The sequence below is a fragment of the Vulpes vulpes genome, chromosome 9, assembly GCF_048418805.1.
Source record: "Vulpes vulpes isolate BD-2025 chromosome 9, VulVul3, whole genome shotgun sequence".
NCBI lineage: Eukaryota > Metazoa > Chordata > Mammalia > Carnivora > Canidae > Vulpes > Vulpes vulpes.
The window spans coordinates 26,760,693-26,904,871 of record NC_132788.1 but is presented as its reverse complement, the minus strand read 5'-3'; the positions used below and the strand labels follow the sequence as shown (position 1 = coordinate 26,904,871).

The window sequence follows — 144,179 nt, the reverse complement described above, 5'->3', positions numbered from 1 at the left end:
CTTCTTCCATGTCACCATGTTTCAGGGTCAGAGCAGTAGTATTTGCTGACTATTAAAAGCACACCATTTGTCATTTCAACCCTCTCCAGACTTTGTCAGTAATGAAAAAGGCAGTAGGATGAAAAGAGAAGAGGCAGAAGCAACTAATAGAGAAGAGAAGAGATCAAAGAAGATGACAGGGAAAGAAAGGAGAAAACTACGTTTAAATTTCAAGTTAATGATAGCATTCTAAGTCCACTGCACATTTTTGTTTTGTCTTTGAAAAAGAATCTTTGACTTCATGAGATACTTTCTGAAAGTGTTTGGTTCTTCATGACCCAACTGAAGACCATTGACTTCAAGATTGACTACAAATACCCAAAAATAAGAAAGTTCTATTTGATGTTTACTATGACAGGACACATTTCATCTCAAAGATATTTATTTTTTGATGGTAAGCTTGGACAGCCTGTTGTCTTTTTAAATAGTTCACTGGTGAGCAGCCAGATAGTTGAGGATAATTTCTGCTTTTCTACAGCTTAAAGATTGAATCAGAAAAAGGAGCATATAGTTTAGTTTCGAAAGGAAACATTTTTAAAACCAAATCATCTGGAGGATGATTCATTATCTTTACCCAAATTATATATCATTTCTTTTTATTCCTGTTTTTATATAAATACTTACTCTAGAGAAGTGACACTTAGCCATCTCACAGTCATAAGATTGCCTCTATCAAAATCCCCAAACAGGGGCTACATTTTGATGAAATCGTTGTGGTTTTTATTAGTATTCATTAGGAGACTTTGATAATTTGCTGGCAGGATATGAAATATTGTTACTTTGTTCTCACTTGCCAATCAAGGCAAGTTTGAATGCCTAGAATCAGCATTTTGTTTTGGAAAGAAGACTGATTCAAGATCTAATGCAAGACTCACCAACAATGAATAGAATGAGTCACCAATCTGTGCCTTAGTACTCTCATCTAAAATGAGGGCAGTGGATGCAACTTAGTATTTCCGTCTTCAAAATTTTATGATTAGAGTAAAATCCCGAGAGAAGTGAGATAGTGCTTGAGATGAATTATTACAAAAAAGTCCTCCTGTTTAGAATCTCAAATACCGTGAGGATAGAGCTATCCATGACTGTCAGCTGATAGTGCATTATTGCCATGCGAGGTAAGCAAAATACTACCAACTTCTTTAACTTCTTGGAACCAGGGTTTGCAGTAGTTGTCAAAGACGAAAAGTTAAGTAAATCATGGTCCCTGTCTGTGAGCAAGTATGGAGATGTTTGCAGGTGAATATGTAAACTGAATTCAACTATTATGTAGTAGTAAATAAAGAGTAGGGAGTCAAACAAATGGATTCAGAGATTTAAACTATTTGCTGATTGTGCTAGTTTCTTATTGCTGTTGTAACGAATTGCCACAAACAAAGTGGTTTAACACATTGCCGATTTATCTTATCATTCCAAAGATTGGAGTTAAAATGGGTTTCGATTGGGCTAAAATCAAAGGTTTGGTAAGGCTGTGTTCCTCTTCTGGAAGCTTTAGGAGATACTTCATTTTCTTGCTCTTTCCATCTGCATTCCTTGTCTTCTGGCCCTCTTTCACCTTCAAAGCCAGCAATAGCCAGTGGAGTTTATCTCGTATCATGTCATTCCAATACTCACTATTTTGACTCCCTCATCCATTCATAAGGCCAGCCTAGAAAATATGGAATAGTCTTCCATGTCATAGTCAACCTACTAGCCATCTTAATTGGATCTTTAAGTTTAATTCCCCATTGCCAGGTAAATAACATATTACAGAATCTGGAAATTAGCATATAGATATCTTTGGATTAGTAGATGGACATTATTCACCTATCTGATGGAATGATAAGTATTGACCTTCTATCTAGCTCTGATGAGTAATTCTAGTTAATCTTACTCATGCTACACTTAAGAACATGCATTCTCTTCCATAACTCATATCTTCACAAGTCTGATATGAGTCTTTGAGAATTCATTCAGGACACAGAGGAGGACTGGGTTAGAACATCTCTGGCACTGTTCCTATGGGAGCTGTGAACACGTACCCCCCTTGCCCAGGCTTAATTCTGGTTAATTCTGACCATGTGTTGTTTCAGTTTGTACATCTCCAAGGAAATAATGTTTTATTAGTACCATCTGTTTCTTATAGACCATGAATCATCAATTGGCTCCCAGGACCCTAAGGCCTTAGATACTTTAGTACTAATTCACAGATCTTTGATGGTATCATTACGAAAAAAATTCCAAAATGTCTTTTTTTTTTAAATCAAGACAGAGCTATAGTTAAAACTCATTAATGCCCTTCAATATTAAATATAATTCTTGCTTCTAAATAGAATGATGCTAAGAAAAGATGACAACTAGTCTATATTGCTGTAGGAAGGTGATTCCTTATCAGAAAATTTCTAAATTATTCTTCTAGATTCTTACTTTCAAAATCAAGCTCAATATTTTAGAACTAATAGGAACTGAAGTTAAAGAATACAATCATAGTAGGCATATAGGCCTTACCACATCATCCTAAAGAATGAAAACAAAATTGAATTGTTAGGGTGCTATATATGAGATTACTCAGTTCTTTTCAAATAAGAAAAGAACATGGTCTCCCAATGTTTCCTTTAGCCTATAAATGCTGGAACCAGAGCCAAGAATGCTGATTCCTTGATTCTTTTATATCTTTAAGGTAGATCAGCAGAGTAGCTTCCACCCTAAAGCCTTATTATGAATGAAGACACATAGTAGAAACTCATTTAGATGATTCTTCTGAAAATAACATTTGATACCTTTTTGACTATAAAGGGAATACTTGTTAAATTGTAAACATATAAAAATGATTATAGAATTTAAACAAATAATCTATAACTTCCTTGCCAATTTAAGGTTACAGTTTTTGTTACAGTTTTTGTTATATTTCTATTTGGTAATGATCTCTTCTTAGATTATATGAAAAGAATCAGCATTTCTTAGCAGGCTGGTTTTTTTCATTCTTCATAATTCGACTGGCCTTATTTTACCAATTTACTTACATGCTTTATGTGTAGTTCTGCAGAGTCTGAAAAAAAAATAAGCCAAATAAACCAATAATAAACTGAAAAAAATAATAACTTAGGAACTTAGGAGAGCTCATTTTGGTCTAGTAAAAAGGCACTTGAGAATGTTCTTGTGAAGGAGGTAAGATTTGAGTTGTTCCTTCAGAGAAAATGAGTGCTTGGTCATTCACCTTCCCTCCTTCATTTAATAAATATTTATTGGTTACTTGTTGGAAATATTGCAGAGCATGTAGTTTAGTCTATATTTGAAGACTGGTGAGAATGACTGTTTGGACATACTTTAGACTGGTTTTGCTTCATGTTGCTACCACATCAGCAGACAAGCAGGGTAAAGGTTGGCGTGAGACCACAAATGGAAGCAAGTGGTTGAGGCTTTCTTCTATCTTCTCAGTTCCTCCACAGAGACACCTCTCATATTTAGCATTCTGAGGGTGGAGGGAGGAGGGAAAAATCCAAGGCAGATGAGCACTTTTTTGCAATGTTATGGGTCACATGAAGCTACATCAGCATCCAGGGTCTATCCCAATACAGCATAAGGAAATAAGCTCTATGACACAGCTATATTTTTCCCTTTCTGCTTTAGGTCCACCCCTTCTGCTTCAAGAAAAAGAGACTGGCCATTATTCAACACACTATTAATGCTGAAAACTGTGTAAGGGGGCACGAGACAGATAAGGTCTTTGCCCTCATGGATTATACTTCTGAAGGAGGTTAAATAAAATAGAAGGAAGGAACATGGAGAAGAAAGGTTGATGTATACGATAATGTGGAGGTAGTTTGTCCATGAGATAAGGAGTATCCAATGAGTAACTTTAGAACAGAGAATAAACATACAGGAATGATAAGGGATAGGTTGTGTCAATTAGTATTGACACATGAAGAATCTTTTATTCTAGGGAAAGACATTTGAATGTTATACTAAAAGTCATGAGAAACTATTAAAGTCTATTGGAAAGATGGAGATGATTTTTTTGAGATTAAATGAGCTACAGTGTACAGTGGATTTGGAGGATCAGGGATCAACAGGGGAAATATGACTATGGTAGGTAATTTTGTGTGTTTTTACTTGTGTGTTTTAGTGTTTTTACTATTTTTTTACTAGACCACAGGATGCTCAGACATTTGGTCAAACATTATTTTGGTGTGTCTGTGAGGATGTTTCTGGATGAAATTAACATTTGAATTGGCAGATGGACTAAAGAAGATGCTTTCCCTAGTGTGAGTGGGCCTCATCTAATCAGTTGAATGTCTAAATATGGGGATAAAAAGCTGACCCTCTAAAGGGGAATTTCCTTCCTGATTGCTCTCAGCTGGGACATTGGTTTTTCCTGCCATTATACTCCAACTGAAATATCTACTACTCCTGGGTCTTGAGCCTGCTAGCTTTCAGATCGGAACTACGTATCCTATTGGTTCTGTTTCTGGAGAACTCTGACTGATTCAGCTAGTTAAGAGACTTTTTGTTGAATTCCAAGTGAAAGGTGGTAAGAACAGGAGTAAGAGATTGACTCTAAAGAGATAAGGAAGGAATAAATGTGAATGATATTTAGATGAAAGTAACTGGAATTTAGTGAGTGAATAACTGACTGGGTAGGGAAAGGGATGGAGGCTTACTGGGTACCTGACCCAGTCTGGTTTTCCTAGAAAGTAGAGGCACGAAGCAAAATTTTATTTGGGTATGAATTTTTACAGAAGGAAAAATGAGTGAAAATAGAAAGATAAGGAGGGCGGGAAAACCACAGCTTTATAAGAAACACACATGGTCAGTCACATGTGACTCTTCTGGAAAGGCTGTATGGAATCCTTTTAACTTGCAACTATCAGATAGAGGAAAGCAGAAATGAAGTCATTTTTATCTGCCAGTCATATGTTCTCTTTCATCTCTTATTGGTCCAAGTTCATTCCACATGACATTAATTGCATTTGAGAAAACTTCAGGAAAGCCAGGTCTCAGGACAGCTGAGATGGCCTAGGGCTCAGGGTGAGCCAGCCAGCTGGTGTTAGAGAGTTGCCTCCTTGCCTGTTTGCCTGCCTCAGGGCCTGGCTGGGTGAGCCAGTGCAGATGTTGTACTTCATGCAGTCCTGGATCTTCTCATGCTTGAACAGCAAAAAGAGAGGCCAGGTAGGAGGCTGATGGCATGCAAGAAGAGGCATCAGGCAAGGTATATCAGGAGTATCTCTCAGGCGACAGGGGAATGGGAGTAACTGGCCCAACAGAAGGTGCTCTAAGGACTGGCCTCTGCTATGAAGGAAATATGGCCCAATGACTCTCTTTCTAGGGAAGACGAGAGCCTCCTTTATGGTTACAAAACATACTGCTGTTAGCTGCTTATCCTGGAGGACATCAGAAAACTAGGGCCAGTGAATCTGGGGCAGAGCAAAACTGGGTCTGGAAGTGTCAATTCCTGAGAGAATGGTGGTACCATTGACCAGGACAAAGAAATCTTAAGGAGAAACTGACACTTCTAGGAAAATGGATCATTTGACTTTATTCAGTTGACTGTGTTCCTGAGGTGATGTCTTGTGGCAGGTATCAAAGAATCATGAATCAATGAAAAGCTAATGTTTGAAGGGAGTTTAGAAGCCACTGTGTTAGCATTTCTTATTTGAGAGATACTGGAAGATAAGATTCAGAGAAGTTTAATGATTTTACAAGTGTTACAATGTGTTAGTTATAAAGGTAGGGTGAGAAAATGAATACCTTTCACTAAGCCTATTACTTTTGATCAGTCACATGAGAAGCACTAGAAATCCTCAGTTCTCATCTTTGATTTCCTGGTGACAGTAGGTTTTGCCTTTTTGCCTGTCAGATGGGAATGCTGGACAAGGTAACCTCCAACATCCCTTCCAGCTCTGATAGTCTAGTGTTCTCTGATGCATGCAGGAAAGTAATGTGGCAAAAAATAGATCTATAAGCTTTGATGACATTCAAGATCCCTAAGATTAACACTTCCTCTCTATGTTTATAAAACATGCAGATGCCAGGTATTCATCATAAAGGGACACCAGGGCAGCCCCAGTGGCTCAGCAGATTAGTGCTGCCTTCAGCCCAGGGTGTAATCCTGGAGGCCCGGGATTGAGTTCCGAGTCACACTCCCTGCATGGAGCCTGCTTCTCCCTTTGTCTATGTCTCTGCCTCTCTTTCTGTGTCTCTCATGAATAAATAAATAAAATATTAAAAAAAATAAAGGGACAGCAGAAAACTATGGGCTGATGAATCTGGGGAAATACAAAACTGGATTTGGAAGAGTCAGTTCCAGAACAATAGTGCCATTGAGCAAAACAAGAAAATGCCAGGAAGGAACTTACATAGAAGGAAAATTGACAAAGAACAGGGGTCAGTGATTAAGCTTCATGGTACATCTTGATTTATGGTGTGGGAGGAAGAGGAGAAAACGATGAAGGAAACCCACAGAGAAGAAGTGGGTAGTGAAGTAGGATAACAGGAAACTCCCAAGGCTGAAGAAAGAGGAAGGGCTGAAAAAGACTGATTAAAAATGACAAATGCCACAAAGATCAAGATGGGGATAAAAAAATGACCACATGATGTGGCAGTAAAATCTTTACTTTGCGTCACTTAAAGTACTGTGGACCGAAAACTGAGGAGTTAATTATGTATAAGAAAATGGATACAAGAAAGGAGAAAATATTTTTTTGTAAATTTATTTTTTATTGGTGTTCAATTTACCAACATATAGCATAACACCCAGTGCTCATCCTGTCAAGTGCCCCCCTCAGTGCCAGTCACCCCCACCCCCCGCCCACCTCGCCTTCCCCCACCCCTAGTTCGTTTCCCAGAGTTAGGAGTCTCTCATGTTCTGTCTCCCTTTCTGATATTTCCCACTCATTTTTGAAAGGAGAAAATATTGAGTGTAGGCAGTTCAAAGACATATTAGAACAAGAAGTAAGGTTTTGTAGGCTTGGGGCAGAGGAAGTATGTTGTAGCAGAGAAGAGGAAGAACTCGAAGATTTGGAAAAGATAATTTATCAGAAGGAATGACATTCCAGAAGAGGTGGGAGATGTGAAAAGCCCTAATGCAGATGAAGAGAATGGTTTCTTCAAGGAGAAAGGCACCTCCTCCTCTGGAAAAGGAATGAAGAAAGAATAGGTACCTGAAAATACTGAGAAATTTAGAGGGGGAGGTTGATAGACATAGAGATGGCTTGAGGTAGAGGAGAATGTAGAAGAGGGATTTTGTGACAAAGGATTTATCTTCGCAGTCAATGCAGAGGCAAGAGCCACACTGGGTGTGTGGACTGATAGGATGAAGACTGAGGAAAATGATTCCAGTAGGTGCTGGAAAGAGAGTCAGTGGAGAGTCAATTAAAGGATTGTGGGGTGTGCTGGGTGGTGCAATCAGTTAGGTGTAGATTCTTGATTTGTGCTCAGGTCATGGTCTCAGGATCATGAGATGGAACCCTCCCTGGGGCTCTGTGCTGAGCACAGAGTCTGCTGGGATTTCCTCTCTCCCTCTCCCTATGCCCCTGCCCCCGCTCGCTCATTCTCTCTCCCTCTCTCTCCTCTCTCTCTCTTCTCTCTCTCTCTCTCTCTCTCTCTCTCGACCTCAAAATAAATAAATAACATCTTTCAAAAAAAGGATTGTGAGCTGCTGTGGGGTGCAAGTAAATAAAATGCATATGTTTTGGTAGTTCTCACATTCATGATTTTATGCCTTTTATTTTAATGTTGAAGGACTAAGAGTAGAATTGTACAAAGTAGATTTCCCAGGGCTGGGGATGGGCAGAACTGAAAATTAAAGGATACAAGTTGCCTGGGACTCTAATTAAGGCAGCTTAAAGTTGCTGATCAGAGTTTCAGGCTGAATGGTTAGGCAGCGAAGTCATAAAAGTGCCCATGATCTAGATACAGCAGAGGGATTTAGGGACTGGCAAACTTGCTGGGGGAAGAACAAGATCAGCGATATGAGAAAGTGGGAAATTCTAGGTCAGAAAGCCATGGATAGACAGGGAAATACTGTCTGCAAGTGAAAAGCAGAAGCAGAGAGGACACTTATGTGGATAACAAATCCCTGTCCTTAAAGAGCTCCCATACTCTGGGGGAGGCCGTCAATTAAGTCATAACTGTAGTGAATTAGTACATAACTTGGTATGATGATAAAAGAAAGGAAGAGAGCAGGGTGGAGGAGACTGGAGGAGACTGGGACTGCAAGGCAAAGGGGAGGATGGGAGATAATTTTCACAGTGGGGTGATGATGGTTCTCTTTGAGATGGTAGGGTTGCATAAAAGATTAATAGAGGTGAAAGAATGAGCCATAGAGAGATCCACAGGGAGAATGTTATGGAAAGAGGAGACTGCTTAAAGCAAAGGTGGGAGCATGAGGTGCGTGGGGGAATACCAGGGAGGATGCCCACTGCTTTTTGCTATATTATCTCTTCTGAGCAGTGGAGGTGTGAAGCCTAGTTTTTGTGTCATGGCCAGAGACAGAAATAATACACACACTGCTTCAAATTCCTTCCCTCCATGTAGGAGCAGTACCCACTTTATCATTTTGGTGCATTACCTTTAAAATACGGAGGTTTGTATTGCAGGCATTAACTGTGCAAATTTCTGACTGGAAAAATTACTTCTGACCCAATCTGATCCTCAGCTAGAGGAATGAACTTAGAAATGGAGCAAATGAAACTTTACCTCATCACATTGGGATTTAAAGATTTAGGAGGATGGATTCCTATCTATATAAGATGTTTCACTAGGATTTTAAGTCTTTGTTGGCTAGTCAACGTGGCACATAGGGACTTATGATTAATAGAGTCATCCAAAAGAACTCAGTAACACGATGTGTTCTTAGTAGCTGATATGAGAATTCTTCTAAAGAAGAAATCCAGATTTCTTGCTAACATGCCTGGCTGGATAAGCCTTTGAGAATTCATAGATTTTAACTAAGACTTTAGGCTGTGAGGCTATGACATGGATGGTTTGAGTCAAGATTCCTTATTTTTTGGGTCAGGGTGACCCTAACTGGGAACTTGGCTATATGGGAATATGCATGGAGTTAGAAGCATAAAGGATATTGTTAACACTGGCTTCTTATTAGTTATGAGATTGCACACATTCTATTAAGCATTGTGACATATTCAAACCTGGGATGGAATTATTCTTAAATACAAGCTCTCTTGCTATTTCCTGAGTATCTTTAATAATGGAACAAAATGACTTACAAAGGTCACAACAAGTTGTTAATCAACAATTTTCATCCTAGGTACAAACTGTAAAATTGCATTCATTACAGGAAAGCTCCGTTTACTTTATCATTCTAACAAATAATTTGAAATTGTTTGAGGAAATGTATAATAAGAGATAAGAATAAAGCTCAGATGCCAGGGGCGGAGTGACAATGTCATTTGATAAAGCTCTGTGGTATTTTGGTAGTTGTTTACATCTTTGTTTATTAGCGCTCCACTGAGAATGCTGAGTTTATCAAAACAAGGTTATCTTTCCAAAATGCTCTTTCTTTTGTTATTTTTTTTAGATTTTTTTTTAAATTCGTGAGACACACACACACACACACACACACACATAGAGGCAGAGACATAGGAAGAGAGAGAAGCAGGCTCCATGCAGGGACCCTGATGTGGGACTCAATCCTGGGACTCCAGGATTGTGCCCTGGGCCGATGGCTGATGCTCAACCACGGAGCCACTCAGGTGTCCCTCCAAGACGTTTTTTAAACAACATGAAGACCACGCTGTCTTAGATGAGCTCCTCCTCAAACATAATTAGGAAGTAACACTATAATTTTCCAAGCCATATTGCTAGTGCAGTTAGAATCTGATAATTTCTACTAACTGGTGACTATGCCAAGAGTTTATAGAGAATGGTCAGCATGATGAGATATTAGAAGAGAAATAGAAGAGGAGGGGCACCTGCGTGGCTTAATCAGTTAAGCATCTGGCTCTTGGTTTTAGCTCAGGTCATGATCTCAGGGTCCTGAGATGGAGCCCCTGACAGGCTTTGTGCTCAGCATGGAGTCTGCTTGAGATTCTCTCCCTCCTCTTCTGCATCATGTGCACACACTCTCTCTCTAATAAATAAATAAATAAATAAATAAATAAATAAATAAATAAATAAAATCTGTAAGGGGGGGGAAGAAGAGAAGTAAGGGGAGAGAAAAGGGGGGAAAAACCTTATTAGAAGGACAAAACAAAAACCAAACCAACTGACTCCTTGGACACTGGATATTCAAGAGAGAAAACATGCCAGCATGCACAAAATAAATGAACAGACATCACCAACCATTAAATTAGGATAGAAGATATTCACTTATAACTTCACCTCTGTCTAGAAATTGAATTGTGTGGTGGTGCTGATGAGCAGATGGACAGTAGAGAGGATGGGACAGCATTAGTCCATTCATATATCTAGAGGATTTCAGGGGACAAATGGGAAATATTCTATATAAGTGAACTTAAACTTCCAAGGAGGCACAAGGCACATGGCTAGAGTGCTTTAATTAGAAATAGGTCTGATATTAAGAATGAATTTCCTAGTGAAATACCATCTTTAAATCATCTGGTCAGTTAGTCATATGAAGCTACACCCAAGCAGCAGCTCTGGGCCACCGCACTGGTTAAAGAGTTGTGCAATCATATGTCTGCCTTAAGTGAATATTGAAGACAGAGGCAGTGAATCCTCCAAATTTTCAAGTGTTTTCACCCATACAATAATTCTGGGTTATGGGAGTGACTTTAGTCATACCACACAGTAAGGAAGAAAATGTGCATCAGGAAAATACTTTTGGGTGGAATTCACTGACCTCAACACTGTAAGTTAATTGGAAATTGGCTATTTGTATATTACATAACTAAAATGGTTAGGGTGGTGGGTCATGTAATAACAGGCAAGATTTTCTTTAGTATAGTTTTTTTCTATGGACAGAAATAGCTCTTGTTTTATTCTATGACATAAAGATATTGAAAATGTGGTCTAATATTGTAATGCTGGATGTGAAAGCTGTAGGTGCCTATCCTGCCCAGGCACCTCGTATGTCAGGACCTTTCTGCCATTCATCCTTTTGATGGCAAGCAGACACAGTGTGTGGTAGAAACAAAAATGATTTATTTGTTTTCTCTCTTTTTTTCTGCTTCTTATTTCTCTTTTTTTCCCCAAGGAGTAACTTTGACAATCACAGACCTTCTCGGGCCTCTTTCCCTTTCAATTATTAAATGAATATTTGTAACAAAGATATCACACACACACAAAATAATTGTTTGTCTATTGCAAGACATTTTTTCTGGGAGTCATCAGACATCATGCTCAGCCCCTGAGGCTGCTGTGTTTTTGAGGTCTAGCTGGTCAGCTTGGAGAAAGCTACTCCCTCTATGAGGCTTTATAGAAGAACCACAGCCTCAAGATTTTGATCCTGAGAGAAAATGGAAAATAAGCAGAAGTAAATTGTATCTTGGTGCCTAACAGAATTTTGGATTCCAGGTACAAGGAAACTTGGAATGATACCAACTACTCTAAAATTGATCTTTTCGTATATTCAAAGATTTCCCAAAAGTTATGCATTCCTTTCTACTTTAAGTTATATATAGAGATCCTTATCTTGTTTTAACTTGAGTTTTTCCTATTACAAATAATAAAAGATGAAATATTAGATAAATATCTATTTCCATTGTGCCCGACTAGAGTAGTGGCACAGTCTTTTTTTTTTGTGACTTAATTTCTACTGTCGTTTCTCTTTGTGTGTGTGTGTGTGTGTGTGTGTGTGTGTGTGTGCGTGTAGCAGAAAAAAAACTATTTTTAAAAGTTTTAGGGATGCCTGGGTGGCTCAGTGGTTGAGCGTTTGCCTTCTGCTCAGGGTGTGATCCTGGGATCCTGGGATCAAGTTCTGCATCAGGCTCCCCACAGGGAGTCTGCTCCTTCTTCTGTCTATGTCTCTGCCTCTCTCTCTCTCTCTCTGTGTGTGTCTCTCATGAATAAATAAATAAAATCTTAAAAAAATAAAAATAAAAGTTTTAAAGTGTGTGTGTCCTGTTATGCCACACCCCTGGATGATTCTAGGTGTCTGTTTTAAAATATTCTATTTTGCTTGAGAGAACTGTTCTCAATTGAGTGTTATTATTTATTTAATCTACTTGTTTATTTGCTTAATGTTTGTTTCTTCTATGAAACTGTTCCTTCATGACCTTACCGGTTTATCCATCCATTTTTTAAAATTCATGCAGCATGAATGAGATGAAAATGTTTTCTGACCTCCTGGGGCTTACAGTTTAATAAAGGGAAGAATCAAACAGGTTATAACTTAAAGTGTGATATTCAAGTTTAGAGAAAATAACACCATGGGAGTCCATTGCAGGATATTTAGCCAGTCTGAAGGATGGGATTATGTCAGAAAAAAAATGTCTGGTGAAAGTGATATATAAACTGAAATCCAAAAAGATGAACAGAAGCTAACTAGGCAATGAAGACAGTTAAGAATGTTTCTGGAAGGGGGGTAGAAGCTAAGAGAATTATACTATGAATCTATGAATGCTTGCAATATGGCTCAGCGTGGATGGTTCTTGGCATGGGAGGTGAGTGGCAAAAAAGAGTACTAGACAGAGAAGGATTGTATGAGCCATCTCTGAACTCAAAAACATCAAAAAGCCACAGAGGTGATATACACAAGGATTGAGTGGACCATGGTAACACAGTCAAGCTCTTGTGCTTCATTGTAGAGATCCAACTGGAGGAAGGGATGGAGGTAAGCAAGTTAGAGGACAGTTTCAATAACCCAGGTAAGTAACTAGGGTGACTTGGAATGGGACAACAATGAAGCTATTGGGAAAAGAGGAAAACCTGAGAAATTATTAGGCAGTAGATTAAACAAGATTTGATTTTTTGACCAAATGTGGAAATGAAAGAAAGGAAAGAGTCAGGGGAAACACTGATTCTGGATTTGGCAGTGGAACATACCTAGAGAGTAGCTAGTTGAAGGAGAGATGAAGGTGATGCATTCAGTTTTGGCTATACTGAGCCAAAGATGCCCAGAAGCCATCAAAGTAGCAGTGTCCAATAAGTAGGTGAGCATACTGAAGCTTCACAGAGAAATCTACACGAAGATTTCAGATTTAGAACCATGGAAGTTGATAAGAACCACCAGTGGTGCAAGAAGGGAAGGTGGTCTAGCATTAAACCTTGAGGATATAGGGCAGCCCAGGTGGATCAGTGGTTTAGCGCCACGTTCAGCCCAGGGCCTGATCCTGGAGACTTGGGATTGAGTCCCACTTCGGGCATCCTGCGTGGAGCCTGCTTCTCCCTCTGCCTGTGTCTCTGCTTCTTTCTCTCCCTGTGTCTCTCATGAATAAATAAATAAAATATAAAAAAAAACCCTTGAGAATATAGTTCATATTTAAAGTGCTAGTAGCAGAAGAGGATCTTTACAAAATATCTGAGAGGATAAAGGAGAGCATAAAGGATTAGAATGATAGAAGTCAATGGAGGAAAATGTTTTAAGGGAGGAGTGGCCAACAAATACTGAAAAGTCTTTAGTAGATCTATAAAGAGAAATTTATCAGTTATCTTAACAGTTAAGATAGTAACAGTAGCACAGCAACAGTAGCACCTGGTAGATCCAGAAAACTGGATCACAGTGGGATATAGGAAATCAGAATTAAAATAGGTAACATGTACAAGTGCTTAAAGAGGAAGAGATGTAGAAGGATACCTGGAAGTGTACGTGCAGTTAGTGAAATTTTTTTTAATATAGCTGACGCTCAACCATGCCACATACTTTTGTAAAACCAGCACTAGAAATTGAGCAATTGAGGCCACCAAAGTAATTGAAGAAAAAGTTGAAATCTTTACGTTCCAGAACTATGTGTGATTTTCTAATATGTAGGTGAAATCAAATATCAGAAAATTATATTAACTATACTACTAAAAATTTTAACAGTATTCTATTTCCATGCAATTTCCATTGGTCTGTCAAACACTGTAAAAAATTTGTTCAGCACAGAGTTTATTTTGACTCATCATTTCCCTAATATAAACTTCGTTTGGATTTTATTACTTACAAGATGTTTTAAGTTGGACTTTTTGGAGCATATCCATCCATTTGTTACACATTTCATGTTAAAAGTCTTCAACTTTCTGAGTTACAGTATTGAACAGTATGGTAAACAGCCACAGGGTACAAAGCAATTCAAATGTCTTGTTCAGTGTAAAGTAAGAAAGTTTGTTGTATAAACTAGTCAGATATGTTACACTAATGAGAACAAAATTAGTCTTGACACATTTCTGGCAAGTCTAAAAAAGACGAGATATGTCCTCTACCACACACGAAGAGCTGCATCAGAGCAACAAAGGATATCATTGTTGAGCCTACAAAAGGCCAGGAATATGCTGTACTTGGACAGACCCTGCCTTCCTCCCAGGGGGACCAGAATAGAAACCTCAATGACTCTCCAGGTTGAACCAATTCAGAGATTTTGAAACTCTCTAGAAGTTCAGAATGGGAAGTTGGGGGCCACCATTGAAGAACCCAAGAGGTGACAAATTCCACAAGGATGTGCATTTGATGAAGACTTCCCTTGTGAGTAAACACTAATCAGCTCCTATACAAGGTGAAGGAAAACTGCAGAGCACTCAGAAAGATTATTAGAAAGAAAAGAGAGTTGGATGTTACCTTTATTTGATCCAAACTTTCTTTGTTCTTTCTATGGATACAGTTGTGGGAATCATTCCAGAAAATAACATGGAAAGTGCACATGTTTGTTGTTAGTCCAATGACAGAAACTATTCTGACTTAAGTTTTTGTGGAGGATTTGAAATGGAAAGAGAGTTCAAGGCAGATAGGGTAAACTATAGCCTGCGGGCCAAATCAAACCACCAACTGTTTTTGTTAATAAAGTTTTATTAGAACACAGCTTCACTCATTTGTTTATGTCTCATCTATGGCTGAGGCAGAGTTTAGTTATTGTGACAGACACCTTAGAGATCACAAAGCTGCAAATATTTACTATTTGGTCCTAAGGAAACCTCGATTCATAAAGGCAAATGCACTTCCAAAGAAAATATTTCCAGTTTTAATATCATTTCAACATCTTGTCAGATAACACAAAGACTCAATTTTAAAGGGCTAAAAACCAAAATAATATGGTTTCATTCTTCTTTATTCTCTTGTCCTTATCAAGTGTTCATTTCTTTCTAAGGAGGGAAACAAAAGAGAAAGAAAATGTGGTCTTTATTGGAATGGCTTTTTTCTACTTGGTAGTAGTGAAATTAAATCGAAACTCTTCAAATAAGTAGAATGTTATTCTTTTTTTTTTTTTTTTTTTAAATTTTATTTATTTATGATAGTCACACACAGAGAGAGAGGCAGAGACACAGGCAGAGGGAGAAGCAGGCTCCATGCATCGGGGGCCGATGTGGGATTCGATCCCGGGTCTCCAGGATCGCGCCCTGGGCCAAAGACAGGCGCTAAACCGATGCGCCACCCAGGGATCCCCTAGAATGTTATTCTTATGATTCCTCTGTCAAATTGAGGCTTCATTAGCACACTTCTCAAAAACTTTTTCTGTGGCAGGTTATTATAGAATTTGATAAGCGAGGTTTGAAAATTTCTATTATCTGTTCTTGGGCAAAAATCTGTATCAAATGCTTAAAAAATATATATACCCTTTGACCAAGAAATTTCTTTATTTCAAAATCATTCTAAATACATTAAGGGTATAGTCAAATATTTCGTTACAGAATGTACAACACAGAATTCTTTATAATAGACAATATGAAACATTTCTAAATGACCAATAATACAGGATTTGGTTAAACAAATTATGGTGTATACATTGAATGGTCTACTTGGAATCATTTGAGTGATACTGGAGGTAAATATTTCTTAATGAAAAAATGTTCATAATCTGATCTATATGAAGGAAACAAGATACAACATGGTATGTGAATTTTCGTCCAATTTTTATTTAAAGCTATACTTTTATACCTATATTTTAGTTCTTAATCTTAAAGTTTATCAGTTTTATGTGGTTTAATTTAAAAATATACCCATCAAGTTTTTAATTTTAATGATTTTCACAATGGAATTATAGATATTTTAAATGTTAAAAACTATATATTCTCATTTTTTTCCAAACAAATGTTTCCTTTTTTATATAACAATATTATTTTATATTTTATTAAAGGCTATTATCTAAATAATTAAATGTAGAAATAAAATTACAGTAGAGTTTTAGTCATTATTTAGATTTTCATTTAAAATATTTATGGAGTTACTTTGAAAAGTTTCTGAAGTGAAAGTGATACTGTATTTGATTTAGATTTACTTGAGTAAAAAACTGTGAAACAGATTTCTCTTGATCTTAACAGTTCTGACTGAGAAATGACCAAGGCCATTGAACTAGATGAACTTTGAAGTTTTTTCTGGTTTCATAATTTATTAAAAGTACCCAAAGATGTGGACTTCAGGTCCTAATTTACTTCACATTGGAGACTCTGCTTTTAGAAGTCTGTAGATTGTGGTATGAGTGAAATATGGTGGTTAAAAAATTCAATCTTACAAATCAAGAATCAAGTTTAGAGGTGATCATTAGTCAAAATATAGGTTAGATTAGCTTTTTCTTTTTTTATAAAGATTTATTTATTTATTTTAGAGAGAGAGAGAGCATGAGCAGGAGGGTCAGAGGACGAGGGAGAGAGAGTCTCAAGCAGACTCTGTGCTCAGCGGAATCCAATGTGGGGCTTGATCCCAGGATGCTGAGCCCAAACCAAGAGCTGGGCTCTTAACTGGCTGTACCACCAAGATGCCCTCATATTAGCTTAATAAAGGCTGTCCCCTGTTTCTTTAGTTTGCAGTGTTTTAGTAAAATAGATAACGTTGCACATCATGCCATAGATGGGGTTATGGTGATGAATCTAGGGCTTCCCTTTGGAAGAATCAAATCGAATTATGTAACTATGAGTTTTCTTTCCTATCTGATCATTATTTGTTAGGATTAATAGCCAAAATTTAAATTTTAATGTGCCTGTAATGAACAACTTGTAAAGCAACTTGAATTTGTTTTCTAATCGGATAGCCTAATTATGTAGTCCTTCTGATTGACAGGACATTGGATGAGAAGGATATGGGCTTCACTACTTTTGGTGCACATTAGGGATGTAGTTCTTATAAAATGTGGAGGGAAACATCTCATTCTCATCCTTTCCACTGAAACCTAAACTTAAAAATGTTTTATTTTCCTTAAAATCACATACAACAATTTGCTTTGGAAATTTTTTTTAAATTTTATTTTAAATTTTTATTTATTTATGATAGTCACAGAGAGAGAGAGAGAGAGGCAGAGACACAGGCAGAGGGAGAAGCAGACTCCATGCACCGGGAGCCTGACGTGGGATTCGATCCCGGGTCTCCAGGATCGCGCCCTGGGCCAAAGGCAGGTGCCAAACCGCTGCGCCACCCAGGGATCCCTGCTTTGGAAATTTTTGTAATGAAATATTTTAATTATTCTGGGAATATAATTGCTTGGAATAAGTACTTGCAATTATTAAGAAATTAGTATTTGCCAAAAGATAGTGGTACCTCTAGCCACCATCTGAGTCTTGTGTACCTTGGAACATGTTTTCATGCTACTACTTCTGATAGAACTGATCTGACTCAGAATATAATGTCAATAAAAAGAACATTGGCTTATATGTATTTAATTTTACATATTCTCATATATAGAGTGAACTTTACTTTTTTAACAAAACACGAGTCAAATGTCTGACTTGCTAGTTACATTTTTAAAACTTGGGAAGAAGAAATAAAAAAAGTAAAATAATTGTAATGTAAAAGAAAGCATGAAGGGAAAACTGATAGAACTGAAAAACAATAGATGAATCCACAATTATAGTTTGAGACTTCAGTATTCTTGATCCAGTAACTGAAAGAGCAGGTAGATAGAAAATCAGGAAGGATACAGAAATCTTGAAAAACATAATCAAACAACCTAACCTAATTGACATTTGTATATAATTTGCCCACACACAGCAGAATATACCATCTTCTCTAATGTACATGAAATGATCACCAACATCCATCATAAACACTAACAAATTTTTAAAAATTGAAATCATGGTCTTAAATCAGTGATCTTTATTTTACCCTAAGAAAATATGAAAAGAAGAACTAATTAAATTTATGCCTAAAACTAATATAACATTGTATGTTAATTATATCAAAATTAAATTTTTAAGAATTTAAATTAAAAATCCATAAAACAAATATTCTAAAAAGACCCCACAAAAGAATTAATTAAACTCAAAGCAAGCTGAAGAAAGGAAATAATAAAGACAAAAGATGATAGAAAAAACAATGACACGAAAAGTAGAAAAACAACAGAAAATAATAATGGAAACCCAAACCGGTTCTTTGCAAAGGTCAACACAACTGAGACACCTCTAACCAGAATGGCTAAGGAAAAAGAGAGAAGCCAACATTACCAATATCAAGAATGACAGCAAGGACATCGTTACAGACACTATATGTATTTTTAAAAAAATAATACTCAAAAATAAAGAGATAACCTAAGCTGTTCTTTTTCTATTTAAGGAATAGAATTTGAGGTTAAAACTTTTCAACAACAACAACAAAAAAATTTCAAAGCGCAGCTAGCTTCACTGGTAAATTCTACTCAATATTTAAGAAAGAATAATACTAATTCAATCCAAGCTTTTATAGAAAGTAGAAAAAAAGACTTTATATAACTCATTTGATCAGGCTAGTATTATTACCTTGATACCAAAACCAGACAAAATCATTACAAGAAAAGAAAACCACATATCAAAATCCTATATAAACTTAGACACTACTATCCTCCAACAAATAGCAGATTAAATTCATTAATATGTGAAAAAGATATGACTATGACTAAATTCAGTTTATTCCAAGAATACAAGTTTGTTATAAAATTTGAAAATGAATTGATGTAGTTCATCATATTACATAATGAAAAAAATCATATGATTATCTCAGTTGATGTAGCAAAAGCATTTGGTGAAATTACATATGCATTCATTATATGAACTCTCAATTAACTAAGAATAGGCAGGAACTTCCTCACTCTGATTAAGGGCATCTTTTTTTAAAATTAATTAATTTATTTTTTATTGGAATTCAATTTGTCAACATATAGCATAACACCCAGTGCTCATCTCATCAAGTGCCCCCCTCAGTGCCCGTCACCCAGTCACCCCCACCCCACGCCCACCTCCCTTTCTACCACCCCTTGTTCATTTCCCAGAGTTAGGAGTCTCTCATGTTCTGTCTCCCTTTCTGATATTTCCCACTCATTTTTTCCTCCTTTCCCTTTTATTCCCTTTCACTACTTTTTATATTCTGATTAAGGGCATATTTGAACAACATTAAGTTACCATCACACTTAATGGTGAAAGGACTTTCCCCGAAGATTAGAAGCAAGATGAAGATATCTGCTATCAACTCTCCTAATCATCATTGTTCTAATTAGTGTAATAAGGAAGGAAGGAAAATCAAATAAAAAGCATCCAGACCTGAAATGAACTATCTTCATAGATTATATGATTGTCTATGTAGAAAATTCTAAAATATCTATCAAAAACAGGGAGTAAAACTAAGTAAGTTTAGCAAGTACACAGGATATGAAGTTAATACACAAAAGTCAACTATTTTTTTTAAATCAACTATTTTTATATACCAGCAGTGAAGAACTAGAAAGTGAAGTAAAATATGTGAGCAATCTGCATTAAGAAGCAAAGTCACCACTGATAAAACATATCAAAGAAGACCTAAATAAATGGAGATATATGTTGTGTTCTTATATTAGAATATTCAAAATCAAGATGTCAATTCTCCCAAAACTGATTTATGATTCTATGTGATTTTAATAAAAATTCCAGCAGATTTTTCTAGTAGAAATTTACAAACTGAATTTAAAATTTATATGGAAAGGCAAAAAAGCTAAAATTGCAAAAATAATTTTGAAAAAAACAACAAACTTCGAGAACTCACACTACCTGATTTCAGGACTTATTATAATCCCATGGTAATCAAGTCAGAGTCATATTAGCAAAATGATAAATGTACAGATCAATGGCATGGAATAGAGATTCCAGAAATAAACCCACCCCTTTATGATCAATTAATTACTTATAGTCAATTAATTTTTGATAAAGATACAAACCTAATTGAAGAAAGGAAAGCTATCCTTTTATTAAATGATACTGGAAAAATTGGACAACCCTATGAAAAAAGAACATTGCTTCATACCTCATACCATACAGAAAAATTAACTAAAATGGTACTTTAACTTCAATGTAAAATTAAAAACTATGCAATTTGTAGAAGAAAATGAAAAAAAAAAATCTTTCAGACCTTGGGTTAAACAAAGATTTCTTGGCAATAGCATAAAAAGTATGGAGTATAAGAAAAAATAAAAGACAAATTGGACTTCACCAAAATGGCAAACTTTCACTCTCATTTAATAAAAGACAAAGATTTTCAAAACATACATATCATAAAAGATTTTTACTCAGAATATAGTAAGGACTCCCGAGACTCAATAACAAGAAAGCAATCCATCCAATCAAAATATAGGCAAAATATCTGAATAGATATTTCATTAAAGAAAACATATGGATGGCAAATAAGTACATGAAAAGATATTCAACAGTAGTTGTCATCAGTGAAATTTATATTAAAGCTACAACGACATATCATTACGTACCTGTTAGAATGACTACATTGTAAAAAGTGAAGCAAACAAAAACCTGAGCATACCCAGTGCTGGTGGGAGTGTAGAACAACTGAATCTCATTTATTGCTGGTGAAATGCAGAATGGTAGAGATGCTTTGGAAAATAGTTTGGCAGTATCTTAAAGAATTAAACATGTGCTCACCATATACACCCCAGTAATCCCACTCTAGGTATTTACCCAATTGAAATGAAAACCTATGCTCACAGAAACATCTTTATGAGTTGGTTACTTTATGAGTTGGTTACTCATAATAGGTAAGAACTGGAAATAACTCCAGTTGGTAAACAGAGGAGCTGAGGTAAATCCATGCTATGAAATAATACTCAGCAACAAAAAGGAACAGACCACTGATACATACTATAGGATGGATGAATTCCAAATTAATCCTGCTAAGTGAAAGAGGCCAATCTCAAAAGGCTACATATTAAATGATTCCATTTACATGACATTCTGAAGAGGCAAAACTAGAGGAATAAACAATGGATCACGGATTGCCTGGTTTGGTGGGATCAAGAGTGGTTAACTACACAGTGGCATAAAGGGTATTTTTGGGGTCATGAAACTGTTCTGCCCATCCCTTAATTGCAGAGGTGGTTTATGCAACTTTAGTGTTTATCAGAACTCCTATAATTTTGCACCAAAGAATATGAATATTATTATAGTTGAGCTTTGTTGCAATTTAAATATATAAAAAATCAATAGAAGTAAGAAAATGTTTGAAGAAATAACTATTCTGAATAGTTTCTTCAGAATAAAAGATAGATATAAGACCTGAGGTCACAAGAGTTCATAGATTGTAGCACAAACTAAATAAGAAGAAAAAAAAAGTGAAGAACAAAACCCCCTACACATTGACATATAATAGTGAAATTTAAGAACATCAAAGAAAAGGAGAAAATTCTAGAATCTTACGGGAGAAAGAGATGATAATTTACAATGGAGGGAAAATGAAAGTGATATCACGGCAGCAAATCTAGACTAAAAAAAGACCATGGTATTTTCCATGTTTGAGATAAAAGAACTTCAAATCCAATCCTGTGTAGCCAAATAAACTAACAGTTACATATGAGGTTGATACAGATATCCCCCAGCCTAATATTAGGTTTAAAATAATTATTTTTATGCTTTTCAAAGAATTATTAAAGCAAGAAGAGAAACACATTTATCAATAAACAAACACATACACATACATATAAGATTGAAAGAATAACTTGGTGAAGTTCACTGTTTTTACAAAAGGAAGAAATGAAAACAAAACAATCTGTGATAACTAGAACTCAAATACTAGGTGACCTCAATAGGGCAAATGGGGTAGGGGTGAGATGTATGTAGTGGCAGAATCAGAAGGAGGCGAGAGCCTGGTTATTCTTATTTTGGGAGTGCATATAGGCAGTGAGAAATGTCAAGCATTTGTGTGGAAAAGATAAACAAAAATATGGTTCTTAATAAATTAAAAGTGATAACTGGAGAACAGAAATAAAATGCTTTCCTTTCAAGATAGCAGAAAAATATGGTTTATTTAATGAAAAAAATGGAAAGGGCAAAGAGAATTTTAAAAATGGTGGTATGGTAAGTAGAAAATATAAGATAAGAGAGGATATATAAAAACCAAAATATATACAAATCGGTTAAACTACTCAATAAAAAAGGACAAGGTAACATTTGAGATCAAGCACATGTTGGGAGCAAAGGGGGATGCTAACTCTTAGTAATAAGAATAAATTAAGAAAGTGAAATAATCACAAATATGAACTTGCTTGCAGATATTAAAAAAATATATAAAATAGTAGCTGGCAAAATTACTAGGAAATGTTTTTTTTTTTTTTTTAGTAATTATATTTGAATATCCTACATAACAAAATGAAGAGCAAATATTCTTAATGGAGGTTTACTTTTCAGATCAGGAAAAAACAAAACAAAACAAAACAAGGCTGCTTGTCATCACTACTTCTATTTGACATAATACTGAATATCTTGCCCAATGCAAAAAGATCAGAAAAATAAATGTCTTGTAAATATAAGAAGAGAAGAGCCAGACAAATGGCTAATACCATGATGATTGCATAGTAAATCTGTAAATCCAAAGCCACAGTGGAGTTGTGTGGTCTGTAATGGGTTGCTGATAGAAAGTTACATTGAACATGTGCTGAAAGTTAGATGAGTGCAGATGTGATTTTTAATTTTATTATTGAAAAGAATTCTTTACATAAAAATAACAAAAACAAAGACTTGAACATATGAAGTGAAGAGATTTTGCAAAAATTTCAAAAAACAAAAATTAGGAAAATATTTGACAAGAAACTGTTAGGTTGTTTTTTAATTAATTCTTTTCCAAGATATTGTAATTTTTAAATTACTGCACTCTGTCTACTAAGATTTTGATAACTTAGCTCTGCTATTTTCATGCCATTTTCAAAGGCATGAAAACAATTCATGAACTTTAGCCACTAGTGTTATTTCTCTTCCACTTGAGAGTATGGTGAGCACTAGATGATATCTGTAAGTGATGAATCGCTAATTCTATACCTGAAACCTATTTTACAATATATATTAACAAACTAGAATTTACATAGAAAATTGAAATAAAAGAGTTGCTAACTCAAAACAAAATAATATTTGATTTGCGTATTTTCTGTGTACTCTGTAAGCCGTATTTGAGTTAATGTACTTAAGCATGATAAAATATCATAAAAGAATGCAGCAAGATTGAGAGAAAAGTGAAATTATATCATAAATCACAACCTGTAAACTCTATAACCTATTAATTAGGATTATCCTGATCCGAGAAAACAAGAAGCTACAGATTTTGGTAGGAAAAGTTACTATATTGTCACTGTCCAGATGGGTATAACAGACTCATTTAAGAACATGTAAAAATCTCTAAAAATCATTGTTTTATCAGTTATCACCTTTTTTGCCAAAATCTGTGAGTGAATTTAATTAATCAAAACATTGTTTTTGACTGGAGAAGACAAAACGGCCAAAGTCTGGCATGTCATGTTTAAACAGAGCCTATATTTCTTTTTCTTCTAAACATAGCAGTGTCCAGACATGTTTTAAAATCTCACTTCTTCAAGAATCATTACTCAGTTTACATATTACAGACATCTGTCCTTTATAAGGTACTGTTCTCTGCCTTCTGCCTCTGATTCTTTTCTCCTTTTTTCTATCCTGGACAGTGTTGTCTTGGCATAGTGTGCAGATTTGATATAATCTTTTTTTGAGTTGATTTCCTTCTTTGAGGGAGAAAAACCATGCTAATAGTTGTACACTATATTCTTATATTCCTGTACTACATTTGATGTTAAATTTGCAAACAACGTTTCCCTTACTTTATGACTTAGAGTTATTGGGGGACCAAGATATCTTAATGATTACCAAAATTTTAAATGTATGACTCAGGGAGCCTGGGTGGCTCAGTTGGTTAAGCATCTGACTCTTGATTTCAGCTCAGGTCATGATCTCAGGCTTGTGAGATTAAGCCCTGCATGGAGCTCTGTGCTGAGTGTGGAGACTGCTGAAGATTTTCTCTCTCCCTCTCTCTCTGTGCCAGCAACCAACCCCCACACCCTCTCCCCGCTCCTCCCACCGTCCTCTTATGCTCTCTCTTTAAAATAAATAAAGAAATCTATAAATAAATAAATAAATAAATAAATAAATAAATAAATAAATAAATAAACTCTCCCTTTTATTTTTTATTTTATTTTTAAGATTTTTTTTAAAAAGTAATTTCTACACCCAGTCCTCATTGGCTGGCACTTACAACCCCAAGATCAAGGGTTACATGCTCCATTGCTTGAGCCAGCTAGGTACCCCTCAGCTCTCCCATTTCAATTTTAAATCCAGAGGCCCCTGGGTGACTCAGTTGGTTAAGCATCTGGGGTCCTGGGATCCAGCCCTGAGTTGGGCTCCCTATTCAGTTGGGCTCCATAGTTCAGGGAGTCTGCTTCTCCCTCTCCATCTGCCCCTCACCCCCTGGTCTTGCTCTCTCTCTCTCTCTCTCTCAAATAAATAAATAAAATCTCAAAAAAAATCCAAATTCACATTTCCCTATTTCTACTAATTTTGTAATTGTAAGTCCTAGTGGCACTTCACACTCAATGCATGGCTATTTATTATCTTTCTTTCTATATATTGGCTATATTCTTTTTCTCAATCTGGTTAATGGAACCATCATCAGTGTTAAAATAATCAAAGAGACCAATTTAGTTGACCTAAACAAATATTATTTCACACTTCACAACGTGGGCAGTCTCTACTTTCAAGAATCTAGAGAGCTACAAAGTAAGGAAAAAGGGCTACAACCTGTTATATTTTTAAAAATTTTAAATTACTTTATTATTTATTTGTTTGTGAGAGACTGCCCACTGAGCAGGGGGTCCAACCCAGGGCTCTATCCCAGGACCCCGAGATCATGACCTCAGCTTGACACTTAAGGGACTGAGCCACCCGGGTGCCCCATTGCAAGCTGTTATAGAAAAAACGCAAGCAGGAAATAAGGAAGAGACACGTTTCTTAAGCTGACTGGCTGGGATTGCATATCTGATCTTATTTAGAATGATGAAGGAATGAGAAAGTAAGTGTTGGCTTGGCTTTCCGGGATTGGCTGGATGGAGCATGTGCTGGTCAAGGGAATTATTTATAGGAGTGAGAATGATCTAGGTTTCGGTTTGCTGGCAGAGTACTCTGATCAGGAACCAGTTCCATCTGGGACCTAGAAATGTCTTCAGTACCAAGATGCTCAAATTAGAAAAGCAGACATCGCTTCAGAAACTAGTGTAATACAGCATGATGTGGGGGCGATGGGCCCTGGGGTGTGAGACAGACGCGGGTAGAATTCTTACAATCCAGCTTTCTCAATGGGTGCTTTAACCTATCTTACAAATCTGAAAATCACAGGAATAAAACTTACTTTATGAATTTGTTGTGAGATTTATATGAGCGAATGTGTGTAGAATGTTTTGTAAATAGCAGTAATTTTCAAAATTATTTTTCATCTCTCCTTTAGCAACAACATATTCTTAGTTACAATATTTGTACTTTCTTAACTCTCTCTCAAATCTTTTTCTTTGTCTCTTCCCGATACTTCCTTGGCTAATCACCTAGATCCTATCACTCAGCACTCTGCCTCCCAGACTGCACCGCGCCACACCTTTGTACCTCAATCCATCCTCTACACTGAGTGAACAGTGATCATAAAAACCTGCCATCCTAATTTTATTGCCTGGCTCTCTAAAGTCCCTCAACTGTTTCCAAAGACAGAAGAGAACACCCTGTGTTAGTAAGCATGCCAGCAAATAGCATCTCATAGTCACTAATAGGAATGAAAATTGGTACTTCTCCAGAAAGCAATTTGCCTTATGTACCAAACACCTTTCAATAGTACGTTCTGGCCCAGCAGTGCCCCATACATATACTTACTCTGAGCTAAAACAAGAAAACATGCTCTGGATTTTTGGCAAAGCTTCTTTTATGACAGAACTTCTTCAAGCCTTCTCAACGACTGATCAATGTGTTTGAAGAAAATCAAGAATAGGAAATATTAATAATGAGAAAGAAAACTGCCTTTATTAGTGCCAAGGGTAGAATAATATATCACAAAATCAAAGATATGTGTGCCAAGTCCAGGGAAAATTTAGTCAGCTTGAAGGAATCAAGATTGAAGAATTTCTGGTTGTAGAAAATAAGTGGATAAAATTCTGGTGAGAAAGGAGATGTGTAAGTTGATCTCAGGAGAATTGGGGACAGTATTTGCTGCCTGTTGCCTCAGGTCAGTAACACTGCAAACCTACTAGAAACAGGACTGTAGCATAGAACTTGTGGTCAAGTAACATGATTATTTGCTGATAGGATTTAAAGTGGGTCTAATTTTCTTCTCTATGTTCCCCCCCCCCATTTAAAAATTTCCATTGATGCATAGGAATTAATTTAATTAACAGCAACAACAAAAATCAGTAATTTTTCAGTGGCTTCTGAACACCTTCACTATAATGAACAGATTTTTGTCTTCTCCCTGTTTTCTATGGTAGCTCTGCTGAAATATTTAGTTCTTCAAAATATGATATGCTCTTTTTCTCTCTTCTACGTCTTTGCAAATGTTTTCCCCTGCTACTGTCCAGGGAGGTCCTTGTAATCATTTGCTACTTAGGTAAAATTGACGTCCTTCATGAAATATTCTGTGGCATTTCTAGGCATAATATGTATTTCCACTTTTGCGATCCCATTGTACTGTCAACACCTCTGTTGTGGTACTTACACACTAGCTTGTGTACATATCTGCACCATGAGAGCTCTAGGATCGCAGGCATTGTGTCACTTCAGACTTTATGTGAAATTTAATAAATGTTAGATCAACACAGGAAGTGGGGTATTAATATTTCACCTTTTGCAGTCCCTTCATTGAGCTGAGTGGACAAATTTGTCACCATATTGCCTGGAGGACATGTTTGAGGAAAGAAGTCTTTTTCTCCATATTGTTTGTTATCATTGTTTTTAAAAAATTTACCTTTATTTATTCATTACAAAGTGGTATTGACCTGCTTTTTCATCCTTTCCACATTTATTTATATTCCATTTATTCTTTAGAGCAAGGAGATCAAGTTTTGTGTTTGACTTGCTTCATACACACGGTAAGTTGTATGCAGATGGATTCGCTTACATTCTTTCACAATGCAATGACCCTGCTTTCATTCCATCACAAATAAAAATTATTACAATTACCAAGTGTATTTATTTCTCAGACATGAACGCTAAGGGCTTTGCAACACACAGGGCAGAGGTGGCACACTTTGTGAGTCACAAAGGCATAAGCAAACAAACTGATTGCTTTCAGTTTTCTCTCCGGGCTCACCTGCCAAGAAACATTCTGAGCTGAATTTTAGACTTCAGTAGATTAGATTTATGGAAATTAGAAATATGTTCCTATGCAGAATGTTTTGTTAAAAGATTTTATGCTCCTATTTAGTGAATTTTAAGCTTGTTTAAAGTAAACCACTATGTTCTTTCCAGGACCTTGACTAAGCCCAATCTTTGGAGAAAGAAATATGAAAAACAAATGTTTCATTTTAAGAAAGAGGTTAATTTCAAAAATAAATGATTACAGATTTTATTATGAGAATTATTATTACTTTCACAAAACCATTAAATTGGCCCTTTCCATAAATTAGAAATACGCTTTTCATGGTCCTCTATCTTTTTTGACAAATAAGAAGGGTTTAGATTTTTATAAAGTCCATGAGCTCTGTCAAAACCCTTCTAGGTTTGCATTTTTTTTTCCGGGTAAGAGTAACAATACCCATAAATCACACTTAAATTCAGGTTCTTATCTGAAATTGCCTTGAAATAAGTGGAAATATGGCAAAAGTTTTTCTCAAGGTATGCAACATTTTACTCTCAAAGTTTGGCTGAAATCTGAAAACACTGTGAGCCTTGACAGAAATGAAAGAGGAGAGAGGAAAAGAAGGGGGAGTAGAGGAGGAGGGAGGGGAGATGAATAAAAAATGTACATTAAGTAGAGGCCAAAGGCACCTCGCTAAAATGTGATTTTGCATTTTATTAAATCATATTTTATCAAAATCCACCTTCTTGGTTTTTACTGTGATTCACGATGCTATCTGTGAATCACTGGAATAACCACCTGAACACATAGTAAGATTATGATACCAATAACACAAATTGCATTTCCAGCTTTTGGAATGACTGGGTTGGCAGTTGGCCAGCTTTTCCAGGCTAGGAGTGAGGGGAAAACAAATTTCTATGGAAGCATTGTTTCTTTCAAAAACATGATCCAGGCTCGCATAAGCCATTGGATTTGCCATTCACACTACTTAAGAAATGCAACTTCGTTGTATAAAATTGTGCACCGGTGCTAAAATGACTGACTGGTGTATCGAGAGTGTGTTTTTCCTTCTGTGTGTCCTGAAGTCATGGGTTAAATACTATGATATGCTGTGGGCATGTCACAAGCTGACTCAATGAGTCATATGTTGGCAGTGGCCAAGTAAATAGAGCTACTGTGTTTGAAGGTAATGGGTAGCTAGCTGCCTTCTTGACAATTCAATACGAAAATTAACTTTAAAGAGTTTCAAAACAAAGAATATTTGTGAATATTTGATTTCTGGATCTTTGAATTTTATGATAAAGTTTTCTTTTTTTACTAAAATAGAATAAAAACCTAAACTTCAAAATCAAGATATGCAGTATAAGGGAGTTCTATTCACCTTCCCAGTCTATCCTTTTAATTATTCCAAGTTAATTATTTTGATCTGTTTCTGGATTTCCTATATTGTATATTCCTCTAGGATATTGAAAGTATATTTAAAAAATATTTTGTTGGGGGCATGTGGGCAACTTACTCGGTTTAAGGGTCTGACTCTTGATTTCAGCTCAGGTCATGATTTCAGGGTTGTGAGATCCCATGTTAGGCTCTGCCCTGAGCATGGATTCTACTTGAGATTCTCTTTCTCTGTCTCCCTCTGCCCCTTCCTCTCCTTCTCAGAAAAATAAATAAATATTATTTTTTCAATAGAAGGTCATATTTTGTTTTTAAGATTGTATTTATTTATTTGACAGAGTGATAGAGAGCAAGCACACGCAGGGGGAGTGGCAGAGGGAAAGGGAGAAACAGGTTCCCCACTGAGCAGGGAGCCCAATGTGGGGCTCAATCCCAGGACCCTGGGATCATGACCTGAGCCAATAGCAGATACTTAACCAACTGAGCCATATGGGCGCCCCAACAGAGGGCCATCTTATTGCTAGAATATATTGCAACATAAGATAATGGAGCTGAATACTAAGCAGACTACCTTCACTATTCCAAGAATTCAGTCTAGAAAAATTTATTTAACAATTGATGATTATGAATAATTTCTCTTGAGGAATTTGGCAAAATAAAAGTCATCAGAGTCGTTACTTGTATTAAAAATCCCACATACTACCATGAGCATACTAGAAAGCATACTGACTTTCCTAAAGTCACACAATACAAAATCAACATACATAAATCTGTTGCATTTCTGTATACCAATAATGAAGCAGCATAAAGAGAAATCAAGGAATCAATCCCATGTATAATTGCACCAAGTACCATAAGATACCAGGGTACCTGAGTGGCTCAGTTGCTTAAGCGGTCCAACTGTTGATCTCAGTTCAGGTCTTGACCTCAGGGTTGTGAGTTCAAGCACTTTGTTGGGTTCCATGCTGGACATGGAGCCTACTTAAAAAAAAAATAACAACACTGTAAGATACCTAGGAATAGTAGATAGAAGAGATAGAAGATTTGTATTCTGAAACTATAAAACATTGATGAAACAAATCGAAGGTGACACAAAAAATGGAAAGATTTTCCACATGCATGAAGACTAAATATGTTTTTTAATAAATTTATTTTTTATTGGTGTTCAATTTACCAACATACAGAATAACACCCAGTGCTCATCCCGTCAAGTGGCCCCCTCAGTGCCCGTCACCCATTCACCCCTACCCCCTGCCCTCCTCCCCTTCCACCACCCCTAGTTCGTTTCCCAGAGTTAGGAGTCTTTATGTTCTGTCTCCCTTTCTGATTTGTTTTTTAAAGATTTATTTGTTTATTTTAGAGAGCACTGGGAGGGAGTGGCTGAGGGAGAAAGAATCCCAAGCAGACTCTTTCTGCTTGAGAAAGATTTGGCAGGTGCCAAATCCAAACCTCTCCAAACAACCTCCAAACAGAAAAGAGAACAAATAAAACCACACAAAATTCATATCTTTAGCATGACTAGAAAACAGACAATATTAAAAGCTGCAAGTTTACATATGACATATACAAATACTGTGGGCATGCAGGTTGTAGTTCTATTCAAAAGAAAGATGTTGCCTTTTGTGTCTTAGTTTGGTATAGGACAGGGAACATGAAAATAGTTCAGGGGATTGGATGGCAGAGCCACAGTAACCATGAAGGTATTAACACTAGGAAAATTCTCAGAAACCTTGTGGAGAGCAGATGATTTCCCATAGACCATGGAATACTGTGCTTGTATCAATATTGTCTGATGCATAAAAGAAACATGTGAGGAATATATGCATGACATTTTAAATAGGATGGCTACCAGGAAAGCTCACATTGATAGAATGTAAATTTTGATTTAAAAAAAGGAAAATATGAGGTGGTTAGCTATTCATAAATCTGAGAGGGAATGTCAAGGAAAAAAGCCTGGGTTGGGAGTACACCTGATAAATTAGAGGGAAGCTAAATAGGCCAGTAGGCTTTAAGCAGAAAGAATGAGGAAGAAGTATTAAGACATGAAATCAGAAAGGTAATGGGGACTAGGTCATGCAGGGCTGGTACTAGCAATGGCTTAAGATTATATTCTGCAAAGATGGGAAGCTTTGGGTAGATTATGAACAGAAGAATGATATGATTTGATTTATCTGTATCAGAATCATTCTAGTTGCTCTTATGAGACTAGTGTGTGTTTTGGGAGCAGGGGTGGGAAGGGGGTAAGGTTGGCCAAATGAAGGACAATGGAGACCTTTGGGAGGTTATTGCAGTAATTCAGAAGAGATTACAGTGGTCTGGACCACTGTGGTAGCCCTGTGGGTGGTCAGGTTCTAGAAATACATTGAAGTGAACAGGATTCACAAGTGGGATGCAGTAGAAAGAAAGGAATAAAAGATGACTTTAAAAGAGTTTTGACAGAGCTGATGAAGAGATGAATTCCTTTACTGAGATAGGAGAGACTGTATGAGTATCTAGTTTGGTAGGGATTATCAGTAACTTAGATTTGGACATGTTGGGTTTGCTGAACACTTTTTTTAAGGATTTTATTTATTTTATTTGTTTTAGAGAGACACAGAGAGAGCAAAGAGCAAAAGAGAAGGGAGAGGAAAGAATCTTAAACAGACTCCATGCTTAGCATGGAGCCCAATGCAGGGCTCAATCTCAGGACCCTGAGATCATGACCTGAGCAGAAACCAAGAGTCAGATGCTTAACTGACTGAGCCAGCCAAGCATCCTGTCTGCTGGACATTCTAAAAGAAGTATCAGTAGGACATTAGATTTGGGTTTGGCTATAAGGGTTTGCAATTCAGCATATAGAAGGTATTTAAAGGCAGTAAACCTAATAGATAACGTTGAGCTAAAATAAACAAAAGCATTTATTTAAGGTCTCGTAATTGCAATTTGGGAAGCACAGATCTGTGTAGCAAACCGAACTATGTCCCCCTAGGGAACAAAAGTCAGGGGTTTTTAAAGACAAAAGGGAATGCTTGTGTACATTGTTTACAGAGAATTTTGATTGGTATCTATGGCAGAAAACTAATCTTGGCTAAGCATAATTGGTTGCTAAGGCCATCACTAAGCAAAAGTCAGTTACTATAGCAAGTTGCAGATGTTTGTGCAGAGTCCTTAGAATATTTGCTGTTTGGTGAATTTAAAAACTTCACAGTTCCAGCTGCTGAGGACATGCACCTCTTAATGGCCTCCCTTAAAATGCCTTGACATAACTGAGTCCGTTTTATTTCACCTATCACAACAGAAAAGGGAAAAGAACTAAACAGAGCTGCAACACACTCTGAAGGTTGAGGAGATGAGAAGGAACAAAAATGGAATCATGGTATGCTGAAAGTCAGGAGAAATTTGTTTTGGCTGACTTTAGTTGCACAATTTAGTGGGGATAAAGTAGGATTCATAATGAGAACTGGCTTTTTCTTTCAGGGTGACCCCTTCAAATTAGGATGCAGCAATGTTTTCAAGCAAGGGAGGAACATCGTTATAACACAAGGGTCTAAAGTCTGATTCCATAGTCAAGGGAGCTTTGTGGGTGTTTGGAGTTTTGAGGTACACACAAACTTCAAATCTTCCCATATATCTTCATTTCAATTCTCTAGCACTCATTTAATTTTGACCAATACGCTGTTTATTTATTATGCATGGTTAAGAATACAGGTTGTGAAATCAGGCAGATTGTTTTAATCCTGGCTCTGCTATTACCAGCAATTTGATATTTGCTGATTTATTTAGGCTCTCTGTGCCTTGGTTTCCTAATCTGTGAAAAAGAGGAGAAATAATACTTACTCAAAAGGATTCTTCTGAATATTAAATATAATACAAATATAGCACTTAAAACAGTGCCTTGAGCATAGCACTTTCTAAGTGTTGGCAATGGCTATTATTATGAGACTTGATAAGGCTGAGAATTCAACTGATGTTACAATTTGACAAAAGAATAAATCTCTGGCCACTTGAGCCCTGCAGCTGCCTGGGCTAAGGAATCATTTTAAGTGGTTTTAGAAAGTCCCTGGGTTTCTAAATGTCTTTGAGGTGAGCCAATAATCTGGGCTTTTAAACTTTTTAATGAGTTAATTTTTTTTGTTTAAATTCTTTTTTTTTTTTTTTTTTTTTACATTTTAGTTTTGTATTTATTCGTGAGAGACACAGAGAGAGGCAGAGACATAGGCAGAGGGAGAAGCAGCGTCCTCGCAGGAAGGCTGATGTGGAATTCGATCCCAGGACCAGGGATCACGCCAAAGGCAGACGCTCAACTGCTGAGCCACCTAGGCATTACTTTTTAAATTCTATTTCATAATGAAATAAAGTAATGATTTTTTCATCACACAAGTAATACAGTTTATCGTAAAAATATTACCATCACAGATACATATAAGTAAAGAAGTTAAATTAAACTGAAAACTCTTTACCATGAGGTAAAATTAACATTTTTGTGCATATTCTTTTGTGCATTCTATATACATCCATGAAATTCTCTGAGCCTGCCTCTCTTCAGGAGTCCCAAGAACTCTATGATCCAGGACTCTCAACTTTAAGTCTCAAAGTTTCCTCTAGCATAAGAGGAGCTAAGTCTTTGGCTAATTTTCTCCATCCAGATCTTCAAAGAACAGAGGCTATTCAGGAACCCATGGCTCCTGAATCTGCTCTGCCTAGAATAGGAAAATGGTAGTCGATTTGGATTTGAGAGAGATAGCTGAATACTCACATTCTTATCTTTCTCTTTTAGGATCCCTATTCTCTTTCATACAGTGTCTAGTGACAATAGATGAACCCTTCTCACACAATCTTTGTGTTCTTCATGTTTTCATGCATTCTATGAGCTGGGCATAATGACTCTCCCAGGTCTTATCCTAGAAGATACTTCATCGTAGGAGACCATTGTCAATACAAATTTTCCTCCTTATAAATTCTATTTATTCATGAAATTTGGTCATGCTATCTCTTGAAAAGTTTACCTCTTTGTGAATGACTTCTTTTTTTAGTATAACTATCTTTCCCCTTAATGTACTAAAGATACATACTATAAGAAGTGATGTTTCCACATTATGTTTTCAGGCAAAGATACTCATCAATAGACTTGACATAATAGTTTACATCTGAGAATGTTATACAGAATAATGTTTGGTTGAATTTGAAATTGTTCTTTGTGTACACAAGTCAAGTGAAAGGGGATGACTTGTCTCTTTCGTACATGCACCATTTTTGTATTTTAAAGTACTCTCCTCTACAAAATTTTTTTGTACTGAACATGGTTTCTATGTTATAGTATTATTTGTTAAGTGCAGTCTGAGGCTGAAAATTGGTGGATAAAAATGGTACCCCCCAAAAGTGTACCCTCCAAATAATGTCTTGTATTTTTTCTCTACTAACTGCCATCTGCATTTCAGTCTCCTTCCATTTTTGGTGAAGACATAAAATCGTCATTGCACCAAATTTTATAAACAATTTTTTCTATTGTTGTAATTAATTACATAAACGTTTCCATTGTTCAATTGTTATGTTTTACATTGTTCCATTGGATATCTTGGTTTAGAATGAAATAAATCATAATTTATTGCATTAAAATTAATGGAATTTAAAGATACATTATAATGGCTTTTCATCTATATCAACATTTTCAGGGATGAATTAAAATTACCTAGAAAGGTATAGGTGTATTTATTTATTTATTTATTTATTTATTTATTTATTTATTTATTTTTGGTATAGGTGTATTTATTAGTTATTTCACCACTATCACCCATGGGATGCTGGATTTCCATCATGAATATTCAGGAGACTGCCTATCCATAGTCTCTAAACTAGATAATAAATCCTCATTCCCCATATTTTCATTTCTCACAAACTTCTTCCTATTATTATCTGTATTAGTCAGGAATTTTGCTCACAAGAAGAGAAACCAAATCTTGTGGTCATAGCAAAATTTTGATTTTTCTGTACTGATATAAGAGGTTCAGAGAATTGAATAGAGCCCAGAAGCAGGAATCAAAGATGCAGGGTCAGCCTGTCCTGGAATTATAGTACAAAGTGTCTGGGCCCTACTGCCACCACTTGATCATTGACAGGGTCATTAATCATAATCACCACTTAGTCATTGTTTCATTTGGCCCAAATTAAAAGTACTTGGTAAGGGGTACCTGGGTGGCTCCATCAGTTAATTGTCTGACTCTTGATTTCCACTCAAGTCATGATCTCAGGGTTGTGAGATGGAGCCTCGTGTTGGGCTCTGCACTGGGCATGGAACCTGCTTGGGATTCTCTCTCTCCCTCTGTCCTTCCTACTCCCTTTCTCTTTCTTAAAAAAAAAAAAGTAGTTAGCAAGAGAGTCCAATTGGGTGAACTTGGATCTTGTGCCTGTGCCCTGACTACCAATGTTTGAAGAGAAATATTTCCTTCTTCTGGATTCCAAAGTGAGAGGTTGGTCACCACCTTTCTTCAGTATGGTACCTGTGGGGGATTCTTCTGAAAGGAAAAAGGTAAAGTCATGTTGGAATGCCAAAAACAAACACATAGCTTGTATAGGTGTCTTTATTTTAGAAATCATGATAAATCTAGCTATAAGAAAGTGAAACTCAGAGGAGATAATTTTCAATGAGAAAAGAGAACTGTAAAGCAGCACCATATAATAAATGAAAAAAAGCAGCTTCATAAGAGATGTTTTGTGCAGGGATATCTGGGAAGCTTCTTTAGCAGGGATCCTACTGCATAAACAGTTATTTCAATTATCAATGTCTAGTAAGAAAACAAAAGAAGGGATTTGATATTCAAATAGTGTAATCATCATGCCATCTGAAAGCCAGATGACATGATGATTCTCTGTGTGAACAAAATTTGGAATATCAATATAATATTCATATTGGCTGTGGTGATTTTGCTTCAGGAAAATGATCTCATCTGCCATATTAAATCAATTAATTTAAATTTTAATTAATGTTAATACAATTTTAATTAATTTTAACATTAATACAACCTCAATTAATATTAAATTAATGTTGTTGATGCATATTTTTTGGTTTTTTGTTTATAAGTTTTTTTTGGTGTCATAGTTATATAAGAGCTGTAAGAATATAGGTTTTAGATCAGTTTTCATGTTTGTGCATAACTGAGGGTCAATACATTATCCATTTTAGAGAAATACTACTCTTTTTTAACTTTGATTGATGTACACACACACTTATCTTTATTCCAAATGCTAGTAATTGACACACTGGAATACTTTTTTGATTTCCTCTTATCCTTATTATTATGAAAATAGAAAAAAAATCCTGTCATTTTGTATTATGCTTTTAACAAACTCTCATGTGTAAGGCAGTTCAGTTAAATAGTTAATAATACAAGTTTTAGATTCAGACAACTTTCTGATTTTGGGAAATAAACTGGGCCTTCGGTTTCATTTAGAATATTAAGCTAGTAAATAATACATCACTAGTTTGCATAGCAACTCAACAAATAAAACCTTGTACCTAATTGGTATTTGATCAATAGGAGATAGTACTGTGAACTTTGGAATTATATATTGAAAAAGCTTTGGTATTATTTGAGGAGATATAATCTGGGATGCTCATAGTTGTTTAATACTTATTTGGAGAAAATAGTGTTTAAAGTCTTAGAAATTAGGATAGCCATTCAAAAGAAACAGCTGACATTTAGGGAGGATTAGTAAAGGAAAGGACATTCAAGTGACAAGCTTCAGTGTTCAGTCAAAATCACTTTAGAGTCACCTAATGATCTACAGCCAGGGAAACCCCGCTCATGAATATTAATTCTCTGCACCAACTTGTTTCTCTTCCATTTCTGTCTCCTCTTATTTTCTCTTTCTCTCTCTCGCTCCCTCCCTGAAACACTACAAGCACTGTTATCAGACCAAAGTGGGTCTTTTCCTTGGTAAGTTACAGAAAGAGACTACACCAAGGGGAGTTGCCTTACAAGGTCATCTTTATTTGTACAAATAAGGAGATCACTGGGAATACTTTCCAAAGGTGTACCTCCCCAAACACGAGAAAGCAGGCTTCTTTTCTTAGGGCTTTGGATGAATATTCAGAGAAGGATTTTAACATTACAATGAGGCTGAGGCACTATCTGATGCATCTGTGCAAGTATCTTCCTCAAGTGTTTCAGTGTTCTGTTCCAGCAGTTTGCTAGTTAGTTTCTAAAAGGTGAGATCCATAGGCAGAAGATTCTAGGGATTTCCTGAGTTCAGGTCAGCTCTGAGGTCAGAGGTCAGTCACGAGTTCAGGGGTTCAAGCAGGTGACAGCCCCCCCTCTACATACTTCTATTTCTTCTCAAATTTCATATCACTGTTTTTAATAATGAATTTAGATCTGTTAAAATTTGGGGCACCTGGGTGGCTGAGTAGGTTAAGGGTCTGCCTTTGGCTCAGGTCATGATCTCATAGTCCTGGGATCAAGCCCTGTGAACCCTGCTCAGGGGGCGTCATCTTCTCCCTCTCCTACCCCTCCCCTTGCTTGAGCTTTCTCTCTCTCTCAAATAAATAAATAAAATCTTAAAATAAAATAAAATAAAAGTCTTTGCCATTTACCCTTCCTGCCCACACACATATCTGACATATTTGCTTTGGCTGCTGTGTGTGTAAGAAGAGACTCAAAAGCCTTTAAGCACATGGATTCATAGCTCAGTCCTCTATTAGAAAACACAGAGTCCACATCCCTCAAACTCTATGATGGGAGCATGCTGGGTCAGCCCTCCAAATCCTTTTGAACAGAAGCTCATGTCTTGGGCTGCACATGAGAAAAAGTGGAGTTAAAAAAAAAAAAAAGAAAAGAAAGAAAGAAAAGAGAAGAAAAGGATAGAAAAGAAAAGAAAAACTAATACCTGGCTTTTAATCTGCTGAGATTTTGATTTGATTTGTTTGGATGGGGACTGGGCTTGTTTTTAGAGTTCCTCCAGGTGTTTTTAAAGTTCAGCTTTGGAAACCTCTGTCAAACTGGTGTCTATTGCCCAGTACACTATGTAATTAAGTCATTGTGAAACACTTCTACTTGAGAGCTGATCGCTATTTCACTGGACATGCGTAGTCCTTGATAGATGACTACCATTTATTTCACCTTAGACATGCAGCCCACAGAATGTACACTGCCAGCAAACAGCTAGCACAACTAGTAGAGCAGTGGTGACACCTAAAGCAATACCTCACTGATAGCTGAGAAAAAGGAAAATATACTTATTGGACAGTTATGTGACATAGAGGATTCCTGGAGAAGGGTGGTGATATCTGAAGGAAGCCTCTGATGTTTAGAGCTTCTTCAGTTCTATGACCCTGTGATTCTAAGTGTCTGAGGTCTGAACAAACCACAGTGGGGTTAGAGAAAAGACTCGAACCACAAAGAAAGTTTTGAAATTAGAAGGGTGGGTTCTTACTTCTCCCTTGTGTTTCATCGGGGGCCTTTGGCAAGTAGAATTGATTTATCCTGCAATTCTCTCTTCCCTTTCCTGGCAGACAAACCCTAGGTGAAAATATCTAAATGGATTTCCCCCATTCTTAACTTACTAATATTTTACTAAGACTATGGTACAAACAGATCTCAATGGGTTCGACTTTTCCAAAACATGACTTGCCGTAATGAAGGGGCGCCATCCACATCTACTTAACTCGTCTCTGGTCATTGTGGAGAAAATTGAGAGAGGCAAGCGAGTAGGCTTCTACTTCTGAAGAGGTTCAGCCCTCTTTATACCTAAATATCTCCTTCTCTGACATAGCATTTGGAAATTTGCTTAAATTCCAATTCATATTTACATTTGCAACTATTTTTTCCAGCTTCTTACTGCCCATCTCCATCTGGAAATCCCACAGTAGAAACCTTGCACATTAGGTCCCACTGCATTTTCTCTACTTTCCCTGGACTGCTGGAAAGCTGGAAAGCTATGTGGTGTCTATACTTTATTTTTTGTAAACCATTGACATCAAGCCCATCATCCTGTATCTCCTAAGTGTCCTATGATCACTTCTCTCTGCCTCTATATGGAAGCCTTTCTATATGCCACAAATGTGTCTCCTCTGAATTACTGTGACAGCTTCCTTACTGGTCTCCTTGCCCTTAGCTTGGCTCTCTGCATTTTTAATGGAGACATTTTTCAGGCTGTGGTCGGAAAATTTAAAAACACAAACCTGATAATACCACTACTTGCATGCTAACCTTTCCGTATTTCCCCATTTGTCTAGATAAAATTAAACTTCTTTATGAAGGACCTTGAAACCCTTCTTAATTTGCTGCCTGATATTTCTCTGCAGCTTCATCTCTAGCTGGCATCCCTTCTCACATTCTGCATCTCAGCCATATTGAGCTGATTTTACTTCTCTAATCATTCAGTCTCAATTCTGGGTCTTTGTATGCATAGTATCATTGTCTCCATTTTAAATATACTCTTCCTTTGCCCAATGTCTATCATCTTTCCGTCTTTGTTGGCACTTCCTCCTAGAAGGCACCAGTCCTAACATTTGTTATCGGGTGACTGCCTCTTTGTCAGCATTTCCCATGTGACTGGAAATTGCTTGGAAATGTGGTTCGTAAATTGCTTGTACAGCACTGTATTTTCCATATACAGCAGTGTGTAACACACAGTACAGCTTGTATTTGTCACAAAGGGGTGACGAATACAAGGGGTATTAGGGGTTACAAATATAAGCGGTAATAGGGGTGCTATTAAGCACTCTTGATCTTGGGGTTGTGAGTTTAAGCCCCACAGTGGGCATTGAGTTTGCTTAAAAAAAAAAAAAAAAGGACTCTGGAGAAATAAATTAGAATAGTGGTAAATTCTGGTTCCTTCTTTCTCCAGATTGAATGTATTTACCTCATTCATGCAACTTGTAAGGAAAGGAAACCTTAAATGGGTATGTTGTATTTAAATCCTTTTGCAAATGACTTCCTGCTATCTTTCTTTAGCTCATACGCTGATATTCAAGTTTGCAATATCTATGGTATTTTTCCAGTGTAACATCTTTTGGTCCAAGAGATCCACAATACAAAGTAAAAACAATATCTATTACTAAATTTACTAGCATGAAGTCAATTTTATAATTTAAATAATTACATGTGTTCAACTAACTTTTTCAATGACCTTTATCAGAAACTGAAACTTAAGAGATGAAAAACTATTTTCACAAGCTGACACATTTAATTATTATTTTAGATATATCTATTTAGATATATAGGCGATTTTTTAGGGGTGGGGGAGGGGCAGAGGGAAAGAGAATCTTAAGCAGGCTCCACACCCAGTGCAGAGCCCAATGTGGGGCTCAAATGACTCTGAGTCAAAATCAAGAGTCAGACATGACCAACTGAGCCACCCAGGTGCCCCTGAATCTATGATATTCTTGAATTTATTTCACCAGTATGACCAAGTGTGGCAACACAGTCAAAGGATTATATTAACACATTGAAATAATAATAACAATACTGCACATTTGGTGTTCTCTTACACATTTCCATCAGCATTTCTTTGGTATCAAGTACCAGACATTAGAAATAAAAAAATCTCTGTGGGACATGAGGAATGCAAAGTAGATTGCTTTGGGACAAATTCAGCAGAGTGTGGTCTGCTCTTTTAATGAGGTAAATCTAGAGTTGGGTATTGTTGAGTATTGATAAAAATCATGCAAGTAACACTCCTACAGGCAGCTACATTAGCATGGGACTTTGGTGGCCATTTTAGTAGGGAGATGGTGTGGCTATAGCAGAACCACTACCATCAGCAATGATAAGGCAGTTGGTAGGCTTCAGAGACTTCTCCAATACAAGGCTGGAGCCAAAGTCAGTGGAGAAAGGTAGGTTTCATACAGCAGTTGAGATGGCTTTCATATGAGGACATAGGGGACAAAGCTTGAGACTTTAAGTAATAACCAGTATGATGTCCTACTAATTTTTCCAGTGAATGTTAGAATCAGACCAAACATATTTGTACCAGAATTGTTACTTCACAATTATTTCTAGGTTGTAACTCTCTAAATTCAAGTTATTATTACTCCATTTTTCTAGTTTTTTTTTCCCTGAAGTTAAATGCTTTTGATATTATATGCTATAGATACTATCTCACTTCTTCTTGCCATACTCTGAAGAGGTTGGATTTGGCCAGAAGTACTCATTTTTACTTCAGAGATAGAGAGATCGATGCAGACAAAGTCTCTGTGCAGTCGTATAATACCCTTACCAGTCATCAATGGGAATAAAGGCAGACTTCTCCAACTTCTGACCATACTATCTCTTGACTACGACTATACAGTCTGAGGATGGGGGTGGTAGACAGATCAATCAAGATCTGAAATCTTGGACACTGGGGGGCTCAGTGGTTGAGTGTCTGCCTTCAGCTCAGGGTGTGGTCCCAGGGTCCTGGGATCAAGTCCTACATTGGGCTCCCTTCAGGGAGCCTGCTTCTCCCTCTGCCTATGTCTCTGCCTCTCTATGTCTCTCATGAATAAATAAATAAAATCTTTAAAAAAAATCCAAAATCTTGATTATTTGTGGTTTTTTAGATCCTGGTAGCTGATAGAAGCATACAAGACTGTGAGTTAGCAAGAAAGTTCAATTTCCATTGGTGGCCCTGCTACTCTGTAGTGACCTTTGTTCCACAGCTACCTTGGGTTCCATTTCTTCCTTTGTGGATAAGGTGCTTGGGCCAAATCAAAGACAGTTTATCTAATGTCCATGGCCCCCTGCCCTTCATACCCCAATAGTCACATTACCCATGAATAGGTTTCAAGGAGTTGAAAAATCTAAACTGCTGCACAGCATGGGAAAGAAATACAGTTTTGTAAGTAAAAATATAGAGATCATATCAGATTTTCAAAAGGCTGTGATCAAAAAACCCTGGCAACAGATTCACAAAATTAGAATATATAATTTCAAAGGCCCTAATTGACTTAAATACCCATGATTCCATGTACTGTAGGATTAAATGTGATATAAAATAAGGAAAGCCCTTTCCCAGGACAACTTCTAAGTACTAATGGTTATAGAATTTCAAAACAAATAGCCCCAAGCCAATCTGTAGATGGATGTGAATAAATATGAGAGAGCAGTCCATGATATTATTACGTCTGCATGTGTCTGGAGTTCTAGTACTTTTCAGCCTCTTCATTTGCTCTTATTTAAGGTTATGTGTCTACATTTCTTTTGTGAGAATGCCTGAGGAATTGTTGAATCATCTGTTTTGCAGACATGTGGGTGCTCTAACTTCTCACAATATGTTAATGTTTTAAATTAAAAAAAAAATGTTCCTAAGAAGACAAATTTGGTTGAGATCCCAACATGTAAAGTACGTGTTTATGGTGGCAAACTCAATAAGGTGCATCATGCTGAAATCATGAAACTATTCCAGAAGCTGTATATGGCTTTGGGGGAAAAATATTTTGGCAGCAAATAAGGGAGTTTCCTCAAAATTTCTGAATGCTTATATTATTCTCAGTGGGAGACTGCTAACAGGGCACTTGGACTTTGTCCTGTTTTCGGAAAGCTAGGGAATTCTTATCATTATGCACATGGGACAATATAGTGTTTTGTTAATAGGAGGATACAGCAAAATAAATGGTAGTCCATCTGCTGGTCAGGGACAGCTTGAATGATTCCCAAGTTAATTTTTTTCTTTTCAGCCTTAGAATGTCTTTCATGCAAATTCCAGTGCAAATGCCTTCAAACCTCTCTTTCTAGGCAACAACAATAAAACCCATGATTGTACCAATGCCAAGACTGAAGCCAGTGCTCTAAAGTCATGATATCCTAGGCTGTCAATGGCAGCTCTGTCTCCTCTGTTGCTATTCTTACTTTCTGCCCCACCTCTATGTTCAACTCATTCTTTGGGCAGATCTTTTCTGGATTTCTCCTTTTCTTTTCATTCCCACAATCCAGTCTTAATTCTATGTTATTTCTACTATGATTACCTCTCTAAATGCTCTGACATTTCTTTCCATAATCCTTTCTCCTGGGAGTTAACTTAAACTGAGTGGTAATAATTCTTTATCTCGTTCATTCTTGATCTTAATATACATATTATCATCATGATATATAATATTTTATGTGCATATTTACTTATTTATTTCAGGATCATTTAGAACTTATAAGCAAATACAAGCAATATACAAGGAAATCTTTTCTATTTTTTCACCCTATACATATTTTCTATTTCACAGTAAATTTGTCCATCGTGTATATTCTATGAGGTACTTGACATTAAAAAGAGGAAGATGATAGAAAAGAGCCTTTGACATTGAAGGGAATCACAATGTTGTAGATTAAGCAGATGCATAGATAATTATACCTTTCTTCTTAGCGCTTGCCAAAATGATAATTAATTGATTGGTTGTTTAGTTTATCTCCCCCATCAGGGAATAGACCATGGCTGCTAGTTCAATGTTACTCCCAACGTCTAATTCAATTCTTGGCACACAATAAATGCAGATTTGTTGAATTAATTACTGAATTATAGCTAAGACAATATTCTGATAGTGACACATCCAAGCTTCAGTGGAGACAACTAGGATCTATTTACTTCTGCATAGAAAGATCAGAGGTTTCACAAAAAAGACCATGTCTGAGCTGGGACTTTAAACAATCAGAAGGAGTTGAGGAAAACAGGGTTAAGTTAGATACTGCTGCAGCAAAAGATAAATATAAGAGGTGTTAGGAGATAGAGCTGGAAAGAAATTTTATCTATAAGCCAGCATTTCTGAAAGTGTCTTCTGAGGACGCTCGTCCTGTCTGTTGTTCAGAGAAAATCATTTTCCGTGGGCAGTAGTGTGCTGATAAATGTTTAACAACTGGATTTCCTGAAAAAATAAAAAAGTCCTTATTTGTAACCCTTGTTGGGAGGAGATGCGGAGCAGTGTACCATTTTGCAGTATTTCTACTCTACTGATACAACAGATCTAAATAACTTCACTAACATAGATAGGAGTAGCATGTACTAACTGTAGGGGAGGAAAAATAAGTTTTCCTTCTCCTTTCTGAGTAATAAAACAGAAATAATAGAATTTACTATTTTTCATTACTTTCCTTCATTCTTTATTCCTTATAAAAGGAATGTATCCCCTGTGGAAGGCCTACTCCAAATCATACTCTGCGTTTTCAGATTTCTGCTTGAGCCACACATTCTTCCAAGATGTTTTTGTTTGTTTGTTCTCAGATAATTATCAACTGGTTGCAGTTATGCCTATTGCCCTATTTTCTATTTCAGTCTTCCCTATTTCTTACCCTTCTAATTTCTAATTTATTTGTTTTTTTCAGGGTCACACCATTTCTAATAATGTAGTTAGAACATTGATTTGTGTTCATGCTTTTCTCACTCTGCTATAGATTGCAATCTCATAGAGTAGACCCTGTGTCTTCTATATTTTTACAGTTCTAATAATGCCTGTACAAAATTCCATAAAGAATGTTTGCCCATGAAAATATTGTATTTCTAACCTAAGAAACTGGTAATTATAGAAGAGGTAGCACACACTTTAGAATCCTCAGGTGTCATCTCCAGCGTACAAAAGCTTGTTAGCCAGACCTAGAAACCAATATAATGGAAGATTTTGACAATTCCTTGGAAAATAATTCAGAATCTATATAAAGGTTAGTTAGAGCTAGAGCAGAGGGCTTTCTGTTACCTGCTAATTTATCATCTGAACCTAGGACTCTTGGGAAGTATGCCAACAGAACAAATAAAAGAACTTTACTCTCCTGTTTGTTCTTTAATCTCCTCCTCCCGTCCCCTACCTTTTCTTCTCCTCCTTCTCTTTTTTCTCTTCCTACTCTCTTCCTCTCCTTATCACCTCTACTCCCATTATCCTCCTCTTCCTCTTCACTAATTTCAATATTGCACTAGATAATCTTGTAATTCTAATCATACTATACAATTATAGAAATAGAACCATCAATTTTAGAAATGCAAAATTGAAAGGATTGCAAAATAAAGCTGAATTATCATATTGTTTGCCATGGCCACCAAATTTCTTACCATTGGATTTCTGGATTTATTTCCTTAGAAATTTGAGAAACATGGCTGGTAGTGCTACAACAGCTATTTTTACCTAAACTCTTAGAAATGCAGGTAATCTGTAATGCTACTGTGCTCCGTAATCGAGAAACAATCCAGCATGATCATGTTTTATGCTTCATGTTGAATTATATCTATTATATATAGAATACCTTTAAGAAATTTTCCTCCCAATATTGTACTATAAAATAGAATATTTATTTTCCTGTTGAGTAACTTCATATGTTAGCCCTAGAAGAAACCGGAGAAGTTTCTCCATGAAACTGTATGCATGTTGTTTAGCTGCATCTACAATATTACAAAGAAGAAAACCTTAAATACACATAACTGGTCTGCTGGAGGTTAAAAGGAGAAAGCAGTTACATGCTCTCCTGAGAGCTATGATATTTTTTGGTGATATAATTTAGTGCTTTTATGGAATATTCATCTGTATTTCCCAAGAGATTCCTATAATTTCTTTTTTTTTCCCTAAAGATTTTATTTATTTATTCATGAGAGACACACAGACAGAGAGGCAGAGGCAGAGGGAGAAGCAGGCTCCCTCCAGAGAGCCTGATGCAGGACTCAATCCCAGGACCCTGGAATCATGCCCTGAGCCAAAGGCAGATGTTCAACCACTGAGCGGCCCAGGTGCCCTTGCTGTGATTTCTTTGCTTGGAGCCCTATTTCTTCATTTCACCCCAACTTCCCCTGAAGGAGAAGAAAACACACCCTGGCCCTGCGGGGCTTACACAAGATGAGAGGTTGAGGTGACCTCAGGGCTGAGTGAGGAAGGAAGGGAAGCTGGCATGTTCTGCAGAAAAAAAAAAAAAAAAAAAAAAAAAAAAAAAAAAAAAACTCCTGAGGAAGTCACTTGAGAGTGAGATGTCTTCTCAGCCCTACATCCTGTCTCTGTCAGCTTTTCCTTCATGCCTGGTGGTCCTAAAGCCATTTGTCAGACCTCTCTTACGAGGAAAGGTTAAGGAATGTATTACTATTCCTGGAGAATTTGCCATTTTAGAAGGTGGCACCTTAGCATTCCATTCTATCAGTGTCATGCAAGAATGGAAGACTGGTCAAAAATAAGCATTTAAGTTGGCATTGCTTTTCCAAAATCCAAGGTATTTCAGTGAACACTTGATGGGTAAGAAAGAAGGCTGAGTCCCATTCAAAATGCCTTTTTTTTTTTTCTTTCTTTTTAAGGCAATCTGTTAATACAGAAGGCCCAGAGAATAACTGTAGCTAGATGCTAGATTCTGACAACAGAAGAAATGTATACGGCAGCAAAGCCAGGCAAAAAGGCCACAGGTGATAGAATGAGCACATCCAAAATACACCCCAGGTGAAAGGAATTCTATTTTCCCTCATTGAGTGATTGGCCTTGATTTTGCCCTCCCGTTGGCAAAATTTATTAAACAACTGTTTTTACACATTGGAAATAGGCGGCACGGGATACTGATCTTTGAGAAAGAAAGCTAATAAGGTGATCCCTGCAATCATTTCTATCTTTTTGCCTTTCTGGTTTGCTTCAGTGAAAAAGGAATTCAAGCAGAGGCAGTCATTTCATGTATTCTGCTAAAGAGACAGACTTAGAATTCATATAGGTCGAAGGTCTTCAATTTATGTGGCAAGGCACTAGTGAGCAAACAGAAAAAGAGCTGTGAAATCTTGTATACCAGCCCCCTTGAGTCTGGTGCTGAATCCTAAGCTGTAGCATAAATAGGATAAAACTCCATCAGACCAGGCAAAGAATCATCAGGGAGCTGATACATTTCTACAACTCACAGGGCTCTCAAGTTCCAAATATCTAGGGTAGAAAGCCTTCATTAAGAAGATCAATAGTATTGAAAGAAGGCCAAATTGTTGATATCAAAAATAAAAGAGAAGTTATCACTGTAAATCCTATTAACATTTTATTTATTTATTTATTTATTTATTTATTTATTTATTTATTTATGAGAGAGAGAGAGAGAGGAGCAGGTGCACAGGGGTAGGGGCAGAAGGAAAGGGAGAGAGAGAATCTTGAGCAAACTTCAGTCCCAGTGCGGAGCCTGATGTGGGGCTCGATCTCACAACTCTGAGATCATGACCTGAGACTAAATGGAGAGTCAGACGCTCAACCAACTGAACCACCCAGACACCCCTAAATCCTACTAAGATTTAAAGAGTAATAAGGGAATATGAACAATGCGATGCCAGTATATTTGCTAACTTTAAATGGACAAATTCCTTGAGTGACACAAACTACTGTCAGCCAAGAAAGAAGGTAAAGAAGAAAGGAACAAAGGCCTTTATTTGTGGTCTCAGAATTATAATTCAGAGAGCACAAATCCTAGCATAAACTAGAAAGGTGTTCTGCCTGCAGGGTGAAAGCAAGGGATTTTCATGAGAAAGTGGAAGATGGACAGTTATATGACTTGTATAAAAAAGAAAAAAAAATGGTCAGTTGGTACTAAGAGGCTGAACTGCTTTTCGTTATACACTAATTGACTTTTTTTTTTTTAGATTTCTATTTATTTATTCATGAGAGACACAGAGAAAGACAGGAGGAGACACAGGCAGAGGGAGAAGCAGACTCCCTATGGGAAGCCTGATGCAGGACTCGGTTCCAGGACCCAGGATCATCCCCTGACCCAAAGGAGATGCTCAAACACTGAGCTACCCAGGTATCCCTAATTGACTTTATTCTATTGGTGTTAAATGAAACTATGCCTGGCATACATTAGTTAACTATTCTGTCTTCAGGAAGTCCACAAGCACCAGTCTTATGATTAGGATGCCTGCTATCCTGTTGACTTTTACAGACAATTGCTTATAAAACAATTGTCACTTTAGCCTAGCCAAAGATCTTTTTGCCCAGTTCAAGTTCACTAGCCATTTGCTTTAGAAAGGAAAGTGGAGCTTTTCTCAAAATAGAGTCTCTCAGGCCCAGAAGTTTTATATAATTCCACATGATCAAAGCTGACACAAGATGAAGTAGAAAATCTGAATAGCTGTGAAGCTACCTCATCTTGAGATGACACTTCAGGTGTTCTATTCTTTCTGGTTCAAGATGTTTTGACTAAGGTAGTAGGCTGGCTCTCTTTAACAAACCTCAATGTAGACCATAGCAATTTATGAAGAAGTATACAAAACAGAGTGTCTAGACATGAAGACACCAAGGTAGAGAATGTGGAAAGAGAATAATGCAAAAAAAATCCCTTCAGAAATTCTTCAGTGAAGTCAAAATCATAAAGCTTGTGGGAGAGACTGAAGGAATAACATTCGAAGAGAATAAAATTAAGACAGGTTGGAATCAAGCCATTAGGAGGAATTCACTTCAAATTCAGGAGATGTTTCATAAAATAAGGATGGAGAAGAGACACATGAAAATGAAATTCTCAGGACAGGTAACAACATTTCTTTGTAACAACATTGAAGTGGGTAGGAAGAAATAAGGTAAATTCTTGAGATAAGAAAAGAAGAAAGTCAATAAAATTTATTCTTAATGGCTTAAATCTTTTCAGTGAGAAATCTTTTCAGTGAAACAGCCTCTGGGTTTGAGTGTAGGGTGTAGGATTCCACTTGAAGAATGTGGAAATTATTTAAACTAGCTTCTTGGGTAAATAGAAGAAAAAGGTTGATAATTAGCTCAAACCTAGTTGGATTTACTCAGCTATGCCCTTTGAATGAGTACAATCAGCAATAGGGGGCATGAGAATAATGGAAACCATAGCATTAACCTAGGAGAGAGCATTTCCTTTGCCCATATTACAAAATGTTGGGGGAACAAAGGATTCTAAGTCGATCTATGGACATCACTGAAATGACTTAACATAAAGTCTGGGATGGGACAATAAAAATAGCACTGAAAAACAAAAGGACATAAGAGCTTGGAAAGGAAATTTTCTGAGATGTAATACCTTCTCTCTGTGAGATTTATCTTCATGTGCTATCATTTAATGTATGTTCCAACCATGTAATCTTATGGGGCTTTTTTAAAACTAAAAATTAACATTTTTTACTTTAGAATATTCTATTGCCACACAAAAATATTTAATCATGCTTAAAACCTTCAAGAAAGGTAGCCAATTAAAATAAATAGCATCCCTCACTCTCAGAAAGATACTCCTTGTTGTAAAAGTAAATTGTAAAGGTACTTTATATTAAAAGCTGAGTCTAATTTTTTTCTTTAATGTTCTCAAAGGATAATTTGTATAGGAAAGACCAATATTTCTCCTTAAATACATCTAGAACTTACTATGACAGATTTTAGAGAAACATGTTTTATGATAAAAAGGCCAACCCAGCAGCCTAGGTGGCTCAGCAGTTTAGCGCTGCCTTCAGCCCAGGGCCTAATTCTGGAGACCTGGAATCGAGTCCCACGTCAGGCTCCCTGCATGGAACCTTCTTTTCCCTCTTCCTGTGTCTCTGTCTCTCTCTCTCTCCCTCTCTCTGTCTCTCTCTCTCCCTGTGTCTTTCATGAATAAATAAATAAAATCTTTGGGAAAAAAAAAAAGGCCAACCAGTTGTTCAATAACTATGCAGCTTCTTCTTACCAAGATTAATTATGTGGCTATAGGCACGTAATGTTTTTAATACTCCCCTAACAATCTATTAAGTTGAATCATATGAAACTACCATTTTTATAGGTTGTAAATGGTTATGTATTCATAGTTTCATCTGCTTAAACCTAATATTTCAAATACTATCTCTCTAACTTTGAAAATACTAGAATTAGATACAGAGTCTGAATATTTGTGAGTGAAGAATTACAGTTTGCATATACCATAAACTGTTTTCAATATTAAACTTTTAGTAACAGCATAATACTAGCATTACTGGCTTTATTATTTTACTTTATTTACTAAATTTTATTTATTTGACAAAGGGAGAGGGTGCCAAAGAGCACAAGCAGAAGGAATGGCAGAGGGAGAAGGAGAAGCAAGCTCCTCACAGGGCAGGGAGCCTGCTGTGGGGCTCAATCCCCAGACCCTGGGATCATGACCTGAACCAAAGGCAGACACTTAACCAACTAAGCCACCCAGGTACCCCTCTCATTACTGACTTTAAGGAAGTAGCACAATTAACTTCTTAAGATGATAAATACACAGTATTTGTACACTATAAAAAAAATTCCTCAGATCATCACAGTCATGCTCACTCGCAGCCTTTTTCCTGTCTTTTTTCTATTATGTTTTTTCCTCCTTAGGTCACATATGCATATTCTTATTCCACTTTATTTCTTCCCTACCAACTTCAGTTTAATATTTGAAGTACCGAATCAGCTTACAAATTTAATGAAAATGTGTATTTCATCATACCTATAGAAGAAAAAATGTATAGCCTCAGAGGTAGGCCTCCATCTCTCAGGGGTCCCCCTGAACTTGACATGACAAGGACTCTCTGCTGCACAGGTTTGTGAATTGACAAGATGCTTGAATGAATGGTTGACTCCCCTGGAATAGGAGGACCTCAACCAGCACAGTTCTTGAAGTCAACAGCCCAGTGTGGCATGGCCGGGTTCTCTTTTCAGAGTATCACAAGGCTGAAATCAAGGTGTAGGCTGGGCTGAGTTGTCATCTGGAGGTTCTGGGGGGAAAATCTGCTTTCCATGTTCATTGTTGTTGTTGGCAGAATTCAATTCCTTGTGGTTATAGGACTGAGGTCCCTTGCCAGTTGTTGGTCAAGGACTTCTCTGTGCCTTTAGAAGCTGCCTGCATTCCTTGACACAGGGATCCTCTATCTTCAAGTCAGAAATGGAATCCTTCTCATACTTCTAGTCTGTAGTCTTATTCTGTTCACAACCTTTTTCTTTGTATAAATAAAATTTTTTGGTGAAAGCTAAGGTCCTATAATACATTCCAAAGTCCAGAGAAGATAATTTGAAATTATATGTGGCTCTGATTGCACTATTACTGTGAAAATTTTGCAGTTAAAGGGCAGCTATTCCAATGTGATGATGCCAAAGTATATAAGAACACTCATCTAAATTGATATTTTCTAAAAAAAAAATGATGATATATGTTCTGTAGTTTGTGCATCAACTTTTAGATCAACTTTTCAAACCCTTTCAAAAATAATAATTTCTAAAATACGTATAAATAAAAATTTTCTTCCTTTTTATCATATAACATGTTTCTCTATTATTTTTCACAGTAAGTCCTAGATGTATTATAGAAGAAATAGTCTCCTTTTCCACACAAGTTCTCTCTTATATTTTGACTGTGTACTTATAACTCATGCTTTCAGGCTTCATTTATGCCGACAAAGTTAAAGACCATTTGGATTTCTTTTTGCTTATTTGCTATCTAACGTGGGTTTATGAATATGCAGTTAAATTTCCCTATTTTTGTTGTTAATGTTTTTTTACCTGTGTTTTTCAGACCAAACTTTCTCATGTTGAATAAAAAGACCAGGTTGAGCTTAGCTAAATTTTACTGAAAACCTTCTGAGTACTCAGTAACTTATACTATCCCTTTCTGCAATAAAGATGTCAATTGAAAACATCAATTATAAAATAAAGTTCTACCAGTTTAACAACATTTTATACTACTTGCTTTTGCATAGCTCAATAAAACAGAAAAGATGCTAATTTCCCACTTTTTTGGTAGATAATGGATGAGTTTCTCATTTTTCATTTAATACGTCCCATCATTAGATACCTTTAAGAATCTGATTTGTACAACTGATATTTGTCCCTTTGATTTGTCATGTATATAATTAAATCATCTGGATATTGTGCAAACATCTCCAAAACTTGGCAAGAAACCACTATTTTCCATAGCCAATATGTTAGCCAAGTCCCTGAATTAGTATTGTTTAGAAATATCTGTCTTCCTGAGACAATTCTGACTAAAATGAAACGTTTTTCTGGTGAACAATTTTCCAAGCTTTAAGGCATCAGTGCACCCTGTTTGGTTCATCACAAACAGTGACTCCAAGGATTTGACGTTAGGGAAATGACTGTAAAACATCTAAATCATTCACTAAACCTTTTTTTCCCCAGGCAGCCACAGAAACGGCAGTATCTCTCTGCAAGTGAACATTTAGTTTATCCCACCTGCCAAATATATAAATGTTTACCTCTTTGAAAATGGAAGAATGTGTAGGTTAAATAAATTTAAAAATATTCTTTGTCTTGAAAGATCACTTGCACAGCACTGGGGGAGGATCTTCTCTTCTAGGTGAAAGATGTTCTTGGGTTGTCTCTCACTATTTTCCTTGCTAAGTGAAAAATCTCTCTCTGACATTTCCTGGATTTGCATCCTTCTGAGCCTCTACCTGGATGTTTGTATCATGTCTCAGTGTTAGGGATGTGGGATGCATGTGTGTGTTGGGGAGTAGGTAAAAATTCCAGCAGCAATCTTGTTTTGCAAATTGTATGCAATTATCAAGTGTATGAGGCTAAATATCTCTGAAATGTATGACAAGTTATAGGTTCCTAAGAAACAAAGTGATTTTATTCCACTAATTTTCTTAGGGAGAAGATAAATCTCTATTGCTCAAGTTTTATATTATCATTCCGGGGAAAACTGGGATTCCATTTGCTGGTTGAAAAAAAGAAATACTATGCTCCACTTAATTGAATCAGATAATAATGCAAGAAGTGGAGATGTCCACCTTTAGTGAGGAATGGGGTAACCAGAAATTGAGCAAATAGTTAAAATGACTTTCCAGCTTTCTGACTCAGGTCTCTATGGTCTGCTTTTATTACTTTGTCTGAAATGCAAATTCTCAGAATGTCAGACACACCCATATTCCAATGAAAGTACAAAAACAAAATTAAAAGCCAACCCCAGTTGGGTTTTTCATTGTCTGTCACTTTGACTGATCATATTCCTTTCCCCTTCTTTTCCACCCTAACCAACCTGAATAGTCGAAAGTCTCTGTTTAATGGGAAAAATGCATGTAAGAGGGTAATTAAGAGGGTAATTCACACAAAGAACTTATGTAAACAGATACTCAATTGATCATAAATATGCCCCCTCCTCTTGCTGATGGCTCTGAACACTACCAGATATTATTGATGCGCTGTTTCTTGGTGGTACAGCTGAACTTTACTGGGGAAAGTAATACAGAGAAGGACTTTCATATCCAGCCCCTATTGCTGTTGGGCCTGTTTTCTCTTCTCACACAAGATTAAGGGGTAGGCTTACTTGAGAGTCTATGTTCTGGCAAGCCTTGTTGCTGAACTTGGCAGGAGCATTAAAATATCTTTATTAGAAACCATGAATCAAGTTCCATCACAGAATTCATAACCTTCCAGATCTGGCTGCCTTCTTTTGTCAAACCTTACTGAAAGGTGTGGCTTAAAATAAAGTTTATTTTAGGGTGTAAAGATCCAATGATAATGGTAAATTTTCTTCTAAAGCATATACAGGAAGTCTTCATTTAAAGTAAAACACACCAACCTGGGATTTAAAAATGTGCCACGGAGTTTCCAAATATAATCCAGAGAATTTCGCCAATAAAGAGCTCAGCTATAAAGAAACAATGATGGATTTTGAAAAGCACCAGTATTTTCTTTGCGCTTGATGAAAATCCATTGGCTTTGGTTCTTTAAAGATGAATATTGAAATAATTTATAATAGGAAATTCTGTTTGTACTTTCTTAAAGCAAAGGTATGAAATTGTTCTCTTAAAATTGCTTCCAAGTTCTAGAAGTCTAGTTTGAAGGAGTCTAAACTTAGAAATCTATAAGACTTAACCTGCCAGTCAGGCATGGGCCCAATTATCAAGAAAAGCTATACACAATGAGAAGAGTTTTTAAATAGTGGTAAGACCAAGTTTACCATATGTATAGGCTCTCATTTAATCTGAGTCTTATTTTCATAGCATGAACTGCAGCCTGGAGGTCTGTCACCAGTAGCAGGTGACATACGATAGACAAATCTGCAGAACGGGCCACAGAGAATTTCAAGCACATCTTTAATCCTAGAAACGGTGGTGGGGGAAGGACAGAGAAGCAGCCAGTCTCTTTATCAAGGTGGGAAAAAGATAGAATGTCCATTAGTCTATAGGGTTTAATAAAGGTAAGAAGGAATCTTCAAGAATTATTTTGGCATGCCTGAAACTAATAACATAGTATATGTTAACTAACTTAAACTTAAATTGGAAAAAAAAATAGAATTCCTTTGGTGTATACTACCATTCTGTATGAGTGACAGGGGGTAGGCTAGAATAAAAATTATTTGTTTCTAAGATTTATTTGTTTATTTGAGAAAGAGTGAGAGAGAGAGACAGAGAGAGAGAGAGAATGAGTGGGAGGGTCAGAAAGCAAAGGAGAGGGAGAATCTCAAGCAGACCCCCTGCTGAGCATGGAGCCCAAGGCAGGGCTTCATTCCACCACTCTGACCTCATGACCTGAGCTGAAACCAAGAGGTGGATGCTTAACTGACTGAGCCACCCGGGTGCCCCTAGAATAAAATTTCTAAGTCCACTGTGTGAATAATAGAATGAATAATAGGGGGACGGCCTAGGTGGCTCAGTGGTGGAGCATCTGCCTTTGGCTCAAGTTGTGATCCTGGGGTCCTGGGATCCAGTCCTGCATCAGGGCCCCTGTGGGGAGCCTGCTTCTCCTTCTGCCTATGTCTCTGCCTCTCTCTCTGTGTCACTCATGATAAATAAATAAAATCTAAAAAAAAAAAAAGAGAGAGAGAGAATGCATAATAGAATTGTCCAGACAAAGGGCTTAATGGCAGTTTTAGGACTATTAAGTAGCCAAATCCTTGTCTATGTAAGCTACAGGTGTAGATGTGAATGCCCTCTTGATCTCGTGCTTTGGATAAACTAAAAGTATTCTGTTCTATTGTTTTTGAAAATGTTGGTGAGTTGGAGGCATTAGCTTTGTATCAAGATGCCGTGTTTTTAATATCATGTGGGATTATTTCATAGAGAATAATTCTGTTAGAATAGAGAAGGAATAGCACTTGCCATTGCAGCTCCTATTACTAATTCTTTGATACTTTGATAACTGAGCTGTGGATTTAGTGGGCTAAGCGATTAATGTATATTCGGGCCTTTTAAGTCTCAGATTACTCAATAATGCAGGTTTTTTTTTTTTTTTTTTTGTAATCGCAGCTGACTCAAAACACCAAAGCTGGTTAGATCCTATTGTCCTCCCAGTGTCTATCTTACTGCTCTTAATTGTTCAGAAGCCCTATACCAGGGTGGAATTCTGTTATTTTGAGAGGTTAAATTAGGAAATGAGACACCTTAGCTCTATATGAGTGCACTTTATATGCCACCTGCTTGTCTCACAGACACCACATGCTGTAAATACTCCTTATTTGTGAAGCCTTACAATACAAACTTGACAGAATGGCTGAGGAAAGAACACACCATTGTTTTCCCCCTCAGTTGCCATCTGTGAAGAACATTTTGGCTTGAAAGCTTATGCTTCACTTCCTATGTATGTAGAGGCTCTGTCAAAAATTAATTGGAGTTTGAGCAAATTTTCAAAGATATGGGAGGTGTTTGATGAAACTCTGGGTTTTGGTTTTTATTTATTTATTTATTTGTAGGTAATTGTTATGCCCTTCCTTTCTGGAACAGCTTGCCCTTCACAGAAATCCTCATAAATTAAACTTCTTTCCATGAGATGGAGAGAGGAGGGAAGAACACCTCTGTTTTAGTTTCCTCCATAGAATAATGCATATTTGCTTTATATCATGAGAAGCTGACAGGTTTAGAATCTGTTTCCAGATGTCCAGATGGTTTAATAAAGAAAAGAATAATAATACATGACATATTTTCTTTTTCTGATCTAGAAAGAAACAACTTCATGTCAAGTTAACTTGGAAGTTTTAGGTTGAAGGAAACTATTATGTAAATAAAGAAGACTGATAAAACAGAAGAAAACAGGGCAAGAGTAAAGACACCCTGCCCAGAAAAAAACCAAGAAGGCATATAATAAAAATTACTTCTGTAAACAAAGACTGAAATGTTTAGATGATTTATCACAGCCTGAATTATACATAGGTCTAGCTCCTAAGGTAATCTCAAATCCAATATATCTGCAAACAACTGTGTCCTAGAGTCTTTCCTATACAATACCATAAAACCATATTTCAAGTTAAAACTAAAATAAAAAAGAAACTATGAAAAAGCAAGTTAAGACTATGAAGGCTTATCTAAGGCAAACATTCATCAATATCCAGACATGTGACTATTTGGAAGAAACTTGATTTATATGTATAAATATAAAATTCCACGACCCCTAAAAATTAAAACTTTTCTTTCCAAAAGAAGTTTAGTATTTTTAAGGCTTCTCAACTTTATCTTTTAACAGAAGTATGGATATGTAATTGAGAGACTTGCTTCTTGTTTTACAGTATTTATTTTAAACGAGGAAGATTGAAAGAGTCGTTAAAGATTTTGCAATTCCATCTCGACTGTATCAACAATTTAAAGATAACAAACCAGTATTTTGAGAGAAAAAAATGGAATGGAAAAATATTAAAGATATGGACTGTGGAAGGGAGGACTAAGCTTAGTATCATACACTGTTCCTGTATGTGAAAGCATATTTAAAACTGAAATACTGAAAGAGAATCCATTTAACCCTTGGGAAAATGTCTATTTCCTTTATCATTATCTTCTGCATGTGGTCATTTAAACACATTCATAATACATTATTAGTGAAAATTCTTAATACTTAACAATTTTATACATGATGTATTTCACATTTTTCATTGTATGTACATATATATTACATACACATATATACATACATAACACATATGTCCATACATATCAATATATACTGATACATTCACATAAGTTTTAAATATCAGGGAATATTCTGAAAATTCAATTGAAATATACATAAATGAGTTTTACAAAGTTTATATATATTTAGATTAAGGAATGACCAGGCAATTCAAATATTTTCAGCTTTGAGTAAATGTGCTAAGGTGATGAAAGTAATTCTGCTAAATTTTCCTAATAATCTTTTGGGAGAGATGGAATGGAGGTGGGACTGTACAGGCTGGCCTAGGGACCTGACAGGTGCTCATGGCTGGCTGATGTTTCTGAGCTCAACGTTGGATCTGTTGGGATAATTTTTAATAGAGTACAGATAAAAATAAAATGCTACAAACTGAAAAATAAGAGTAGAGTATTTATAAAACTCATACATTGTTCTATGTGCAATATAAATATAGTTATGAATAATATGTTGTGTCATACACATGTTTAAGTTCTCCTTAATACAGCAATCCTGTGAGATAAGTGCTATTTTATTGTCTCAATTTATTAATTTATTGTCCCAATTAAGAAGTACATAACTTATTGTAAATGGAAATCTCTCTGTTCATTGCTATACAGATCTGGCTTCCTGACTGAGATTATGGTAAGGTTCTCTCACGTGGTAGGTTCAAAGGCCATGTAAACAAATGACTGGATCTAAATTTAAACCCAAAGGCAGCAGCTCAGATAGCTTCTTCCTTAGGTAATAATTGTGCTTTATAAAGCAAGGAACTGATTTTAGAAATCAAAATTAGATCTATCAAAATTAGCTCTATCACAAAGCAACAGAGCTCATACCCAGAGGAAAAGTAATCTTAATTGGCATGACCTCTGCTGTTATTCAGAGGCCTTTGAGCTCTGTTATTAAGGTGGATACCTCATGAGTTGGCCAATGTGTAACCTAGCAGACTGAACTTTAGACATATGTGGGAAGCTTAGGCTCTAGTCTTAGCTCTACCAATGAGTCAAGTGGTTTTAAGTATGTCACGGGAACATTGGGTAATCTATTAACAGTAAAAAACAAAAACAATATGCTCAAATGCTTTAAAAGAAAGACATTTTAAATTCAGGATATTATTCCTTTTAACAAAACCATTGCTATATCCTCAGGTATTTCTTCTATAAATTTTTCCAATGTCAATGAATATTTTGGTCCATTTCTCTGAAAATTTGTGGGAGGGGCAGAGGAGAAAGAAGGAGGTAGATCCACAGGTCATTGAAGAACTGCTCTGATGCAAAGCAGGAAAATGAAAGATCATGTGTCAATTTAATTTCTCTTATACTTTATATTCAAAATCTAAAGCTTGCAGTCATCTATGCATATTATTCATAAAAGTCATTTAATTTTAGAAATTGTCTACTGCTGTCTGGATAGCTAGAAAGATAGGAATAAAAAGCTATGATGGATCCTTTAATGTTGAAAATTTTGACATTAAAATATAAATATATTCAGTATTTTTTCTGTATAGAATCTTGTGGTTTCTGTAATTTTATTTTGTTTTGTTTTTCCTCTTGGAAATAAGCTAGGATATTGAAGGTTTGGAGTCACACTGAGGAGTCTACTTTAAGATTTTAGGAAACACTATATTCTAATGCTGTCAGTTATATAACCGTATCTTCTGTCTTTGAGGCAGAGATTTTCAGAGGGATGTAAGAAATAAGGTTCTTTCTTATCACTATTTCACATATTTTCTAGACATTGGATTCAGATGCTTTGGTTATAAGAATGAGATACAATTATCGACTGGTTGTGGAGGCCATTGTGAGAATGATGTGCAAGTAAATTTTCTCAATTTTGATTTTTTGGCATCATACTCACAAATGCTTTATTAGAGATTTATAAACAAATTTAAATTTATTAGAGATTTATAAGCAAATTTAAATAGATCCTTCTTCTGAGTCTAGGATTCTTGGCTATACTCTATTTGATTTAGTAACTCCAATGTTTCTTTCTGGATTGCATTACTAATTTCAAGGGTGGAACTGGGTGTGTGGGATGTAGAATAATGAGGAAAATTAAGATTTTGTAGATTCTGTGGCTTGATAAACTTTGATATTTTACCAGTCTTGTACTTCTGCCAGAACCCCTATGGAGGAGGACAGGCTGCTGGCAAATGAGTTGATGTGAAACCTAGAAGCCTAAACAGTGTAATTTTAAATATTTCCTGATTAAACAAAATGGAAGTAAAAGGTCAGAATCTCAAAAATAGCAGAATTTGACATCAATCTACTGGCAAATCAGTACCAGGGTTCCAATGAGGCTTGCATGGTATTCTTTTTTTCCTGAAAGCAAACCATAAGCCAGATATATAGAGCAGGAATTTTTCACTTTGAAAAAATTGTACACAGCATTGGTTTTTCTTAATATTTTGAATTTTACACCCTAAAGAGTTTTCTTAATCATTCTTTATAAAATATTAGCTCACTCCCAAGTGGTCAAATGGTAGTTTTACACCTCGATACCTCTCTCTCTCTCTTTCTTTGTCTCTCCCTCAGTTAGAAAGAAATCAAAACATATTTTGAAGGGCTTTTTTTTCTGTAGGAAGAACAAAATATTTTTTTTCCAAGTGGTTTTACAAACACTTGCTTTCAAGCTACTCCATAAGTAATAAGAGACCTCCCTCAAATCAAACAATCTTCTATTTAATGTGTTGGGGGGGAAATGGCACTTAAAGATGTAGTTGCTAGCAGAATGGAAGGAAGAGATCCACTTTTTTTTTTTTTGAAAGTGGAGTGTATGAAAGAAGAGCTGAATCACCTTCAGTTATGTTTTTTTGCAGTTCTAGGAGTTAATCACTGCTTTTTTTCCCAGTGAGACAAATAGAAGTTTTTCACAAAATTGGTTCCTTTCCAGGTTGGATGGAAAATGGAGCGAAGTCATGCAAATATCTTCTAAGCACAGATTGCCAAAAAGTCATTGATTGGCAGGATCAGGGAGAGGGAAAGGGCTGAGGAAGGGAGTGGAAGGGCAAATTGTAAAGTTTGAAATGTGGCATCCGTTCAGTTTGTGTATTGCAGGTTTCTGGCTTGAACCCACTTCTAGTTCTAGGACATGTTCTTACAACTTTGCCAATTGTTGGTGTCAGGGTTCATACTCATATAAATAAGTAGTCCAAACATTAAGATATAATTTATCAGTGTCCTCTACATAGACTGGCTCTGGAGGAAATTAAAATAAGTGAGGTTAGTTTTTAGAATAATTTTTTTTCATGTTACTACTCTTTCTTTACCCCATCTGTCCTTCCTCTGTAGGCAGAACTCTTTTCTTTCATGCCTTTCCTCCACCTAATAAAATGTGTATCCATTTCCTGAGGGTTCTTATTTCTGCTGGAGCTAATCTGATAAACTAATGCCTGATGAGTTGTTTAATAATAAAAGATTGCTCCTATCTTGCCCATCTAAGATTCTAATTTTGAATATTACTATCTTTCAAAGCTTTCTCTTGTAAGGATGACCAATTTGGGGTATTTTCTATAATTAGTAGAGAAAAATTTGGTTAGTAGGGGAAAATTTTAGAACAAGCAAACTTCAAAAGGCTTGCTCCTCTTTCTGGGCATATTTTTCTAATAGGACTGAACCAACTACTACATATACATTATTAAAAGAGTGCTTGGTCCTGATTAACTTTAAATTTTTTCCATCTGATATTCTTGAATCCAAGAATTGCCACAGTGTATGAGAATAAATAGTGATGAATTTAACCTTCACTATATTCTAGTATTCATTTTCTAGATAAATCCTCCTTCCCCAGATGCCTTATATATTAGTTGAGATGTTTTTGGTTGTGAGTAACAGAATTCCAACTCAAATTAGCATAAATGATAAACCAGATTTATTGGCTTACGTACCTGAAAAGTCCAGGCATGTTTTGATTAAGGCAGCCTCTCAGTTTTCTATGATTCTCTTGGCTGTGCCCTTCTCTGTGTTCTGGCTACATCCTCAGATTGGCTTCCATCATAGTCACAAAATGGCTGCCAATAGCAACCAGGGCAACATGTTATTTGATTCATATCCAAAGGAGGGGAGACTGTCACATTTTAAAAATCATTTAAGAAAAGTCTTGAGATTTACTCTGGTTGAGCCATCACTGGGCCCAGGAGGAAACCAAATGCAGGTTCATCTGGGCTTTGGTGACAGCCCCTGCTGAAACAATCTTTGTTTTAATTGGGGTAAAATAATATAGATTGGAGGTGGGATGGATTCAATCCATCCATAGTTATGGCTGTAGTACGAGGAGAGAAGGACATTTCCAAATAAAAATCTGCATACAATTAGTAAAGGTGGAATAAATTCCAAGAATGTAACTAAATATTACCCATCAAGTTCCTTTAAGTGGAGTCTATTCTTTCAGCCTTTGAAAAATGTACAGAAAAACAGAGGAATAGACTTCATTGCCAAACAGAAAATTTGTATGTGATTCATATCTAGCTTGGCAGTTTTTCTTTTTACTCTATAGTAACCAAAACTTTACCCATTTCTTAGAACTGGATATATACACTAAGCCATGTAAGAGATTCTAGGTACTAAATGAATATATAGCACTTCTAGCCCCCAGCCACGTAGGAAAGTTCTGAGATGCCACATACAATTAATGAAGAGGAAAAGGATCAAGTTGATACTGAGCCAACATTATGAATTCCATGTGGTTTGATGTAAGGTTTACAATGCTCACCCTGAGACTGAGAGAAGGCAGGTATATGACTATCCAATTTTTAAAAAGAGAATTCTGAGGAAAAACAATTCAATACTTGGAGAGTTATCTAGGTATTAGTTTCCTGTAGTGTCATCTCTATTATTGATTGTATTACTACCCAATAATCAATAATTTAGAGTTTTAATTTGATGTTCTTGTATATCTCCTGCTTCATTACTGTGATTTTATTTAGGTGTTTTCCATTTTTTCACTTTTGGATCATTATATTAAAATATTTAGAGGCAATCCAAGTGACAGAAAGTAGCAAATAACTATTTCTTTGCTTGGTGTTGACATATGGGCCTATAGCAGCCATGTTCCAACCTCCAATTTTATTGCTATCAGAGTCTCTCTATCCAAAAATATCTCTTACCTTCCTGTGGTGCCTAGAATTTTTAACTATAGGATCATATCCTATTTGCATATAGACATTGTCCTGGCAAGTTACTTCTTAGAATGTTTAAAATGGCTTACATATATGAACATGCTGCTAATATGCAAATGAAATCATTGTGTGAAGTTTAGAACGTGAAATAATTGGCCCTTGCCTTTCTGGCCCTGGCTGTGTGTCTTTTTTTATCTGCATGCTGCAAAACTCCAGTTTTGAAAAAGGAGAATAGATAGGAAGCTCTACTTGCTGCCTCCAAAGGGCAGGCATGGGTGAGACATGAAGATGTGGATATGAGAGTATAAGAATGGCTCTTGGGGAGAAGTCCAGCAGGTAAGGAATTGAGAAGAGTGCTGCTATGAAACCTTTCCTTTTTAGAGCTGTGCATGCAAATCTCTTTTGTTCATCCACTTAAAGCAGTATACATCTAATATCGTGAGTCTTAATACCCATGCATTAGAAATCTAGGGGATTGTCCGCCCAGCACACCTCATTCTCTTGGGTGCTATAGGATCTCCTCTATAATCCCTCTCCTGTATCACTGTCTGTTTGAGAGATAGATAACATATCTGAACTGGACCAACTGGAATCTTTACAGGAGTTTTAGACATGAGAACTAAGAAATGGAAATCAGTTTCTTTTAGTATTCTGGGTTTATATAAAGGTGGAAGGGAAGTATGGGAGCAATTGATAGCCACGTTTTCTGTGCTGTGGACAGGAGAAGCCGGGGTGCACACCCGAGTGTGATATTTGAATCAAAGTTATAAAAAAGATGCAAGGTACAATAGCTGCTATTTAGATATAAAAGGAAACATTAAAAAAAAAAGAATACAAAATCTAATTAAGTGGTTAAAAAAAAAGACAGATTGATGCCAGTCTGCATGTCTACTGCCTCAGAGCTTTCATTCTAGCCCCAGATCACAGGTCAATAGCAATTTTAACACACTGAAGTGGTGATACCAATTCTTCTTTGAATAAAAAATTGTCTACTTGAGGTTTAATATTAAATATAGAGAATGTGCAGTACATCAAATTAAAATTTCAGTATTAGGATAAGAATGATAGGTTCACATTTGGTGTTAAGTATTTATAATGTTAAATGTATATATTAATTATATATTGAGGTTAATTATCTATTGATATATTTATGTGTCAATTTGGATAGCCTATGGTGCCCATTTGGATAGCCTATGGTATTTTGGTCAAATACCAGTCCAGTTGTTGCCATAAAGATAATTTTTAGATGTGATTACTATTTACCAACAGATTTGGAGTAAAGCAGATTACCACCTCTAAACTGAATGGTCCCCATCCAAGCAATTGGAAGCCTTAAGAGAAGAGATTGAGGTGCCTCAAAAGGGAATGAGTTCTGTTTTCCTCCCATCCCCCCAAAGACTGCCTTTGGACTCAAGGTTGCAACACCAACTCTTGATGGAATTGACAGCCTGTCAACCTGCTCAGCAGATTTTTGGACTCACTAGCTCCCACACCCTCTCCTTCTGTACACACACACATACACACACACACACACACACACACACACACACAGTCACATACATTATTTTGTTTTCCCAGAGAATCTTGACTATGCATATTTATGACAAAGGCTCCAACAATTATTGACTTAAAGAAACACACATTTATTATCTCATGGTCTCTGTAGATAAGGAATCGAGGTGCAGCTTTGCTGAATGCTTCTGTCATAATGGCTCTTCAAGGCTGTAATCAAGGTGCTAGTTGGAGCTGCAGTCTAATCTGAAGACCCAAGTGGGGGGCTGGATCTGCTTCTACATTCACTCACCTGATTGTCAGGATTCAGTTCCTTATGGCATGTTGAATGGAATGCCTCCATTCCTCATTGGCTGTTATGTGAAGTCCTCCCTCAGTTCTTTTCCACATGGGTCCTTCACAGGGAAGCCCACAACATGGTAGCTGGCTACATTAGAATAAACAGCCAAGAGAGGAAGAGAGATCACCAAAGACAGAAGTTGGTGGTGGTTTTTTTATAACCTAATCTTGGAAATAAGATAGTGTTATTTCTCATGAAAATCCATTGGAAGTCATGCAACACCAGCCCTCCAAGGGGAAGTATCACATAATAATGTGACTGCCAGGAAGTGAGAATCGCTGGGGCTATCTTGGAGGCTGTCTACTATATTTAATTTAACTTATTGGCAAATCTGACAGTTAAGGTTTTTCATTTAAATTTGAAAGTATAGGGAGCCCTGGGTGGCGCAGCTGTTTGGCGCCTTCCTTTGGCCCGGGGCACGATCCTGGAGACCCGGAATGGAGTCCCACGTCTGGCTCCCCGTGCATGGAGCCTGCTTCTCCCTCTGCCTGTGTCTCTGCCTCTCTCTCTCTCTGTGTGTGACTGTCATAAATAAATAAAAATTAAAAAAAATTAAATTTGAAAGTATAATGGGGGCACTTGGGTGATTAAGTGTTTGCCTTTGGCTCAGGTCATGATCCCAGGGTCCTAGGATCAGCCCTGTGATGGACTCCCCATGCTGGGTGGGGAGCTTGCTTCTCCCTCTCCCACTGCCCCTCTTTCCTGCTCTCTCTCTCTCTCTCTCTCTCTCTCTCTCTCTCTCTCAAATAAGTAAATAAATAAAATCTTGAAAAAAAAAAGTACAATTGATTTGAACTAGTAGTTTAATTAACTCAGAAGAGGATTTTTCTAAGATTGTAAACACTGCTAAAATGCATGAGAGAACTTCGGATTTATCGTATTTATGAATTTAACTTATGAGATTTACTAGAGCACTTTATTTTTTTAAAAAGATTTTTATTTATTTATTCATTAGAGACAGAGAGAGCGAGTGAGAGAGAGAGAGAGAGAGAGAGAGGCAGAGATACAGGCAAAGGGAGAAGCAGGCACCATGCAGGGAGCCCAACGTGGGACTTGGTCCTGGGTCTCCGGGATCACACCTTGGGCTGAAGGCAGTGCTAAACCACTGAGCCAACAAGGCTACCCACTTTACTACCCAGGCTAGAGCACTTTAAATAGCTGAGAGTACCTGAGAAAATTTCACTTGTCAGGTCAGATCAGATCAGGCAACAAATACATTAATTATAGATGTAGTCTAAAATGTTAAAGGCAATTAAATTAACTAATTTCTAAGAAGGCTGGCTGTTCAATGAGTTCTGCAAACTGAGTTACTCAGACAGCAAAGCCCATTCTGTAAGTGACTTAAATTTCATTAATTTGTTTTTTTTTAAGATTTTATTTATTTATTCAAGGCAGACAGACACAGAGAGAGAGAGAGAGAGAGAGAGAAGAGAGAGAGAGACAGAGAGAGAGAGAGAGAGAGGCAGAGACACAGGCAGAGGGAGAAGCTGGCTCCATGCAGGGAGCTTGATGTGGGACTCAATCCCCCGTCCCCAGGATCATACCCTGGGCTGAAGGCAGTGCCAAACTGCTGGGCCATTGGGGCTGCCCTAAATTTTACTAATTTGAAAACAGAATTATGTGATATATATGAAATGAAATTAAAAGCTTAAGGGAAAAGAAATTCTAGATTTTTTTTACTTTAATAAATTGAATATTAATTTTAAAAATCCCAGTAGCTAAGATTTGTCCTTTTTATGCAAAAAATAAATAAATAAAAGACCCCAGAAAAAATAAAATCTTACATTGACAAAAGCCAGCCTGTGAAGAGAAAGAAAAAATTCAAATAGCTAAGAAGAAAAAGGCAGTGGTGATATTTGGGAGATCTTTCCAGTGGTTCTTGCCATTAGCTGCATTCCTGCCCTTCAGTTCTGTAAGGCACCTTGGTATGCTTAGAATTTCTTTCACTTGAAACTAATACTCAACTGTATTTTTTTCCTAGATTCTGTGCTTCAGAAATACAAACTGGACTCAGTAATAGTAACTCTATGAGAGCCAGAAAGGCCTTCTAGCACGGGAACCCTGAGACCCACAGTTTCATTCCTGAGCTGCTATCATTTCTTTCCAGATCAATTTCCTGTTTATTATAATAAAATGAACTTAATATTTGACTGCTGCCTCATGTGGATATTGAGAAAAAAATAGTAAAGTTCAACATGTGTTGAAAAGAATATTCAGGGTTACTGGTATTCTTGTTACGTGTCAGTGATTTCCCTAAGGTAGTTGAAATTTCATTTATTTTGGAGTATTGGAATGCTAATGGTATTTGTCTTATAAGATTGTTACAAGATTTGGAGCAAAGCGCTTGACACAATGTTCGGAACAGAGTAAGCCCTCAATAAATGTCACCGATGATGTTGTTGATGATGCTTTTTTTAAACTTTGTATATAGAAAACCTGACAGTGGTCCCAGGGCTTGCGCTCCTTTTCACTGCTCATTCCCCACACAGCACTGCTGATTCTGATCTGTAGTTGTGCTTCTGTGTGTGCTTACCTCTTCATCTCCATTATTATTACATTTATTAAGGCCTCTATCATCTCTCTTATGGGATTTTGCAATATTTTACCACTTAGTTATCTGGACTTTCAGGACAGCTTTTGTCTATTCCATTCTGAACACATCCCAAAATATCTTTTCAAACACAGCCCTTTTCCTACTTTTTGTTTATTAACACACATGAAGGTTTCCCTATGGCCAACACAAAGAACAAACCTCTTAGGCTGACACATGGATGCTTTACACCAGCTTCCAATCCTAAATTTTATGCTAATTCATAGAGAATGATTATAGTTTGTTAAACTAATTATGCAGTTTCCATTCTAATTTTCCCATGAACCTTATACATAAAGCTATTACAGTCTTTATGTTTGTTTCCTAAACACAATCGAAGGCAGGCATGTGACTGACTTACTCATCCATGGTTCCTTGATGTCTAGTACTGTTCTTGAAGCAAGGTGATTATTCAGTAAGTGTATGTAAAATGAAAAGGTAGATTGATATTCTTGGAATGTATAATATTAAACGTAATTTAAATTTCAAATTTAATTTAAAAACTCATTAAATATCCTACTTAAGGGTTCTAAGAAGAAAATTATTTTCATTTATTTATTTACTTACTTTACCTAGTGATACATCACTTACATAGGACACCCAGTGCTCATCATAAGTGCCTTCCTTAATCCCTTTCACCCACCTAGCCCATCCCCGACCCACTTCCCTCCATCAACCCTCGGTTTCTCTATCCTTAAAAGTCTCTGATGGTTTGCTCCTCTCTCTCTCTCTCTCTCTCCCCATATGTTCATATATTTTGTTTCTTAAATTCCACATGAGAGAAATAAAACAATTTAACCGTCCTCGCAAATTTCCACTGGGGGAAAGGACTGCTTTAGAGTTTGGTAGAGCACTAAATTTAAATACAGCAAGTTTGTCTCTTTAGGCAGTGGGATAGGGGAGAACAGAAAAGTGTTTCATTACTTGTTTTCTTCATTTAGGTTAAAACATAGTTAAAGTAAGATTTGCCACAAGTCATAATAGGACAGAGTTGATGGGCTGTATATAAGTGAAACAAGAGGGAGTTTTAAGAAAGACTCACTATTTATTTACTTTCTGTTTCCATATTAAGGGAGAGAACACCAAAACAGATGGATTCAGGGAAGCTTGTGAGTGAGAATTAGTATGAGGATTCTTAGCCTCTTCTCTCTACTAATAAACGCTTAAGAAACCAAGAAGAAGTAAATGAAAAAAAAAAAAAGACACTAGCATTTACCTTAGAAACCTTTAAAAAAGTAGACTTCTAAAAGAGAAAGTTTTATTGAAGATTGCCATTTCTATTCTTTCTGGCTTTCTATTTATCAGGCTGTGTTGTGTGTGTGCGTGCATGTGTAAAGAGATCTCCAAAAAGTATTCTTCTTCTTATTTATTTATTTATCTATTTATTTTTAAGTTTAGAATGTTTTCTAGCAATGACAGAAAACAGGATTGTTTGGAGTTCAGCATTCCTCATTACTCACTCACCATAGCTTGTAATAAGTTGAAAAAAGATAATGGGAAGCAGAGATTAATTTCTGCTCTGTTGAATTGTGTGAAGTGATACTGAAAGGCAGAAACCCAGCAACCCTGGGGGCTAACTTTTGATGTTTTAAGACACAAGAAAAAGGAGTTGTCCGGGATAAAGTCCTGTGATAGATGGGATGATTTGGGATCATGACTGATACACCTGCCCCCAAACAAGTCATGTCAACTAGCAAGTAACAAGCACTTAACTTGAGCCAGTGGGGTTTGGGAAACCATGTAAAGGCCTGCTTTACCTTCTTAGGTGCTTTGATTATAATATGGAAATCTCATTCATTGTTCAATTGAATCTGGATCAGCAGGGATTACAAACATCTGTATGCAGACAAATTCAGAAATCTATTCCTTATGCTTTTATACCAGGCTAAATCAGAAAAACATATTTCTCGAAAGTTTATCCAAATCTCTTTCTAGTATCGTTAGCCTAAAATTCCCATCATCAATGCCTTCAATTTTAATTTCTCTTCCATTTGCATTCTCTTCCTATCCTAACCATCCCCCTTGCACATACTCCTATTCCCTTCTGTCTGGGGCAGACTTCAGAGATGAGGATAAAAGAGAAACAGAATAAGTGAAAACCAGAGGTGGGATTTGGGGAAACCTGTAATTTGATGAGGATTAGCTCAGATAAGGCAGGATTGGCGAATTGTGGTCTGATTGTGAAAAGTCTGGAATGTCTGGCTGGAGCTCTGGATGTCATGCCTCTGGAAGTAGGCAGCAGGAAGTTTTGAGCTGGGGAGTGACCTGATTAGATTACACAAATACAATATTTAGGGTTAATTGACCAGGACAGACACAGGAGGCTTGAGAGTAATTATGAGAAAAATAAAAGTATATTAGCACATGTAAGATGTGCTAAGAATCTGATCTTAGGCAGTAGAAGTGGGTCAGAGTAAAAGGGGTAGGAAAAACAGAAAGACCCCAGGCTAGAAAGATCAAATTTTCTGTCTTAATTTTATAAAGGGCAGCATGCTCACCATCATGAAACCCTAGGCATCTGCTTGTGTGATCCCATAAATTTAAAACATCCCTTCACCAATAAGATATGAGAAGAGGATACAACAAAAAAAGAGATAAATTTTATCATATCACTTTAGCGACCATAATGATGATAAAATTTATTTAAGAAAATGGATGCTCAAACATCCTCTTTGCCAAAGAACCTTCCTACTCGCACCCCCATGGGCAGGAAGAACTAACATTTTGTAAGCCTTTTACAACAAAACCTAAAACAAGGTTTTAAAACAAGAATTTGATTAATTCCAATTTAGATGGCCACTGGAACTCATTTAAAAAGATCCTTGCCAGAGTCTGGATATAGACAGCTGGGTGGCTGTATGATGAGGTGGCAGCCCAGAAGAGCAAAGTAAGGCCACATAGTTCTGGAAAGCCTCCTACCACACGAAATACTTAGATATTAAATAGATATGAGAAACCAGACATTAAAGAAAGTTAGAAAGGAAGCAGAATAATGCACAAACAGCATAGTGACTCTTTATGATTAAGGAAAGTGTTGTCATTAAATGTACGTACTTTGTATAAACTTAATTGCAAAGGCCATTATGTAGTACTATAGAATAGAGTTGAAATTTAAAGAGATTTACAGCTCTTTTGGCCAACTTTCCATTTGTGTAGAGATGCCATGTACAGGATCCCTAAGCAGATTCTTAGTATTAGCCTCAACTATCTCAATGATCAACAAATTTTCTGTTTTCAGGTCAAATGTATTTGATTTGGAGTGTCCTCATTCTGATGGTACCCTTATACCATATCCCTTGCACCTCTACTTACTCACTGTCCTGTTCTCTGGAGAAAACTGTCTATTCCGTCTTCCTTAAAATGACTCCAAGTATGTGAAATTTTGTATATTTCTCTCATTACACTTAAGATAAAAATCAGAACTCCAGATTTCTGAATTCCTCTTAACATGTGGTACTTAGACTACAATTCAATATCCTAGAAGCCATCTGACCAATACAGAGAAGAATGGAAATACTGACTTCCGTTGTTTGGGAAACATATTTTTAAAGATAGTCTAGAATGCTTTAGCTATCTAACAGACATTTCATTCGTCAATTCAACAGTCTTTACTTGATGCACATAATGTGCCATGTACTGGGGTTTTTTGTTTTGTTTTGTTTTTAAAGATGTTGTTTACTCATTCAGAAAGAGAAAGAGCACCAACGGGAGGGGCAAAGGGAGAAGTTGAGGGAATCCCAAGCAGACTCCATGCTAAGCACAGAGTCTGATGAGGGGCTGCATCTCACAACCCTGAGATCATGGCTTGAGCCCAAGAGTCAGGCCCTTAGCCCACTAGCCACCCAGGCATACCCCGCCCCCCTCCATGCACTGTTTTATATGCTAGGATTAGTTGGAGAACAGAAACAGAGAAAGTCCTTGTTCCTATAGAGGTTGTATTAGAGCAGAAAAACCATAATGAAGTGAAAAAATAAATGACCAAGATAAATTCTGAAAGAAACTGCTATGAAAGTAAAAATTAAAACAAGTGGGATGTCTCATCCTAGGGTAGGATAGCTGAACGATTAAATTAGAGTGCTGGTCATGGGGGACTGTACTGCACAGGTTAAATCACAGTCTAGCAAATCTTGGAAATATAGGGGAAGAGGGCCCTCTAGGCTGCAGAGTGAGGGCAAGTATCTTGTGGGGAAAATTTGATACATTCAAGGGTCAGAGAAGCAAGTGAATCTACAGAGAAGTCAGAAACAAGGGAGGTGAGAACAGGTAAGATCCAAGAAAGAGGATTTTATCTTAACTGCAGTGGGAGACATTGGGGTTTGTAAAGAGAAGTGTGGGATGATTTAATTTACAATTTGATCACTAATGCACTTGTTTTCTATTGGGTCCACCATTATATGTACTGTTTTTTCTTTCTTTGGACTCATCAGCTAATTATTATTAGAATTTATTCTCAATTAGCTTATTAGTTATATATTATCTTCTCTTACACTAGTGTACTTGATTTATTAAATATTAATTAGTGATTTTTTACCAAATCCCAGAAAATATAAATACCTTAGAACACTAACTCTATTTACTCCCTCATGACATCTATGCTTTCATGTATTTTAAATTCTGGAAGTCATTATTTTCATTGCTTACTAAATTATTTATTTTTATTTATCATATTCTCTCCTCACCCCCCTTCGTCCCTCCCCACTTACCATGACACTTCCCAGCCCCTTGCATTTTTCTTCCTCCATCTAGGAATCCTTTCTGTTCCTTAAAAAAAATCCTTGCTTGTATTTCTTTGATTAGGGATATGTTGTGAAAAATTCTCTCAGTTTTTTTCCTGGAAATATATTTATTACACCTTCAATTTTGAAAGATATTTTTACTGCATCTAGAACTCTAGGGGGACTTTTTTTGCTTGTTTTTGGACATTGAAATAGTATTTCATTGTTTTCTGACCTCCAGAGTTTCTGTCAAGAAGACAATCACCAATTTTAGTTTTGTCTCCTTTGAAGATAATGTGTCTTTTTTACCCCTCTGGATGGTTTTAAGATTTCCTTTCATCATTGGTTTTCAGTGGTTTGTACGATCATTTGGCGAGGTGTGCTTTTATTCTTGTCATTTGCATGGTTTCTTGAATCAGCAGTTTGAATTCCTTTAGGAAAATTCTTGAAAATGAGTTTCAAATGTTGCTTCTGCCTCAGTTTCTCTTTTATTCTTTCCTGGGACTCAAATCACACCTCTGTTGGATGACTTTGAGTCCACACTTCTTCTATCCCTTGCCTAGCAATTCTCTGCTGGCCTATTTTCTGATTCTCTGATCGGATTTACGAATCTCTTCAGCTATGTCTAGTCTCTTATTTCATCTATTTTCTTGATTTCAGTAATTGTCTTGTCATTTCTAAAAGTCTTTTGTTGTTTGCAGTTCTTTGGCAAAATTCCCAGCGTTAGTCATCTAATTTTTGGACATACAAATTGCAATTATTTTTTTAATTACAATTATTTTAAAGCCACTTTTTATTAACTCCAATATGTAGCCCCTAGAGGCTGTCTCTTTTCAAACAAAATATTTTCTTACTGTTTGGATGTCTGTTACTTTTTAAATTTTTAGTCTATTACTCTAATTGAATGGTAGAAATCGTGTATGAAGAATTATAGAAACTCTGGCTGATTATTTTTCTCCATAGGAGGTTTTCATTTGCTTATGGTAAACAAGTAGAATAGCAGTGTATCAGTTAAATCTAATAAGCTATTAAGATGACTTGAGTCAGGGTTTTAGTCCTTTTAGGGCCTGGTCTCTATTTCTAGTTTGCCCTTACTTGTAGAGTCTGGCCTTAGGGGGGCCACAAGTGATGCTATTTTCTGTTGCCTCCCCACCATAATTGGGTCTGACTCTTACTGTTTTCTATCCCACAGATGATACTGATGAGAGCTATGGTTAGTTTTCCAGCCTCTTAGTGGCCACTTTATATTAGCTTGTCTGCCTCTCAAATCAAGTTGCTTATAGATTGTCAAATGGCTTGTGCTGAAACTGGCTCTCAGCTTCGGGCTTTATTTTTTGTACTTCCTTTTTCTCTATAATCTTGCTCTCTCAAATCCTCACTACTTAGTTGTCCTAAACTCCAGTATTTTTCCTCCAGCCATGGACCATTTTTTAAAATATTCCTTTTTTTAAAGATGTATTATTTACTTATTTATTTAGAGGGTGTGTGGGAGGAGGAGCAGAGAGAGAGGGAGAAAGAATCTTGAGCAGACTCCCCACTGAGCTTGGAGGCTGATGCAAGTCTCGATCTCAAGACTCTGAGATGAGGACCTGAGCTGAAATCACAAGTTGGATGAGTGCTTGCTTAACCAACTGAGCCACACAGTGGCACCCTTCTAATTCTGTTCTATTTTGCTTCTCTGCAATGTAGTAGCTATTAGCCTTCATCTGCCCTTTGTCAGCATCAATGAGCATTTAAAAAGTGGCCAGTGTAAAAAAACAAAACCCAAACCAAAACAACAACAACAACAAAAAACAAACAACAAAAAAGTGGCCAGTGTTTCCAAGAAGAAGTAGTAAAAACACCACATTCATTTCAGTGAGTTTCTCTTCTCTCCAGCATCCTGGTCCCTCAAAATTCTGATTTATCTAGGTAGCTTTCCTTTGCCATCAATTAAATGTGGTTTTTAAATTATTATTATTCAATGAGACATTTTTAGTTTTCTTTTTCTTCATTTCTCCCTTTCTTTTTTCTTTCTCTTCTCCCTCCTTCCCCTTTTTCTCTTTCTTTGTCTCTCTCTCTCTTCCTCTCTTCCTTACTTCTTTTCCTTCTTCCTTGAAGCCCATCAAGGCTAGAGGTTATTTGGTAATTTTTATGTTATGGAGCGTACTGTATTTTAAATGCTGGGTTTTTAGATTTTCACATATTTTTCTATACCATCTTTGTTTTCAGAACCTTCTTATACCAGTTAGCATTTGCCACATAACAAAGAACCATACATTAGTGGATTACAATAACAATTTATTTTTCTCACAATTCTATGGGTTGCCAATTTGGGTTGGGCTCAGCTGAGTGGTTCTTCTGCATAAATTAGGGTTGGCTAATCTCTAGTAACAAACTATAGAAATGATCCCTGAAAGTATAGTCTTAGGGTTGGCTAATCTCTAATGTGGCTGATTCATGTATCTGCTGCTGCCTACTGGAGTGGCTGAGAACTGGCCCATTAGACTGTTTTGGTTCTCCTCCATTTGGTCTATCACCCATCAATAGGTTGACATCAGGCTTATTCATGAGGAGGCAGGATTCCATGCACAAAAATAGAAGCAAGCAAAAACCTCTATCAGACATCAGACAATATTGACTCTCCTGCATCGTTTTGACGAAGGAGGTCACAAGGCCAACCTGGATTGTGGTATAGAAACAGACTCCAGCTATTGTTGAAATAAACTGCAAAGAATTGTGGCCACTTTTTTATAGTCGACATGCTTGATAAATCATTAATTCTAATAATTTAAGTTTCTTAGACTTTTGTGCATTTATAGTCACATACACAGAAAATAATGATGGTTTTATTTTTTCATTTCCAATTTCTATATTGCCTTTTCATTGCCTAATTGTACTGGATAGATCACTTAAATTCAAATAAAGGTTGAGATAGTGAACTTTCCTGATTTGTTCATAATTACAGAGGAAAGACTTCCAAACATTTCCATGCTGTTATTTTGTGCTTTTTTGGTGGATACTTTTCATGAAACTAAGAAATCACTTTTCTATTATTAGTTTTTTATAATTATTTACCGTCATAATTAAGAATATATGTTGGATTTCATCAACTATTTTTATGTATATAATAAGATAATCATATGATTTCCCTTTTTATTTTGTTAATATCATTTTCCATGAATATATTTGAAAGTTGGACCATATTCAAATACTATAATAACCCAATTTATTTTCTGTTATTTTTTTGATGTGAAAGAATTTTGTGTGTGTTAAGTTTTAGGATTTTTATACTTATGTTCATTATGGGGAAAGTGTGATTTATTTATTTTTTATATAAAATATCTATGGTAGGTTTTGAAATCAAGGTTATAAGTTGGGAATTGGCCTCTTTTTTTGTACTCTGGGAGAATGGATATAAAGTTGGAATTGCTTCTTCCTCAAATATTTGGGAGAATTAACCAGTGAAGCCATTCAGGCAGAATCTTTCTTCTTGGCCTATTATTGTCCATTTTGGGGTAAGGAGGATTGATGGTACCAAACCTTCTGGGAAGTTGTATCATTTTTATACATTCTGTCTTGTTAATCCAAGTGTTAAAACCCAAAGTTTATTTTAAGTCTCAAACACTTAAAGGCTTTTTCAGTCAGGTTTATAATTTATTTAGCTGAGCAATTCTCTAAAAAATTAGTAGACTTTTAATCTATTTACTCTAGTCAATTTGGTTTGACTGAAAAAATCTCAAATATCTTTCATTGTCAGAGAGGTCGTAATTCTCAGCCTGACATGTTTCCTTGCACCCCCATTCTTCTCTTCTTTCAACATAATGGCAGCTATGTTGAAATAAGCAGGCTTGGATGGAACTCTACACTTGCAATTTGTGACAGACTTCTACTTTATTTTTAAGTTTTATTTTAATTGCAGTTAGTTAACTTAGAATGTATTGGTTTCAGGTGTACAACATAGTGATTCAATAGTTACACACAGTACCCAGTGCTCATCACAAGTGCCCTCCTTAATCCCCATCACCTATTCCGTCCATCCCCTCACCCACCTCCCCTCTGGTACTCATCAGTTTGTTCTCTCTAGTTAAGAGTCTGTTTCTTGGTTTGCCCCTCTCTCTCTTTTTTTCTCGTTGTTCATTTTTTTTGTTTCTTAAATTTGACATATGAGTGAAATAATGTGGTATGTCTTTCTCTGACTGGACTATTTTGCTCAGCATTATACTTTCTAGTTCCATCAGTGTAGTTGCAAATGGCAATATTTCATTCTTTTTATGGTTGAGTAATATTCCATTGTGTATATATACCACATCTTCTTATCCACTTATTAGTCTATGGACACTTGGGCTGTTTCCACAATTGGGCTATTATAAATAATGCTGCTATAAACATCAAGGACAGACCTATACTTGAATGCATTTTAATGAGTTTTAATAGAGAAAACGTTTCTTAGTCTTACCTTTTGTTATCTGGAGTTTAAAGCCAGTTAAACTTTCTAACCCCAAAGGCTTCAAATTTCTGGATTCTCTCTTCTCCTTTTTTTTTTTTTTTCCCATTTTTATCCTAGCTCAGGCTAGGTGAACTCTAACCTGAGCTCGTCTCTGGGTTCTGTACCTTGCAAACATAACTGGAAAATACCAAAACACACCAATGCATTCTGTCTTCCAACCTCTTCATTTAGGAATCAGCCTCAGTAGTCACAGAAGCAATATAATTATCAATTACCAAAAATATATTTATTTTTGCTTAACATGGTTCTCCATTTTTCTAGCCTCACCACCTGCTATTCATGTACTAAGACTATGCTACATATGTTGGGTTTGGTTGTTTGGCATCATTCCACTTCTGTACCAACTGTATTAGCTAAGTGCTGTCAGAGAGAAATCCCCAAATTGCAGGAACTTAACAAAATAGAATTTATTTCTCTCAGACACAAGAATTCAATGTAAGTGTAGAGTGGGAAGCATTCCAAGAGGGTTATTTGAGGATTCAAGCTCCTTCTATATTGCAGCTACACCATCATTCAGAGGCCCAGAGTCTACTCAGAGTGTGGACAAGGAAATTCCTCACTTCCAGGACAGAGACCTCACAATGCTTACTTGTAGAATTGTTATCACTGTTGACCAGTGATCCTCCTCTTCTCTTTTCCAAGTAAGAGATTTTATTGTTGGTTTTCTTCCTCTAGTCATCATTATACAGTGTGTGTGTGCACAGGTTAGATAAATTGTCTTTTGAGTTCACAGGTCACTCGATCATGAGAAGCCACATGTCCTTTTTTTTTTTTAAGATTTTATTTATTTATGATAGTCACAGAGAGAGAGAGAGAGAGAGAGACTGAGAGAGAGAGAGAAAGAGAGAGAGAGAGAGGCAGAGACACAGGCAGAGGGAGAAGCAGGCTCCATGCAGGGAGTCCGACGTGGGATTCGATCCCAGGTCTCCAAGATGGTGCCCTGGGCCAAAGGCAGGGGCCAAACCTCTGCGCCACCCAGGGATCCCAAGAAGCCATATGTCCTAATGGAGAGGACGGTGTAGATACTGGGGATCTGGATTTGAGTTGCATGCAGTAACTGTGTGGGATTTTAGGATGTTTCTCTTGAGTGGGAGTGTGTGTTTTCATTGTGAGGAATGAGGGGTTTATAGAGAGATACTACATGTGGCAAAACCACAAAAGATGTGTTTGCTCATGAAAAATGCATGCTTTTTTTCTATTGTGGAGAGTTGTTTTGGGGAAGCTTGTCTATAGGTTCTATACTTCCTAGCATTGCTTACATTTGGATAGGGTCATGGAACTAGTTTCACCAATAGGCTATGAGTAAAAATAATTTATATTACTTGCAGGCTGAGATTGTTTAAGAAGCGGATATGTCTTTTCCACTTCTCTAGTCTACTGGCTGAAGGTGAATGACCCCAAAGCCCTAGACAGTGGAGCTACAAGGCAGAAGGATCCAGAACCACTTCTGTAAAGCTGCTCTCTGAATAACAGCATTGGGTTCCTTTATGAGCAAAGAAAAAGTTTAATTATGTTAAGCCATGAATTTCGAGGTTTATCTGAATCCTTTGCTACTCTCTTACTCAATGATTACAAAGTATACATAGTTCTAAAAATTCCTTTGTGTCATAAGAGTGAAACATTTGAAAGCCACAGATCTAGTTCTTCCATCACATCTGTATTACCTATTTATCTATATCATCTATCTCTTTATGAATATATAATCTATGTATATACACACATATATATGAATTTAAGAGTGGATAAATAAAAATCTGTTTAAATTTATACATTTAGACTTTAGATAATGGTGTCTGATTAGCACGCAATTGCTTTAGGGCAACCTAAATCTGAGAATTTATCACTTCATTCTTTTACAATTTAAAGTCATCAGGTTGAGCCCAAAAATCTGATAGGATTTAATATGATGATCAGCCTATTTTAGTGTCATTGAATCCTTATTTAGCATCTATACGATGATGGTGAGACAGTATTGCTTTCTTCATTTTTGAAGTAGTATTTCTTATATTTACATAACTAGTCACAGCATAAAACAAATAAGACAAATGATCTTAAGGATGAGTGACAGGAATTATTAGTAAATCTGTACATCTCTATGCCCAAGTGCATAGGCTGCTACTTATCTGCAAGATGTCTGCAGGGTCATTAGCTATTGTGCAAATAGATCCTCAGGCCACTGCACCATTTTATTTTTATGGAGTCAGAGTGTTATCTTTATTCATGACTCTTAAATATAACCTTTAGTGGGTGCTAAGTAGCAAGCTCAAATCTATGACTGCAGCACGGTAAATATCAAATGTATGTTGTGCTTGTCACTAGACTGTTTATTTTCAAATCCATTCCCTTCTATTATACTGCTCAGCCCTGTCACAAGGGGCAGATCCTGCAAACAATATTTTCCTGGTTTGAAAACAGAATAGTGAAGGGCAGGCAGATGGGAGATTTCAAGGTCATTTCCTCCTTCTCCCTTCTCTTAAGGTGGCATGTCTGTCAGTGGCTGCCCACTCCTACCCTGGAGTAGTACCTTCCTTCTGGTTACTTTATCATCCCATCCTTTCTCTAGGGTTCTTCAGTTCTTCCAGTAACCTCTGTAACTATTTCTCTATATTAGATTCTAGCATTCCTAGAAGGCTTTTTGCCAGACCAGACCTTAACCAGTGTATGTCTGCACTAACATCTACATAGAATACAATGTATTGAAACATGCAAATATAAATTTACCAACAAAATAACTGTTTGTGAATTATTTGTTGAGTGGGAGAGTTTATGTGTGAGATGTTACCTAAAAACTAAGAGCAAAAAAGATATTTTAATGGTTTAAAGTTCAACTTAAAGAATTATCTTCAAGGGGCACCTGGGTGGCTCAGTTGGTGGAGTATCTGATTTCAACCCAGGTCATGATCTCAGGGTCCTGGGATCGAGCCCTGCATTGTGCTCACTGGAGAGTCTACTTCTCCCTCTTCCTCTCCCTTTGCCCCTCTCCCTGCTTGTGCTCTCTCTCTCTCTCTCTTCCTCTCAAAAAAAAAAAAAATTCTGTTAAAATGTAGTGTAACCATACTTTGTTGATGAAATTTTAGTAAGAGGAATTAGAAGGGTGCTAAAACATTTAAATGGAACCATAAGATTAAAATGGTAGCATAGTCAGGAATTCAAAAATAAACTCTAGAGGCAATAACTGCAGTCAATATTAAAATAAATAGCTTTTGAACTTTTTTAATAAAGATTTTATTTATTCATTCATGAGAGACACAGAGATAGAGGCAGAGATATAGGCAAAGGGAGAAGCAGGTTCCCCATAGGGAGCCTGATGTGGGACTTGATCCCAGGACCCAGGATCACGACCTGAGCTAAAGGCAGATGCTCAACCACTGAGCCACCCAGGTGCCCCTGAACCTTTTTGAACCATACTGTGATTCACAATAATAAAGGTCATAGATTGAGAAAGAGTACAATTACATATGCAGGAGGTAACTGCTCTATTTTCTATTCACTTTCTCCTCTTTCATCATATCCTATCCAATGTGGTACATGGATTGTTAAAAACAAGGTTCTAGGTATGTTATAGGAATCATAAAAGTCTTTGAAAATTTATCCAAGAGATTAAGACAAAACTAATCCTTGCTCACTCCATCTTCCTCTATAATGACTATTGTTTTCTTAGCTTGGCATGTTCGCCCACTTTCTGGGAATGGCAGCATAATTTTCCTCTTGAAAGTATTCCTCTCCCTGTCTTAATCCAGAGGGTTCAGGTCAATCTCCCGCCCACCTCTCCTGCCCTCCACTGCTCTTTCTTCTCTGTCTCTGGGGGAGACATGTCATCTGGTTCTGGTCAAGCCACATGATCACCTCTCTGACCTGAAGGACTATCTCAGGACTCAGTACGTAACTGAAGCAAGGCCAAGGAGCTCTGCTGTCAGAAAGAAGTTCTTCTTTGTCAGACTGAAAGCTGGTGAAAATCAGGCTGTCAGCCCTGAAGCCACCATATGGACAGAGCTGCCCTATAGGAGGGAAGCGAACAAGGGGAAAGAGCTGGAAGACTGGTGCCAGCACTTGCCACCCTGCACTGAAGCCAGTCACCTTCTCCTGTGCATGAGGATTTTTGCCTTTCGAAATTCAAATGTAAGAAAGAAGCTACCCTTTGAATGATACTTAGTATGTGAAATGACTTGAACTTTATTTAAAAATTTACATTTTCAGACTTCTTCAGCATCCTAAATTTATGAACAGAGAGAAAAAGAAACTAGACAGAAATCATCACATAATCATTTATATTTTAAGTGGCACAACAAGCAACTAAAATTATTTTGATATGAAAATTAAGTTTGATGGACATTCAATGCCATTATCAAGTCTTACTCTTTTTTCAGTGTCCACATAATTTTAGCTTTGCTGTTCTGGGAACCCATTTATTAAGAAATGTACATTTAAAAAAATGCATATTATTTACATTAGGATTTTCACTGAAAAAATACAATTAAAGAAACTAAGGCTTTCCATTCCCCCAAATTTAATGTTATTTTTCCCCAACCAGTATACAGAGATATCATATAACATTATACAGGTTTATTTAAAGCTATTTATAGCAGATACATTTTAATATAAAATGAACTTTTCCAACATACCTCATTTTTTTCAGTTCTACTCAGTATCTGATTTTAAATGTCTGCAGAGTTCACTGATTTGAAAAACATTCAACTCAATACACAAAGTATATTGACGACTGCCAGTACAAAAAATTATCCATAAATGAAAAGTTTTAGCTCTAGTGGAACATTACAATAGGAAAATAAGGAAGTAATACTCCCCATGCCTGTATTATTATTCACTGACTAGTTACTGCCACAATGTGTGAACAAGTTTGTGCATTATTCCCACTTTTCTCTATCAGACAGTCCTGGATTTTCATTTCTGGTTGTTTTTTCAAGTGCATTATGTGAAACTCTGGACAAGAGTTATTCATATTAAAATTACTCTTTAAAAGTGAAGGCAATATTCTCTATGGCAGAATTAAAAGAGAGCAAGACATGACAACACTCCAGTGTCTCTAGAAAACCCCCATCCATCTCTCACATGGACGGAATTTGCTCCAAGCTGGGAGCTCTGAACTTAGCAGGCAGAGTGAATCACATATATAGTATTCCCTAAGAAAATGGTTGATTTGGAAATCTTGTGCTTTCACTATTACTGGCATTAATTATTGCTTGCAAATAATGATACCCAAAGCAGTTGCATTTACTGATCATATGTTAAAATACTTGACAGGGAAAATAGCAAAAACATCACAGCTACCTTTATCTCTTGTTATTGTGACTTTGAGTACAAAAAAATATTAACGATCAAGGCTGTGACAAAATTGGTTTCTTCTCCTCGAAAGCTATACATAGAACACTAAATAAGTTCTGGAGATTAAAATGAAAGAAGAGTTTTATTAAAAAGTAGGCACTGTGGAAACGGGTATAAATGAAATAACCTGAAAAATATTACATTTCTATTTTTTTTCTAAATGAGGCAATCTTAAATATAATATTGTAGAAGCACTAACTATTACTTTTGCTATAAGTGTTAAAAATGTCATTCCTGAGCTTGCTGGAGAAAATTAAATTTCTTAAAGTAAGCAAATAGGAAAGAAATGGTTTCCCTAGATGGGAGGCTGAACTTGGATCAATATCTCAGCCAATTACTTTGTCATTTTCCCATATATCAGATTTTTCATTTGGGATATAGTCATACTGTACTTTATTTCCTAACTACTGGCCCCTAAGTATGTCACATCTTTAAAGAGCTGAAATGTTCAGCTGAAAAGTGGTATATAAGTAAAAGTTATTGTTACTAAAAATTTGCCATTGCAGGTAGCTTCTCTTTTTTACTAGTGAGAACATAAAAACAAAATGAGATTTTTACATCTGGTTTGACTTAAATAACATTTCAAGTATCTCCTTTAAAATGATATTCTGAAAAACATTAATATTCATGTACCACAAATTTAAATACATTTTCTGAAAGGCAGGATATTCCTCGAATATCCTTTGTTTTAATCATTACTTAGACTTATATAAAAATCAAAAGTTAACTTTGGTTCATATCCTATCTTTGAGAGTTCCTGATTTTTTTCATCCAAATACCTAACTAATCATTTAGAGATAAAGTTAATCTCAAACGCATGAAAGAAAGCTTCAGACAATAACATTTCATTTAAAAAGCTATATTCGATGAAGAAATGGTCTAATGGAAGTCATTTGTTCTTGTTTTCAGTTACGGCCGATATAGAAGATGTTCACTGAGTTTTTGCATGAAATGGAGTTGTTTCGTAGTCTTGAAAATGAATTCCCTTAGAAGTTGTGATCTTCATAATAGCGCCATTCAAAGCATCATCTTCAATGAGTGTTATTAACCCACTGGCAATCATTGATGGGCTAAAAATAAAGGGAACATTGTTTTTAAACTAAATATGAGTCATAACTATCACTACATTCTGAATTGCTTTTGAAAAATCTACTACCTTTAGCATGTAATAGGGAAATATCTATCATGAAGCTATTGCTACCTCCATATTTTAGTCAGTTAGATATCAACTAAATTATATGATAAATTGAGTGGTAGATTTCCATGCCTAATCTCTGTCATTCTGACAGGAAGAATTTATGAATTTATATTTATTGTTTACATTGAGAAAATGATTATCTTCTCATCTTTATCCTAAAGTAGATCTTAGACTTATCAGATAAAAATGGTATTAAAGTAGATATGTGAAGAATTACTGATAAGAATGTCTCGTATTTATCTGTTGCTGGTTTAAGAACCTTTCATGAATCAATGCATTCTCGGACTTTCTATTTTACATGAGAGAAAACTGAAGTACCCAGAGGTTGACAGATAAATGGTAGAGGCGGGATTTGATCCCAGGTGGTCTGAGTCCTTCGACATGACAGTTATGACTCTGTGCTATGAAACCAACTGCTTGAATTCAGACACTGTCCATCAAACATGTGTGTCTGTCAACTGTTTCTTATAAAACGGTTGAAACTAGGGGACCATATGAAATTTCACAAAAGGTAAATGTGAATATTGCTTGGAATTCAGCCAAATAAGATATCATTACTTCCAAAGGCAACTAAACATGAACATTAAAAAAAATCCGATTATGACTGAAGGCATTATGATCTGTATCTCGAAATTCATAATGTGTAAACACATTCTGTTTGGAAATCCAGAAAAAAAATTTTTTAGAGAGTTTGCCAAATTAGTTTCTCAAATTTAAAGGGTTATTTTTTCCCTTTTTATTGTTTATGTCTAGACAATACTTTGTTCCATCATATAAAGGAAGATAGGTATAGTTTTACTTACTCCAAAATTCCATAGAACTTCATCATATCCTTGATATGATCCTTATATTCTATGTATTGTCCCATGTTTTCTTCTTTCTCAATGGATTCAAGGATGGGTGTATTAACAAAGCCTGGGCAAATGGCATTCAGTCTAACACCACTGTTCATGAGATTCGCTGCCATCTGCGGATGAGAAGTAGAAGGTTATAGGCTTCAGTTGCTTTGTAAATATATACCATGGGACACACTGATAATAAAGCCATTCCAAAGACCGTGATGTGAAAAATACTAGCTATCTAACAATGACAGTGTTAAGGTTGACTGGTAGCAGAAAGTAAAAGATCACATACTTAAAGTGTTAAATTAATACCTGAAAGCCTCAGCTAATTCATTCTTTCAAAATCAGTATTACTGGGAAGCTCCTGAAAATACTTGATTATCTAAGCTACTCTTATCTATTGAGCTCTGCAGGAACGTAAATGCAAAAAACCAAGGCTCAGAATTAATATCTCAAGTTTGGTTTCAAAGATTAGGATTGCATAACAAAAAAAAATATTTCTTTAAAAAATACTGTTGGTGGAAAGTTAGAGACTCTGATTGATGCTATAGATACTCTTGATAATATGTACTATGTGGAAGGCAATTTAAGTATTTCAAACTAACATTCTTTGGCTTAACTTTCAAACTATTGATTTTACTTGAATTATTTTTAAGACAAAATGTAGTTAATTATTTTTGGACCCCACTTACTTGTGAAAGTTTATTTGTAACCATCAAAATCAACAGTCATGGAGCTTTTGGGGTCAATTTTGGACACAGAGCAAATATTCCAGCTAAAATAAAAAAAATGCTTTTGTTTCAGCTCTTATGCCATAAACAAATATCCTCTTTGTGATACATTTAGTCTATGTTTTTCCTATTTTTGTGCCATTTGTTGATGACTTTGCTATTTAAAATGCCTCCCAACCATGATGGTAAAGTGCTGTCCAATGTTCCTTTTAAGTGTGAGAAGGCTGTGATGTGCCTTACAGAGAAAATTCAGGTGTTAGATAAATTTCAAGCTGTCATGAGGTATAAATGCTGTTGGTCATGTTAATACAATACATATTGGACACAGTACACATTATATAAGATGTCTTTACACAGAAAGATACATAAGACCAGGCTATGTATGGATTGATTGGTCAAAATGCTCTGACCAGAGGCTCAAAGGAACTAAACTCTGTTTCTCCCCAAGGAGCAACAGTTCAGTATTCTCTAATGCAGTGTTTGCAAGTGAGTTTATAGAACTACCTACCACAAATAGTGAAAATTGACTGTACAAATTTTCACTCTTGTCATTGTAAATAGGAAATTTCTGGTACTTAAGATTTACTTTCTTTTGTAATAGCTTTATGTGTTCATTAAAAGTTGAATTAACGATCAAGTCTCCACAAAGTAAATAAAAATTTCCAAATCAATTTGAATTGTAAGCATGAGAGCTGCTTATCTTTCTACTGAATATCTACCATTCAGACATTTACTTTCTCTACCCCCATCTCTTCCCTCTCTGTCTCTGTCTGGTCCCTCTCTTTGCCTTATGCCTTACTTAGACCAATCATTGCAGAGATTCCCCCAACTATTGTATCTTCTTCTACGTTTGTTCTAATTTGTCATTCCTTGGCATAAATGACCCACTCATGATGGCTGCAGTTAGAATAAATCTCATCTCACGGGGCACCTGGATGGCTAAGTGGTTGAGTGTCTGCCTTCGGCTAAGGTCGTGATTCTGGGGTCCTGGGATCAAGTCCTGAATCAGGCTCCCTACAGGGAGCCTGCTTCTCCCTCTGCCTGTGTCTTGTTTCTCTCTCTGTGTCTCTCATGAATAAATAAATAAAATTAAAAAAAAAAAAGTAATCTCAGCTCATCACTGTGATTAATAAGCTGGGGTTTTTGTCTGGCTCCTGCTTCTTACTTTCCCCTTGCTCTTCAGGTTCCATTCAAACTGCCTCTTCTCAGTTATTATGAAAAGACAAGCACTTTCATGTCATGTCGTCAGTGCATGCAGTCAATTAGGCCCAAAATATTTTTCACTCTGTACACTTCTCACCCTAGGCCCCATGGAGGCATCATCCTTGACTACTCTCTCCAGTAAATTCCTGTCCCGTCCCTCTGTGCTCTCCTTTTTTTCCTATCTCCAGTGATAAGTAATATCTAGAGCACACTACATATTCTACTTAAGGAGGCCTAAAGTTAATAATTTTTAAATTTGGAGTCAATTATAAAATATAGGTAGTATCTTCCCATTTTCCCCCCTTAGGATATTTTTCTTTTCTAAAGATTTTATTTATTTATTCATGAAACACACACACACACACACACACAGAGAGAGAGAGAGAGAGAGAGAGAGAGAGAAAGAGAGAGAGACAGGCAGAGGGAGAAGCAGGCTCCATGCAGGGAGCCCGACATGGGACTCGATGCCTGGTCTCCAGGATCAGGCCCTGGGCTGAAGGCAGCACTAAACCACTAAGCCACCCAGGCTGCCCCTTAGGATATTTTTCAACACACATCTGTGTTTAGGAACCAACATCATTTTTAAAAGATCTCTTCTTCATTTGTTCCTTGATGTGATCTGAAAACCATCTTTTATAATAAAGATTAGAGGATAATTTATTTTTCTCTCTTAATCCAGAGGTGCTGATTTCTGAATTTATTCCCCTCTATGTTATAGAACTCATGTTTCATATATAGATAGAAAGAAAAAAAAGGGGGATATTGTGGTTGTGATCTCCTCACCGCTGCTGAGCGTGTGAATCCAATTATGCCATGCTTTGAAGCACAATACACAGGCTGTTGTGCCACAGGCATGAGCCCTGAAACAAACAAAAAATTTAAATAATTTCACTAAGAAAATAAGCAGACAAAATCCAATAATTGCTATGCAATTGAATAATTTGTGCCTGTTCTATTAGAAGCGTATTCTACAAAACACACTAAAATAATTACTAGACAATTTTCCTTCTGTGATTTCTACTATACTGGCCAGAATTGACCAGTATATAAGTTACAGCCTAGAAATGAAGTCAAGAGTGATATGTAAGTCCTTCTGTCTCCCTGACCTTCTGGCAAGAAAAGTAAATGTAATCTGGAACATAAAGAGAATCACCTTTAAATCCAATGTTACCATCAATTTTCAGTTTTTGTTTGGATTTTTAAAAGTGTATATTCTACATTTTGTAAGGCTTCCAAATGGCTGAAGTGTAAATTTCTTAAATGAGATTTGGAGATATTTGACTTTGCTATAAATTATAAATTAGTGTGCATTTCCCCATCAGCAATCATACTGAATGATCCCTTTAAAGCATCCAAGAAAACGTCTTTTGATTTTGATCTGTAGTAGATGCCTAGATCTTCTTGCCCATGACTTAAAGAAAACTAGAAATTCAAAAAAGTAAAGACCAGAAATAAAAATGTATGATCCTATTTTATTTCATTTCATAATTATGTACTCTAGCAGAATTCAAGCAATTTTAGAATTGGTTTAATTTTCCACATATATACAATAGTATCTATTCGAATGTACAATTGAATTCATGGCCTGCAAAAATAGTAGTATTGTAGCACATATAGCATGTTTTCTCCCCTACCTCCTAGCCCAAACCCCCAAAAGAAACAACAGGAAAAACCTTTCGCTGAACTGTTACTCTCAAGTTTATTTCTCATAATTGTCAATTCTCTAATCAACAGTGATACCTTAAACTAGAGCCATTTGTATATTTCAGTTTTTAACAAATTTCCTCCATTAACTCATTTTAACATTTTTTAAATTTGTGATTTCTGAGTCAAGAAACAGTGATCTCTGATTGCTATAATGTTATTAATATCAAATGTCATGCTAATAATACTAAATTATTCTGCTGAGACACGTTCATCTCCACCCAGCTAACTAGTCCCAGAGCACCACCAATCAGTTGAGCGTGTTGTGCCAAAGTTCAACAATAAATGCAGACCTTAACCACTCCCTGGGTGCCTGCCAGGTCTCAATTTATAAAGTATGTTTGCTCAAGAGCAGTTTAAATCCCTGAGGATGGTAGATCACGCATAGTGTGTCCACCCAGTGATCTCAAAGTACTGTGGCTCTCTTCTTGTTATTGTTTTGTTGTTTTCTCTTAGGTTAAGTAAAATGTGTAAGTTAATTGAGTTCATCGCTGTCAGCCAGCAGGAATTCATGATGCCTACACAGGGTACACAGGTGTGGTAGGGGTTTGGGATAAAGCAAATAAGGAGGTGGAGCCAGGCATCGCTGCTGCTTGTTCTTCTAAGCTAGTTGTTGCTTTGTCTCTCCTTAAATGTTTATGAGACAAAGGCAGTTGGTTGGAGGATAGTGTTCACTGACTGCAGGAAATGCAGAATGAACCTCAATCAGAGATAAGCTGACACAGCCACAGAAACAAAAAGCACAAGGACACTGTTCATAAATGTTGTCGAAGATGAATTTGGAATGAATTTTTGTTACTTGTATGAAGGCTCTGAACTTCTGAACCCCAGCTGGTTCAAAGTGTCACAGAAGTGAAATAAATCAAATGGTGTTAGGTTGGTTCCATTTAAGAAGCAAGCACAAAACATATACTCTCCTCTACAGGAACAACTGTAAATGTGACCAGAATGTGAAAAATTTGTTTGCATTTTTAAAGTGGCACTTGGTTTTATGAATCTTTTGACATTATAATGACATTTTCACTGCTATCCTGCAGAATGTTTACTTGTGCATTGCTTTCACTTTCTGACATTAGATCAAAGGCTGTATAAATCAGTATCAGACATTCAGAAATTGTGTCCTTTCTTATTTTTTTACAGCTTTATTGAGGTATAACGGACACACAATAAACTATATATATTTAAAGAATACAGTTTGGTAAGTTCTGACATATGTATATACCCACAAAACCATGACCACAATCAAGATAATGAACACATCCATCATCTCAAAGTCTCCTCTTGCCCCTTTGTCATCCTTTCCTTCTGCCTCTCCTCTCCCTGTAGGCAACCACTGATCTGCTTTGTGTCACTGCAGTTTGCCTTTTCTAGAAGTTTATACAAATGTAATCATATATTGTAAACTCTTTTGGTCTGATTTCTTTCACTTGGGATAGTTATTATGAGATTTATCTATGTAGTAATATGTATCAATAACTCATTCCCCCCCTTTTTTCTAAATAGTATTCCACTGTAAGAATATATCCATAAGTTGCATATACATTCACCTGTTGATAGATATCAGGACTGTTTCCACTTTTAGGGTATTACAAATTAAGAGAATTCTTTTTGTCAATTATTTAGCAAGTCATAGTTAACCTAGAGATTTTTTCTTATCTTTCCATACATACAGATTTTAACTGTTGTTTCTTATGAGTCAAACAGATAGGGGTTAGTGATCTGCAGTGCTTTCCTCCCAGTTTCTCTACAGACTGAGTCTGGGTAGAAATTTACTATCTGTACCTCAGTTTGCTATTGTGAAAAGGAGGCTAAATGGGGAGAAAAAGTCTTTTTCTTAAGGCTTTTGTTTTTCTTTTTAACAATGATTTTATATTCTGAAATATCTCAGAAACCCAGCATTTTCCACTGGATCTCAAGACCCACTTTTCTTTTCATACATAATGTTACTGCTGTTGTGGATTAGCTTCAGTTTTGGTTAACTGTAGTTCTATTACTTACCTTAGCCCCACAACATTAATATATATTGTTCCTATATATTTGAAATAAAAATGTATCCTGAGGCTGGGAATCAGGGTTAGTACACAGAATTGTGCAGAGTGTGTATGTTATGAATCTGGAAACACCATTAACATGGCAGTATAAATTGTGCCCCCTCCCTCAAATTCCTGCAGTTTACAACTTGCACAACTATACATGGCAGCCATCTCTGGTAGAAGATGATGACCAAACAAAAGAGACTAAGAAGAAAGAACCAGTGGAGGTATGCAAAAAAAAAAAAAAGAAAAAACAAGTTAAGCACCATGTCCTGGAAATTAAAGATAGCATTCTAAGAAGTCTACAGTGGTCACCTTGAGATATGAACATGTCTCAATATCACTTGTCTTAAGGTAGCACCTTGGGTCTCACATTTTCCTTCAGCTACCCTTCCATATCTCTTGACAACAAAAAGTACTGAAGGGAATTACTCTATTCATTGTCTCTACTCTCCTTGCCTCCCACTTGCTGCACAACACACTCTACTTGGGCTTTCATTTCACCCCACCAATTGCACAGATCTTGTGATCAACACTTTCTTAAACTATTTAAACATTCTAAAACATCCTTTTAATCAAACTTGTCAAGGAAGACTATAGCACGGACTCTGGGGGCGAGGCTAGCCGAGTTCAAATTTTGAATCCACTGCAGTGAGCTATGTGACCTTTGAAGGAGTAGGCACTGCCTATCGAGGTATTTTTCTTCTGTGAACTAGAGCAGTCACAGTAGTTGCTGAGCCTTGAATGAGCTAATTCACATAAAATACTTAAAGCAGTGCCTGAAATATAATAAACACTACTATCTGTTATTATTTTATAGAAACATTTTTCCTTAAGATGAAATATCCCCAAATCTAGTCTTATAGACTTATTTATCCACATTATATCTTTCTTATGAAATTGTACATTTTAACTAAAATGGCACAAATCTGGGCCAGTGTCCTAACTCGGTTTGGTTTCTGAACCCTGGCAAGCTGTGGGCTGCTGTGAATCCTAGTTCGAGAGGATTTATAGAATACTTATATTTAAGGTCCATAGGTTTAGTACCCGTCAAGTATAAGGTATGATGAAATGAAGTAGTCTTTAAAATATAGTCTATTGTAATGTGTCAGACTAATGGGAGGTCCCCTGGTGCAGGGGGAGGCTAGAACATCACTGGTTGAACTGCTAGATCCATGCCTGTCAACTGACTTGAAGGGAGTTTTGCCAATATTAGGACTACAGGACCAGTTGCTGGAATGAATTCGGGTTTTTAACATCTTGCAAATTAATATCTATATTTACAGGGTATTCATGTTAAAGAATTTAAGAACAACAACAAAACAACGGATTGTGGCAATGAGACATCGATCTCTAAAGAAATGACATTTTGTTTAGTATTGCGAGAAATTTTTTATTTGTGCTTAAAAATGGATACGTTACATTAAAAGTTAAGAATAGAGTTTTTATCTCTAAAACTCTCTATCTCTAAACTCTCTAAAATTTTCCTCTCTAAAACTCTAGACCCAGCATGGTACAAGTTCATTTATAGAATCCCAAAGTGGCTCTCTCCAAAATTTAACATCTAATGAATTATAGGTTTATGTTTATTGTAACAATAGATTTAGGAAAAAATCTAAGAGAAGGAGAAATTCTACCCACAAAATAGAGAAATATTTTCTACCACCATTCAGGATAATAACACCAAATAGCCACTGACTGATGAGATAATTACAAAGAAAAATTTAAATGCCTGAAAATTACATATGCAATTACAGTACAAGGAAGTCATTTAGAAAAATACAATTTCCATTTCCACATTAGTTCTTCGATCTTTAATATTCATTCTGCCCATATTTGCAACATAGCTTGAATCTCTACAACTCGTGGAAGGTAAAAAACTCAAAAAGATTTTGTACAAAAAAATGAAATCTGCTCGGACAGGGCAATCATACTGGATCCCCAAACATGTTTTCTTTTAAATGGAAAGAACGCATGTGAAACAGATTACACAGAAGTGCTAAAGAAATTCAACTTAGGAAAATAGTGGAGAATCTAAGAATACCAATCTTTGCATGATAAACTGTAGCTGAACAGCTGTGCCAAAAAGTGGTTATCTGAACCCCTCACCTTTTGTTTATAATCAAAAAGGAAATCATCTACTCGTCTTTCTGTTTTTAACCATCAACTTCTCTAAGATAAAGGGCAAAGGGAGAACTGGTGACAATCTGTTTATCTATGTTCATGCAGAAAGTTGAGTAAAGTAATGGGGACACTTCCTCATTATGTAATTTTCCACATAACGAACACCTTATCTGATGCTGCTTTTTCCCTTCGGTATCATGTTTGCCATTAATAAGTCACGTTTCATTAATTAATTAATTAATTTTAAAGACTGATTGATTGATTCATTGATTTTAGAGAGAGAGAATGAGCGAGCCAGTAGGGGGAGTACAGAAGGGAAACTGAGAGACTCTCAAGCAGACTCCCTGGTGAGCACAGAGCCCTGCATGGGGCTCTATCTTGGGACTCTGAGATCATGACCTGAGCTGAAATCAAGAGTTGGATGCTTAACTGGCTGAGACACCCAGGTACCCCCAAATCATGTTTTAAAGTATGACATGATGTAAGAAGTCATATAAGGATTCCTAAAGCCCCATCTTCTATTAACAAAAACTACTTCCAGGAAGGTAATTTTGTTTGTCAAAAATTAACTTTATTAATTCTTAGAAAGCTGCTTCTAATGTTGCACCAACAATCTTAAAAGTTCAGTCATTTCTGGTGCTGTGGTCAGAGGAAATGGAGATGAATTTCAGGACCAACTCAATGAATCCCCCCATGAAAACTAAAGGCTAGCTGCTCAAAGTGTGGTCCAGGGACCAGCACCAGAACTTCAGTATCCATCTCAGATCTACTGAGTCAGAATTTACATCTGAACAAAACCTCTAGGTAATCTCTAAGCATGTTAGATAACTTGTTAGGCAACTCATATAGCCAATAGTTTATCACAATGCCTTGGCAGTTGCTAAGTATGTTAGGTCCCCTTCTCTATAACATGAACACTTGCAGAGAGTGGTACCAAGTGATCCTTTATACTTTTGGCCTGGAGCTGACAGGTGATCAGTCTTTTAACTCACCTGAAATCTCTGGTCTGCTGTGACATATCAGTCCAACTAGTGCTCTTCAGGACACAGGAGTCCTAGTGCCTTGCAATTCAGTATTGCATTTGTGTTTAAAAGTCTATGCCATGCTAACTATTTGGTTCTGACATGTTGATAAGAGACACAGATACACAGCTCTCTGGGTAGAGATTCTGTCTGTTTACTTTCATATCCCATTTTCTTTTCTGCACATGCTCAAAATATGTTAGATTAAGTTGAATTTTTACTTAAAGTTGTAACTGAAGCACATCTGCCTTAACACAAATGGCAAGATAATTATATTAGTTTAGGTGAAACTTACAGTTAAGTAAGTATGATACTGGATTGGTATCTAAGATATGCTAAAAAAAAAAAAATCCATGATTTTTCAAGTGTTTTCTTGAGACTAAATGTTTTCAGAAAGTGAGTTCTTTTATTTACTGTTTTCAATCTCAGTAAAGAAGACCCTTGTGGGATTTCTCACAAAATGCCCCTGAGTGACTCTGCTAAAGGCACAGAGAATGCCCCCAGTGAACACGAAGATGTCCGCAGCTGAGTATATAGGCAGGTTGGAAGCAAGACTGGCAGGCAGATTGCTTTTCCTGTGACAACAACTTTGTCCTTCCCACTGTTTGAGGCAACTAACTATATGAGAAGCACACTTGACTCTTCTGGGATGTCTTATGCTCAGAGCACAGCTATTTAATTAATTGTATTAAACCAGATTTCACTCACATCTTTTGTTCCTCTCAACTTTTTTTTTAATAGTTAAGGATGAATGTATCAAAATGAATGCAGCTTTATATACTATGTTTATAGACAAAAACCTATAGAGAAGAGTCTAGGTGGTCAATAGTGATGAGGAAAACTTTGGAGCATCCCACTGGAGCACAAAAACTTCCCTCAATACATGGAGGAATCACTCTCCACTTGACTCCTGTTTGTTAAACTTATTAATTGCATTTGATACTTGGTCTGCGTCAGTGGTCATTACTCATTAACTTCTCTGCCCAAACCAGTGTTTCAACTTCAGGCCTCACTGACAGTGAAGGATTCCACTGAATCCATGTAAGAGATTGTGAACAAAGACTGGTGGAGTTCACCAGTAGCCACAGCCATTCCTTTAACAGACTGAGCAGTAAGAGGGAACACAGGAAAAAAAAAACCTCATGGAAAGAATGTTTGGAAAACACAGAGGAAGCAAGCATTAGAGATATCTTTCCTTAATTTTGCCATTTATACCTCAATGAAGCTGGGGAAAAAATACTCTGACCCTGATAACTCCTCAAAGACTTTTTGGGTCATGTGGCCACTCCCAACATGCTATGACTTTCAAGGATATAAGCTTGCTGGTAATATTTCTGAGGAAAGTGTGAAGCCAGAGAGGTTCTCACTGACCTTCTTTTACTATTACAAAACCTGAGTGTTTATCAAACTAATCTTATTATGGGAAGAAGAAGAGCTCTAGGTGAGAAGCTAGAATACAAGTTACCACATTTTAATACTCTTTGTGAAATGGAAGCACCTTAGTGACAAAGCCCTGGATGGGAAGGGTTAGGTAGGGCCTGCCCAGATTGGCCAGGGACAAAAGGGAAACAGTATAAAGGTACCAGGTATGGAGGTCGGGCATTATAGAGAGGATGTACCTCTCTACATAAGGATGAAGGCACCAAATTAAACAGAATGGATATAGCTAAACTAGGCAACCATTATCAATAGAGTTACCCTGCTGGCTGGGAGGAATATGAGGTGGGGAAGCAATATGGAATGCTAAGATATTCATTAAATTGCACAAGTGCCAGAAAGGTAATTTAAAACCAAAATGATCTTATCGCTGAATCTATATTTATTCACTCTTTTATTTGCATGATTTGAGAAAGATCCACACAGGGTTCCAGATGTTGACTCTAAAACAGGTTAAGAAGAGGAAAAATACCCAGGGGAGGGGAGGGTGATAAAGCAAGCTCTTAGCTAAGAAAGCAAAGTGGACGTCTAATTGTAATCCTTAAATTGCGCTTCTCAGTGACGTGTTTTGACTTGTGACTTTGGTAAGCTCCTCAGATGTTTTCAGGGCTTTACTATGTGTGTCAAATGGGGCAAAAGCCTAAGATACCCCTGAGGTTTAGTCATGTGGTCTTGAGATTAAAGCAGTGCCCAGAAGGCCTGAAGATAACTAGCAAGTTTCACTGGCTTATTCGAGTTCTAGGAATTCAGTTCCTTTTACTCACAGGTAGGCTAAAGTAGCCATGGATGGAGAGACAAACTGACACTCTCAAGGACAGAAGAGTTAGACAACCTAGTGGATAAGACAGAAGAGATCTTGGATCCGGCTGCTTGCATGTGAATTCCAGCTTCACTGGTTCCTTGACGTGCAAGCTTGTGCAAGATACTTCAATTCTCCTACCTTTATTTCCTTCTCTGTGAAATGGAGATTATAGAATCTACATCATGGGGTTGTTGTATGAAATGAGGTAATGTGTATGTGGAGTTTAAAATAGTATCATGTAAACAGTAAGTGCTCAATGAATGTTAAGTATTATTACACATTTAAGTATTTTTATTGGATGAAACATAGTACACTACACTGCATTTCTTTATTCATTCTCTGAGGCAAGTAAGCCTCCTGTTTTTTTTTAAGCCTTATGGTACAGAATGTCTCCCACAGAGCCCTAAATTGATCCAAACCCTGAGGCCTTCCAGACTTCCTGTCTGGAAAGAAAGAAGTGCCTCCAGTGACAGAAGGGCAAGGGTCTCCCTGGACAGGGTTCAAGCATCTCCAAAAGCCTTGCTAGCCCCCTTTTGCTTCAAGACACAGTCCATGGGATTATCTTGTGATCACCACCCCAGGTTTCTCTACATTTCCATTTTTATTAAAATATCAAATACTTCCTGTTAATTCTCCGATCAATTACATATTTTTCCTTTATAATTTCATTTCAAAATAGCACAGATAGAGCCTTGACAATTTGACTTTAGGGCTTCAGATTCCCAGAATCTAAAATGTGGTTCTCTCTTAGGCCAAATATCTAAGTATTATTCATGCTCTCACCTTTTACCATGTCCTCAGAATGGAAATGTAATTTACAAGTAGACATGACATTAGGCAGAATAACCAAGTTACCTCCCAAATGTATAGAATTAGTCCTGTAATAACTTTATAGAGTTGTCATTTTGTCTTTAAGCAACACAGAAGCTGAGATGCTAATCTGTTTTTTGAGAACTTCTAAAGAAGGAGATTTCTAAGTCTCCCTTGATGGCAGGTTTACAGAGGCTTAAGGGCCAGCTGACAATGATTCTCAGAGGAAGGATTCTCAATGCTGAGAATCAGACCTCTGTTGTGGTCCCAGGCACCTCCAAACCTGACCTCTGAAGTACAACTGGAGCTAGTAGGTGGGGCACAGGGAGAGGGATGGAGACCACCTATTCTGAAATTACCACACGAACTGAAATCAGATAATGTAAGGAGGTCTCCCTACTTTTGGAACTGCATAGTTTAGACGTGCTGTCAATACTGGTTGGACTTTTAAAACCTCATCATTTACTTGAATTACTGAAGAACCGTTGGTGAATCTTTCTTCCCCCTAGAATTTTAGAAGTCAAGTCATTTGGTTAAGTTGTTCCAAAAGTTCCTGCCAAAAATTTATAGCTACTATTGAGTAACATGGTATCCGGTAATATTAAATCCTACTGTCCTGAATAGGACATAGGTTGGGGTGCAAGTTGTGGCAAAGGTGGTTAGCCATCTACATGAATCTATTCTTTCCTTAGGTACATAGCTACATTCTCAGAGTCTTTTGTAATTATGAGAGCCATGAGATCAAATTCTATACCAGAACATGAACAGAAGTGAGGTTTGTCATTACTGAGCTGGGGTGGGGGGTGTTTAGAAAAGCAGCTTCATCCCCTCAGTGTTCTCTTTATTTCAATGTCACAGAGAAAAGAGTCCCCCTACTTCACCCCACCCCAATACCTCCAGCAAAACTATGGATGCTCCATGTCAAAGAGCTTTTGTCAACCTGGTTTTCCAAATGATTGCATATTGAAGAGGCTCCCAACCACACATATCTTGCCCAGGGCTGATAATATATGAGAAATAAGCTTATACTATATTTAAGCCACTACGTGTTTCTGTTTATTACAGCCATTTAGCACTGAAGAGTAGCAGGATAGGTCACCCCAAAATGTGTCACTTTGGCATAAGGATTATTTTAAGCTAAAGGCACTTGAAAAACAGCAGGTATAAGAAGGGCACTCTGACCTTTCCTTTTCCTCCTGAAAGCAGGTGATAAAACTTCCATGTAAAAAATATGCCCTTCCTATACCAGGAGGAAAGAAACATTCTTATCACCAGAGATGGGGGTTTGAGACCAACGGAAATCTGTACAGACCTTGTTAAAATAACTCTTATCTTCCTTTAGGCTCCCTATATATTTTAGTTGCTTCCCCACAATTACCTCTCTTTGTTCAACCTTGTTTATAAACGCTTAGGCCTAGCCATTTTTGAGTCTTGGTTTTCCCGTGGGGGCTTTCATGTACACATAAAAATCTATAAGCTTTTTTCCTATTAACCTGTCTTATGTCAATTTAATTCTCAGGCCCAGCCAGAGACCGTAAGAAACTCCAGGTAAAGTCTGGCCTCCCCTACAACAGAACCCAACTACTATATATGTCACATTTCAAATTATATATTCTTTCTAAAATCACATGGAAGTAGAGACACCTTAACTATGTTTTAGGACTCTTTACTTTGTCAAAGATGCTTTCACTTGCATTATCATTTAGTGCTACAGTAAGAGAGCTTAAAAGTCACCATTTAAAATAATAGGAATCAACATATACTTCCAACTTCTGATCTTATGCAACAGAAAATTCCATAGAGCCAGGAGAAACAGAGCAAACAAACAAATTTTCAATTCCCAACCTGATTTGATAATAAATATACTTGGAAGATTTACTTTTATGGCTCAAATTATCAATAGAAATTATTATCAATGTAGATTTACTTTTGTGGTCCAAATTACCAATAGGAAGTCATTATGAGGTAATCATGGTCCTTACCTGCTAAAGATGACATGTTTATAATGATGCCACCTTCTCCTCCGTTTTGCTTACTCATGTAATCCAAGCCAAGGTAGGTCCCACTGATAACAGAAACCTGATCCAGAGGCATAAATGGGAAAAGCAACACAGCCGTTATTTATATATCATAGTCCCAAGTTTTAAGGCTATTGGCGACACCCAGGGAGATTTCTGCAAATACTATCACCAAAAAATTTTCAAGTGGCTGCTTGCTTTTTTTTTAAAGCTGGTCTTGACTGGACTCTCTTTTGTTTGCCTCCAGCTGAGGAGCTTCTCACATCTCTGCAACTTCACTTCATTGTCCAATCTGAGATTTTATGAAAAAAGTCATATTACCATAGTGTTTGTCACTTGACCTCAAATCTAAGCATCTTTGAGAACTGTATATACAGTGTTCTTCTTTTCTGAATATTAGATACAAAATTCATTTACCCTTCTTAGCATATGGTTCTCAGATCCAGGTATTTTTCATTCATCTGCTCTGTTTAATTCTCTTGGACCTTGGAATATATAATAAGGGAAGCCCTTGATTTGCTACACAGCTTTCATGTCCTTTTTTATTTCTAATAAAAAAAGTCTGTTTTGCACTTGTTTCTGCAGGGGAAGGTGATCTTCTTAGGTTTAGTATGGACACTGATTAATTTTTTAAAGATTTATTTATTTATTTATTTATTTATTTATTTATTTATTTATTCATAAGAGACACACAGATAGAGAGAGAGGCAGAGACACAGGCAGAGGGAGAAGCAGGCGCCATGCAGGGAGCCGGACTTGGGAATTGATCCCGGGTCTCCAGAATCACACCCTGGGCTGAAGGCGGCGTTAAACAGCTGGGCCACTGGGGCTGCCCGACACTGATTAATTTAATCCAGTCACAGAAATCCCATTCTCTTTGCTGGTAACTTGTTTGGAGGCCTACAGCTGACCCATTTCTAGCCACTGAGACCTGAGGAGCAGTCAGCTGGAGTGGGTCCAGGTAAGGGGGCGGGTGGTGGTGGAACAGGATGTTACTGAAAAAAAATTGTTGCTTTTAAGAAAATCAGAAAGAAATTATTTCATCAGAATGAGGTCTTTTTCCATCATTTAGTAGGGGTGTGATGGCTGGAAGATACAGTTACATTGTTAGTATCCTTAAGATGAAATCTCCAAGAAGGGAGGCCCACTGGAGAGATGAAAAGAAACTGAGTTCCGGTAGCACTGTGTTGCAGAATCAAGCAATCCTGACCTCTGTGTTGTGTGAGACCACATAAGTCTTTCGCTTGGTTTCAGCATCCGAACTTTTGATCAGCTAGGCACATCTTCCTATGTCTGCCACTTAATCTTCTGCATCACTCTTGCAACTGCCTTTGTGAGCATTTACTCTGATTTGTTTCTCACCTCTATGCATAAGCATGGTTCTATTCTAACATTTGAGAATTCACCACTACCAAAAACAACCTGTGATACAAAACTCCTACTTGATGCCTTATTTTCCCTTTATTTTTATTTTTTTGAGATTTTATTTATTTATTCATGAGATACACAGACTGAGAGAGGCAGAAACATAGGCCAAGGGAGAAGCAGGCTCCATGCAGGCAGCCTGACATGGGACTCTATCCCGGGACCCCAGGATCATGCCCTGGGCCGAAGGCAGGCGCTAAACCGCTGAGCCACCCAGGGATCCCCTTATTTTCCCTTTTAGATTTAAGAATTCCTCTCTCTTCCAACTCAGACTTTTAGCAGGTGAACATTTTCTTTTGGCATCTTAATTCCTGCTTTTTTGGGGGGAGGTGGTCTTTACAATACTGCAAAGAAAATGATACAACAGTAATGAGTCTGAAACTGAGGGCATATATTGGCATTTACCTTCTTTTTATTTTAAAAAGTCCGTTTGGAGTTTTCTTGACATTCAATGTTGCCTCCCTACCTAATAGCAGTTATGAAAAAAAGTAAATTAAAGATTCTATTCACTTAAGCCATGTGTCAGTTTGATATTAAGTAGGCTTAGGGAGAATGAGTAAAATCTCTACATGATTCCTTTTAAAAAGAAAAAATACAAAACATTAAATGGTTTATATAAGAAGGAAAAAATGTACATGGCTGAAATTATTGAAGTCAGTTAGATTCTGGTAGTTTCTGCCTAAATCTCTAGCATGTCTGGACAGAATTTCTGTTTACACATATTGGTGCTATGCTTTTATTCTCAGGTATTTATAGCTTTGCTGACACTCTGTTTTTGTGTTTTCAGCCTCCAGAAGATGCAGCCAGATAGAAAGTTTGGAAATATTTAAGCTTTTTTTTTTTTTTTTTAAAGGAAGATTTCCAGGTCTTTAGTGGAGGAGGCCAAAGGATTATTTTCCCATCCATTATCAAGAACGAAGTAATTTTTCAAATCTACAACATAAGGTCTAATGCTTTGGCTGGGACATATGTGATATTTTCATCTTCTTTCCTAGAACAATCTCTTCCTTATCCCAAATAATATATTCAAGGAGATGTTAGGAAACCACAGAATAAAATGTTTTTTTATTAATGTTCCTAATATATTTGTCCCTTGGCAATATTTATATATCACATAGATTGGGTCATTAAAATATCAAGAATCTAGGGGGAAAAAAGAAAATTAAAATTATAGACAAGTTCTAGCTACAAACACAAAACAGCTGAGATCTATAGCATTATTTTAGTCTATCATACAGGTACGATAAATTTTGTATTTGACCTTCAAAACATTTTTTTAAGATTTTACTTATTTATTTATGACATACACAGAGAGAGAGAGAGAGAGAGAGAGAGAGAGGCAGAGACACAGGCAGAGGGAGAAGCAGGCTCCATGCAGGGAGCCTGACGTAGGACTCGATCCCAGGTCTCTAGAATCACACCCCGGGCTGAAGGCAGCGCTAAACTGCTGGGCCACTGGGGCTGCCCGACATTCGAAAAATTTTGCACTTGACTCTCAAAAAAAAGAAAAAGAAAGTCCTATGTCTAATTTCACATGGTGCAAATAAAAATTCAATTATTGGCAAAATGGTCTAATTAACACATGCTTACTCAACAGTTTTGGTTATGAACAATTTTTATATGTAATACCAAAATTATAACTGCTGTATTCCAAATCCTAAATCATTTTTTCCCACAGATTAAAGCATTCTATAAATTAAAACCACTCATAAATCCCCTGTACTGGGAATAATTCTTAAGTAACAAAGTTATATGGACAAATGGTAAGAATGTATTTGTTTAACCCTTCTTATCAGGCATCATCTCTTCTTAATATATATCTATAACATATATTATTATATATAATATATAATATGTTATATATTACATATATATTTCCATAACCTATATGTAAAAAGCACACATACGTATTCACTACTGAAATTTTCTAATCTAACATTTTCCTTATCTTCCTCCCCTCTGAGGTTCCTTTTAGCTTATTTCTGGTCCTTATATAGACTCTAATTTTAAAAACTCTGTTATCTAAATCATGTGACATTGTCTTTCAAGTTTTCTGTCTTTTCTCCAGCCTGATTCTGGGTGAATACTAATATAGATGATTTTTTTTTCTAAAATTCTTTTTATCTTTTATTTCCAGCCTTTTTCCATTTTTGCTTGTTTATGTGGTAAATATTATTGTAGTCCCCCTTGCAGAGCTAGTTATTTTATTTGTAATCAACATCCTTGGGAGCCAAGAAAAGGGAGCACATTTTGACATTTCTGCCCATCTCCTCAACTCTTCCTTAGAGGTAGAGTAGGGCAGAGGAATCTACCTCATATAGAAATGAGATTATAAGAATGAAGAAAATGTAAGTTTTTACATTCTGGAGGATAAATGTAATTTATTGAGTGATACTATGTATGTAGTAAGAATTATGCTGGATATTTCATGTAAGTTTCACTTTAGTTAAGCTTAATCATCCTTCAGGGTAAGGAAATTATCTTTGTCCCCTTAACATTGGGAAATTCAAGACCAGAGAAATGAAATAAAAGTTCATGAGTTCAAGCAGCCTGGGTGGCTCAGCGGTTTAGCGTCGCCTTCGGCCCAGGGCCTGATCCTGGAGATTCGGGATTGAGTCCCACGTCGGGCTCCCTGCATGGAGCCTGCTCCTCCCTCTGCCTGTGTCTCTGCCTCTCTCTGTCTCTGTGTGTCTCTCGTGAATAAATAAATAAAATCTTAAAAAAAAAAAGTTCATGGATCCTAAACTCATAACTGTAATCTAGTTTTGGCTGATTCTAAATGTATACCCTTCCCAGTACAAATCTTTAGTCAACCCTTGTATTTCTGGAAAAAAAAATAATCAATAGCAATAAGCCATCTGTTTGTTTAGTTTTTATTTGAGTACACTAAGGGATTCAATATATGTTAGTTACATGTCCAAATCAGATTATAAATCCCACCTGAATGGGAATGAATTATTTAGGCTTACTAAAGGTCAAAAAGTAAAAGAAATATATCAAAGAATGGCCTTATCAATATTCAAAGTTAAGTCTACCTCCACCCGCCCAATTGCCAGAGTAACCTTTGATAGTTATTCAAAGGTTCAGCCTTTTCTGAACATTTCTAATGAGCTATGGGTAACTATAAATAAAGCTACTGCAGTTGGCTTCAGATTAAGGAGGAAGCACAGAATAGCCTAATGGAAATGAAGAATGGGAAGAGGTTTAATGTATCTCTTGTGTGGGAAGAATGGTGAGATCTGCTCAGTTGAGGATAAGGAATCAGTAAGTTTGGTAAGGAGTAAAAGTGGAAGGACAGATGATACAGCTTGGCAACACTGATGTATTAGGAAATAAACCAAATATATTAAAATACAAAATGAATATTCATGAATGCAAAATATCATAGGATAAGAGTTTATTTATCCAATAAATATTAATTGGACATCTACTCTGTACACAAAATTTTCATTTATTAAGAGAGCTTACAGTATACTTGCATAAGCTGCACAGGCATAAAAATAATTCTAATAAAATTTTTAAATTTGTAATCCCTTTAAGAATGGTATAATTATGGTATACAAGATTCCAGAAGAAGAGATATTTGGTGAGGTCCTTTAACTAAGTGGTTACTCTCTGACAGGGACAGGAACATAGAAAAACATACAAAAGAACACACGAGGTACTGTAAAAGGAGGCAAATTACATTCAAAGTCTAAAAAAAAAATAATATGAACCAAACACAAATATTTGCATTGTACTAACAAAGATAATCAAGTTGGAAGGATAAGGATAGATCAGACCGTAATCTACTCTTGAAACGGGTGTTGCAGGTAGGAGGGGAAGTAACATGTTTTCAAGTTATATATAGGTAACAAAGGTTATATCTTGCTCTCTAGATGTAAAATTAAATAAATGTCCTTAGTTCCTGGAGTTAAGCTAAGGAGTGGCCTATGTCAGCAGAGTCCAAAGAAAAATAAAGGCCAGATAATTTCAATGAGGAAGGATCCAAGAGAGTGAGTTGTAACCAAAGGAGTCAAATAAAATTCTCTTGGTGTTCTAGAATTCTCTATTTGTAGACAATGTACGAATTTTTAGCTTGCAACAAGTTTATTCATCCAGGCTATGTTAAAGCAAACATGCTCTCTCAGCCAGATGAAGACTGATGATTCTAATCTTATTATTTTTGTGATAATGTCTTCACTATTTTCATGTTCTTTATATCAACTCTAATCATTACAGTTTTCTGACTGCTAATTTCTTAGAGAGAAGACACAGTAAGTGTTCATTATTAATGCAACAAATATATGCAACTTTATGCCCTTTATCTATAAAATAACTGTAGCTATTACTGATGAAACTGTTAAAATATCAGTAGTGAGGCTATAGGGAGAAAACTGCTCTGTGATTTGTGCTTTTTCACTAGCAAAGCTTGATTCAAAGAAATTCTTATCACGTTATGTGGCTGTGGAAAGTGCCATTAAGTTTATAAAAATATATTCTTAAATATTCTTGAAGTTCTCAACTGGTCATACATTTATTTGTTTCTTGATCTGGCAACCAAAGGATGTAATGAAGTATGGTTCCTAATGAGTCAGGGGCAGCATCCAGAGATTAATAAAATGTACAATTTTCAAGGTACCTGGGTGGTTCAGTTGGTTAAGTGTCTGCCTTTGGCTCAGGTCATGATTCCAGGATCCTGGGAACAAGCTCCACATCAGGGTCCCTGCTCAGTGGGGAGTCAGCTTCTCTCTCTCCCTCTGCCTCTTCCCCTAACTCATGAGCACTCTCTCTCTCTCTCTCAAGTAAATAAAATCTTAAAAATAAATAAATAAAATGTACAATTCTCTTACCAGCAGAAAAAATTAAATGTATCCTGTGGAATTTAACAAAGGAATGGAAAAAGATAAAAAAAAAAACAAAAAGAAAACTTAGTAAATTCAAAATATGAACTAAAGGGGAACGGTGGCTCAGTTGGTTAAACATCTGACTCATGATTTCAGCTCAGGTCATCATCTTATGGGTCATGAGATCAAGCCCTACATCATGCTCCACACTCAGCAAGGAGTCTGCTTCTCTCTCTCTCTCTTTCTCTCTCTCACTCTCCCCTACCCCTCTCCAACTCATTCTGTTTCTAAAATAAATAAATGAATTTTTAAAAAAAATATTAAAAAAATAAGATACAAACAAATCTGTAAGAATAAATCTCAGTAGAGGGTAATAATAAATATAAGTGGCTTAAATTCACAAATATAAAATGCAGATATACTCAGGTGTGACTTAAACAATAAGTGCTCATGCTATACTGTCCGCAAGAGACAAATTCAATATGAAAGTTGACGGGTCAGGTCTCTAAACACACAAACATATCCTAGAAAGACTTTGGGGGAAACTTGACAGGTAGGTTTTAGAGTTATTTTGAAATCTAATGATATCTAGGAACACTTGAGACAACTGTTAAAAAGAACTGGAAGGAAATTATACTCTAAAATAGCACCTTTCATTCTCAGTTTAAGGACTTTAGGCATCTGTCAAGCTTGTGTAGAAACTTTGTACCCTTCAAAGTGGTTCAGTTCTTTTGTGAGGTAGTATAATTCTCATTACTCCCATCAAGTTATTAGCTAAGAAATTAATCATGGGAATGTAGATTCAAGTCATATATTTATTGACTAAGCACTATCTTCAAGATACTGTGTTGACTACTAAGAAAGAAAGATAAAACTCAACACATCCTGTTTTTAAGGAGTTTATCATTGCCTAGGAGGGCATCAAGAAGTATGGGGCCACTCCCTGTATGTTTATACACACAGTGGCCCTTCTGTTCTTTACACATACCTGTTTTGCAAGACTAGTAGGATGACCTTAATAGGTAAAGCATGGTGACCCTTGCACAGCCTACCTCTTACAGCATGCTTTGGCTAAGATTTAAGTTTCACTACACCCCACTATCTTACCTCAACGGTGTTTATAAAGTGGGATGGCCAACAAACTTGTGATACAGAGGGTAAAACAGAAATTGTATTTCCTATTTATACATTCTTTGTAATTTAGGAGCTAAATAATCATCAAACATTGTAGAAGTTACACACACACACACACACACACACACACACACACACATTGACTTTCAGGATCAAAATCTTAATAATTATAAAGTCCAACAGTCACTTTTGCCTTGCATCCTGTTATGTTTCTGGAATTAAATTAAGATTTGGTTTATAAATAAGTAATTTAAGCCAGGATTGACAAGTATTTTTCTGTAAAGGGCCATATGGTAAATAGTTTAGTCAGTGCACATCATAAGGTAGTTACAACTATTCAACTCTGCTCTGTAGCAAAAAGTAACCATAGACAATATATACATGGATGATAGCTGTGCTTCAATAAAACTATAAAGATTGAAATTTAAATTTTTTTTTAAGATTTTATTTATTTATTCATGAGAGACAGAGAGAGAGAGAGAGGCAGAGACACAGGCAGAGGGAGAAGCAGGCTCCATTCAGGGAGCATGATGTGGGACTTGATCCTGGGTCCCCAGGATCACACCCTGGGCCAAAGGTGGTGCTAAACCGCTGAGTCACCCAGGCTGCCCGAAATTTAAGTTTCAGATATTCACATAGTTCGTATTCTTTTTACATTTTTTCAACCCTAAGAAATATAAGACCCATTTTTAGCTCCCAAGTACAAAAGCAGGTGGCAGGCCAGTTTCATCTACGACCATGGTTTGGTAACTCATAAGTTATGTGATAAACTATGTTTTTTTTCATATTTCCTTTTAAGATTTTTAAGACAGATTTATTTGCATAATTAGACGTTTCAAATGTCTTCCCATTTGTAAAAGGAAATTCTTCTTTTCTAAAAACTTTCTGTAACTTGCCATTCTCTATGTTGTTGGTCACTGTATTGACTCCATAATGTAAGAACCTTTTCTCCAGTAAAAGCATCATTTTATTAAATAGGCTTAGGCAATAAACATGGCTTAGATAGCTTACCAAATTAATTTGCACAGTTTTTTCCCAGTTTTTCTCATTATTGACACCAGCGTTATTGACCAAAATGTCCAATCTTCCAAAGTGGTCCACAACTTTTCTAAAAGTATCTAAGAAAAAAAAAAGACATTATAGATACATTCTTGTGTTCCAGATGTACATTTCAATCCTACCCTGTGCCTTGACATTAATTTTCATTTATTCACTTTTATAATGAAAATTTTACTCTTAGTCTGTAACTTAATGCCTTGCTTCTAGGAGCATAGTTTGTGAGCCAGCAGCATCAACAGCGTTACCCTGAAACTTGTTAGAAATGCATAATCTGGGGCATCTGGCTGGGTCAGCTGGTTGAGCATCTGACTCTCGATTTCAGCTCAGGTCATGATGTCATGGGTCATGAGATGCCAGCACTGTTGGGGATTCTGTACTCAGAAGAGAATCTGCTTGAAGATTCTCTCTCTATCCTTCCCCCTACTCATGCACTCTAAAATAAATAATAAATCTTTTTTTTTTTTAATGCATAGTCTGTTGCCACCACAGACCTACTGAATCAGACTCTTTAATTAGGTCTGTAGATGATCTGTATGCACACTGAAGTTCTTAATGTAGTAAATTTTAGACAACTGAGCCTCCTAAGCTAAGAGCTCTTAGAAGTCCACTTGGACAGTCAATATCTCTTGGTTCTTAAGAAATTACTGAAGTTCTGTGGCTTAGACTATGACAAATATCCTTTTTAAATAAGCCATGTTATCTTTATAAAGTGTTATATTGAACATGAGTCTTCTTGTATTCAGATTCATTATGATCATTTCAAGGAGTCTGATACCCCAGTAAGAAAAGGTATATTTTCATTTAGTTGATCTGGCTACTGTGACTTCAAAATTTACTATTCTTTTTTCTTTCTATTATTGCTACTTTGAATTACTATTTTGTATAACTATTTTGTATAAAAACTACTTTTAACCAGGGTAAAATCTACATAGATACTGAGGCCTGAAGGTCACTCATTACATGGTCCAACCACATATCCCATCTAGTCCTTGCAAACCCTCCTTCCTTAGCCAGTTCATACTTGACTTTACCACTTTTGTATCAAGAAACACATTATTTCTCAAAGCAGGTTTTGACAATAGTTGTATAGATTTAAACTTTTTCCCTGGGCCTTCTACCATTGGTTCTAGCTGTATTACTTGAGACTATAGATAACAATCATGGTTGTTTTTCCAAATGATAGAAATGTATTCTCCAGTCTTAGGGCCAATATAGGAATTAGTTGAAAACAGAAAATCTAGACAAGCTTTATTTTGATTGATAAATCTAGAATCATTAACAGCCACCAGGCATATTGAAGAGGGCATGGCTTCATCAGTTCCCAAGTGGATAAACTACTATGCAAGTTAATTGCCAAAAATATTGCAAAAGCCAATATTTACAGTACTTTACCATACTGTTATAGAAAACAACAAAATAAAAATTTTCTATTCTTTTATGGAATCTTTAAACTGCGTAGAATCTCCAATTGATTCCAGAAAAGTCCTCTAGCAGAAAATATCTAAGGAATATATGTGAATATATATATATAACTTATATATATAAATTTTATAATATATAATATATATATATACATAATTTTTTTGAATTCCACCCAAAGCATTTTCTACTCTTCAAAATTCCAGGGATCCCTGGGTGGCACAGCGGTTTGGCGCCTGCCTTTGGCCCAGGGCGCGATCCTGGAAACCCGGGATCGAATCCCACGTCGGGCTCCGGGTGCATGGAGCCTGCTTCTCCCTCTGCCTGTGTCTCTGCCTCTCTCTCTCTCTCTCTCTCTGTGTGTGACTATCATAAATAAATAAAGAAAAAAATATTTTAAAAAATTCTGAAATTGTTAGAGTCAGGGCCATGTCTTCCTTAAATGCAAATAAATGCTGATGTCTAGACAACATGTGGACTTCTCATGACCAACATGCCTTCTCCTGGTCACTCACTATGTGTCTTGAGTTTCCTCCTCCACAATCACTTATCCTTAAGGAATGTGTTTACAGCCAAGATACTAATTTTAAATACTGGGAAGGAAAAACAATTAAGGTTAAATGTCACATGTGAAACCACATAAATTCAGGCAGAAGTAGTTTTAGATGATCTATACTGTTTCCTATTTCATCAGCATGGATGTTGGAATTTGGCATGACTTTATCCTCAATCCAAAATATCATGCACAATCAACAAAACTTTATCTTCTGGCAAAATATTCCACTAGCACTGGGTTCACATATCTCTTCTAGTCATGCTTGTAATTCATGTTATAGGTCCTTACCATTTTAGATTTAATTACATAATTTCCTTTAAAACAATCTCCTTTAACTGTAGGAGGAACACCCCCTTCTAAGATACCACTCCATCTTCACCCTCTTATGGAATATTCCAACATTTCAAAGAAATTTACATTTTCAGTGTTCTTTTAAAAACAGGAGTACAAGAGTGACTTTTACGGAAGATTTTCTTTTTGCCCTTTGATTACAGATGTGCCTAACAATTTCATCTTCCAATAAAACTGTGAAATACATATATTTTATTTTTCTACTCCCCTCCCCCAGGAAATCGTATTTTTTCATGCAAATCTATCAGGCCGCCATATGACCAAATCTGTTAATTGTACAGCCAATACTGTTCTCCCTATCTCACAAGTAGATTGTTCTATTTTAAGGGAGTAGATCGGAAACAGGAAAGCATTGAGGAAAGTCTGATAGAAACTTTTCTTCTGCAATTCTAACACTGTAGCGCAGCTATTATTATTTTTAAGTACCATTTCAGAGGGGAAAAGCCAGAGAGAACATTTGGTTGAAAGCATCTAGCACGTCTGCGATGATGATCCTTGATCTTGCATTCTCTTATGTTTAAAAGGAAACATTGCCACATTTGGTTGTCATTGGACTCTGCATCTTCAGCGTTCTGGGAGAAGTTGTTTGCCACAGTCCCTTAGCCTACTTCAACTTTCCAAGTTCCATCTGCAATTTCGATCATTTAATAATTACTGCAGCAGCACGGTCTTTGAATACACAAAGGAATTGTGATTACATTCTGTGCTGCCAAATGACTAAAAGGTGTCTCAAGCAGCCTTGGTTCTCCCCCCACCCCCACCCCCCTTCGTTTTTATGGCTATCCAGATGTCAGCTGGAAACCTAACAGTCCAAGTTCTCTACTGGAGCTTCTCAGGAGCTGCTTTCCAGGAGGGAGCCGACCTGCCCGCACCCAGGCTGCTTCTCTGGCTCGGGCTGCCTTCAGGTCGCTGCTTGCTCAAGGCGTGTTGCCTGTGGATGGATGGACTCCCCTCACCTACCTCTCAGTTGTCCCTGGTCGGCCACATCGCACTGGATGAACAGAGTCTTCTGAGGTTCAAACTGCTCATCCAGGGCAGCTTTACACTTTACACCTGCTTCGAGATTCCAATCGACCAGCGCTACCTGCAGACAAGAGAGGAATCGAGGTCCTGCACAGCTTGTGCAGCAGACAGGGGAGCAGCAAATAAACACCCGGACGCTCCCCTCCGGGAGCTCAGATTCTGCGATTCAAGTTTCAGGTCTCTCCCCGCCGCTCTGGAGATCTGCTCCGGACCGTGAGCCTCGGCAGCTTTCGGAACCGGCCGGGGGTGCGGGGCGGGGGGGGGGGGTAGGGCGCGGCCCCCAGGTCGCGGGCGTCCCTGGGCCGGGGTGGGGGGTGCGGGGTGCGGGGTGGGGTGGGGGGGGGCCGAGGGTCCGCGTTCCCGCGGCCGGGGCGCGGCGCTTACCTTGGCGCCCTTGTGCAGCAGCGCCTCCGCCGAGGCTCTGCCGATGCCCTGCGCCGCGCCGGTCACCAGCGCCACTTTGCCGTTCACGTGCATGGCGCTGCCGCTGCTCCGGGCGGTGGGCGAGCTCCGTGTCCCGGCCTCCGCGCCGCGCAGCCTTTATAGCCCCCGCCGCGCGCTGTCCTGCGAGTGGGCGGGGAGGAGCCTGTCCGGCCGCGCCGGGAGCCCACGGCCGTGTCACCTGGCCCCGAGCGCTCCGAGGCTCCCAGCGTCGCGATCTTCGCCTCCGGGACGCCGAGCCCGGGTCAGAGCCCCTCCTCGGCCTCCCACGGAGGGGCCGCCCGGCCGGGCGCTGACACGGACAAACAGCAAGGTTATTTCCCCCAAGAGATGACCCTCGGGGCGCTGAAGACCCCCCGGAGGAGAGCAGCACAGGGGAGGGGCTCGGGAGCTTGGTTTCCTCCTCCTCCTCCTCCTCCTCCTCCTCCTCCTCCCTTCAGGTCCTCCCCTCTTCGACCCCCCCCCACACCCCCCCCCAAAAAAGAATAAAAACCAAGCAAACAGCAAAATTTTAGGGATGGTACTCCTTGTCTCAATCTAAGTTTATGTCTGAATTGCCATGTCATGACCTCTGTGGTGTCAACTGGGCTCCCCCGGAACAGTAAGCATTTGCTTGCACAGGACTTGCAGAGTCGCTGCGAGCCTGGTAAACAGTTGGTTCAGCGGAATGCTTACTCATCGACTCGTACTCGCCTTGGAGGCTCTGGGTATGGGAAAGAGGTTCTCTGTCCTCCAGGAACTTGAGCATAAGCTGTGTATCCAAGATGCATTCAGCCACGGCTATTCTTCTGACCTAATCACTTTTTTTTTTTCTTGTTATCACCTGCAGGCTTCAATTTTAACGCTCTAAGCTTAATACCTGGTTGGCACCTATTAGGAACAAAGAAACCTAAGCATTTCAGGAGATGAAAGTCAGGCAACAGGCTTAAATGAACAGCAGAATGAATCCTTTGTGTACTTCTTTGCTGCTTACAGGAGATAAGGGGGAAGGTGACTAGGTCAGCAGTGAAGGCGTGGGGGGAGCGGGGAGGGTGCTGTGCAAAATACACGCTGTCACTAAGCCAACTAAGAAAAACTTCCAAGTGGATTTGAAATTGGGTCTTCAAAAAATGTTGAGAAATTAAGACAGAGTAAGTTGAGAGATCGTACTGAAAAAGAACACCAGAGGACATCTTTAAAAAGGAAACAAAAACCCAATACCTCTAGTGGCATGAACATAGAAGAAAAAAAGGAAAGAGCTCTTCAGCAGGAAGGAACTAGTGGAGGAGGAACCACTACAGCCACATTGGACCATGTTGGGACAGCAAAGTGTCGCCACAAAGATGGGGAAAATAGCTTCAAGAAGAAAGGTGGAGTTAATTGACAAACTACTTTAAGGAGCACAAGGGAAAGACAGATGGAGAAATGCTTTGAATTTTTCAAGAAAAGAATTAGTGTGAGTATGTTCATAAGGCATAGAAACCAAATTGAAATTTAAGGAGAAAACGGCTGGTGAGAAGATCGCAGAAGCTCAAGACATCACATGGGAAGATATAGATTGGACAGTAGTCAGAAACATTGGAGGACAAACCAAGTTTTCCTTTAAGGAAGGACAGAAATACAGATTCAATGTAAAAGGCCGGGTGTCCACTAGAGTGAGAGGCACTGGCAGCAGTCTGGAGGGGGGTGGGGTGAGATATCAGAGCATCAGCTTCAGATTCAGACAAAATGGGTCTGGATCCTGCCTCTGTTTCTGACCAGCACTGTGACCTGGGACAAGTCGCTTCAACTCTCTGTGCCTCAGACTTCTCAGTAGTAAAGAAGCAGTTCCTATGAGAATTTGGTGAAAATTAAATTAGGAAATACATGTAAAGCACAGTGCCTGGCACAGAGCCATACAATAAATATCTGTTCTAAGTAATTACTTCGGGATTATTAATAAATAATACCTGAGAGATAGAAAAGAAAATGTGACAAACAGTTTTTGTTTATTTGGGTTATTTACTTATTTCTAATACATAGGAAGGACTGGGATCTAGGGCAGTTGGGACCTTTCTTCTCAGCTTTCATTGTTAGTGTCTTTATTCAGACCCTTGACTTTCTCCTGTGATAAGGATAGCAGTTAACATCCTGAGTTACTTTGCCCACAAATTTCCTAAATCCGTTTCAGCTTCCACATTCCTCTCAGTAAAAGTTCTAAACTGTAGATCTCATCATGTTTGGATATTTCAAAATCCGTAAACTATCCGAACTCTAGGGCACTGCATAGGCGGAGGGCACCACATTCCATGCCCCTGCCTATCCCCTGGCCCCTCTATTTAAAGTCTAGAAAGCAGAATCACTTAAAACCTACCCCATTCCCCAAGCTCAGGCCTTTGCCATCTTCTCTCTGCTCACCTGAGGATACGTCCCCTCCTACTTTCTTCACTTGTCTTCCAACTCAGCTGTGAAAATTCTACAGTGACAACACCCATCACATTATTCTAATGATCTTACTATCTCTGTGTGTCCAGCTCTCCTTGAAGGGAGAGCTGGGGTTTTGTTTTTGTTTTTGTTTTCTAGATATCTCCAACATCCAGCACAGGGCCGCCCAAAGTGTGTGCTCCTACATATTGAACAATGAACAGCACAAATAAACATGAGATACGTGTCTGAGAGAAGACAGAAAGTTTGAAAGAGATGGTGAGATTTGCCATATATTGTGATCTTTTTACATAATTTAAAAGTTAAGCCTGGAAAAATTACATTGGAATGGTATTTTTTTGAAGTGGAATGTCCTGATATTTTACCATATTTTGTATTAGATGTATGTTTTGACTTAAAATGCCTACAAGACATTATATATGTATATTCTAAAAAACAGAAAAGTACTTTTTACTAAATAAACACATCCCCCTGTGGGTTCTGATTTACATTTCTCAGCTTCTGTGTTGATAGCATCTTTTAGTTTCATTGACACTAGCTATACAATTTTATCATCAATGTAATTTAAAAAATAATTCTTAAGTAAAACTAAGTTAAATATGAAACAATCCATCATTCACATAATTTTGCGAAGCATTCCCATTTACACGTTATACTTTATTTAGTAAATTTGAAAAACACTTCCTTTAAATGAAAAGAGATAAGTGCAAAATTAAGTAATCGATTTAAAGGGATGATTTTTCTCTCAATATAGTTGCAGGTATTGGGTATTGAACATTTACTCGTCTCGTAAATGCTAAAAGCATAGCCTCTGCAATCAAACTGCCTGGCTGTGAATTCAGCTTCACTACCTACTAGCCATATGTCCTCAAATTTCTTAAACGCTCTGTATCTCAGCTTCTTCATCAGTTACATGAGGATGTACCTATTTCATAAAGTTGTTGTAAAGACTATACTGACTTAAATAAATTCAAATGAAGTGCTTAGACCAGTGACTGGCACATAACAAATGCTATGAAAATGCTATTATCACTAAGCACTATACATTTATAATTACATTTATTATTTACTACCAAACGGTGATATAGTTATTACTGTGGTCATTTTACAGATGAGAAAAATAGGCTTAAGGACATTAAGGAATTTGACAAAGGTCACTTATCTAGAAAATTGAAGAAGGTGGGAAGTGGTTTTGTGTCAAGGTGTGGTACTGATTTTTTTTTAATTAAACTTTTTATTTTTATATAATTGCAACTAAGCAGTAGTTGTAGCCATGATTAAATAGTGATTTCTTTAAGAAATGGAAGTGAAAAATAGATTTAAATTCAAGTCAGAATTCCTTATCAAATATATATCTTCATACACACACTGTCTTTGTTGGCTCAGTTCTGACCTGCTAAAACAAGCCAGTCTTAACTTGATTTTCCTTCAACCATGCCTGGGGGATGCATAGACATCCCGAGAGGTAACTAGTCACAGACCAAGCTAAAGATAGAGGAAAATCAGTTATCTGATAGATACCAACTTACTTGATTTTTAAATGATCACAGATGAATCAATATAGAAAAAGACTTTTTCTTTACAAAACCGAAAAGCACTGCTAAAATAATGCAATTTCTGCAAATGTTGGGGTCAAGGATTCTTGTTCCAGCTTTGCCTGCACAAGAATAGACGAGCTGACTGTGTGTGACAAGAACTCAGTTCTTGTTCTTTTGTGTGTTCTCATATCTAATCCTTTTACCGATCCTACAAAGATAAATAGATAAATAGTATTGTCCTCATTTTACAGATGAAGACACTGAGGCTCATGGAAAACAAGTGTGTCCCAAAGTCACACTCTGACATTTAGCAACAAACCTGGGTTCAAACTCAAGTCATGTAGCCCCAAAGCACCTTTGCTTTCTGTGCCACTCGGCTATCTCAGACAGATGTATGCTCAAAATGCAGTCTCTTCCTCTTTGCTAATTGTATGATCTTGGGCTGATTACTTAACCTCTGTCGTTCTAAGTTCCCTGAGCTGTTAAGTGGAGAACAGGTTGATGTACCAGGCACCTACCTAGTACAGTGCCTGGCACATACACACATACCCATGAATTATTATCAGTAGGTCTTCTTCCTTAATTTTCATATTTCTTTCTGGGTTTAGATATGAAGACTTAGTTCAAAATGGAAAAAGAGTAATGATAAGGGTCGAGTTTCAGCTCCAGAATACAGGTAAGCAGTTTCAAACTTTTGTAGTTTATTAGTCTGTGAGGGCTGCCATAACAAATATCACAGACTCTGTGACTTAAATGATAGAAATTAGTTTTCTCCCAGTTCTGGACTGGAAATCAAGATCAAAGTTTTGGCCGGTTTGGTTTCCTCTGACAGCTTTCTCCTGGCTTGTAGCTGGCTGCCTCCTCTCTGTGTCTTCGCCTGGTCGCCCCTTGTGTGTGAGCCCCTGGTGTCTCCCTGCTTATTCAAATTTCCTCTTCTTATAAAGATCTTAAGGACACCCCTAAAGGCCTCCTTTAAAGTGATCACATATTTAAAAGCCCTATCTCCAAATACAGTCACATTCTGAGGTACTGGGAGATTTAACAAATGAAATTGAGAGGGTGGGGGTGACACAATTCAGCCCACAACAGATGGGTTTTCCAATTTGGAAGTGCAACCCTACAGATGCATTAAGCATTAAGCCAGTTCTGTGGCATGTAAATGACAAGGTATCATATATTCCTGTGACTGGCAGGAACTGGGAGGCAAGAGAAATGGGAAAAGAGTGGTCAAGAGTATACCTGTGTTGGTCATCTGTGACAAGGAGGGAAAGAAGAATATATTCCCCTCTTGTGGATGATTTGAGGATCAAGCGCACAGAATCTGAATAATCGTTGCTGGCATTAGTTGTAAACAACTGCTCTGAAGTGATCTCTACTTAATATTCTATGCTCATACGGTTTGTATGATTTATTTGACAAATGTTTCTTAGGCCCCAAAGGTTATGTCCTGCACTAGGACATGAGGATGTGCAGTAAATAAAGCACATGGTCCTATCCCGCTATGGGGCTTGTAACCTAACCTGGCTGGGAAGGCAGACAATAATTTGGGCACAGGCTGTTGTGTCGGAGTGCATGTCAGAGAGACTTAACATAGTACTGGGTGTGGTGTGGGGAGCGACAAATCCTCTGGAGAAAGTGCTAGCTCTCTTGGAGAAAGGGTTGTGTAAACAGGGAACTCTACAGACTCTAGGACCCAGAAGGAAGGAAAGTGCTATGTATTCAAACAGAGGAAAGCCAAGTTTGAGATAGTGGTGAGGTGCAGAAGTTGAAGCCAGAGAAAAAGGAAAGAGCCAGATCATGGAGAAATTTTAAAGCCATGAAATGGGCTTCAGATTTCACTCACAGATGATAGCAAGACACTGGGTGGCTTTAAAAACCAGAGACACCTCTAAGATTTGGGTGTTTGAAATATTGTGCTTGGAGAATGAGGTGTAGTCAGGGGCAAAGGAAGCAGATAAACTGTATTGATCCTGCTTTTACTGTTGAAGAATTTAGGGGTTTAGGAAGAACAGAGGAATTAGAACATTGTAAGCCTCCATCATGATGCCAACCACTAGAATCCACCTGATAGGATGGAATCTACTGGAAGAATGTCAGTGAAAGCTCTGGGGGGAGTCACCCATTCATATTTGCATTGGATTGTTTCTTATTTTAAGTTGTTATAACTCTTTATAACAATGAAAATAATATTGAATATAATTCTGGATGTCCATTTGCGTTTTAAATTTGGGGAAGGAAATTTTTTTTTCTACTTGGCTGAGCTGTTCACCTGTGAGAGGTTATTTATTCTTGCTGAACTTTTGGGTAGTGTCCCAGAAGGTCTTTTAGGACCGGCCCTTTGGCAATTTGACCATCTGGGTCGGAGCAGAGTAATCAGATTAGTCTTTTCACATTTCACAGTGTGGTGAGGCGAATGAAATGCAAGTTTCCTGCATGTAAGGGATTCCTCATCATTTTTAAATCCTCCTAGGCATAGGGGAGAGAACAGCTTCGTTCCTTTTCATGGTTGTGTAATATGAGGTCTTATCAGACAGGAAGAGATCTGAAAAGTACCAGCACAGCTGACTTATGTTTCAATATGTACAACCAAACTCCTAGGCTGAGGGAAGATTTGGAGTCTAGAATGTGCATATGGTGCTGATGTGCCATTAATGATGAGAAGTTTTTCGGGTGATGCCCATACAGGTCGTGATCTTCAGCACCTGGTAGCAATAGAGGACACTTTCCAGAAGCTCACTGCCTAAACTTCGAAGAGACTCTTTAATGTGATTTTGTGGGTTTTATAAATTCTTAAGAGTTTTTAAGGTAGTAAACTTAATAGACTTCATAGATTAAGGTGAAGAAACCATCAGTGAATTGATTTTTGGTACTGAGAGATAGAATATACAATAGAAATTCAGAATGGAGACTTTTAGGGTTGGTGACTTGGAAGTCAAAAGAATTTGCCCTGTGGCGCCTGAGTGGCTCAGTGGTTGAGCATCTGCCTTAGGCTCAGGTCATGATCCGGGGGTCCTGGGATCGAGTCCTGCATCGGGCTCCACGCAGGGAGCCTGCTTCTCCCTCTGCTTATGTCTCTGCCTCTCACTCTGTGTCTCATGAATAAATAAATAAATAAATAAATAAATAAATAAATAAATAAAATCTTAAAAAAAAAAAAAAAAGAATTTGCCCTGGTATAGACTGATGTAAATAAGCTGTGTGAGCATTTAAAGATCAAATAAGTGCTCAATGTTCTCATCTGTAACATTATGCCTGGGTAAAATGGAGAGCTTCTCTATGGGAGCTGCTTGCCCTCTTTTCCATAATCCCCTGTTTCCATCATACTTTTTTCTGTCTCTCTCCTTCTCCCCATCCTCTTTCTAACCCAAGGTTATACATTTTTGCAAATAGGAAACGAAGGGGAGTAGAACAGGGAAGAAGTGATTGTTGCGCGTGATTTCTTCCTTGGTTAGGAGCCTCTGTGTGTGAGGACACAGGACCCAACTCTTAGATCTACTTGAACCCTGAGTAAAGTGGGAAATGAGAGGAGGCAACATGGATAGCAGGACGAAAGAGCTAAGACCACAGGCTGCAGTGGTTCACATCTGTCCATCCCACTTATCACATGCTCTCTGCTCTTGAAATATTGCTAAAGAGCAGTGTCGCTGTATAACAACACAATTAAAATCATCAGAAAGAAAGCAACTTGGAGGCTAGATAGAACATTTGCTAATACTGTGAAACTTACAGTGTAGATCTCTGCTATATTGGATCTAATAACACAAACTGCAACAAATAATGTATGTTAGGATGTAGAATTTGAAATGGCCATCTTTATGTGAGAAGCCTATGAAGAGACACATTTATTTCAAATGGGGACAACTACATTACCTTCTAGTTTGAAAAACGTTATACTAAAAAACAAAAACAAAAACAAAACAAAACAAAACCAAAAAACAACAAAAAAAGAAAAACGTTATACTCAACTTCCTGTCATTGACCTGGTACTATCTTATATTTATGAACTGACTTCTTCAAGATAACCTAAAAATACTTAACAGTAATAATTAAGTGCTTTACAATTTATTGAGTATGTAGATCAGGGAACATGCTAGAACTTCTAGAACTACATCTGATCAAAGCAGCCCTCTACCCTTTCATTGGCACCATGACTCACAAAATACCACAAATAATGAAGGAAGTAAGGACAAGTGTATTTTTCCAGCTAGCCATTTTTTAAAAATGTTATAGTTTGTTCCATTTTGATTTAAAATATATTTGGACATGTCTAGAGAACTCAAACTATCAGGCTTTTTAATTGAATCCTGACATTGAAGTTGCCTTTTTCAAATTTTGTACTTTTGTATAAATATGCTAGCTTGCTTGCACTCTGCTTTAGAATTTAGTTTTCCTAATTGCTGTCAACCTTTCGAACCTACAAGGTGAGATCTTATATTATACTGTGTAAATGACAGGGCAAGCTAACTATAGAGAAATTCCTACTGATGGGCCCTATGGGTATTAAGTGTAATTATGCAAGTAACCTAAGTATTGTGTGAAATTAGAGGAATAGTCTGGCTTAGAAAGAAGAGTGTAAAAGAGAGGACAGAGACAGAAACAGAGACAAAGATTGAGGAAGGAAGGAAGGAAGGAAGGAAGGAAGGAAGGAAGGAAGGAAGGAAGGAAAGAAGGAAGGAGGGAGGGAGAGGGAGGGTGGGAAACAACACCAACATTAGCTTTGCCTGAACAGGTGTCTCTGCCCTCTGCTTGGGAATCAAGGTATCTCTGCTGGAGTGAAGCACAGAGACTGTCCCAGAAGGGCAGTTCCCAATAATGGGAGTGATACAAATGACTATCTTAATAGTCAGATAAGACCAGATGTCTTCCCAGTGACTCACTGTGAAGAAAAATTCAGTTTTTGCACAGTTTTTGCTATGGAGAGAATAGCACCATTAGTAAACTTTTGTTTTTAGAAGACTGGGTGCTTTTGGAAATTTGCCAGATGTGGGTTTTAGAGGTAGTCCACACTTGAATAAAAGAAGGAAAAGGATCTTCCTTAGGTACACTGGAATGGAAGTTCACACATTGTTTCTTCTCCCAAATTTCTCCTCAACATTATGGGAAAATTTAGGCAAAATATAGAAATTTTTCATTTTACACACAGGTGGGTTTTATTTTTCTCCTAAAACAAAAATGTTTCTGCTACATACTACTTAAGTAATTTGTAGGGATTTTGTAAGAGTTAAAGAGGTAACTCTTTAGATCATGGCAGGTGACTCTACTTCTTCCAAGGATGCACTACTATGTTTAGTTGGCATTGAATTGATTTGGGGATGGTAAATACTTTATTAATCTCTACTAGAGAGAAATCCCTTCATGTCTTATTATTTTCGGAGTGAAAATGATGTAATAATTTTCTCCAAGGGCTAGAAATCAATTTAGTGAACTGGAACTAGAGAATAATTTATTCTTTACTACCACAGATGTTAATTATTTATCACAAAATGGAGTGGGCCAAGAGATAATTTCAGAACTTTTGTTTGAATGGAGTCTTTGTTATTTATTATGTGTTCCAATTCCTTTATGTTAGATATGAGTATATAAAAGAAGTAAGGCAAGTGTCTTTTGTTTGGTCACACAGTTCTTATTGGTTCTTATTGGGTCCTATCTGAAAACTAGATCAACTCATCCAGTGAGTACATTTTGTGCTATATAGCTATCTTCCTGAAGGAACTGAAAATTCCGCAGAAAGTCACATTAGAATAAGAGGAGTTTGATACCATGTTTAGGGTTGCAGTGGCTTGTTTCAATTAAATAGATGTACATTATTTTCCTGATGCATGTTTCCAAAATAGTGATGATGATTATGATGATGATGATGATGGCAGTTATTGTTCATTAAGTTAATAAATTAACTTTTCTCAGAAATGGCATTATATTTAGAGGTTTACACACATTATTTCATTTATTCCCTAGAATGGTGCTATGGGTTGGAACCTATTATTTCTTCTGTTTTACAGAAGAGGAAAGTGAGATTTGGATTTAGTAAATTGTATGACTTCACACCATTAAGAATGGCATAGTTGACCATTGTGACACCACCCTATGCCTTATCACAAAATTGTTTTGATATACATTTGAAAGTCTGCCAAATTTCATGAGGCTTACTATATACTACTATTCCCCGCCCCCCCCCATTTGTGTTGAAATAAATGCCATTTCTAGAAGACACTGTTGACAAATTTAGGCAAATTTTAGGATTGTATGGTAGAAATAAGATACCGGGCATTAAGTAACCATATGGGTAGGAGGTGCTGAGTACCAAGATCCTTCTGGATCTGGAATTTTAAAAAGAATAGTGGTAAGGGGAGTCTTCCGAAGTGGAAAGAGCAGTAAACATGAATCCCCCCTTACTACTTACCAGCTGTAACCAGAGGCAAGTTCCTTAATCTTTCTCAGGTTGGTTATATAAATCTGAGATGAGGATAATAGTTTTTATAATGATATCAACAGGAAAGTTGAGTGATAAGATTTATGTGAAGCTATTCAGCACAGTACTAGGTAGACCATTAAATGTTAATTGATCCCAGGGAGTTCTTGGCAAAGCTGGAACACATTTCAAGGGACTGGATTTTAGCGAAACATTTAGAGGAAGGGGGGAAATACTTAGATAAAATTAAAACCCAGACACTTTGGAATGGTTTCCTGGTAATTCTTAAATGAAAACAACAGGAGGAAGAATTGGGAAATGTAAGTGATTGTGAATAATGAACAAAATGAAATTTATATTTAACCATAAATAGATGAACATGATCTTAATTGTTACTATGAACTAGTGGGAAGGCAGAAATAGATCTGAGAACAGAGACAGGGAAGTAAAAAGCATATGTACCATTGAAACTCCAAGAATCTAAAAGAGAAATTATTTGAGCCAAGAAAGAAGGAAAAAGAGAAGCATTATTAATTTTATGTAGTGCATACTGAGATCCAGCTTGTATAAATAAAAAGGTATATTCAACCCAATTTAACTTAAAGTTAGCACTCCCACTTCTAGTCAAAGTCTGGTGCTGGATTTTGAAGGAATTTTTAAAAATGAAGACATGAGTCTTGACTTTAAACAATTTGTCACCTGGTGGATGTGAGTAGAGCAGGTGGGCAACAATTGGCACAGAGTGAAGGCTCGATAGTGATGAAGCTGATATATTTTGTCTATTTTCAACTGAAAGAGCAAAGCATATGAAAAATACTCGACCTACTTTATTTTGAATTTCTGAAGATAGATGAGATGAAAAGAGGAAAGTACAGCTATGCTGAATTCTAATCCAAAAGGAAGAAACAATTTGTATACTGAGATTTTTATAATAAATAAAACAATGTGGTATTCATATTTGCCAAAGGAAGAAATTCTGGAATTACTTTTTCAAAAGCCAGATTATGGAAAATTGAGAAAATATGAGAGAGATCCCATAAAGAAATGTTATTGGAAATGTTTGTGAGGCTTGCAGTAACCAAGTTCTGCTTTACAACCAAGAGTTATCACTGTGATAGGTATCGATTTGGAAGGTGACAGGGAAAGTAGTAATAAGTTCCTGGACAGGAGGCGGATAACATAAGCTTAAATTCACTTATTCATTTAACCAAGGCAAATATTCAATCTGTACACTCTGGCAGGGCAACTCCAGTTGTTGACATCTGGCACCTGCTCTGACTGTTATGTCTGTACTGTTCCAGTGGGTGTTTTGAGTATTAACACTGTATTCAAGAGCTTATTCAGCATTTACTCTGTGCTTAGGTCAGTAATAAGCCCTAGGGTGACAGTAATATTCCTGCCTTCACAGAGCTCACCTTCTAGTTGAAAGAGACAGAAAAAATTATTACAGGGAGTGACGAGTGATACTAAAACAATAAAATAGGATTGGGGTAGAGTGACATGGGTGATGGAGGAGGAATCTGGGGAGATCCAGTGATGAACAGAGGCCTCTGAAGGAGAGACATTGGAACTGAGAAGGGAAAAAGAAAGTCATCTATGTGAAGATTGGTAGAAGAATGAAAAGAAAGCACAAGATTTGAAGAAGAGAATTAAGATCAGAGCTTTCTAACGAACTGAGATTTCTAAATCATGGGGCAGTAATAAAAAGGCTTCTTAAAATATGTGAAACAAGAGACACCTGGGTGGCTCAGTCCATTAAGCATCTGCCTTCAACTCAGGTAATGATCCAGGGTCCTGGGATAGAGCCCCACATTGGGCTCCCTGCTATGCGGGGAGTCTGCTTGTCCACCTCCTTCTGCCCCTCTCCCCTGCTTTTGCTCTCTCTCTCTCTGTCAAATAAATAAGCAAAATCTTTAAAAAAATTATGTGAAACAAAACAACATATATATATTTATATATAGGGAGATGAATATAAATTCATCTTTATGTATTGATTTAATATACTATGTGAATACTATCTACTGTGTATATACTATATATAGGGATGGATTTATATTCATGTTTCATGTATATAACATATGCAAATAAAAATATATATAATTATATATGTAAAGGTAAGAGCTAGAGTAGCTGATGTAACAGATGATAGTGAATACCTGTGTATTCATACCTTCTATGATACTATTTTGTTGTATCCTTATTTTTCCAGGAGAACATTATTTGAATTAGAAAGAACAAAGCAGAGACGCCAGTGGTTGAATATCTGCCTTTGGGTCAGGGCGTGATCCCCAGGCCCTGGGATCGAGTTCTGCATAAGGCTTCCGGCAGGAAGCCTGCTTCTTCCTCTGCCTGTGTCTTTGCCTCTCTCCATGTCTCTCATGAATAAATAAATAAAAATCTTAAAAAAAAAAAAAGAAGAAAAAAGAAAAAGAAAGAAAGAAAGAAAGAAACAAACAAACAATCATGGTCTGAGATCACAGGAGACTTGGAAGATTGAAAGGCATTCCCTGAATCCTGTAAAATGAGTTAATTATTAATCCAAATACTGACATTCTTCACTATCTAAGAATTTCCTTTTGTGATTGAAGATACTTTGTGAACAAACGTGGAGGAGCATATGACAGGTGCCAGAAGACCAGAAAAGCACAAATAGGTTATGTTTTCACTAGAGAAGTCACGATGAGGGTTGGGGAGTGAGGTTGTGGAAGGGGTTAGCACAGATAAATTCCAGAAGTTGTGATGGGATGACTCTGACATCCATCTTCAGTATAATTTTATGCTTGAATATTGAACCAATTATTTTGGGGCTCTTAGTGAGGCAAGATGGTTACTACTAGAAGCCAGTCCATGTTCAATAAGAATTTCTCATACCAAACTCACCTAATGTATTTTCCAGAGTAAAAAGACAAGTAGTAAAATAATTCTATATTTGAGAAAGGCATGTGAAGAAAGGTCCGATTTAATGACTTGCTTATTCAAGTTAACATTTTACAAATTCCATTCAGTTTAAAAAACGCACAGGGATCCCTGGGTGGCGCAGCGGTTTAGTGCCTGCCTTTGGCCCAGGGCACGATCCTGGTGACCCGGAATCGAATCCCACTCAGGCTCCCGGTGCATGGAGCCTGCTTCTCCCTCTGCCTATGTCTCTGCCTCTCTCTCTCTCTCTGTGTGTGTGTGACTATCATAAATAAATAAAAATTAAAAAAATTAAAAAAAAAACACACAACTACCTCACAAGTGGCAAATGTACTTCTTGGTGGTAAAATGCCATTCTTCATTATTAATAACTCTCTCTCAATCCCCCTTGTTTTAGAAATTTACATTCTAAGTAAAATGCATGAAATGATGAACATAAAGTGTTTTCATAAACAAAATACCTATTTTCATTTTTTAATAGACCAACAAATTCCAAATTTGCCTTTGGAGACTATATGATAGGGTAAATCTATTCATAATGAATATATGGTTATATTTACATCTGGTAGAAGAATATGTGACCCTATGAAACCCTGAGTTTATTCATTCTTTGAAAGTGCAAACTTAATGACATGATGTGGAGTTAGATAATATACTTCAATCTATTATAAATAAAACTATATACAGAGGAGTGATCTGCCAATTGTACTAGTGAGTTATAATGTTACACGAGAGATTTATGAGTAAGTTCACTGGGTAAAGATTTAAAATTACTTTTTATTTCGAAATAATTGGAAACTTAGAGAAATGTTCAAAAATAGTACTAGTAAAAGAAACTTTTTTTTCACAGAACTGTTTGAGAATTGTCAACAGGATGCCCCATTATCCCATATTTCACACCAACAGCAAAGACATTCTTCTACATAAGTACAATATAACCCTTTAAAATTTAACAGGGCTAAGGGATAATGGATCAGTTGCAGAATAATGCCTGTTGCTCCGTGTTACAAATACTGTATTAGTTTTATTATTATTCTTATCAATATAGTTTATACATGTTTGATACAAATGCATTTGTAATATTTTTTATCATATTTTTGTAAACACATTTCAAATGTCTTTTTGTTCTATTAAATTCATGTGGTCTAAGATGAGGATATAATAACTGAATATTGAGTGTTTGAATTATATTGCCATTAACAAAATGGCACATGTGCATGACTTTGCTAACAATATGAAACAAATCATTCACATTTAAACATGTAGGGACGCCTAGGTGGCTCAGTGGTTGAACGTCTGCCTTTGGGGCGTGATCTAGGAGTCCTGGGATCAAGTCCCACATCGGGCTTCCTATACAGAGCCTGCTTCTCCCACTGCCTATGTCTCTGCCTCTCTCTCTCTGTGTGTCTCTCATGAATAAATAAATTTTTTTTAAAAGAAAAAAAACCTCTTACATATAAACATGTAAATAAATCAGTCTTAATTATATTTATATAATGATGTGATAATAAAATATTCATATATTACTCATTTTATCATTTTTGTCTATAGCAAGTAAAGTTATTTATAAGATTTGTAAAATTTGGCATATGAACTGGAATGCATTTGCTGTAATAAACAACAAACATTCTTTTAAATGACAAAATAGTATTCTATGGAAGAAATATGGCAAAATTTACTTTTATTTTCTAATATCTTGTTGTTTGGCATTTAGATTATTTGCATTTTTACTTTGGTTTTACTTTTTAAGTTATTTCCTTAGGTTAAATTCCTAAGAGTAAAATTTCTAGATTAAAAGGATATGCCAGATTGATGTCCCAAAATTGTGATACCAATGCATACTCCCAGCAATCAGTATAAGAGTGACCATATCCCGGCTGTCTAATACTTTTGCACTTTTAAATCTTTGCCAAAGGTTGGCAAATAAAATTAAAGAGTTGTTTTTATTTGAATTTGTAAATCTTTATTGCTAGTGAGATTAGATATTTTTCTGGGTTTTTTTGGATCATTTTTAGTTAGGGTTTTTTTTTGTTTGTTTGTTTGTTTTGGTCTGTGAATTGTTTACCCATTCACCTTATCCAACTTTTGTCATATTTTGCTTTGCTTTTTAAGATTTATTTATTTGAGAGAGAGAGAGGGTGTGCACAAGCGGGGGTGGGGGCACAAGCGGGGGTGGGGGAGACAACCTCAAACTCCACACAGTGAGGAGCTCAATGTAGGGCTCAATCTCACGTCCCTGAGATCATGACCTGAGCCAAAATCAAGAGTCAGCCACCTAACCGACTGTGCCACCCAGGTGCCGCAATTTTTGTCATATATTAAATATTTTACTTAGTTACTAATGTTATGAAATTGTATTTTTGAAATGCATTCTGAAGAGGTTATGCATATTAATGTGATATCTGGGATTACAGGTTAAATAATCCAGTAATGTGGAGATAGATGAAATGAAACGAGAGTAGTCATGCTGACAGATTATGTTGGAAAACTGGGGAATCATTCAGGGAATTTCATAGGGGATTCCTCTCCATTTGCATATAGATACAAAAATATCCATTCCAAAAAGTACGATGTGACCTTAAATCAATAATTTTATATGTCACAAGGGATAGATTTAAAAGGGCAAGAGGAGGGATACCCAGGTGGCTCAGCAGTTGAGTGTCTGCCTTCGGGTCAGGTCATGATCCTGGGGTCCAGGATCGAGTCCCACATCGAGTCCCACATTGGGCTCCCTACGGGGAACCTGCTTCTCCCTCTGCCTATGTCTCTGCCTCTCTCTCCATTTCTCATGAATAAATAAATAAAACCTTCTAAGAAAAAAAAGGGCAAGAAGAAACTTTTGATTTCAAGGGTTTAAGCATGTATCAAGACATCAAATTGTACACTTTAAATACACAGCTTTATTTGTAATAGCACCAAAGTGGTAAAAGTCCAAATTTCCACTAACAGATAAATGGATAAACAGATATTATATCCAACCATACAATGGGAAACTATTCAGCAATAAAAATAATTAACTATGACATTTAGGAGTCTGAAAATAATTATGTAGCATGAAGGAAACCAGAATAAAACAAAAAGCAAACAATTTATGATTCCATTCATATGAAATTCTAGAAAATACAAACTAATGTAATGTCAAGGAGAGTAAATCAACCATTGTCTGGAGGGCTCATAAGGGCAGGAAGAGATTATAAAAACAGTACAAGGTAACTATAAGGGTGATGGGTATGTTCATGAACATAGTTATGATGGTTTCATGGGTTCATATGTGCACCAAAAGTAATCCAGCTGCACACTTTACAATATGTGAGTTTATGGCATGCCAGGTATACGTCAATAAAACTTAAAAAAAGTATATACATAAAAGATTAGATCTCTACTTTTTTCAGAACCAGAAGGTTTGGCAACTCTATATTTACTTGGCCATCTCCTTCTTCATGCCTTGGGAAGGGTAGCCCTCTTTTAGTGGCAGGTAATATTGGCAAGCAAACAAGATCATTTTTGTGGATCAACAAAAACTCTAGCTGAGTGATAAAAGTCACATTTCTGCACGATGGGATTCCCCTTTTCTGTATTTACACTTTCCTTACTGGGCTGCAATGACCTTGAGGTGAACAGTCCAGAGACTACAGGAAAAAAACTCTTGCTCTGACAATGACCAAGAAACACACCAGTATGAAATCTACAAAGACTTCATGTCCTATGACTGCAGTCACCAGAACATGTGGGGAAGAAGCATATTCTCTCTAGTAGGGTGCAGTCTTCTCCAGACTCTCTTAGCTATACACATTGTTTCGGTCAGGCTCCTGTAGTCTTACTGCAAGTGACCCAGCAAATTGAATTCTGGACATCAGGGGATATGGTTCTCTTGCAGTCTATGGGGAATAGCTGCCCCTCAGTAGTGCTGAGTGTTATGTGACATGCCTTGGGGACAAGGGACCTAATTTTTCTCTTTCCCCAAAGCACTGAAAGTTGTCATGGCAACTTCTCCTTCCTCAAGGTGACCTCTGGACCTGCAATACAAATTCTGAGCTCCAAGCCACAAAATAGGACCACAAACTGTTGCAGGCTTTCCGAGGTGGCCTTTGTCAGCTATGCAAATTAAATCAAACTGAAAGAACTAAGATATCTTGCACGTTGCCACTGTTATCCACTGGGTCTTCTTGGTCAAAATTGTGTCAGGGCTATGCCTTAACTTGTCAGAGAGAAGAGAATGTGTCCCCCCCCACCCAAGGCTAAGATTATTCATGGTTTTCTCCAGGGCCTGGGAGAGGAAGAAGAAATATCTGCCTTCCCTTATGACACTGGGTGATTGAAGTACACATTGGGGACCTGCTAGGGTGGAGAGATGAAATGGGATATGCCACAGAAACTGGCTATGACATTAATATGGCAAGTGCCCTGGTCTAGACAGGTTAAAAAGTACAGTGCAGCTCATTAAAGCTTCCCACATTCCTAGAATCTATGGGGAATCTTCCATTGTGTATATTCAGATAGGAGGAGTCCAATTCAGGTAGACAGCTCTCTCACAGAGGCTCTCCTCCTGTGTGTGTGTGTGTGTGTGTGTGTGTGTGTGTGTGTGTGTGTGTGTTTGAGAGCCAGAGACATAGGCAGAGGGAGAAGCAGGCTTCCTGTGGGGAGCCCGATGTGGCTCTTGATCCCAGGACCCCAGGATCACCATCTGAGCCAAAGGCAGATGCTCAACCACTGAGCCACTCAGGTTCCCCTCTCCTATGTTCTTACACTGAACAAGGAAGCTTTCCTCCAGTGTGAACTCTGTTGAATGAAGTCAGCTCTGTGGTTAAAGGATTTCCCATATTCATTGCATGATTCAAGCCTTCCTCAAATTTGAACTCTGCAGTGTCAAATGAGGCCATGGGTTTATCTAAAGGATTTGGCACTTTGGGCACATTCATGAGGCCTTGTTCCATGGAATTCCCTGGCAGTTACTCAGGATGGAGCTGAAGCTAAAAGATTTCCCACATTCACTGTAGGAATAAACCCTGGCTCCAGCATGATGCACGATGTTGGAGCTTTAGCTAAAGAACTTTCCACACTCATGAGGACTTTTCTCTGTCATGTATCCATGGGTGCCAAACAAGTTTGTATTTGTAGCAAAAGACTCTCCCCACTTTGCTGCACTTGTCATGACTTCTTCATTGAGGAAGGTCTCCCCAGGCAGCCCCGGTGTCTCAGTGGTTTAGCGCCGCCTTCGGCCTGGGGTGTGATCCTGGAGTCCCGGGATCGAGTCCCATGTTGGGTTCCCTGCATGGAGCCTGCTTCTCCCTCTGCCTGTGTCTCTGCCTCTGTGTGTGTGTGTGTGTGTGTGTGTGTCATGAATAAATAAATAAAATCTTAAAAAAAAAAAAAAAGAAAGGCCTCCCCACACTTGGTGCTGCCATGTGGCTTCCATCCAGCTGGGAGTAGCTGGCACTAAAGAAAGCTGGTGTTGCTCTGGAAGCTCTTCCCACAGGTGATGGGCAGCCCTTCATGGAGGAGGGCCTTCCCACACCCCATCTTCACGGTGCTCCTTTTGATGCTGGTCAAGTCTTGTGCTCAACCTGTCTTCCATATGCTTTGCAAGTGCTCAGCTGGGCCACACAATGTGTGTTATCACCTGGACACACATCTCACAGAGATAAGTCTTCTGGAAGAATGGACCTGGCTGTGTCATTCTGCCCTGTGGCATTTTTCTTCTGAAACACTTTATATAGAAGGGGGCACCTTCTGTCTTCCAGTCCACACCAACCATCTAGGGAAGTTATAGCCACAAAATTCTCTGGCATCACGAAGCACAGCCATCTTAGGTCCTCATCAAGGAAGCCCGATTCCTCTTAGGAGATGTCACAGAGTGTCAGTTACAGTCTTAAGATAGTCACACTGTGGCAGTTGCTGCTATGGGATTCTGTGCATGCAGCAGGCTAGTGGTAGCTGTGCTAACCAGGGAGGGGACTCTGGAATCAGAACCACTGTCTCCAGCTGGCCAGGAAGTATAGCCACTGCAGATGGGAAAGGCAAAAGACCTAGAACAGCCCACAGCATTTTAAAGAACAAAGAGGACTGACATTCTCCAACTTCAAAATTTATCATAAAGTTCCAATAATCAAGACAGCGTAGTGTCAATGAAAGAAAAGTGAATAAAATCAATAGAACACAAAAGAGAGACCTGAAGCAGACCCACATAAATATAGTTAGCTGATATTTGACAAAGGAGAAAAGATAATAAGGTGAAGAAAACAATTTTAACAAATGGTCCTAAAAGAGCTAGACAGCCACAAGCCAAAAAAAAAAAAAAAATCTATGACAGTCTTTCCCTGTACCTTTCCCAAAATAATTTAACTCAAAAGGGGTCACAGACCTAAATATAAGATGTAAAATTATAAAATTCCTGGAAGATAACATAGGAGCAAATCTAGATGAACTTGGGTTTGGCAAGGGCTTGCAGATCCATGGCATGAATAGAAAGAACTGATATGCTGGATTTAGTTAAAATTAAAAATTACTTCTCTATCAAAGATAATTTCAAGAAAATGAGAATATAAGCCACAAATGGGGGGAAAATTTTTGCAAAAGACACATCTGAGAAAGTGTTGTTACTAGTTCAAAGATCTCCTAAAGCTCAACAATAAGAAAACAAACAGCCTGAATTAAAAATGGGCCAAAGGCCTTACTAGACACCTCACCAAAAGAGATACATGGGTGGAAAATAAACGTATATTGTTCTACATCATGTATCATTAGAGATATGCAAATTAAAATAACAACGAGATAACTACTGCATACCTATTAGATTGGCCAAAATCCAGACTGCTGACCACTAAATGCTGGTAAAGATGTGGAACAACATTCATTCATTGCTGGAATGCAAAATGGTACAGCCACTTTGGGAGACAATCGGATGCTTTCACACAAAACTAAACCTACTCTTACCATAAGATCCAGCAATTGTGCTTCTTGTTATTAACTGAAAGGAGTTGAAAACCCGTTTCCACAAAAACCTGCACACAAATGTTTATAGTAGCTTTTAATTGCCGAAACTTGAAAGCAACCAAAATGCCCTTCAGCAGGTGAATGAATAGATAATCTGTGGTAATCTAGGCAATGATACATTACCAGTGCTGAAAAGAAAGGAGTTATCATGCCAGGAAAAGACTTGGAGGGACCTTGAATACATGTTACTAAATTAAGGTAGCCAACCTGCAAAGGCTTCATAATTCCAACCACATAATGTTCCAGAGAAAGCAAAACTTTGAAAACAGTAAAAACATCAGTGGTGGCTAAGGCTTAGTGGGGAGCAGGGTCTGGTTATGGCAGTATGAAGCATTTTTCAGGGCAGTGAGACTCTTTTGTACGGTAGTATAATGGTAGATACCTCGTATTATGCATTCGTTCAAAGACACAGAGCGAACAACACTAGGAGTGAACCCTGATGTGAACTGTGGCTTTGGTTTATAGTGATGTGTCCCTGGAGTTTCATCACTTGTAACAAATGTACCAGGATGGTGGGAACTGTGATCAGCAGTGAGGCAGGCTATGCACGTGTAGAGGGAGTAGAGGGTATGTGGGAAATCACCACACTACTTGCCTTTAGTTTGCTTGTTTTAGTATGAACTTATAATTCCTCTAAAAAAATTAAGTCTATTTTTTTAAAGGATCCTTTCCTCATCTTCCTTTATCTCCCTACAAATTACTAGGGGCTGTGAAACCAATGCCTCCCTAGCACACGTCTGTACTCCATTTGTACTTTGTACCTGAAGTTCTGCTTTTTCTTCTCTGTCCTGACAAATGAGCAACTACCATATCCAGTTTTCTCTCTGGCTTCCAGTTATCTTTCTGGCTATTCGTATAAAACTTCACTTAAGAGGTATGTGGGTGGCTCAGTTGGTTAAGTGTCTGACTCTTGGTTTCAGCTCAGGTCATGATTTCAGAGTCATGGAATCGAGCCCCTCGTCAGGCCCTGCACTCTGTGTGGCGTCTGCTTCAGATTCTTTCCCTCCCCTCCACTCCCCTTCGCTGCTCATGCTGTCTCTCCCTAAAATGAATAAATAAAAAAATCTTAAAAACAAAACAGTTCACTTAAATCAGCATATCAAAAATCTTCCAAATCTTTTCTATCTTCAGCAAGACCAAATAAGTCCACCATTTGCTCTCTGCATACCTGAGTTTCTTAGCAAACTAATTGAAAATACTTAATAAAATATTGGAAATTATTTAAGGTGTCATAGAAGATAGTTAAGTCAATGTTAAGTCAATGTTTGTTCAAAATATTCTGCTGTAAAACTATTTTTTTCAAGTATGTATTCAGATGTTTGTATTTTTGATATTTTCCCATTATTTAGGCATTCATTATTCAAAATGTATTATTATAATCTTTAGAGGCTTTCAAACACTGGACCGCCAGATCATTGGCCATTCTACTTTTTTGCCTGTTAAGCTTCTTATGTCTTTTCTCTATTTGTTGTCTTTTCTGGATTCTACAACCCATTATTTGTATTACTGTCTTGACAATTACTTTAGTGCCATTGTCCACCTATTGGATCTGCACTGACAAATCTATCCCACTTCTTGATTTTCAAATTCAGGCTGCTAGGGAACCATGAGGGGAAATCATAAACTGTAACAATAAGAGTGGCCCTCTGCTGCTCTTCCTCTGGTGCTCTAGCAAGGCTAGCACAAGCAGTAGAACTACCTTCTAACCCCTTCATCTCTATACTTCCCCTTCATAAAGCGGGATTTCCTCTCCTTGCTACCAACACATCTGAGATTCTATGTCCTCCATCCTTGCTTCCAGATCATGCTAGCAATGTCGCTTTGGCAAAATTCTGGTCTCTCCATTTGCACTTTGAAATCCAGTCCTCTCTCTCTTCCCAAAAGTACTATTTCATCATTTATCTGTTTTCTTTCCCCTGACTTTCAGTTCCTCTTTTTCTATGAGCATCAGTACCATGGCATGTAAACATTTTCAATTTGCTTTTCTGTTGAATTTAAAAGAAAAAAAAAAAGAAATCCCTTGCTGTCATGTTTAGTTAATTCATTTTGATATTATTTCACATTTTATAGTTCTTCTGACATTTATTTGGATATTTTGTATATTCATTATCTCAAATTCATCCCTCATAGTCATTTTTCAATCCACTGAAATTTGGCTTCCCTTCACTTATTCCTGATTGTCTGTTTTCCCTACTTCTGGAATGGATGCCCCACAAGGGCAGAGGTCTAGGTCTGTTTTTTTTTTTTTTTATGTATCCCAAGCAACTAAAAGAGTTCTCTTTGTCTTTCTAAAGAACTCCATTTCCTGGGATAGTATAGGGCCCTTCAATAAATATATATATATATTTTTTTTTGAATGAGTCAATGGGTGTTAGATACTGAGGAAGGCTCTGAGAGTAGGAGAATAAAGCAGAACCATCTTAACTTTCCTTTTATGATTACAAATATCAATGCTGCCACATCTAAGTACATATGGAGATATTTTGGTCTTTATCATCTTTGACTTTTCTTCCCCACCCTGACCCTCTTTATCTCTTACTTCTTGGAAGATTGTCTTGCCTTGAGTTTCATGACCTTGCCCTCTATGTCTTTCAACTTCTAATTTTTTAGTCTTTTCAGGATCTTTTGCAAGGTCCTCTTCTGTTAATCTTTAGGTGTCAGCTCCAAAGTGTTAATGCCTTCTCTTATCTTCAATCCTTATAGAGACTCCTGAATATGCACATTCATTCCCATGGCATCAACTTTATCTAAATGCAGAGCATTCTTGAATCTAAAGCTCAGTTCTGAACCTCAAGGTTTTTTTTTTTTTAAGATTTTATTTATTTTTTCGTGAGAGACAAACAGAGAGAGGCAGAGACATCTATAGGCAGAGGGAGAAGCAGAAATCCTGTGGGGAGCCCCATGAAGGACTTGATCTCAGGACCCTGGGATCATGATCTGAGCCAGAGGCAGACGTTCAACCATGAGCCATTCAGGCACCCCTGAACCTCAAATTTTATCCATATATATCAACCTTTCCTGATCTCCTCCAACTATCCACAGAATCATGTTCTTGTCCTGTGTTCTGCATCTCTGAATCACAAGAGATTCCTTCACTTTCCCAAGTCAGAGACCATGCTCATATTTTTACTCTTCCTTCATTTTTTCTTTCTTTTTCTAATCATTTTTCTATCCCTGTCTATTTTAACTCTGCAATATCTTCAGATTGACAATATTAGATTAGCAATAGATTTGTGAACAGTTCTATCAACCGATTAACTTAAACTTACCCATTACTGTGGAAATAATTATACTGTATTATAAGTCTGGTTCCTTTGTCCTTTTCACTCAAGAGAGTGTAAATTCCTTAATTATAGGAATATATTCCTATCCCAGGTCCAGACACATGGCTGGGTGGTCAGTGTGTAATTAAAAAAGCATTTGTTGGTCAGTTGGCAATAGATCACTCAGCTTAGGTGCATAAAAAGGGGAGAGGGGTACATAGCAATAATAAATGTAAAAACCTGCGTTAACAAAAGCATTTGTTGGAAGGATAAGAATTCTAGATAAATTATAATCTTTAGGGGGTCCCTGGGTGGCTCAGCAGTTTAGCACCTGCCTTCAGCCCAGGGCATGATCCTGGAGTCCCAGGATCGAGTCCCACATCAAGCTCCCTGAATGGAGCCTGCTTCTCCCTCTCTCTCTCTCTCTCTCTCTCTCTCTCTCTCTCTCTCACACACACACACACACACAAATGAATAAAAAAATATTTATTTATTTATTTATTTATTTATTTATTTATTTATTTATGATAGTCACACGGAGAGAAAGAGAGGCAGAGACATAGGCAGAGGGAGAAGCAGGCTCCATGCACTGGAAGCCCGATGTGGGATTCAATCCAGGGTCTCAGGATCGCGCCCTGGGCCAAAGGCAGGTGCTAAACCGCTGCGCCACCCAGGGATCCCCTGAATAAAATATGTTTTAAAAATTATAATCTTTTATGATTTGTGTCAGTATCTCTAAGTTTCATAAAATTGAGTAAATAATAACTGCAGGTATATATTGAGGCAATATTTTAAAGCTTTATTTTGATAGAGGAAATAGACTAGGCTAAGCGATTTGAGCTTAAAGTATACTACTTGAGGGGTGCCTAGATGGCTCATTTGGCTAGACATGGGACTCTTGATTTCTGCTCAGGTCATGGTCTCAGGGTTGTGAGATGGAGTGCTGCAACAGTCTCTGTGCTGGGCATGGAGCCCACTTGAAAAAGAATCTTTCCCTGCCCTCCACCAAAATAAAATTAAATTTAAATTAATAAAGTATACTATTTGAATACAGTAATTAGTATAAGAAATTTATGTGACAAAATTCCACATATAATTCTCAAACAACTACTACTATTATTACTAAACATGAAACCTTCCTTTCATATGCACATATACTCTAAACATTAGCAGAGAGAGGGTATATGGCTGCTGACAACTAGAATAGCATGTTTAGATCTACAGAAGATTCCCTAAGGAGATATTTGCCTTGCCAAGTGATGATCATTGGCACTGTTTCAGAAATGTAAAGAATCTGAGAAATTCAAACTACAACTTGGCCAAATTACTCTTAATATGCTGACATTAGAGTTTTTAAATACTCCAATGACAGCTGAGAAAAAAATTAACCTTGAGACAAAATTATGACCCCTAAACATTTTATTTCTCATCACATTGTTAAGTGAATGGACTTAAATTTTAGGATAGTTTTAGGTTCATACAAAAATTGAGCAGAAAGTTCAGAGTTACCATGTACCCTTCTCTCTCCCCACATTTGCACACATCCCTCCCCCAGCTAGCCTGCTCATTTCCCTTATTATTGTCTTACATTGGTGTGGCATGTTTGTTACAATTGATGATCCAATATCGATACATTATTATTACATTATTACATTATTATTATACATTATTAAAGACCATAGTTTCCACTGGGCTCATTCTTTGTGGAACAATTCTGTGTTTTGACAAATGCATGTCATATACCCACCATTATAAAATCATAGAGAATAGTATTGGTACCCTAAAAATCTCCCATGCTACACTTATTAATTTCTCCCCTGACTCTGTCCAAATGCCTGGCAACCACTGATCTTTTTATTGTCTCTAAAGTTTTGCCTTTTCCAGAATGTCATGTATTTGAGATCATACAGTACGTAGACTTATAAAACTGGCTTCTTTCCCTTAATAATATGTGTTAACACACATTGAATGCTTTCAATGTACAAAGCATTAAGCTAGAAGCTGGAGAAATAAGAATTCATCCATATAGTGAACTCATGATCTAGGGCAAGGATATATATATAAATAAATAAAATACAATAGATGAGGATAAAGTACAGGGGTCTTATTAAAAATACATAAAGGTAGAGGCACTTTGGTGGTTAGGTCCGTTAAGTGTCTGACTTTTAATTTTGGCTTGGGTCTCTATCTCAGGGTTGTGAGTTCAAGCTCTCATGAAACACACACACACAACACACACACACATACACACACACAGAAACAAACAAAGGTAGCATAATAGAAAATAAAAAACAAATTATCTATAGATAGGGAAGGCAATTTAATTAGGTTTCCCAGAGGAAATGATTTCTTAAGCTGTGTTCTGTGAGATGGGTAAGATTTTGCCAGAACAAAGGAGTCATCTTTCCTGAGTTTCTTTGTTTTTCTAATTGTTGAAGCCATTTACACTAAACATGTTTCCATATATAACCACTTGAAATTCACCCCCTCTCATATATATTTTTATATGATACAGGATTATATTGGTAATATAATCTGGGCACGCAACGAATAGATATATGAATACATTTTAAAAGAGATGCTATTCATATGGGAAAAATGATGTTACTGCCCCAATCTGCTTGTACTTTGACTTGTTTTTCTGTCAGTGATACTAAATTTGTGACCAATATGGCTGGAATTAAGGGTGTTGTCAGGGACTGTAAAAGAAAGTAATCTGTCACACGCTGAAACTAAACATATGACCTTCAGTTCTATGCCAGAATAAACTATCAGGATGGTTTAATGGTGGTTCAAACATAAATATAGGCACATACATATACAATATTTGTCTGAAAATCTTATTGATTTTTCCTTCAGGCAAATTTCTATTCTGATAAAATGCGTACATTAAAATGATTATCAATTATTTGAGGGTTTTTTTTAAATTTCCATGCCTTTTTAGAATTTTGAGGTATTTGTAATTATAAATGTGAATTGGATATGAAATACTCAATAAATATTTTTTAGATGAAAGCATAAATATGAGGTTTATAATCCAGAGAATGAAAGATGTGAAACTAAGTATCATATTGAGATATTTAAAACTTGTTTTAATGTTTTCTCTAATTCCTTATTCATACCCTACAAATTAGACCATATAGTCTGGATCGCTGCAAATAACTTTGAAAGCATGAGGGAGTCTTATCATCAACCTATTACTTTAGGTAATTAGGTAATAATTCTTTGGGTTATTGGGCACAGTAATCTCAGAGAGAAATTTGCAGATGATGGGCATAGCTTTAATTGGCTATTTGCCTCAGAACTTCTGAAAGACTCAACCTTTAGTCATGCCTTAAATAAAAAGAAATACAGAGTGGCTCAAGTCATTTCCTGTACTTAAAACATTTGGCAAAAATGAGTTCCAGGGTTGTTAAAACTGATGTGTTCAATTTTGGCAGCTTCTTTTGTCCTCAGGGTACATTGTAACATCTGCTATTCCATAGTACATATGCTAATCAGGAAAGGCTTTGTTTTATTATTGTTTTTTTTTTCAATCCTTAAATACATGTGAAAAAGTAAATTCATACAAGCCTCTTAGGGTACATTATACTGTAAAATTATTTTTGTGGCCAAGTTTTTTGGGAAAAACCCTCATACCTCTTTTCATTCAAATCCAAAACATATTATTTGAACACCTACAGGTTAAAATGTCTTTTTAAAAATCCATTTAAAGACCTTAATAAAATAAAGAAATTAATTTCCTAAATTGCAATATTGAAGGATCCTTGAAAGGGAGCAGAATACGCCATCCCAAAATATGCCCCATTGACACAAGGATTATTTTGAGCTGAAGGCAATAGAGAACAAGCAGACAAAAGAAAAGCTCTGTGCCCTTTATTCGGCTAAAAGCAGGACATAAATTTATAAAGGGGTCCCCTCTTCCCTCCCTACTAGAAGGTATAGAAGTTAACTACGGAAGACAACCCTTGTCAGTCCAGAGATAGAATCAGCGGCATACACATAATAAATTTTGCTAAAACTAGACCTTTTAACTGGTTACTTTCCCATATATTTGCTTTTCCACAATTTGCTACTCCTAGAAGTTCAAAGTCTTTTTCTTTTGTCTTGCCACTTCTCTACAAAATTACTATTCTTTTGTTAAGATGCTGTATAGACCCCAGGTGCTCCCAAATATATGTACAAGGCACATGTTCATGAACTTCTTGTTCTCTTGTTAATTAGAGTTTAAGAAGGAACTTATCCCTTGCCCCAAGGAACAAGTAGGCACTCTGCAACCCAATCATCCTACAGCCCTGGTGAGTGCACGCATGTGTGCATGCATGTGCACGTGCATGTGCATATGTATATGTGTGTGATATGAATTGAACTTCACATAAGTAAGATTTTGGGTGGATAGTTTACTGTCATATATGTGTATATGTCTTAAACAGTTGCATAATTTTTAAGTAAATTTCATTTTTTTAGTTTTAGATTTACAGGAAGATTATGATAGTACAGAGTCTCTCTACACCTTACACCCAGTTTCCCCTATTATTAACATCTTATAATAAGCAGTACGGTACATTTGTTATAGCCAATGTGCCAGTATTGTCCATAGTTATTTTAGAAAGTCTCTATATTATGCAAGATTGTCTTAGCTTTTAACCTAATGCCCTTTTTCTGTTCCAGAATCTCACCTAAGATATTACATTACATTTCATTGTCATGTCTGTGACAGTGTCTTGGAATTTCCTTGGTTTTGAGGACTGTGAGAGTTTTGAGGAGTACTGGTCAAGTGTTTCGCATAATTTTTTTCATTGATCACGTTCTTTAAAAATTACTTAGGCTACAGCTAACAGGGAAATTTCCCTTCATCTAATTTAGTAATGCAAAATAGTGATTCTAATTTCCTTAAGTGAAGTAAATGTCTCCATTGCCAGATCTCATCATTGAAAAGCTTCCTTGGTATAAAAGATTAGATATTTTCCCAAGATTTCTACTGTATGAAACAATATTCTCACATCTAGTGGGAGAGCCCTCTTTTTAAAATACATTTTATGTAGATGTCTATGGAAACTATAAAGATACTTCTGTGATGATCTAAATGACTATTGAGACAATAATGAGCATTTCAGTTGCTAACACTCAGGTCTGATCAGGCGTTATTCTGAAACGAAAGCTATGGGTCTTCTGGGGTTCTCTCATCTGATTGAAATACTCATTGTAACTAGTACTATGAAATGTAGTGTGTGTGTGTGTGTGTGTGTGTGTGTGTGTGTGTGTATTTCCAGAGATTACTTATACTCATTCAATAATTAGTTACTGAGCCCTACTTCTGTGTCAGACATGGAGCTATTTGCACTGATAACTTCGTTCATGAGCCATTGGCATGGCTTATTCTGGTGATTAACCAGCCTCTCTATTCTCTATTCCCTAACTGAATCTCCCCATGAACTCTTGAAGATCAAACCTTGAAGAAACCAAATTAAATTGACTTTACATTATAAACAAGTTAGATCAGAAGTAACTATTTTAACACTGTAAGTGAAAGAAGCAAATCCTACAGAAAGCTAGCTTTGTACCCAGACTATGGCTGAACATGCATATATGTAATACCTTGTGATCCCAAATGTGAATCATTAAATTGGGAGCAAACATTGCACATTAGGTGGGATTACTTCTTTTTCTTTCTTATTTCTGAGTCATTTGTTTCTCAAATAGTTTATAAAGCAAGATTTTCCTAATTTTGTAAGTTAGCTATGATTTTTAGACCCATAGTTTTGACAGATTGCCCCCATACTGATAACCCACAAATCAATAAATACTGTACACTAATAAAAAGGACAAAATCAAAGCATTCATTTCTGCATATGTTTTTCTTAACATTTTTTATTCTTACTATAGCATTCAGTTTCAATTATTTTGCAAATTTCAAGAGTTAATTTGTTTACTTTTTGTCATGCCTTTTGATAGATATAAAAACCACTTATTGAAGTATAGCATTAGAAATAGGCCTTAGAAAATATCATATTCAATATGAGATGATATGCATCTTGAGCATATGGAAAGCAAACGGGAAAATCTGCTGTTTTCTTGTGTTTCTTTGTTTCTTGTGTTTTAAAAAAAATGTATCATGTGCTCCAAGGCCAATTATTTGCAGGAGTCTTAGAAAGAATAGAATTTAAATATACAGTGTCAACATAAAATAAAGAAAACATTAGCTTTTGATTTTGAAAGTATTTTAAAATTAAAATTAAGTAATTTCTGCAGAGGTCCAACAGTTTCTTTTTTCGGTTTTCTAAATTGGAACTGTTGTGGCATCCTGTGTATCATGAATCTTAAATTAGATCCTGCTTATTTTGAAGTGTGTTTCTAAGATACAAAATCATCATTAACAGGTCAGAAACTTAAATAGAAGGTCATAAATTAAGTGTTCTGTAGAATTGGGGTGTATGGAAAGGAAAGCTCTAGTCCTTCTCTGTTCACTATCCACAGATAATTTTCCTTCTTATGGGAAAAGGAATTTTTTAAAAAATCATATATATATATATATATATATATATATATATATATATATGTAATTGATATGCAAGTTACATTAGTTTCAGGTATACAACATAGTGATTCACAACGCTCATTATGCTGTGTTCACTACAAACCTGCTACCATTTGTCACTATGCAACACAGTTAAAAATACCATTGAGTAGATTCCCTATGCTGTAACTTTTACCCTGTGTGGAAGAAGGAATATTGATACATTTATGTGCTCAGCGTTTTAGTATGCTATTCTAAACTTTTCCTCATCTTTTATTATATCTGCATATATGTGTTAAGGAAGGACATATATATAGTTGTAGGTTCCTGTAAGTGAAGTTCTTCTATTCAGGGACTATACGGGCTCATTCTAATTCTCCCTGATATACTTAGGGAAAAATTTGTACTTTTTTTAAATGATTCATCTAAAACTTTATCCCATACAAGAGCTGATTGCATTAAGCCCTAAGGAGACTGAGTAATTTATCTTTCATAAGAATACATTTGTCACTCTGCCTCCTAGGAAACTAGTAAAAGTTCAGGGCATTCATTTTTCTGGAGTAGAGTTTAGAAATTCTCCAGAGTCATTTCACTGCAGCATGTCCCCCCAGTGCTCTCAAAATGAGCCACTCTCCAACCTGAACAAGAAATGCCAGTTTAGGATATAAGATTCTTCAGACACTTAAATTTTCCACTTCACATGGAAGGCTGAAAATATTGTGGATACAATATCAATAGTCAAAGAACACTGCCATTATAGATGTGTAATAAGTGAATGATCATGTAAAACCCCTTTCCACATCATGAACATACTATCTGGTTGAGATTACAAGAATGAAAGTATTGTCTAACTCAGAGATGAAACATTCCCCTAATACTGTGCAACTCCTAGTTAGTAGCAACTTTGTTTCTTGAGCTCAACCAACCACAGGAAGAAAAAAAAGAAGAAAAAAAGAAGGAAGAAAGAAAAAGAAAGAAGGAAAGAGACACCATCTAATTGATTTCTTCCTTTATAAAAATATGCAAATTTTGAGCTTGGCCCTAAATTATTAAGCAGAGTTTTAATAATAATAGCTTATTGTATTAGTTTGATAGGCTTGCCATTGCAAAGTGCCACAAACTATGTGGTTTAAAACACCCCGTGTTTACTGTCTCACAGTTCTGGAGCTTCAAAGTCTGAACTTGAGAAGTCAGCAGGCCATGCTTCCTCTGAAGTCTGAAGGTGAATCTTTCCTTGTCTCTTCCTAGTTTCTGGTGGTTTGCTGGGAATCTTTGGCATTCCTTGATTTATAGCTGTGCAATCCAATCTCTGCTTTTGTGACCATGTTGCATTCTCCCTGTGTATCTCTGTCTTCTCATGACCATCTTCTTATAAGGACATTAGTCGTATTGGATTAGGAGCCCACCCTGCTCTAGTATGGCTGCATGTGAACTCAACTAATTATATCTACAGTGACCTTATTACTAAGTAAAGCCACATTCAGAGGTACAAATAAAACCTCAGAATTTTTGTTTTGTTTTGGTGGAATGGGGATGGAGACACAATTCAACCATAACACTCAAACATTTAGTTTGTTGTCAACAGCACATTACATGGCCATGACTTGCTCTGAAAAGTAGAGTTACATTTACAATGGTAATATTCATTCGAAAATCTGAATAGGCAATGTCTGGAGATACCAATAAGAGAAGCTTCCTATCCTTAAGAAGATTAGAATCTAGCTGAGAAAACAGATCATTTACAACTGTGATAATCCCTATAATAGCGATGGGGACAAAGTGCTGTGAGATCAGTTGATGAAGTGGCACATTTTTCTTGGCTTGGAATGATTCTTATGTTCTAAGGAAGAACATATGAACATAAACTATGCTTTAAGTTGTCTAAGTTTTTTACAATAAGCATTTATAAGTTCAAAAAGACATTACAGCAAAGGGAATAGATAAAGGAATATGGTTCAAGGCATGTAAAATATATGCCAAAATCAAATTATCCACCACTGTACAGGGAGATTATATGGGGATTCCATTCTGTATAAGAACTTTCAGTTCATTCATTCATTCATTCATTCATTCATTCAACAAAACCCAATGACATTGTAGTCCCCACTTATCCTTGGAGAATATGTTCCAAGACTCTCAGTGGATGCCTGAAACAGGAAAATACCAGACTCTGTATATACTGCTTTTTTTTCCCCATACATACATCTCTGTTACAAAGTTTAATATATAAATTAGGCATAATAAGAGATTAACAAAGATAACTAATAGTAAAATAGAACATTTGGAGCAATATACATAATAAAAATAACTGTAGATCTTAGCAACCTCAGCAAACAATCTTTTTTCTTATCAAGCACTTTAACCTTTTCACTTTAAAAAAGCACTTTTTGCTTCTCCTTGGCATATGCAAATTGCTAACATTGTAACATTTGTGCTTTGAGGCCATTATGAACTAAAAAAGCATTACTTGAACACAAGCCCTGCAATACCATGACACTCAATCCCACAATCGAGATAGCTACTAAGGCACTAACAGGCAGATAGCATTTATATTGTGGGTGTGCCGGACAGAGGGATGGTTCATGTCCTGCATTGGATGGAGTGGGTGGGTGCAAGATCTCAGAATGTTGTCCTATTTAAAACTTAAAAAATGTTTATTTGTGGAATTTTTCATTTAATATTTTCAGACCACAACTGATCACAGATAACTGACACTGTGAAAGGTGAAACAGAGGATGGGGGGGCGGGGAGATGTAAGGGGGGTTGGATACTGCACCTGCCAGGCACTATTCCAGGTGCTGAAGATATAATGTTGAACAATATAGATTACATTCTTGCTTTCAAGAAGAGTATGGTTTAGTAGAGCAGTAGACAAAAACAAATAGTGAGATACAACTAAATTTTTACACTTTGTGATGAAAAAGACAAGCTGAGGGTAGGAAAGCATGAAAAATCTCCTTTAAGAGGGAATATTTAAGCTCTGAATCCCAAGAGATGAGAAGGTGATGACCATGCAAAGAGTGGAAGAGTTTTGAGGGGGACTTTTGCTGGAGAGGTTTAGTAAAAAATTGGGAAATGCCAAGTGCTTCAACGAGTTTCGGTAAATGATCTACATTTTTAAGTTATCTAGAAAGAGGGGAAATGGAGTGTATAGTGAAGGTCAAGAACAACAACTTATGAAATCCTTTATGTGAGTATCAGATGCAGGCAGAGGAGCTCAAAAGGTGAGTAAGAGACAGATAGGGCTAGACAGGATGAGGTGGGGTGGGGGAGGGCCTAGAATCAGGCTCACAGAAATTCTGAGGACATGGAGATGGTGCAAAACCAGAGATAAGGATTTTGATGGAATCTAGTCTCACATTTAGATCTTTCATCCGTTTTGAGTTTATCTTTGTGTATGGTGAAAGAGAGTGGTGTAGTTTCATTCTCCTGCATGTGGATGTCCAATTTTCCCAGCACCATTTATTGAAGAGACTGTCTTTCTTCCAATGGATAGTCTTTCCTCCTTTATCAAATATTAGTTGACCATAAAGTTCAGGGTCCACTTCTGGGTTCTCTATTTTGTTCCATTGATCTATGTGTATGTTTTTGTGTCAGTACCACACTGTCTTGATGACCACAGCTTTGTAGTACAACCTGAAATCTGGCATTGTGATGCCCCCAGCTATGGTTTTCTTTTTTAAAATTCCCCTGGCTATTTGGGGTCTTTTCTGATTCCACACAAATCTTAAATAATTTGTTCTAACTCTCTGAAGAAAGTCCATGGTATTTTGATAGGGATTGCATTAAACGTGTAAATTGCCCTGGGTAACATTGACATTTTCACAATATTAATTCTGCCAATCCATGAGCATGGAATATTTTTCCATCTCTTTGTGTCTTCCTCAATTTCTTTCAGAAGTGTTCTATAGTTTTCCATCAAAATCCTAGAGGAGAACACAGGCAACACCCTTTTTGAACTCAGCCACAGTAACCTCTTGCAAGATACATCCACGAAGGCAAAAGAAACAAAAGCAAAAATGAACTATTGGGACTTCATCAAGATAAGAAGCTTTTGCACAGCAAAGGATACAGTCAACAAAACTAGAAGACAACCTACAGAATGGGAGAAGATATTTGCAAATGACATATCAGATAAAGGGCTACTTTCCAAGATCTATAAAGAACTTATTAAACTCAACACCAAAGAAACAAACAATCCAATCATGAAATGGGCAAAAGACATGAAGAGAAATCTCACAGAGGAAGACATGGACATGGCCAACAAGCACAAGAGAAAATGCTCCGCATCACTGGCCATCAGGGAAATACAAATCAAAACCACAATGAGATACCACCTCACACCAGTGAGAATGGGGAAAATTAACAAGGCAGGAAATAACAAATGTTGGAGAGGATGTGGAGAAAAGGGAACCCTCTTACACTGTTGGTGGGAATGTGAACTGGTGCAGCCACTTTGGAAAACTGTATGGAGGTTCCTCAAAGAGTTAAAAATAGACCTGCCCTACGACCCAGCAATTGCACTGCTGGGGATTTACCCCAAAGATACAGATGCAATGAAACGCCGGGACACCTGCACCCCGATGTTTCTAGCAGCAATGTCCACAATAGCCAAACTGTGGAAGGAGCCTCCATGTCCATCGAAAGATGAATGGATAAAGAAGATGTGGTTTATGTATACAATGGAATATTACTCAGCAATTAGAAACGACAAATACCCACCATTTGCTTCGACGTGGATGGAACTGGAGGGTATTATGCTGAGTGAAGTAAGTCAATTGGAGAAGGACAAACAGTGTATGTTCTTATTCATTTGGGGAATATAAATAATAGTGAAAGGGAATATATGGGAAGGGAGAAGAAATGTGTGGGAAATATCAGAAAGGGAGACAGAACATAAAGACTCCTAACTCTGGGAAACGAACTAGGGGTGGTGGAAGGGGAGGAGGGTGGGGTTTGGGGGTGACTGGGTAACGGGCACTGATGGGGGCACTTGACGGGATGAGCACTGGGTGTTATTCTGTATGTTGGTAAATTGAACACCAATAAAAAATAAATTTATTATAAAAAAAATCAGAGATAAGAATTAAACCCCGCCACCTGGCCCCAAATGGTAGGTAGAATCTTTCTTTGTTGGCTACAACGTAATCATAGAAACTC

General features: G+C 37.0%; 1 protein-coding gene, 1 long non-coding RNA gene and 1 pseudogene across 2 annotated transcripts; 1 reads left to right on the top strand and 2 right to left on the bottom strand.

Moving 5' to 3' along the window:
- Nucleotides 1–73,312: 73,312 nt before the first annotated feature.
- Nucleotides 73,313–73,398, bottom strand: LOC112934186 (small nucleolar RNA U3; annotated as a pseudogene).
- Nucleotides 73,399–79,631: 6,233 nt separating this feature from the next.
- HPGD (15-hydroxyprostaglandin dehydrogenase) lies at nucleotides 79,632–109,408 on the bottom strand. The gene is made up of 7 exons (XM_026017549.2): nucleotides 108,924–109,408; nucleotides 108,477–108,600; nucleotides 105,143–105,249; nucleotides 96,711–96,807; nucleotides 85,580–85,656; nucleotides 82,824–82,987; nucleotides 79,632–81,892 (listed from the first exon to the last, which is right to left on the bottom strand). The coding sequence occupies exons 1-7, from the start codon at nucleotides 109,014–109,016 to the stop codon at nucleotides 81,754–81,756; spliced, it is 801 nt and encodes a 266-aa protein (XP_025873334.1). The 5' UTR covers nucleotides 109,017–109,408; the 3' UTR covers nucleotides 79,632–81,753.
- LOC112934160 (uncharacterized) lies at nucleotides 109,360–124,198 on the top strand. The gene is made up of 3 exons (XR_003237843.2): nucleotides 109,360–111,641; nucleotides 113,530–113,597; nucleotides 121,540–124,198. It is a non-coding gene; the product is annotated as an uncharacterized lncRNA (long non-coding RNA).
- The last annotated feature ends 19,981 nt before the right edge of the window (nucleotides 124,199–144,179 follow it).

Bases quoted from the DNA above. Each gene is read 5' to 3' on its own strand.
- HPGD (XM_026017549.2), bottom strand. From the start codon at position 109,016: ATGCACGTGAACGGCAAAGTGGCGCTGGTGACCGGCGCGGCGCAGGGC. The intron at 105,250-108,476 runs GTAGGTGAGGGG...TTTTTTTCTTAG, and splicing joins CGACCAGGGACAACTGAGAG to ATACTTTTAGAAAAGTTGTG. The intron at 96,808-105,142 runs GTAAGCTATCTA...CCTCTGGATCAG, and splicing joins AAACTGTGCAAATTAATTTG to GTTTCTGTTATCAGTGGGAC.